General features: G+C 37.3%; 3 protein-coding genes, 1 long non-coding RNA gene and 3 pseudogenes across 7 annotated transcripts; 6 read left to right on the top strand and 1 right to left on the bottom strand.

Moving 5' to 3' along the window:
- Window positions 1-27,160: 27,160 nt before the first annotated feature.
- Window positions 27,161-105,796, bottom strand: AP3S1 (adaptor related protein complex 3 subunit sigma 1). 3 transcript variants are annotated; one of them, XM_037032300.1, is made up of 7 exons: window positions 105,535-105,796; window positions 79,317-79,408; window positions 76,604-76,715; window positions 60,912-60,983; window positions 36,852-36,959; window positions 33,636-33,676; window positions 29,119-29,217 (listed from the first exon to the last, which is right to left on the bottom strand). In XM_037032300.1, the coding sequence occupies exons 1-6, from the start codon at window positions 105,601-105,603 to the stop codon at window positions 33,641-33,643; spliced, it is 489 nt and encodes a 162-aa protein (XP_036888195.1). In that variant the 5' UTR covers window positions 105,604-105,796; the 3' UTR covers window positions 29,119-29,217; window positions 33,636-33,640. The 3 variants fall into 3 exon arrangements, with proteins under 3 accessions (XP_036888193.1, XP_036888195.1, XP_036888194.1); XM_037032298.1 differs by lacking the exons at window positions 29,119-29,217; window positions 33,636-33,676 and adding an exon at window positions 27,161-27,764; XM_037032299.1 differs by lacking the exon at window positions 29,119-29,217 and having other exon boundaries at window positions 29,987-33,676.
- On the top strand, window positions 51,669-51,774 carry LOC118977535 (uncharacterized; annotated as a pseudogene).
- On the top strand, window positions 72,869-74,185 carry LOC118977359 (cytochrome c-like; annotated as a pseudogene).
- On the top strand, window positions 102,522-103,030 carry LOC118977358 (fatty acid-binding protein 5-like; annotated as a pseudogene).
- Window positions 105,797-105,963: 167 nt separating the features above from the next.
- ATG12 (autophagy related 12) lies at window positions 105,964-128,865 on the top strand. 2 transcript variants are annotated; one of them, XM_037032301.1, is made up of 4 exons: window positions 105,964-106,258; window positions 112,491-112,627; window positions 124,744-124,806; window positions 125,511-128,865. In XM_037032301.1, the coding sequence occupies exons 1-4, from the start codon at window positions 106,096-106,098 to the stop codon at window positions 125,568-125,570; spliced, it is 423 nt and encodes a 140-aa protein (XP_036888196.1). In that variant the 5' UTR covers window positions 105,964-106,095; the 3' UTR covers window positions 125,571-128,865. The 2 variants fall into 2 exon arrangements, with proteins under 2 accessions (XP_036888196.1, XP_036888197.1); XM_037032302.1 differs by lacking the exon at window positions 124,744-124,806 and having other exon boundaries at window positions 106,004-106,258.
- Window positions 128,866-131,054: 2,189 nt separating this feature from the next.
- CDO1 (cysteine dioxygenase type 1) lies at window positions 131,055-143,618 on the top strand. Its single transcript, XM_037032297.1, has 5 exons — window positions 131,055-131,508; window positions 134,685-134,762; window positions 136,285-136,439; window positions 141,889-142,058; window positions 142,915-143,618. Exons 1-5 carry the CDS (start codon window positions 131,339-131,341, stop codon window positions 142,942-142,944), a joined length of 603 nt encoding a protein of 200 aa, XP_036888192.1. The 5' UTR covers window positions 131,055-131,338; the 3' UTR covers window positions 142,945-143,618.
- LOC118977360 (uncharacterized) lies at window positions 140,013-140,965 on the top strand. Its single transcript, XR_005064504.1, has 2 exons — window positions 140,013-140,132; window positions 140,201-140,965. It is a non-coding gene; the product is annotated as an uncharacterized LOC118977360 (long non-coding RNA).
- Window positions 143,619-144,179: the final 561 nt, after the last annotated feature.

Here is a 144,179-nt window from a genome sequence, read left to right as displayed (position 1 = left end):
ATTCCTAAATCTTGGATTTGGTCTATTGGTTTGACAAATTCTCCAAGAATTTGACAGCCTCTAATTGTCTATAGCCAGATGCGTTCTTTGGGCTAGAGCTTTCAGAAGAGTGTGTTGATGACACTCAGGCTTTAACATTCCCCTTCCTCATAAAATCTGGACAGAGTCCTTCCAAAGAGACAAAATAAATATATAAAGAGTATGATTTCCTGACACACCCGCCATAAAATAGAAGCCAAAATGAAGGCCAATTGAAAGCCACTTGAAAAAATAAAGGATTTAGGAGAATTTTAATGTTTTCTCCTTCTTAGCTCATTTCTATTTTGATTTGCTTGTTTTTGTGGGGATCTACACATGCAAACACTTGGCTTGTTTAAGTCAGATGTTTTGGGGCTCTTGGCCTGATACACACAGGAGCAATGATGGGAAGACAGATGCGGGGGAAGATGAAGGCACCAGGGAATGGGAGTGAAAGACCCAGTGATTTTTGTTGCTTGTCACTGGACTTCGATGATTTCTGAAAACTATTGCAGCCTGTCTTGTATGTTTACAGAGGAATGTCAGTTTCCAGGATAAATGAAGTTTTCTTTAAATTTACATGTTACTTCACAACTGTGCTGGGGTCCGTTTCTACTTGCACACAGAAAACATTCCAGGAATGTGTATTTGCTAAATTTAGATGAATTCCTAAAGGTTGTGTGTGACTTCCATTTTTATAAGTTGAATCATACTTTTGAAGCATATGGGGTGCACATTTAAAGGAATACTGCATTGGGTCATTTTGTAATATTAATACCCACCTCCTGACATATCTGTTTTGTAAGCAGAATTGGTTTCACTGGGGTTTTTTTAGAACTGAGCACATAGATCCTGTTTTTCATCTGTAACATGAGGGGAGATGATTTGGTGATTTTTGGATATTTCTTTCAATTTCACAATGATAAGGTTTTAGGACTGTCTTCTAACATGTTAAAATTTAGAAATTGAGAAATTTGGGCACTTTTTCTGCTTTGAGGGATAGGGGGAATAAGAATAGTGTGATTCTGCTTGTTTTGTCTTCTTTTATTCACAACTAACTCCTTATAGCAATTATATTCACTTGACATAGCAAGTATTTGAATTAAGCCAGACTCACTTGTCACATTCGGCAGAGCTCTACCATGGACTGGATGGATGCATTGTTTGCTTGTAGATATGCTTTACTGCTTGGCTGCAAATGAACTGAGCTCTGCTGAGTTGAGATGGGAACACTTGAGCATTCCTCCTCCCTGCAGTGGCTAACTGTAAACGATGCTTTGTGTTTTAACAGCAAAATCAAGGTCCGTGTTTTTGGGGTGGGAGTTTCCACAGAAAAAAAATAAGAACATCTTTTCACTTTTTTGTTTTTGGTTATATAATGAGTTGTATTTAAATATATTGAACAACAAAAAACAAATATGCTGGTGGGTTATGGTAATTTAGCAAACCCTCTCTTGGACCAAATTTTATCCCACAAATCCTCACAAATTGAAACAGTATGTTGGTTCCTGTCATAACTAGAAATTATCAAGATAAAAAGTTCTTGCTGGTTAGCACTTTTCTCTTCCAACTTCTTGTTAAAAACATAGTGACTTGAATACTTTGTTAGAAATAACATGGTTATTAAAAATAATAAAGCAGTATAGAAAATCACCATAAATTCCACTAGTCAGATGCGGTAGTCCTTAAAATGTACACAGCATTACAGGCATCTCTCTATGTATATATACAGAGAGAAGTAATGGAAGAACAGATAAATGTATGGATAGATGGAAATAAAAAAAGGAAAGGAAGGGAGGGAGGGACGAAGGGAGGAAGATAATCATACTATACATGCTTTTGGATTTTTAAAATGTGCTTTGAAATATTTTTATATTTACAGAAAAATTGCAAGAGTAGTACAGAGGCTCCCATACACCCATGGCCCAGTTGTCCCAACCATTAATCTTACATTAGTGTGCTACATTTGTCAAAACAAATGAACCAATATGTTATTATTAACTGAAGTCCATACTTTGTTTGAATTTCCTTGATTTTTATCTGCTGTCCTTTTTCTGCCCCAGGATCTCACCTGAGATACCACAGTATATTGTCATCATTTCTCCTTAGGCTCATCCAGACTTGGACAGTTTCTCATTCTTTTTCTTTTTTCTTTTCATCACATCTATGTGATGTTCTTGATGACTGACTGGCACTTGTGAGGAGTACAGGTCAGGAAACTTTGAGACATATCCTCATTTTGAGTTTATCTGATTTTTTTCCTCATGATTGGGGTTAGAGTTCATTGGAGGAAGGCCACGAAGGTAAAGTGCCCTTCTTACAACACATCAGGCACATGCTGTTGACATGACTTATCCCTGATAATGTCCAGCTTGAACACATGGCTGAGGCAGTGTGTGTCACTTTCCCACTCTGGTCCCTCTTTCCACATAGTACTGTTTAGGTGGAAGTAGCTATGCATGGCCCATATTAAGGGATGGAGAGTTAGATTCTATTAATTTGAGAATATAGTACTTCATAAATTACTTGAAATTCTTTTGTACAGTTTTGTTGTTTACTTACCCACTCATTTATTTGTGTCAGTATGGACTCAAAGACATTGACTTTAAACTTTGGGTTATAACCCAATGCTATGTTATTTATTTTCTTCAAATTATTTCAGCTGTGGTCACTGAGAGCTCTTTCAGTTGGCTCTTGAGTCATTTGGACAAACACCCACTGCCTTGTGTTTTGAGCACTTCTTTACTTTCTGACACCATAAGATGCTCTGGGCTCCTCTTGTATATTCCCTGCCCCTACCCTAGAATCAGACATTTCTCCAAGGAGCCCTTTTGCTTTTTATTGAAGAATAGTATTTAGGATCCAAGTTCTGGGTGCTGAGTGTGCTCATTGCCACTAGGGTATGGCATTTCTTTCCTTTTTCTTCTTCTAGACCCTCTCGGCTGACAGAGAAAAGAAATATATGTGTGTATACTAACTACTGTATGTATACATATTTTTAATATTTCTATATCTGTTCACCTGTATCTATATTAAGCTAAACATGAGTTCATATTAATGTCTCCAATTATAATGCATTACCATATATTTTGTAGATATTGCAACTTGGAGACGTATAAGCTAAACTGATTTCCCCCTCTTCTACATAACTCACTTTTCCTAACAGTTTTGCTTCTCTTTGAGATTCAGTTAACTTCACCAGGCCATACACTGAAGTCAATCATTTTAAGTGGACCCTGACTCCATGAGAAGAACAGAAGTGTTCAGAAAACAATACTAGGAAGCCACCTTCTCTGCAATTCCCAGGCTAAGCCCTGTGGTGGTGACCCCAGTCCTGGGACAAGGAGTTCTCTCCAGCCTCTCCTGTTGTCCAGATTGGTGGGGAGAACTTTCATCGGGGCAAGGAATGCCAAGTAAAGGACTCACAATTTTATCAAAAATTGCCCAATTTTAAACTTGTTTAAATTTGTACAGAGTAAAAGTCACTGTCTTTGTTGAGCAGTTCCACGTCTTTTGGCAAATGTATGGGGATGTACAGTATATCTACCACCACAGTCAGGACACAGAACAGTTCACTCACCCTACCCCTGTTCCCTCCTGGTGCCCTCTGCAGTCAACCCCTCCCTCTATTTCTAATCGTTGTTATCCACTCACCTGCTCCACATCCCTAAAGTTTGGTCTTCTCCAAAATGTCATATAAATGGAGTCATATAGTAAGCAGCCTTTTGGGTCTAACTTATTTCACTTAGCAAAAATGCATTTGAGATTATTCCATGTTATTGCATAAAATCACTTCATTTTAATATTAATATAAATATTAAATCAGCATAATTTAGATTTTTGCTCTAGAATACCTATATTCAAGAACAAAAATGAATGCTTGTATTAGTTTCCTACCTTTTTAAAGATTTTATTTATTTTTAGAAAGAAGGGAAGGGAAAGGGAAAAAGAGGAGAGAAACATCAACTGGTTGCCTCTCGTACATGCCCCAGCTGGGGACCGAACCCACAACTCAGGCAGGTGCCCTGACCAAGAATCAAACCAATGACATTTTGCTCTGCAGGACAATGTCCAAACAAATGAGCCACACCAGTCAGGGCTGTATTAGTTTTCTATTGCAGCATAACAAATCACCACAGTCTTAGGAACTTAACACCTGCTTATTACCTCATAATTTCAGTTGCTCTGGAGTCCAGAAAAAGCTTGGCTGAGTCCTCTGTTCAGGGTCTCACAGGCTGTGCTCAACATGTCGGCCCAGGCTGCTAGCTCATCTGACATTCACGGTCCTCTTCTAAGCTCACTGGTTGTTGGTAGAATTGTTTCTTGCAGCGATAGGACTGAGGTCCTTGTCATATCAACACCTTGACTTTTGTGCAGTGAAACTGATTTTGCATTTCTCACCTCCAGAACTATAATATTAGAGAATAAACTGGCATGTTTTAAGTGTAAAGCCACTAAGTTTGTGGTAATTTGTTACAGCATCAATGAGAAACTAATAAGGAGAAAAGTGTATGTCCAGGGGATATGTTAAAATACAACAGGTCTTTTAATTGCCAACTCTTGGTAAGTAATACATTTTATATCAATAGCCAAGATGAACAAGCATACACAGTTGTATACACACAAACACATATTCAAAAGTTTAACAAGTCATTATTTACTCTACACAGTATACTCTGGTACATTCTGTACTATTTATTCTCCTTCATTATTTCGTTTTTGATAAAATGCTGGTTAGGACCCACTAAATTGATTTCATAATCACTTGAGTATCTTGAAAAACACTGGAGTTCAGGAAAGAGACTTGATCCTAAGAAAAGGATCAAGTAGATTAGGACCAACTGAGATAAACTTCAAATGCCAACTTAAAAAATATTGTATTTATTTACTTTTGGAGAGAGGAGAAGGGAGGGAGAAAGAGAGAGAGAAAAACATCAATGTGTGGTTGCCTCTCATGTGCCCACTACTGGGGATCTGGCCCGCCCCCCAGGCATGTGCCCTGACTGGGAGTCCAGTTTTGCAAGCCAGCACTTAATCCACTGAGCCACACCAGCCAGGGCTAAATGTCAGCTCCTTGACAGCGTGTGATAAATGCTTCTTATTAGTTCATAGGTGGTATCACTGCCATCTGGAGTGTAAAGAAAATATACACAGTGCCAAGTTTTCCCCTGGAATTCTGAATTCTCCATTCCAATGGTTCTCCACTGAGGGTGATTTTGCACTCCAGGGGACATTAGCCAATGTCTACATTTTTGCTGTTATAACTGGGAGAGAGCCCACACTACTGGCATCAAGTGGGTAAAGGCCAGTGATGCTACTGCCAATCATTCTACAGTGCAGAGAACAGCCCCCACAACAATGAATTATCTAGCCCCAAATGTCGATAGTGCCAAGGCTGAGAAACCAAGCTCTAGCTGCTGCTTCTCTCAGTCAACTGCATCCAGAAGGACTGTGTCAATCTCTTTTGAAGCCCTTCTCCAGGCTTGTCCTTCTTTACGATGCCATATGGTCCAACATTATGCCTTTCCTACCCAGCATAAAATATTCACAGGCTCTTGTGAGTTGAGCTTGTGCTTTAGTCTATTTGGGATGCTATGACAAAAACACAGACTGAGTAGCTTATAAGCAACAGTAGTTTATTTCTCACAGTTCTGGAGGCTGGAAGTCCACATCAGGGTGCCAGCATGGTCGAGTGAGGGCCCTCTTCCAGACTGCACACTTCTTCGCTGTATCCTCACATAGCGGAAGAGACATGCAAGCTCTAGGGAGCCTCTTTTAGAGACACACCCGTGAGGGTCCACCCTCACAACCGAATCACTTCTCAAAGGCCCCACCTTCTAATAACATTACCTTGGGGGTTAGATTTCAACATGAATTTTGGAGGGATACAAACATTCAGACCATAGCAGCTGTGATAAGTGACAGCTACATTAAAAAACATTTATTAATAAATCTGAAAGCAGTAATTGGTGAAATGTGCAAGAGATCTCCTTGGCACACTGACTTATTTCACGCTGCTGCTCCCAGTGAACGAAATCAGCACACCTGCTAATTGTTTCAGACTTCCAAACTGCACTGTATGTCGCTCATCTCATCATCTAAAGTCAGATGCAAAATTAGATTTTACTACAATCAGATTTAAAGTATACTTGAAAATCATTTGAATGGAACACGGGTAGCATTGTCTCATCAAAAACTGAAAAGATAATGACTTCCACATTATAAAGCTGTTTAGTAGGATTTTGGGTGTTTTTTTTTTCACTCTAAACCTAATTTTACCAGTCTCTAATTCTAAATATGCTATTTGGGGGCACTGGAAAACATTCTAAGCGTAGAAGGAAAAGTCCAAAATCAGTTTTTGTTGTTTCTAAAAATAACTAGTATAAAATATACCATGTGTTTAGGAAATGACACCTAATTAAAGCCAACACGGGACAACTCTCTGAGGAAGGCCAGGCTGCGGTCACAAGGCCAGGTCACTGGGGTAGGGTGGACGGCGGTACCCACAGATCAAGCACTGGTGCTTAGCGTTAGGGGGGTGAATTGTTAAAGTAACTTATTCTATCTTTCATATTTGGGGACGGGATTAGCAAAAAATATTACATCTATTGCTAACTACAGAATGAATGGCTTTGCGGTTTGGGTATTATTGTCTCTTCTAGTTTCACAGGAACATGAAAGCACCTATAAAAATAAACTCCAGGAAGTGAAAGCTACATTACAAAGAAGGTTTTAAACATAATTAGAATTCCTGTCTTCTGAAACTAAGATAGCTTTATTGCGGAAAATACTCTGATCTTAATTTCTGTGTTACAGTATATACCCCAACCCTTGGGGATGTTGGAGTCCTGGTGAGAAAAGGTATTAGGAAACCAAACTTCAAGAGCTCGAATAGTTAAGGAGGGTGTCTGAAAGAGAAATTTTCAGAAGGGCATTGTTCCAGGGATCCTTCTGTGTTTGTATGTATTTCCCTATGCAGCAAAGTCACATACATTTGTTCTTTTAAAAAGTAACCATTTTATTAAATGCTGACCTTGTGTTTGGCACTATGCTTAGGCACCTTATGCAGATTAGTTCAGGTGGTCATCACAGTAATTCTATGATGTACCATTGGTATTCTGACTTACACATTAGAAAACCGAGGCTTAGAGGGATTTAGTGTTTGGCTCAAAAAAGGAACCCAGCTAGGATTAGCAATCAAGCAATTTGACTCTAGAGGTCATACATATCACCATCTGGATCATGCAGTAATGAGATTGTTTCAAGCCCTGCCGTAGATTTATTTTATCATGGGCTCAAAGTGAAAGGAATTGTTAAGGCATAGATGATGGAAATAGGAGAGGTCTGTGAGTTTCTTTTTCCATTTTCCAGTCATACCAATTTTATTTTATTTTATTTATTTATTTTTAGAGAGAGGGTAAGGGAGAGAGAAAGAGAGGAAGAGAAACATCAATGTGAGAGAGATAAATTGATTGGCTGCCTCTCACACACACGCTGACCAGGGACCGAACCTACAACCCAGGCATATGCTCTGAGCAGACGACACCCAATGAACTGAACCACACTGGTCAGTCCTTGATTTTATTTTTTAATTAAAATATATTTGGCATATAACATTGCCTAAGTTTAAGGTGCACATCATGTTGATTTGATACATTTGTATATTGCAGTATGATTACCATTGTAGCTAGCATTTTTTAAATTTTATTTAATTATTTTTCAAGTACAGTTTTCTGTCTATTACTCCCATCCCAACATAGCTAGCATATTTATCACAACACACGATTCTCATTTCATTTTTGTGATGGGAATAATTAAGATGCAGTCTTTTAGCAAGTTTGCTATTTATAATATTATATTGTTGTCTGTAATCACCATATTGTGCATTAGATCTCCAGGACTTATTTACCTGTTAGTTACAGATTTGTACTTTTAAACATCTCTCCTGTTTCTCCACCCTCCAACCACTAGTAACCATCATTTCACTTTTTTTTATGAGTTTGGCATTTTAAAGATTCCATATATGTGATATCACAGAGTATTTTGTCTTTATCTATTACACTTAGCATAATGTCCTCAAAGTCCATCCATGTTGTCACGAATGGCAGGATTTCCTTCTTTCACATGGCTGAATAAAATTCCATTATATATATATATAATATTCCATATATATATGTGTGTGTGTGTTTCTGTGTGTATAATCACATCTTTATTGATTCATCCATTGATACTGATGTACACTTTGGTCATTTCCATATCTTTGCTGCTATGAATATGCTATGATAAATATAGAAGTGCATATGTCTCTTCAACATGTTCTCATTTCTTTTGGGTGCATACCTAGATGTGGAATTGCTGGATCATATAGTTCTAATTTTATTTTTTTGAGGAATCTCCATACTGTCTTTCATAGTGACTGGTCTAATTTACATTTCCACCAACAGTTTACAAAGCTTTTCTTTCCTCCACATCCTTGCCAACACTCTTACCGTCTTGGTGAAAGTCCCCAGGTCTGACATAATATCTCATTATGGTTTTTATTTGCACTATCCTGATGATCAGTACTGTTGAACACCTTTTCATGTACCTGTTGGCCATTTGGATGTCTTCTGTGGAAAAATGTCCATTTAGTTCTACTGCCCATTTTTAAATTGGATTGTTTTGTTGTTGTTGTTGTTGGGTTGTATGAGTTCTTTATATATTCTGGATACATACTCCTTATCTAATATAAGGTTTGTAAATCTTTTCTCTTACTCTGTAGAATGCCTTTTCACTTTGTTGCTTCTTTTGCTGTGCAAAAGCTTTTTAAGTTTGGTGTAGTCCATTTGTTGATTTTTACTTTTGTTGTTTTGCTTTATATCCAAAAATCATTGCAAAGACCACTATTGAGGAACTTCTTCCCTGTGTTTTCTCGTAGGAGTTTTACAGTATCGGGTCTTATGTTTAAGTCTCTGGGTCATTTTTGTGAGTTAATTTTTGTGAATGGTGTAATAAAGGAGTCCAATTTCATATTTCTGCATGCATTTACCAAGTTTTCCCAACATCATTTGTTGAAGAGACTATCCTTTCTCCAATAGGTGCTCTTGGCTCCCCTTTCAAATATTAGTTGACTAAATTATGTGTGTGGGGGTAATTTTGGGCTTTCTATTCTGTTCCCAATGTGTCTATTTTTATGCTAGTAGCATATAACTTTTGTAATATAGTTTGAAATCTGGACATGTGATGCCTCTGATTCTGTTCTTTCCCATGACTGCTTTGGCTATTCAAGGTCTTTTGTGGTTCCACACAAATTTCAGAACTGCTTTTTTTTTAATCTATGAAAAATGCCAGTGGAGTTTTGATAGGGATTGTGTGTAATCTATAGATGCCTTTGCTGGGAGAGTGATGTCAACACAGAAATTCTGGAGCTGAAGAATTCAATAATTATGAAGAATAAGCTTAGGAATAGGGCAGATCAGATTGAAAAAAGAATTTGCAACCTGGAGAATTGGAATCTAAAAAAACACATAAGAAGATAACTACAATTTTAAAAAGCAAAGAGACCCTACTAGGGCTATCAGATATGATGACACAAGCAAATACAAGAATAATTGGTCTAGACCTGACTGATATGGCTCAGTTGGTTGAGCGTCATCCCACAAAGTGAAAGGTCACCAGTTTGGTTACTGGTCAGTGCACATGTCTAGGTTGTGAGTTCAGTCCCCAACTGGGCAACTGTTTGATGTTTCTCTCTCATGTTGATGTATCTCTTCCTCTCTTTTTCCTCCCCTTCCCCTCTCTAAAAATAATAATAATAAAATATTTTAAATTATTTTATTGTTGTTCAATTACAGTTGTCTGTGTTTACTCTCAACCACTCCTCCCCACCCTAACCAAACCCTCTTCCCTCCATTGCTTCCTCCCCCACTTGGTTTTGTGCATGTGTCCTTTACAGTCGTTCCTGAAAACCCTTTTCCTCTTCCCCCCATTATCTGCTCCCACCTCCCCTCTGGTTACTGTCAGATTGTTCTTAATTTCAACAATTCTGGTTAAATTTGCTTGCTTTTTTCTTTTGTTGATTAGGTTCCATTTAAAGGTGAGATCATATGGTATTTGTCCCTCACCACCAGTCTTATTTCATGTAGCATAATGTTCTCCAGTTCCATCCATGCTGTCACAAAGGGTAGGAGCTCCTTCTTTCTCTCTCTGCTGTGTAGTTTCCACTGTGTAAATGTACCATAGTTTTTGATCCATTCATTGACTGATGGGCACTTAGGTTGCTTCCAGCACTTGGCTATTGTAAATTGCACTGCTATAAACATTGGAGTGCATAGGTTCTTTTGAATTGGTGTTTCAGGGTTCTTAGGATATAATCCCAGCAGTGGAACTGCCAGGTCAAAAGGGAGTTTCATTTTTAGCTTTCTGAGAAAATTCCATACTGTCTTTCACAGTGGCTGCACCAGTCTGCATTTCCACCAACAATGCAAAGGGTTCCCTTTTCTCCACATCCTCTCCAGCACTTGTTTATTGATTTGTTTACTAAATCCATTCCCACCGGTGTAAAGTGATATCTCATTGTAGTTTTGACTTGGATCTCTCTGATGGTTAGTGATGTTGAGCATCTTTTCATGTCTCTGGGCTCTCTGTATGTTCTCCTTGGAAGAGTGTCTGTTCAAGTCTTTTGCCCATTTTTTTATAATTGGGTTGTTTATGTTCCTGGAGTGGAGTCATGTGAGTTCTTTATATATATTTTGAGATCAAACCCTTGTCCAAGGTATCATTGGCAAATATGTTTTCCCATATAGTTGGTTCTCATTTCATTTTAATGCTGTATTCTTTAGCCGTGCAGGAGCTTTTTAATTTGATGAGGTCCCATTTGTTTTTTCTTTCCTTTATGTCCCTTGCTTTAGAGCGCATATCAGTGAAGAAATTGCTCTGTGGAATGTCTGAGATTTTCCTACCTGTTTTCCTCTAGGACTTTTATAGTGTCATGGCTTATATTTAAGTCTTTTATCCATCTTGAATTTATTTTTGTATATGGTGTAAGTTGGCGATTGAGTTTCATTTTTTTTGCATGTAGCTGTCCAGATCTCCCAACACCATTTGTTGAAGAGGCCATTTTTACTCCATTTTATGCTGCTTCCCCCTTTGTTAAATACTAATTGACCACAGAGACTTGGGTTTATTTCTGGGCTCTCTGCTCTGTTCCATTGGTCTATGTGTCTGTTCTTATGCCAATACCAGATTGTTTTGATTACAGTGCCCTTGTAATAAAGTTTGATATCAGATATTGTGATCCCTCCTACTTTGTTCTTCTTTCTCAAAATTGCTGCAGCTACTTGGGGTCGTTTATGGTTCCATATAAATTTTTGAATAAAACAAAATCTTTTAAAAATAAATAATAATAAAAAGATATTTTGGTCTATCAGAAAGAAAACAGAGGGAGAAGAAAGCAAAAAAGTATAATTAGAAAAATAATAGCAGAGAACTTCCCAGGGAAAAATTGATATACAAATCCAAAAAGCCAATAGAACCCTTTTATCTCAATGGAAAAAGACCTTCTCCAAAACACATTATAATTAAACTGTCCAAAATCACAGAAAAAGAAAAAAATTTTCAAGACAGCCAGAGAAAAAAGTAACCTAAAAAGAACCCCAATCAGGCTATCAGCAGACTTCTCACCAGAAACTCTATAGTCCAGAAGAGAGTATATGAAATGATATATTCAAATTGTTGAAAGATCAAAATTACCAGGCAATAGTACTTTATCTGACAAAGTTATCCTTCAGATATGAAGAAGAAATAAGAACTTCCCCAAACAAAAGTGAGAATGTTCACCATCACTATGCCTGCCTTACAAGAAATGCTGAAGAGTTCTCGTAAGATGTTAATTAGTGACATAAAAATAAATGAAAGTATATAATACTCCAGCAAAGGTAAAAAATAAACAAAATATAGATGGTTTGAGGTAGCATGGACATTTTACAATTCATAAACACAGGATATCTTTCAATTTGTTTGTGTCTTCATTGACTTTTTTCAATCAAGTCCTGTATTGGGTTGGCCAAAATATTTGTTCAGGTTTTTTAAAATATATTTTATTGATTATACCATTACAGTTGTTCTATTCCCCCCTTCATTCCCCTCCACCCACACACTCCCTCCACCACCATTCTCCCCCCCTTAGTTTATAACCACGTGTCTCAAGTTCTTTAGATTCTATATTTCCCCTACTATTCTTGCCCTCCCCCCTATCTATTTTCTACCTACTGTCTATGCTATTTTCTGTACCTTCTTCCCCCTTCTCCTCCTCCCACTCCCCTGTTGCTAACCCTCCATGTGCTCTTCATTTCTATGGTTCCACTCCTGATCTAGCTGTCCTCTTGGTTTATTTTTGCTTTAGGCGTGGTTGCTAATAACTGTGAGATTGCTGTCCTTTCATTGTTCATATTTTTTATCTTCTTTTTCTTATATAAGTCCCCTTAATATTTCATATAATAAGGGCTTGGTGATGATGAACTCCTTGAACTTGACCTTGTCTGAGAAGCACTTTGTCCTTCCATTCTAAATGAAAGCTTTGCTGGATAAAGCAATCTTGGCTGTAGGTCTTTGGATTTCATGACTTGGAATACTTCTTTCTAGCCCCTTCTTGCCTGTAAGGTCTCTTTTGAGAAATCCGCTGACAGTCTGATGGGTACTCCTTTGTAGGTGACTGTCCCCTTATCTCTTGCTGCTTCTAGGATTCTCTCCTTCATTTTAATCTTGACTAGTGTAATTATGATGTGCCTTGGTGTGTTCCCTCTGGGGTCCAGCTTCTTTGGGACTCTCTGAGCTTCCTGGATTTCCTGGAAGTCTATTTCCTTTGCCAGACTGGGGAAGTTCTCCTTTATTATTTGTTCAAATAAGTTTTCCACTCGTGGCTGTTTCTTTCCCCCCTCTGGTACCCCTATAATCCGGATGTTGGAACGTTTAAAGATGTCCTGGAGGTTCCTAAGACTCTCCTCATTTTTTTGAATTCTCATTTCTTCATTCCTTTCTGGTTGGATGTTTTGTTCTTCCTTCTGGTCCATTCCATTGATTTGAGTCCCAGTTTCCTTTCCATCACTATTTGTTTCCTGGACATCTCCCTTCATTTCAATTAGTTTAGCCTTCATATGTTCCTCTAATTTGTGACTATAATCAACCAGTTCTGTGAGCATCCTGATAAACAGTGTCTTGAACTATGCTTCTGAGAGACTGGCAATCTCTCGGTTGCCTAGAGTTATCAGCTCTAGGACTTTCTGAGTTCTTCTTGCGCCATCTTTTGGGCTGTTGTTACGTAGAAGGATCGGAGCCCTAGGTGTTCACCAGAGCAGGGCAACTCAGTGGCTGGGTTGTGACGCTGTATGTGGGGGCGGGGTCAGAGAGGAACAATGGCATCCCGTCTGCCGCCTCCTGCTCCGGCCCCTACAGGTGGCTGGTGCCACAACTGCCACCGTCACCTGGGCCCGTGTGTTTTGTCCCACTGCATGCAAGTGTGCCACCGCCGTTAGCCCTCCACTGGGTTTGCCCCCTGGGGCCTGCGTGGTCCGTCTCACTGTGCGGGAATGTGCGACCAAGGTCAGTCTGCCCCACACCCTGACTGGGTCCGGGCTACTTGCGTGCCTAGGTCTGGGGATCTTTTCTGCCTGACCCTGCTCCGCTGCTGGCTCCGCCCCTCTTACTATCCTGGTTGAACGGTTAGTTGTTGTCGGACTTCCGTATAATTCAATTTTCTGTTCTTTGGCTATGTCTTTGTTCTCCAAACCTTTGTTGTATTCAAACTTGGTTGTGGGAAAAGGCACAGTGTTTCCACCTATGCCTCCATCTTGGTGGAAGTCTGTTTGTTCAGTTTTTAAGTAAAAATAAAACACTTTTCATTTTCACCAATAACTTTATTGACAATGTATTCACCATTTTGTTCCACTACTTTCTGCTCTCTTTCAGGCAACTTTATAATTCCATCTTCCAAAACTTTTTGTGTTTTTGAGCAAAGAACTCTTGCAGGTGTCTTTTGAAGTCTTTCAGGGAATTGAAAATTTTTCCATTAAAAGATTCTTGTAAAGACCAAAATAAATGGAAATCGAAGTTGCAATATCTGGTGAATACGGCAGGTTAATCAGAACTTCCCAGCCAAGCTGTAACACTTTTCTTTGCCTAGTCAGCAAAGAAACATATGGTCTTGCATTATTCTGATGGAAGACTGTGCGTTTTCTGTTGACTACTTCCAGATGCTTTTCATGGACTGTTGCTTTCAGTTGGTCTAATTGGAAGCAGTACTTGTTGGAATTAATTGTTTGGTTTTCTTGAAGGAGCTCACAATAGAGGACTCCCTTCAAATCCCGCCATATACACAACATCATTCCTTGGATGAAGACCAGACTTTGGTATGGTTCATTTTGCTTGCCTCACAATGTCTTCCATTCCACGTTATTGTAAAGATCCACTTTTCATTGACTATCACAATTTGTTTTCAAAATGGAGCATTTTCATTATGTTTAAGTAGAAAATCACATGCAAAAATATAGTCAAAAAGGTTTTTTACACTTAACTTATGTGGAACGCAAATATCAAAACGACTAACATAATTAAGCTGGTACAAATAATTTTTAATGCTTGATTACGATATTTTTAATATGTCAGTTATCTCCTGCATACTATAAGTTGATTGTTCTCACTTAATGTCTTTAATTTGATCACTATCAACCTCAAATGGTCTGACCATGGAGCATCGTCCAGCAAATTGCTGGCACAAAACTTCTCAAACCACTTTTGACACATCCAATCAGTCAGCACCTTCTGCACATTTTTTTTTTGGTTTTGCATTTTAGTTGTGTTTTTACCTTTCTTGAAATAATAAAGCATAATATGCTGAAGATGTTGCTTATTTTCTTCTATCTTCAATATTAAATCGCTACAAAAATTCACCAATTTTGGTAAGTTTTTTTTAAATGCAGGCTGATATGACAGCTGTCACAATGCAATCCAACAAAATTGTTTTGAATGAAGTTAAGGACTTCAAGTCAAAGACTTCATTCATTGTTTGAATGAAGTTAAAGTCTAAGTGCTACTGGAGCCATTTTACAGAAAAAAAAAAATTTTGACAACCCAATTGTTTTCATTCACTGGAGATTTCCACCCTGTGGAGGTTGCAGCTGATCTAAAAGATACAAACTCTTTTTTAAAAAATTAATCTTTATTCAATTTTTTCTCATTACCATATAGATCCCTTATGCCCCCCAGCAATCACCACACTGTTGTCCATAAGCCCTTTTTCCTTTTTGCTCAATCGTGCCACCCCTTAAAATTGCCCCACCCCTAGCCACTAGCTGTCATCTACTCTCCATCTATGAGTCTGTCTCTGTTTTGCTTGTTAGTTCAGTTTGTTCATTGGATCCCACATATGTGTAAAATTATATGGTATTTGTCTTTCTCTGGCTGGCTTCTTTCACTTAGCATAATGTTCTCCATGTCCATTCAAATGGTAAATTGTCTTCTTTTTATGGCAAAGTAGTATTCCATTCTATAAATGTCCCAAGTTGTTTTAACCACTCATCTACTGATGGGCAGTTGGGCTGCTTTCATATATTTCCCATTATATCAAGAAATAATGTTGCAATGAACAAAGGAGTGCTTATGCTTTTTTGAATTAGTGTTTTGGGTGTCTTTGGATATATTTCCAGAAGTAGGATCACTGGGTCAAACAAATCCAGTTTTAATTTTTTGTGATATCTCCCTACTGCTTTCCAAAGTGGCTGCACCAATCTGCATTCCCACCAACAGTGCAAAAGGATTCCCCTTTCTCAACATCCTCACCAGCACTTGTTGTTTGTTGATTTATTGATGATAGCCATTATGACAGGTATGATATGGTATCTTATTATGATTTTAATTTGCATTTCTCTGACTAGTTGAGCCTCTTTTCATTTGTTTATTGGCCATCTGTATGTCTTCTTTGGAGAAGTGTCTATTTAGATTCTTTACCCAGTTTTACTTGGGTTGTTTGTGTTTTAGGTTTTGTAAGTACTTTTAAAATTTTGGATATTAACCTCTTATCAGATAGATTGGTGAATATGTTCTCCCATTTTGTGTTGTCTTTTTCTTTTATCAATGATTTCCTTTGCTGTGCAAAACCTTTTTAGTTTAATGTAGGCCCATCTGTTTATTTTTTTTTGTTTCTCTTGCATGGGGACATACATCCTATATAAAATCTCTATGAGCAATGTCTGAGATTTTCCTGTTTTCTTTTCTTTTTTTAAAAAAAAGGTTTATTGTTGTTCTGTTACAGTTGTCCCAATTTTTTCTCCTTTGCCCTCCTCCACCCAGCTCACACCCCTCTCACAGTCATTACCCGCCTGTTGTTCATGTCCATGGGTCATTTATACATGTTTCTTGGCTAGTCTCTTCCCCTTATTTCTACCCTTATCCCCCCTCCCTCTACCTTTTGGTTGCTGCCAGTCTATTCCTTGTTTCCATGCCTCTGGTACTATTTTGCTCATTAATTTTGTTCATTAGGCGAGTAATGAACAAAATCTGTTCATCTCACCTCTTATAGGTGAGATCATACAGTATTTGTCTTTCACCTCTTGGCTTATTTCACTTATCAAATATTTTCCAGTTCCCTCATACTGTCATAAAAGGTAGTTCTTTCTTTTTGCTGCGTAGTATTCCATTGTGTACATATACCACAGTTTTTTGATCTTCTCATTTACTGATGGGCACTTAGGCTATTTCCAGCACTTAGCTATTGTAAATAGTGCTGCCATGAACATAGGGGTGCATGATAGTCTTTCAGGATTCTTAGGTTATACTCCCAGCAGTGAAATGGCGGAGTCAAATGCTACCTATGATTTCTTCTAGGATTTTTATGGTTTGGGATCAAACATTTAAGTCTTTGATCCATCAAGAATTTATTCTTGTGTGTGGCATAAGAAGGTAGTCTAATTTCATTTTTCTCCACCTATCCGTCCAATTTTCCCAACACTATTTATTGAATAAAATATCTTTAGCCTGTTGTATGTGCTTGCTTCCTGTGTCAAATATTAACTATAAAGGTGTGGGTTTATTTCTGGGCTCTCTCTTCTGTTCCATTGACCTGTGTGTCTGTTTTTATGCCAGTACCAGGCTGTTTTGAGTACTATGTCCTTATAGTATAGTTTGACTTTAGGTAGGGTGGTTCCTCCAACTTTGTTCTTCTTTCTCTGGATTGCTGTTGCTATGCAGGGCCTTTTGTGGTTCCATATAAATTTTTGGAATATTTGTTCTAGTTCTGTAAAATACACCACTGGAACCTTGATAGAAATTTCATTGAATCTATAGATTGCTTTGGGTAGTATGGACATTTTAATGTTGTTAATTTTTCCTATCCATGAATACAGTATGTACTTCTACTTATTTGTATCTTCTTCAATTTCTAATGTCAGTGTCATATAATTTTCCATGTACATGTCTTTTATACCCCTGGTTAGGTTTATTCCTCGGTATTTTATTCTTTTTGAAGAAATTATGAATGGGATTATTTTCTTAATTTCCCTTTCTGTTAGTTTGTTATTGGCATATAAAAATGACACTGATTTCTGTTTATTAATTTTGTATCCTGCTATTTTGATGGATTCATTTATCAGTTCTAATAGTTTCTTGGTAGAATCTTTGGGGTTCTCTAGGTACGGTATCATGTCATCTGCAAGTAATGACAGTTTTATTTCTTCCTTTCCAACTTGGATGTCTTTTATTTCTTCTTGTATGCTTGCTGTGGCTAGGACTTGCATAATATGCCGAATGAAAGGTGAAACTCAACATCCCTGTCTTGTTCCTGATATTAAGGAGAACACTTGTAGTTTTCACCCATTGAGTATGATGCTGGCAGTGGGTTTGTCATATATGGTCTTTATTATTTTTAAGAATATTATATTGATTATATTATTACAGTTGTCCGGTTCCCCCCCTTCATTCCCCTCCATCCTGCACACCCCCTCCTACCCGCATTCCCCCCTTTAGTTCATGCCCATGTGTCATAAGTTCTTTAGCTCCTACACTTCCCATATTATTCTTGCCCTCCCCGTCTATATTCTACCTACCATCTACTTATTCTCTGTGCCTTTTCCCCCTCTCTCCCGCTCCCATTCCCCTGTTGCTAACCCTCCATGTGATCTCCATTTCTGTAGTTCTGTTCCTGTTCTAGTTGTTCGCTAAATTTGCTTTTGTTTTAGATGTGGTTGCTAATATCTGTGAGTTTGCTGTCTTCTTACTGTTCATATATTTTATCTTTTTCTTAGATAAGTACCTTTACAGTTTCATATAACAAGGGCTTGGTGATGATGAACTCCTTTTACCTTATCTGGGAAGCATTTTATCTGCCCTTCCATTCTAAATGAAAGCTTTGCTGGATAGAGGAATCTTGGGTGGAGGTCTTTGCCTTTCACAACTTGGAATACTTCTTTCTAGCACCTTCTTGTCTGCAAGGACTCTTTTGAGAAATGAGCTGACAGTCTGATAGAATCTCCTTTGTAGGTGACTGTCCCCTTATCTCTTGCTGCTTCTAGAATTCTTTCATTTTAATCTTGGGTAATGTAATTATGATGTGCCTTGGTGTGTTCCTCCATGGGGCAAACTTCTTTGGGACTCTCTGAGCTTCCTAGACTTCCTGCAAATCTATTTCCTTTGCCAGATTGGGGATGTTCACCTTCATTATTTGTTCAAACAAGTTTTCCACTTGTTGCTCTTCCTCTTCTGGTACCCCTAAAATTTGGATGTTGGAATGTTTAAAGATGTCCTGGAGGTTCCTAAGCCTCTAGTCATTTTTTTTTTTAATTCTTGTCTCTTCCTTCTTTTCTGTTTGGTTGTTTCTTCCTTCTGGTCCACTCCATTGATTTGAGTCCCAGTTTTCTTCCCATCACTATTAGTTCCTTGTGCATTTTCCTTCATTTCACTTAGTGTAGTCTTCACCTTTTCATCTAATTTGTGAAAAAATTCAACCAATTCTGTGAGCATCCTGATCACCAGTGCTTTGAACTGTGCATCTCATGGATTGGCTATCTCTTGGTTGCTTAGATGTATTGACTCTGGGGCTTTGATCTGTTCTTCCGTTTGAGCCATTTTTTTTTCGTCTGGTCATACCTGTTTTATATGAGGGGTGGAGCCTTAGGTATTCACCCATTTTCACTTGGTTTATCTGCACATGAATGTGTGTCCTCGGTCAGCCAGCAGCCTTGCACCCTCACAGGGTCTGCCCATTGCCACCTCGTGCCTGGGATATGCCAACTGCTGCCTGCATGCCTGGGTCAGTCTTCCAGCCACTGCTTTTTCCTGCCACAACCCGTCCTCACCGGCTGCTGACTCCAGCCCTCTTACCAGTCTGGATGAATGGTTTTTGGACTTCCATACAGTTCAATTTTCTGCCAGTTCTGATTCTTTTATTGTTTCTAAATTTTTGTGGTCCTTAATCTTGGTTGTGGGAGGAAGCACAGTGTGTCTACCTGCACCTCCATCTTGGCCGGAAGTCCGGTCTTTATTAGTTTTAAGTATGTTCCCTCTATTCCGACTTTGCTAAGAAATTTGATGACTAAAATTCTCATAAATGGATGCCAGGTTTTATCAAATGCTTTTTTATTGATATGATCATCTGGTTTTACCTTCATTTTTTTAAATGTTGTGAATCATATTTATTGATTAGCAAATGTTGTACCAACCTTGCATGTCCAGAATAAATCCCATTTGATCATGGTGTATGATCTTTCTGATGCACTGCTATATTTGGTTTGCTAATATTTTGTTGAGGATTTTAGCGTCTATGTTCGTCAGGTATATTGGTCTACAATTTTCTTTGTAGTGTCTTTGTCTGGTTTTGGAATTAGGATAATGCTGGCCTTGTAAAATGAGGTTGGGAGCCTTCCCTCCTCTTGAATTTTATGAAATAGTTTGAGAAGACGACGTGTTAGTCCTTCTTGGAATGTTTCGTAAAATTTATCTGTGAGGCAATCTGGTCCAGGGTTTTTGTTGGTTGGGAGTTTTTTTTTATTACTACTTCAATTTCATTAAGTGTAATCTGTCTATTCAAATACCTTGATTTTTCCTGGTTTAGTTTTTCTAGGAATTTATCCATTTCATCCAGGTTGTCCTGTTTGTTGACATGTAATTGTTCATATTTTCTTACGGTCCTTTGTATATCTATGGTGTTGTTTCTCCTCTTTCTTTTCTGATTTTATTTATTTGGGTCCTTTCTCTTTTTTACTGGGTGAATCTGGTAAAGGTTTGTCAACCTTGTTTATCTTTCCAAAGAACAAGCTCTTGGACTCACTGCTCTTTTGTATCATGTTTTTAGACTCTGTTTCATTTATTTCTGGTTTGATCTTTATTATTTCCTTCCTTCTACTTATTTTGGGGTTTCTTTGTTGTTCTTTTTCAAGTTTTTTTAAGTGTAAAGTTAGATTGTTTATTTGAGCTTTTTCTTTTTTTTTTTTAATTGTTTTTTGAGATAGGCCTGTAATACCATGAATTTTCCTCTTAGGATTGCTTTCCCAGTGTTCCACAGATTTTTGGATTGTTGTGTCCTTATTTTCATTTTCTTTTCAAGGTATCTTTTGACTTCTCCCTTGATCTTGTGTTGACCCACTCATTGTTTAATAACATGTTATTTAATTTCCATGTCTTTGCATGTTTTTCAGTGTTCTTATGATTAATTAATTTCTAGATTCATAGCATTGTTGTCAATGAAGATGCTTGATATGATTTCAATCTTCTTACATTTACTGGGACTTATTATATTTCCTAACATATTGTCTATTCTAGAAAACATTCCATGTGCATTGAAAAGTATGTATATTCTGCTGCTTTGGGGTAAAATACTCTGAAGGTATCAATTAAATCCATTAGTTTTAGTGTGTCATTTAAGGTTGCTGTCTCCTTGTTGATTTTCTGCCTGGAAGATCTACCTATTGAAATCAATGGGGTGTTAAAATTGCCAACTATGACTATTTCTGTTGATCTCTCCCTTTATAACCATCGAGATTTACTTTATATGTTTTGATGCTCCAATGTTGGGTCTATAAATGTTTACTAGGGTCATATTCTCTTGTTGGATTATTCCCTTTATCATTATGTACTGTCCATCTTTTGTCTCTTACTACAACCTTGGTTTTAAAGTTTATTTTGGAAGATGGCAGCATAGACAGACATGACTCACCCCTTTGCACAACCATATCAAAATTACAACTAAAATATAGAACAACTATCACTTAAAACCATCAGAAATTGAGTTGAATAGAAGTCTGATAACTATGGAATTAAGGAAACCACATCCATTCAGACTGGTAAAAGGGACCCAGATGTGGAATGAGCTGATCCCCCACACACATGTAGTGGATAAAAATTCAGGAGGGATACATGGCGAGTGAGGAGTCCCAGCCACACACCAGGCCCCCCAGCCCAGGGTTTCAGTGCCAGGAAAATAAGTCCCCACAACTTCTGGCTGCAAGAACCAGTGGGATTAGAGGCAATGAAAGAAACTTCTGGAGCCCGAAGCAGTTCCTCTTAAAGAATACACACAGGGATTCATCTACTCAAACTCACTCCCTCTGAGCTCTAGCCCTGAGGTCACAGCTTGAAAAGTGCTGGTGGCAAACTGGAAGAAACTGAAGTGTCTGGCATCAATGTGAGCAGAGGCCATTGTCCCTTTTCTAAACCTTCCCCCCACAGAGTTGCGGAGCCAGAAAGCCATATCTCAGGCTCCATTAAGACTCCATCAAACTGGCTAACACTATTTGACATACTTTGGACATCTCCAGAGGCTCTGCTCCACCCAATTTACAGGCCTGCCAAGCTGCTTTTCCATATAAATAGCTGGTCTTGGCTCATGCTGCACAACTTCCTAAATCCTCTCAGACAAGCAACAGCTGGTTTCGGTGAGCCCTAGCCTGGCACTTGCAGCAGCCAGCCTAGACACAAAGCTTGGCTTTCCCTGGGAATCTCCAAGCCCAGCACAAGTAGCAGCCATCTCAGGCAGGGTGGCCCTGGGAAAAACACAGTTGGGGGATGACCTTGGTCTGCACTGCCCGGGAAACCCCAGGACCAAAGCACCCAGTGGACAGCTACAGACCACGTCAGAGCACCACCAACCTGCCCCTTCACAGCTGATCTGCCACGGATGACGGAGGTTGGGAGTAAGTGTTCACTGTCAATCACTGCAATTGACTTCCCTGGGTAAATCCCTCCCATTGATCTGCCATCAGCAACCAAGGCTCAACTACAAGTAGAGGGTGTACTCAGCCCACATGAAGGGTAGACCTCGACCACACGGCTTGGGTGATAGGGGAGACTGTGCCACTGGAACCTATAGGACATACACTACATTAGGCCATACTACCAAGACAAGGAGTCAAAGCAGCTGTACGTAATACATAGAAACAAACATGGGGAGGCTGCCAAAATGAGGAGGCAAAGAAATATGGCCCAAATGAAAGAACAGATCAAAACTCCAGAAAAAAGTTAAACTAAATGGAGATAAGCAATCTATCAGATGTAGAGTTGAAAACACTGGTTATTAAGGATGCCCAAGGAACTCAGTGAGGACCTCAGTAGCAAAAAAAGATCCAATCAGAAGTGAAGGATACACTAATTGATATAAAGAACAATTTAGAGGGAAACAACACTAGAGTGAATGAAGCTGAGAATCAAATCAATGATTTGGAACATAAGGAAGCAAAAAACAACATATCAGAACAAGAAGAAAAAAGAATCCCCCCCAAAAGGACAGTATAAGCAGCCCCTGGGAAAACTTCAAGAGATCCCACATTTGCATCAATGGGCTGCCAGAAGAAAAACAGAAAGAACATAAAACTGGAAATCTGTTTGAAAAAAACAAAGCAAAAAAACTTCCCTAATTCGGTGGAGGAAATAGACATGCAAGTCCAGAAAGCAGGTAGTCCCAAACAAGATAGATGCAAAAAGGACCATATCAAGACACATCATAATTAAAATGTCAAAGGTAAAAGATAAAGATATAGATAAAATCTTAAAAGCAGCCAGAGAAAAGAAGTTACTTACCTACAAGGAAGTTCCCATAAGACTGTCAGCTGATTTCTCAAACTTTGCAGGCTAAAAGAGTTTGTCAAAACATATTCAAAGTCATGAAAAGCTGAGACCTACAGCCAATATTGCTCTACCCAGCAAAGCTATCATTTAGAATTGAAAGAGCAAATAGCGAGCTTCCCAGAAAACAAAAAACTAAAAGAGTTCATCATCACCAAACCATTATTACATAAAATGTTAAAGTGACTTAAAAAAATATCAAAACTATGAACAATAAAATGGCAAAAATACATACCCACCGACAATTGCATCTAAAGAACAAACTAGGTAAACAAGAATGGAGACAAAATCACGGATATGGGGAGTGTTTTGATGGTTGCCAAATGGGAAGGAGGTTTGAGGGAATTGGTGAAGGGGTGAGGGGATTAAGAAGTACAAATTGGTAGTTACAGAATAGCCACCAGGATGTAAAGTACAGTACAGAAAATGGAGTAGCCAAAGAACTTACACGCATGACCCGTGGATATGAACAATGGTGTGGGGATTTCCTGAGGCAGTGGGAGTCGCTGGGTTGATGGGGGGCCAAGAGAGAAAAATTAGGACAACTGTAATAGCATAATCAATAATATATAATTTTAAAATAGTCTATTTTGTCAGATATAAGTACTGCTACACCAATTTTTTTCTTTCCATTTGCATAAAATATCTTTCCCCACACCTTTACTTTTAGTCTGTATCTTTCATTCTGAGACAGGTCTCTTGGAGGCAGCATATATATGGGTCTTGTTTTCTTATCCATTCAGCTACCCTATGTCTTTTGGTAGTGGCATTTAAGCCATTTACATTTAAGGTGATTATTAATAGATACATACGTAGTATGTATCCATTTTATTGTTAGACTGTTTTCTTCTGCTTTTTTTTTCTGTCTCCTTTTTTTTTCTTAAAGTAAAACCTTTAACATTTGTTGACGTAATGGTTTGTTGACGTAATGGTTTGGTGTTAACAAACTCCTTTAGCTTTTTCTTGTCTGGGAAGCTCCTTATCTCTCCTTTAATGTTAAATGATAGCCTTGCTGGGTAAAGTAGCCTTGGAAGTAGGTCCTGGCTTTCCATCACCTTGAATATTTTAAGACTTGACACTCCCTTTCAGACCTCTTCCCCACATACAGTGTCACAACCCAGCAATATGGATTGCCCCACCCTGGTGAATACCTAAGGTTCCGCCCTTCAGTACGTAACAGGACCATCAAGACAAAAAAAAAATGGCCCAAATGAAAGAACAGATCAAAGTTTCAGAAAAAATACAACTAAGTGATGAAGAGATAGCCAGCCAACCTATCAGATGCATAGTTCAAAACACTGGTAATCAGGACATTCACAGAATTGGTTGATTTTAGTCGCAAATTAGATGAAAAAATGAAGGCTAATGCTAAGTAAAATAAAGGAAAATGTAAAGGGAACAAACAGTGATGGGAAGGAAACTGGGACTCAAATCAATGGTGTGGACCAGAAGGAAGAAAGAAACATCCAACCAGAAAAGAATGAAGAAACAAGAATTCAGAAAAATGAGGAGAGGCTTAGGAACCTCCAGATGTCTTTAAATGTTCCAACATCTGAATTATAGGGGTACCAATGGAGAAGAGGGAGAATAACAAGTGGAAAACTTTTTGAAACAAATAATAAAGGAGAACTTCCCAATCTGGCAAAGAAAATGGACTTCCAGGAAGTCCAGGAAGCTCAGAAGTTGGATTCATGGAGGAACATACCAAGGCACATCATAATTACATTACTCAAGATTAAAGATAAGGAGAGAATCTTAAAAGCAGCAAGAGATAAGGGGACAGTCACCTACAAAGGAGTTCCCATCAGACTGTCAGCGGATTTCTCAAAAGAGACCTTACAGGCAAGAAGAGGCTGGAAAGAAGTATTCCAAGTCATGAAAGGCAAGGACCTCCATCCAAGATTGCTCTATCCAGCAAAGTTTTCATTTAGAATGGAAGGGCAGATAAAGTGCTTCTCAGATAAGGTCGAGTTCAAGGAGTTCATCATCACCAAGCCCTTATTATATGAAATGTTAAAGGGACTTATCTAAGAAAAAGAAGATAAAAAACATGAACAGTAAAAGGATAGCAAACTCACAATCATTAACAACCACAGGTAAAACAAAATCAAAAGCAAACTAAGCAAACAACTAGAACAGGAACAGAAACAGAAATAGAGATCACATGGCGGGTTATCAACAGGGGAGTGGGAGAGCAAGAGGAGAGGGGAGACAAGGTACAGAGAATAAGTAGCATAGAAGGTAGGTAGAAAATAGAAAGGGGAGGGTAAGAATAGTATAGGAAATGTAGAAGCCAAAGAACTTATATGTATGACCCATGAATATGAACTCAATGGGGAAGAATGTAGGTGGGAGGGGGTGTGCAGAGAGGAGTAAAGGGGGAAAAATGGGACAACTGTAATAGCATAATCAATAAAATATATTAAAAATAAATATAAATATATTCCTACAAAGTTGGGATCCAAGATGGTGGCAGAGTAGGTGGAAGTAACACTCACCTCCTCCCAGGACCAAACTGGAATTACAACTAAAATACAGAATCATCAACCTGAATAACCAATCAAAGACCAGCTGAACAGAAGCCTTGTAATCCAGGATTTACAAAGGAGGCCACATGGAAACTGGAAGGAAGGGTGGAGGTGTGAGAAGGGTTGGCCCTGCTCCTGCTGGCAGTGGCTGAGATTCTGGAGGAATACCTCAGCTGCATAGGTGCCCCCTGAGGAGTAAGGCGTTTCAACCCCACACTGGACTCCCTAGCCCAGAGCACCAAAGCTGAAAAGAAGTGCCCACAGAGTACCTGCCTGTGAAAATCAGTAGGGATTCTCTCCACCAGGAGTAGACAAGAGTCTGCTAAAGACCCAGGTACCCTCTTAAAGGGCCAACATACAAAATCTTGTTTGTAGCCACTCACCCTGGGCTCTGACAAAGAGAGGGCAGAACAGATAGTCCTGTGAAAAAAGAATGGGGTTTGTGGTTCTGGGAAGAGGGCTAAGGGACAGCCTCCAGGGTCCCTGTGCTGAGTCCCTATCCCACACTGCAGATACTATCCTTCTGTGGTGGAATGTTTCCCTCCATATGGAAAAAGCCTGGGGGAATGCAATAGCCACACCCTCTGGACTCCCTGTCACCCCATCTTGCAGAGTTGAGCCCTGCAGGGGAGTCAGCTGCCTGGGCCCAGAGTGTAGAGGTCTGGGTAGATGCAATGGGTGTCAATGACTGAGTTGTGTGGCTCTGGGGCTGAGGCCATTCCCTGCACCTTCATGGGAGCCTGGCTGGAGCCTGGTCCCCTCGCAAAAGATGTACTATCCCCACCCTCCCCTCCAGATTCTTTGCATCATCTCTGCCAAACCTGGGCTCTCCAAGAGGTCCATGCAGAATCTGAGACAGACTGAGTTGTGTGGCCATTCTCCACTTGCACATCCAGCTGGTGGAGAGCCCTTCCTCCGCAGAGCCAAATCTTGGTTTCAAAGAGAACATCTGAGGAGGGAAGACTACAATTGTAAGAAAAACCTCAGTCTAACTGGAAGAGGAATTCTACTCATGGTTCCCAAAGTAAGACCAAATAAGAAAATGTGGCTGATTATGAGAAATAGGAATGTAAGTGTTAGGACTTAAGAAATGAGTATAACTTTGAGTTTGGGATGGAACAGTCTTTGGGTTCAGTTCTTTGAACCCAAAGAATTTTGTGTTCAAAAGCAGCCAACTTTTTGCTGAAATTATTTTTCAATATCTGAGCAAGAAAGAATCAGATTCAAAGTTTAAACCTATATACATAAAATAAATTCTGCAATTTTTAGAAAAAGATTTGTCATCTCCACTCCAGAACTCATCCTATATGATGTGTTATAAGATACACTATTTTTGATTGTGAAATAATTGATCTTTAGAATAATTCAGTGAAATCTGAATATTAAAAACAGAAGTATAAATTAAATAAATCATCATTAACAGCTGCTTAACAGTGATAAAATATACTTTTATTTACTTTGTTGAGTCAAAGGGTCGTAAAAAAAATTATTGCTAAAGTAGATATCAGGCAAACAGAAAGGTGCTTTAGAAGTCCAGTTACCTTGGAGTTTATTTAAACTAATATGAAAGGTCATAATTTCATGCAATACATACATACTTGGTTCTTTAAATAACAATTGTGACAAATAACAGGAAGAATTAAGGAATGTTGCACTTGTGATTTATACAAAACACCAACATTTTGGGTTGTACATAATTTAAAGAAATATTCCGAACACTTTTGAAATACTGTTGTAGCCAATACATAGAGGCATGCCTTCTGTGGGCATAGGAATGCAGTTTAGAAAAAAAAATCATATCAGAACTACTCAATTTCTTCAAAGTCACTGAGCAAGAAAAACAACATTGAACCGCCATATTGATTTTATACAACTTCTATACAGTACCTTGACTTAAATCCAAGAGCAAAAGTTAAGACTCTCCTCTATTTTTGGTAAACAACTGCATGGTAAACTTAGATGACTTTCCCCCTGGATTTTACCTGGGAGTGGCCTTTTTAATTTTTTTTATTTAAAAGAGGGCAGGTTTGGCACTTTTATACTGATGTCACCAATGTTAATATTTCTTGGGATCTCAGGAAGATTCATATTCTTTACAGCTGATACAGCACGGGCTGGAGCTCCAGCTAAGCCAGCCTGTATACAGAAGCAAATAAAAAAAAAAAGAAAATGTACAACTCAGGTGTAGTTCATAAAAAAAACCACTAAAAATGGAGGACAGTAATAAAGATTTTCATATAACAAGCTTAGAGACCACATGGTAAATTTGAACTTGATATGAGATGGTTACTCTGAAATACTAATCTACAAAGAGAAAACAGTTGACAAAAAATACAGTAAATACATGCAATGGTAACAATAAAAAATTTAAATACAAATTAAACTGTACTAATTAAATAGTATACACAATATTCAAATGACAAAACCTAGATTTTTACCTATATCTTGATATAACTGACATATAAGTATGAAGCATATTTTATACATTAGCTTCATTATTAAACATCTCTTACAATAATCATGATAAGTTTTGTATATTTTTTGGCTTTCAAATGGCATTTATTATCAATATATGCTGTGAAATAAAAACTAAAAGTAATAGATCATGCTTGTTTAGCTTCTTAGGGCTACTACCTTAAAACATTTCAAGATAATGATATTTTTAAATTATTATTTTTTAATTATAAAGGCTATTCTAAACTTTAAAGGACATTCTAGAACATTAAAAAAACATCAGGCTTTTAAAGTAAAGCCTCAATCCAAATAGAACAGTTCTGCCTAAATGTGAAACTGCAACAAGAGGATCATTCTATTCCGCAATGCGTTAGTAAACACAAAACAATTTTTAAAAACCTATCATATCAAGTAGGTCCAACAGCATGTTTACTTTATAAAATACAAATTAAAAAAAGTAGCATAAATGCAAAGATAGTAAATAAAAATAGTAAATTTTATTTTATTATATTTATAAATAATTCTTAAAGTTTCCAATACCAATAGTGTACAATATTTGGCTTTTAGTAGAAAAATGCATAACTTTATAAAGTAATTTTGAAAGAAAATAAGCTTAAAAATAAGAAAATGAATATATATATAATTTTTCTCAAATATCTACATCAACAGTCTTCATATTTGTAAAGTTTAATTTATATATCAATTAGATTTCAGCAGTTTTATTCACGCTATATAATAAAGCCAACAAACACATTCATCTCGTGACATACATCACCTTGCACAAAAGCAGACACTTAAGTAACAAAAACAAATCTTCCACTTTGATTAGATTACATATATGCAGGGGTAGGCAAATGTAGGTTTACAGTTGTTTGTATGAAAAATACAATAATTAAAAAATATTAACAGAAAAATGAACTGTTTCGCTTACAACTGTAAACCTACTATTCACTCCACCCTGTATAAGAAACAATGTTTATGTAATTAGAGACACTAGTTTTAAAGTCCCTTTTCGTAATTTTAGTTTTTTTCTCTCGTGTGATCCTACCTTTCTTGTTAATTTAAAAAATAATAATAAAGCTGTTACCTGAGAAAAATCTTGACTGATACAAAATAGGCCAGTGTAAACTATTTGCTGAATAAAGGATACAAACATTGTTAAGCAATGAATCAAAGCCATGGATTATCAAGTCAGAATTGGAAATAATAAAAGAATCTGTAAAATAGTATTAATAATAGATATGGTCCACACAGATGATGATGAGAGTGATATGGATGAAACACTCCACACCCAATTAAAGACTTAATAGGGCTGGGACTTCAATTTTTATAATTGAATAGGGATTAGTTGTTTTTGATGTATAACTAAAAATTTGACTGACCTCTGCACTTATACCTACCTGAAGTAATGCAGTTATAGTTATACCCCACTTCACTCTCACTACCCCAAAAGATGAAGATACATATGAATATTACTTAGGGTAGCATAAATTATATGGAAAAGGTTGTTAAGTTGATCATTTCAAGTTCAATGTCTAGCTATCAAAATTTAAAATGGTTAAGGATCAAAGAAGAATTCAGTTCAAATAGTTTTATCACCTTGTAGGCTCTCTTCCTTTTACCGAGAAATAATATATTGTTTCTCAACGGGGGAAATTATTTTACAAAATGACAGACATCCTGGAAACAGTATCACTTTTTTCTAGGAAAAATAATTTTGTAATTTTTTGAAATAGCAAACCAATTTGCCACTATTATTTTTGAAATTTCTATACAGGGTACGAATGATGCTGTAGGTTATAGAAAAGTATTGATGAGATGTATAAATATTTTAAAAAGCATAAATTATTAGAGGATTTTGTGAAAGAGAAAGGGGAGATACATGTGTGTTTTGCTGGATGCTATGATTTATATTTATAAATATTTAAAATAATTGTTTTCAGTATTGAATTAAATGTAATTGTCAAGAAGCCTTCTTTTCCATAATACCCTGTACCATGAATGGCTAAACTAAACTTAAGAAAGAAAATGAGAATAAAAATGCATTCTGTTTAAATTTCATTAGGTTAACTAATTTCTTTGTGAGCAAAGATGGTGTCAACTGTTGGCTACTAATGAGAACATATAAAGTCAATAGCATATATGTGCCAAATTCTTATTATGGAAAAAACAAAATAAGTTTTTAAGTACAACACATTACAATTTTTCTAAACATAAGCAGCAAGCTATACACATGCAAAGGATGGTAACTATTCAGAACACACAAATGAATTAAAAGAATCAAATTATTTCTCAAGCATGTTCAATACTTTTGTATAGAATGTCATGAGTTTAAGTGGTATACAATCTTAACATTGTAATGTGTATGTCAATTAAGTTTTAACTACACAAACATTTTAAGAAATCAGATTCAATTGAATATAAAATGGAAGAAAAAATACAAGAAGGACTGTTGATAAGTGTTTAAATGAACTTTCCATGTTTATATATAAAAACTTAGAGCTTAAAAGAAAAACTTCACATTACCAGGTAGTCAACACCCAAACTGCTATAAAATCAATTTCATCTCTAGACTTCCATGAAAGTGAAGTCTAAAACATTTTTATTAAAGAATAAAATGTAGAAGAGGTAATTTGCCACTAGAAAATCAAGTTGCCAACACAAAGGTATAATTTTTATCTTAGCTTTTTTTCAGTAAGATATATTCAAAACTACAAAATAACTTTCACTAACACTTGAATTCATAAAAATTAAGTTTACCTGACTTGTTAGTAGTTTATACATTTTAAAATGTAAAAGGAAGGTATTTCTGACAGTACAACATAGTTCTTAAAGATTTAAGAGTACACAGTTGACACAAGCAGAAATAAAAAGAATGAAACCCTACTGGAGAAATAACTTGTTTCCATCTATGTCATTTTACTGGAGCACCACCATGGCAGGTAAACTGCAACAACTCCACTAACAAAAACAGATACATGAATCCAAAGCTGTTAGGAGTATGAATTAGATGAAAGAATGAAGTACAGTATATAAAAGAATGGTCATGTTTTCTCTCCCATGATATTAAATAAATTAACAGAATTAAGAGAAAGAAAACAAAATGAAGTCTGCAAGTATACCAAAATGAGGCCAAACAGATAGAAGACTTATACAGACATACTCTTGGAAATTTCAAGCACTAAAATCACAAAGATAGTAATGGATGGATATGATTTTTTAAATTTTGTTTTTAAATTGCCAGACCCAAAAATAAACAAAATATGTGCAAGCAAAACCGAAAAAGCAGCGTTACTAAAATACATTTCAAAAAGTCTGAAAGCTCCCTTTTCCTCATGCAACAGCAATTAACTTTCTCAAAGGGAAAAGGAATCTAAAATTGATTTCATCAAAGACACTAAATACCAACCTACCATCTTAATATATTTTGTCAAGCTTGAAATATAGCATAAGAAGATGGTAGCTGGAATAATTTGTACATACTAAAGCCTTTACCCACCCTTCCTGCTGGAAGTTGGTATATGCACATTCAAAATTTTGACCTAACAGCAAAGTGAAAGAACATCAACATTAATAAACACAGTAGTAAATGGTTTCAGACTCAAAATCATCAACAAAATAATGGCAGATTTTTAAAAATGTTTTGAATAAAATAGAAAATGTCAATATTTAAATTTCTCAATGTAAGGTAGAATAACATTTAGGAACTAATAATAGGCTTGTTCTTTGCTTCAAAGACAGTGCTTTAATATTGCAATTATAAACAAAGAGATTAGAAATACTCATGACAATCCTCTAGTGAGCAAGAACATGGCATCTTATAAAAAATTTGCCAATGTAAGAATATTTGAAAATCTTAAAACCTTCTGAATTACTACTCATTTATATAATCTTCATCTATAGGTTTCATTTCTAACACAGAATTCGCCTGTGTGAAATAAATATAGCAGACAAAAGCCATTCATGGATTTAATTGTAACTAGTTTTGACCATTACAAGTGACTTCAGGGGTCTTCTACCAGCATAGAGAGGCAGAACCAGCTCACAAGCTCACTTTCCAACATCTGTTACTTAGGCCCGCTTTTCTTATTCTACACTCTTTAAAAATAGAAACTTGATTTTAAAAAAGGGAAAAAAGCTAATTACTAGTTCTAGGTATGGAAGTTAAGAGACCCAAGTGGTTGACAGTTCTGTGCTACAAAATAGCAATTTAACATAAATTAAAGAGTAGAACATAGAAATTGGCAGTGATTTGGCTCAAGAGATTGAATGACACCACTTTTACTTCCTATGTCCAGGATAAAGTAATATGGATACAGGGACCAAACACGGTACTCCGAGCTCCAAGATACAGCCCATGATCTTAGGGTAAGAAATTATAAAGCCACCTATTTGCTGCTTCTCAAACACACCCAGAAAGCAGTAATTCGGTGGCTAAAAACTATACCAAATTCTCAGTGACATCTTCCTAATCAGTAAGGTAGCTAATCTAACTTGTTAAATTTATAAGTTTTTTTCCCCTCCATAAGACTCACTAAAGTACTTGTATTTTGAAATTTTTAAATGCAGTCCTATAAACATTTTCATTTTTCCTGAAATGGCTTTGTACAAAAAAGTTGTTCACTGCCTTTCAAGAAATTCACACAGTTAACTTAACAGTGTGAAAACCTGTACAGAAAATACCAGAGAAAATTTAGTTTTTTAAAGCTAGAAGTCTATTGAAAACACTTCTAATATTTACCCATGTTTTGCAAAAATATTCAAGGTTTATAATATTTTGTTGAGTCTTATTATGATATGTTTGGATGTCAGAATGTTGCTATAGTAGAAATCTATTTTATTTTGATAAATATAATTAATTCCATCTTTTACAGCATTTAATTCAAATTTAAAATATCTGATCTTTCTTTTTTATTGGCCATTTTTAATATATACCTGTTAGTTAAATTAGTAGAAGCAATTCTGTTAACGATTCTGGAATTGAAAACCATTAGTGGGGAGGGGTGTACTATTTAACATTCACTGTGCTAAGCTTTCACTGATTCCTACTTTGTATGCAAAACTCTGAAGATTCAGCTTTTGGTTTTTAAATTTACAGCCTCTAAAACCTAGCAGGCAATTTTATGTTAGAATCCTAATTTAGAAAGATGAGGGGAAAAATCTGTGAGAGTTAAAGATTGGTTCTGCCATATGAAGCTCAAAATAAACTCTAAATTTAATATACAAAGTCAATTGTCATTTTTACAAAATGTAATTTGTCAGGATAAAATGACAATGTTTAAAAAAAGAACAAAAAATTTAAACTTTCCTTTTACAATGCAGGCAGACAAAACATAACAAACATGACATCAATGATATACTAGTAAAGTACACTAAGTCCAATAAAAGATGAAGAAATTACAAAGAGAAACTAGAATGAAAAATAGGCTACAAGGGACTATATGGGTTCATTAACACAAAGAATTTTTGAGTCTGGCCTAAATAATTGATTGCCTTTGACATCATTTTGCTTTCCCTTTTGTTAAAGTACATTTTTCCCAAAGTCAGCAATACCTTGTCTACCTGTCCTGTCTGGGAGATTGAAAGATAAAGGTCTGTAAGAGAGAAGAATGGAAAGAGCTAGAAAGATCAGGATGTTCCGAATAAAAGAGGACTGACTTTAAAAAAGTAATGACTAAATTCAGAGCCATTTATTCATCTTACAAATAACATGAAATACATAAAAACTAACACGCCTTCCCATCCCATCCATCTACACCTCCACCCCCAGGGAGTCCTTTCATTCCTAGGCAGATTCCTGGGTGCCTCTCAGACTTTCCCAAATCCCACCACTTCTCAGCTTAAAACCTCCTTTCCCAAGATCCCAATGTAGAGCAAACCATTTTTTCTAACAAAGCAGGATCTATGAAAACACATTTAGAGCATATCTTTGCTTCTTTTCTGTTTAAAGATCTGGGTGATTTTTTGGTCCTACCTGTCTAACTGGTTCACTTTTGACTGTCTCTGAAAATATACTATCATTAACCCAAAAGAATAAAATCTTCAGTATCTGACAAAATAAAGGCACCTAGATAGATTCATATTACACCTTAAAAGCTGAATCTTAATTAAGCCCAGGATGATTTTTAAAAGATAATGCTATTCTAAATATTACTTAGTTAATTTTAAAAATATGATAACCAGGTCTTGTCACTAAACATGATTCTCTGGATTGCGATTAAGTCTTTCTTGCTAAGTTTTTGCTTACATAATAAATTTTAACTAAAATTCAACAAGAGGCAGATTAATAAAAGTTTATAGTTTGCTTTCAAGTAATCTTGGATTATTCTATAGTCATATGTTTGGTAGATATAACCAATTTAAGTAACGTGGAAATGGAACCAATGTGAAAATTTTTGACATTTCAGTGTCTGGAATAAAGCTGGTAGCCTCCAAACATGTTTAAAATATATGAAACTTACTTAAAAAATTAAACATTATTTTACAATACAACTTCTTAAAATATGATCAGGACTAAGGGCCTCACTTTGACTCAAAACCCTATTTTTTAACTAAATATTAGCAGACATCACATATAAACACTTGATAAACATATATTGTGGTTTGTTCCCAGTCAGATTTAAAACATACTTTCTAGTAAAGGAGAAAAAGAAAAACTAATCTGGTAGCAGATAAGAAATGCCTGTATGTTAAAGATGATCAGTGTATGTAAAATGGGAGCACTCACTAACATTCAAAACCATTTTAAATAGCACTACTTCTATAAAATAATTTTTAAGTTATAGCTTTCTTATAACCATCTCATCAAAAATGTAAATTCTGTACTTTATTGCTCTTTATAGACTAACAAACTGCTCACTAACAAAATTTTACTGGACAATCAAAAAGGAAATGTCCATTATATGGTTATTATAGATCCTTTATGACTTGTCAGTATTATATATACTACACTAGGGAGAAAAAAAGGACACCACCAATAGAAAGAAGTTAAATACCTGGAAATGTAAAAATTCCAGACAAGAAGTCAATATATTTTTACAGCTAATTCCACAGAATTTACAAATTACCACATCCATTCATTTTAGAGTGATAAGTGGATTATACCGCTGTCTGTATCTTGGCATTTAAAACCTATATCTGCACAGTTTTGTAACACAAGGTGTAACAGATTATATAAAGTTCAAATTATCATTTTAAGACTTTGAGCTTATAGTAAATCTTTTACTATACCTTATTAATATACTGCAAACTAACCATATTAAATAATATTTTGAGTTGTTCTCCTTTTCCTAGTCTAATCTAGTTTATGTTTTCCCCTTTCAAAAACCAGTATTTTAAAAATTGGCTATAGAACACACAAAATATATAGTTACTTAAGAGTCATAATGTTAGATCTTCACTATTATTAGCTTCTTTTTTGTAAAACCAATAGGGATGGTAAATTGAGATAAGAAAGGCAGGACTATATTAATTTTAAATAAAACATTGGAAAATGTTTTTATACAAAGTTCAACTATTTCTAACCCTCTGATTTCAGATTATCCATCATTCATCCCGTGTTTTATTCAATTCCAGTGACTATAGTACTGTGTATTAACCTGATCCTTGCAGGGCTGTCCAACCTTTTGGTGTCTGTGGGCCACACTGGAAAAAGGGGAGTCTTGGGCCTCACATTAAATACACAAAAACTAATGAAAACTGATGAGCAAAAGAAAAAAAAGGTTTTAAGTAAATTTACACTTTTGTGTTGGGCTACATTCATAGCCATCCTGGGCCTTGGGTTGGACACCCCTATAGGGGTCAACAGATAATAATTCTTCAGAACTCACCTGCTATAAATTAACGCTAGCATATTTTTAATACCTTGCTTTTACAGTAATATTAACTTTATATCAACCAAACACATGAATTTGTACTAATAATTATAAATATATTTTCCTAATCTAAGTTATGACCATAAACTAAGAGTATCCTCAAATAAGCACAGCACTGAATGAGATACAAAACTATTACCTTCTAAACCTGTTATAGTAAAAATAAAATGACCAAAATGATGTTAACTTGAGTGTCTTTCCTACAGTACCTGTTACTAATATTCAGCCTAGTGCATGAGGGAAGAGTCATTAAAATTCTGAAGTAGAATTTTATGCAATATAAAGTGCTACTTGGTCCTCTTTCTACCAGCATAAAGTTGGCATGTATAACTAGCCAAATCTTTCCCTTACAGAATGCAATAAAAGCCATGAATACATCTATCAATGAATGTATGGGAAGATTAAGGCATTAAATTTCCTTTTTCAATATGTACTCAGGCTTGCTAAGCCCCTATTATAACTTATTACTTCCTCATGAGAATTCCATTGCCTTCTCTTTCCTTTACCAGAAATAGTTTCATAATGCTAAATTTATATACCTTTTAAAATGTAAGTTCTAAAATTTCCTTGATAATTACTGCCTAATGTTTTATAATACAAATATTTATTCCATTTTCAAATAAATAATTTCTTTTTTAAGCAATTAGAATTTGGTATTGTGTTAATTACCCAAGGCAGTTGACTGTGGCTAAAAGTAGGATGCACAAAACTGTTTGGTGAATAGTAGTCACAGAACATTTGGCATACTAAAATTTGTATATTCCCTTTTTAAAACAGAGTAAGCATACCAGCTGTACCTAAAGGGTGAAACTGAAGGACAAACAGTGAAAGCTACAAGTCATACATGATTATCATGCTTACTACCTTCATTAACTAAAGCTCTTTCCATTCTTACCTCAGATTTCTCCAGTTTATTTTGTGCATCAATTTGTGTAACAATCTCATTCATGTTGGTCTCCAATACCATTCCCCCCATCACCATTTCTGCAAGAATATTGTGAACCTAAAGAAAAAAATAATATACATCCATAAAGAAAACTTACTACAAAGCATTTCATAATTCCAGTAGTTTTTGGTTTAAATACAGCTGTGTCTGTAAGTATGAACTATAAAATAAAATAATTTGCAGTAAAGGCTCATAATCTACTTTTGTCACTACTGGGAACCCTTAGGCAATTATATAACCTCTTTAAGTCTTAATATAATGGGCTGTAAAACAAAGATAATAATAGTACCTCCTCCATAGATTGCTGAAAAGCTTAAATGAGATCATTCATGGAAGTGCCCCAAAGTAAATGATCATTAAACATTAGCTACCCTTTTTATCATATTAACTTAAATGCTGTCCAGCTCTCCCAATGCCATTTGTTGAAGAGGCTATTTTTACTCCACTTTATGTTGCTGCCCCCTTTGTCCAATATTAATTAACCATAGAGACTTGGGTTTATTTCTGGGCTCTCTGTCCTGTTCCATGGGTCCATGCATCTGTTTTTATGCCAGTAACAGGCTGTTTTGATTCCAGGGGCTTTGTAATACTGTTTGGTATCAGGTATTGTGACCCTTCCTACTTTGCTCTTCTTTCTCAAAACAGTACGGAATTTTCTCAGAAAACTAAAATTGGATCTGCCTTTTGACGCAGCAATTCCACTGATAGGATTATACCCTAAGAACCCAGCATCACCAATCCAAAAGAACCTGTGCAACTCAATGTTCACAGCAGCACAATTTACAAGAGCCAAGTGCTAGAAGCAACCTATGTGCCCATCAGTAAATGAATGGATCAGAAAACTATGGTACATTTATACAATGGAATTCTATGCAGCAGAAAGAAAGAAGGAGCTCCTACCCTGTACAACAGCATGGATGGAACTGGAAAGCATTATGCTAAGGAAAATAAGCCAGGTGGTGAAAGACAAATACCATATGATCTCACTTTTAACATGACCTAAACACCAAAACAAACAAACAAGCAAAATATAACCAAAGACACTGAAATAGAGATCAGGCTGACAGTGTCCAGAGGGGAGAGGGGAGGGAATTTCAGGGGAAAAGGGGAAGGGTTTACAGCAACAAGTATAAAAGACACATGGAAAAAAAACAGGGGGCGGGGTGAAAATGGGAAGGAAGGGGAAGGTGTGGGTGGGTGGGCTGGGATGGGAATAAGACAGAAAACTGTATTTGAACAACAATTAAATATTTTTTAAATTAAAAAAAAAACTTTCATGCTAAAAAATGATCCACAAAGGCCTTTGATAGATTCTTAGCCAATAAATATTAAGTTGTTTTATGCTCAAGGTATTGAATAAAGCTATGTGGCATCATTACAAGCTCTAGATTGAAAAAATAAAATAAAATTTTCTTTTTATTATAGGCACTTTTTAATATAATTTTACCCCAAAGCTCTCTCTATATAACACACTGACATTTTTTATCAAATTCATCTTATGACTAAAAATAGTATCTTCCATTTATTCTCCCTTTCAGGGAGAATAAATTTAACCCAGGTGTTTTTTCATAAGGTATTAGATCAAAATCACTAATTCAATACTGAGTTAAGTTTCATTGAATAATTAATTATACTCTGCTATAATTTTTACAAAATAACGAGGCATTTAAGAATGGAGACTCTGAAATTAGATAGATACAAATCTGACTCTACCACTTACTAGTCACATGCCCTCCAGCAGTTACATGACCTCTCTGAGTCTGTTACTTTATCTGTATATTAGAAATAGGGGCTTCCGCCAAGATGGAGGCATAGGTGGAAACACTGTGCCTTCTCCCACAACCAAGTTTGAATACAACAAAGGTTTGGAGAACAAAGACACAGCCAAAGGACAGAAAATTGAATTATACAGAAGTCCGACTACATCTAACCGTTCTACAGGACGGTAAGAGGGGCGGAGCTAGCAGCGAGCAGGGTCGGGCAGGACAGATCCCCAGACCTAGGCACGCAAGTGGCCCGGACCCAGTCAGGGTGTGGGGCAGACTGACCTCGGGCGCACATTCTCGCACAGTGAGACGGACCACGCAAGCCCCAGGGGGCGAGGGCTGACGGTGGTGGCACACTCATGTGCAGTGGGACAAAACGCATGGGCCCAGTGACGGTGGCAGCTGCGGCACCGGCCACCTGTGGGGCCGCGATGGGAGGTGGCAGACAGGACGCCATTGTTCCTCTTTGACCCCGCCCCCACATACAACGTCACAACCCAGCCACTGAGTAGCCCTGTGCTAGTGAACACCTTAGGGCTCCAATCCTGCTATGGAACAGGCACAAACAGCCCAAAAGATGGCTCAAGAAGAACTCAGAGCCCCAGAGCTGATAACTCTTAGCGACAGAGAAATTGCCAGCCTCTCAGAAGCACAATTCAAGACACTGTTTATCAGGATGCTCACAGAACTGGTTGATTATAGTCACAAATTAGAGGAACATATGAAGGCTAAACTAATTGAAATGAAGGGAGATGTCCAGGAAACCAATAGCGATGGAAAGGAAACTGGGACTCAAATCAATGGAATGGACCAGAAGGAAGAACAAAACATCCAACCAGAAAAGAATGAAGAAATGAGAATTCAAAAAAATGAGGAGAGGCTTAGGAACCTCCAGGACATCTTTAAACGTTCCAACATCCGGATTATAGGGGTGCCAGAAGGGGGAAAAAAACAGCCACAAGTGGAAAACTTATTTGAACAAATAATAAAGGAGAACTTCCCCAGTCTGGCAAAGGAAATAGACTTCCAGGAAATCCAGGAAGCTCAGAGAGTGCCAAAGAAGTTGGACCCAAGAAGGAACACACCAAGGCACATCATAATTACATTAGCCAAGATTAAAATGAAGGAGAGAATCCTTTCAGAAGCAGCAAGAGATAAGGGGACAGTCACCTACAAAGGAGTACCCATCAGACTGTCAGCGGATTTCTCAAAAGAGACCTTACAGGCAAGAAAGGGCTGGAAAGAAGTATTCCAAGTCATGAAATCCAAAGACCTACAGCCAAGATTGCTTTATCCAGCAAAGCTTTCATTTAGAATGGAAGGACAGATACAGTGCTTCTCAGACAAGGTCAAGTTCAAGGAGTTCATCATCACCAAGCCCTTATTATATGAAATGCTAAAGGGACTTATATAAGAAAAAGAAGATGAAAAATGTTAACAGTGAAAGGACAGCAAACTCACAGTTATTACCAACCACACCTAAAACAAAAGCAAACCAAGAGGACAGCTAGATCATGAGTGGAACCATAGAAATGAAGAGCACATGGAGGGTTAGCAACAGGGGCGTGGGAGGAGGAGAAGGGGGGAGAACAGCATAGATGGTAGGTAGAAAATAGATAGGGGGGAGGGCAAGAATAGTGGGGGAAATACAGAATCTAAAGAACTTGAGACACGTGGTTATAAACTAAGGGGGGGAGAATGGTGGGGGAAGGAGAGTGTGGGTGGAGGGGAATGAAGGGGGGAACAGAACAACTGTAATGGTATAATCAATAAAATATATTTAAAAAAGGAAAACAAAAAAACAAACAAACAAAAAGCAATAGAATAGGCATTTCATAAGATTATCATAAGAATAATTTATGTAAAGTGCTAATAAGCAGAGTATGCATAGGTATTACAGAGTAATTCCAATTAAAAAATTTTTTTATTAGTCCTGACTGTTGTGACTCAGCAGGTTGAGTGTAGTCCTGCAAATTGAAAGGCTGTGGGTTCGATTCCTGGTCAGGGCACATGCCTGGACCCCAGGTCCCCAGTCAGAAGTGTATGAGAGACAACCGACTGATGTTTCTCTCGCACAGATGTTTCTCTCCCTCTCATTATCTCCCCCTCCCCTCTCTCTAAAAATAAATAAAGAAAATCTATAAAGAAAAAACCAAAAAACAAAACTTTCTTTCATTAACAAAGCATTTAATCAAATAATTATATAATTTGATTTTCATTCCTTTATAATGGTTCATGTAAATATATTCATGATTCTAAAAATATCATTGTTATTTACTAATTTTTCATTATGGCAAGAGGGATACCTCATATACAAATTTTTTTAAAGATTTTTTAAAATTTATTTATCTTTAGAGGGGAAGGGAAGGAGAGAGGAAGAGAAATATCAGTGTATGGTTGCCTCTCCTGAGTCCCCTGCTGGCAACTGGCCTGCAACCCAGGCATGTGCCCCAACTGAGAATCGAATTGTGATCCTCTGGTTCGCAGGCCCATGCTCAATCCACTGAGCTACACCAGCCGGGGCCTCATGTACAAATTTTGAATAAATTATAGAAATTACTTTTTCTAGCAAACAATACAAAACCAGAAGCCATAATTTGTGGGGGAAACTTTGCGCGCAAGTCCCCCCGTCCGCCACGGATGAAAATAAAACTACCAAGACATGATCTGCTTGGGGAGGAGAGATGGTAATCTCTCAAAGGAGAAGGACCAAGAGCCCCTTCCTCAACAGATTGTATTAGGTTCATAATACACAGGAATACAGGTAAAGCTCATCAATCAATGTCAGATGGCAAGAATCAAACAACAGATAACATTTCAAAGAACTCTGAGGGCTTAATCTGAGTCAGTGTCTATCAAGGAAGGGGGTTGCAAAAACTTTGGGAGACATACTCATTTCCTGCTCAGACCCTTATCATATGAATGAAAGCATTCTAAGCAAAGCAGGCTTCACAGGATTTTACAAATTCTTTCTTATGCTCCATCACCCCGGATCCTGCTCTAGCTGGCAAAGAGATGCACTGCCTTCCCCATCATAGGTTTTTAGGCATAAGTGAATTAGAGCCAGAATGTGCTTCTCCCAGATGGAAATGGGGACTCAGGCTATGTCAGAATAGCCAGGGAGTAAGGGTCCATCACCCCCTCTTTGCTGCAGTCCCCCGAGTCCTTCCTTGAGGGCCTCCCAAGTGATCGTGTCTGGCTTAGGTTGCCTCCCGCTCTGAGGGGTCTTACCCATCATTGACTAACTGACCAAGCACTGGGGACCAGAGATAGATGAAGCAGAAGCAGCGCTCCTGCCAGGGAGATAAGCTTTGTCTCCTTAGTAGCTCATAATCTGAAGGTAGCTCACTCAGCCTTATCCATGGAGGGCAGTTACAACTCCTGAAACCAGGCAGAGCAGTTCCCAACATCAATTGTTTTTAAAAATCTGTGCTAAAAATCATTACTTATACTACTATTCTTCGTTGCTAGATACCATTTATTAAAACTATATTTTGGTGCTGTACTATGGTATCTGCTTTATTTCTCACATTAACCTTTGTTAAAGTTGAGAGAATAAACCAGGTTACTCAAGACACATAAACTAATATGCGGCAAATTAACAATTCAAACCTAAACCTAAGTAATCCAAATCCAATTCCTTGCTTTCTTCTATTAGCAATAAATGAAATTAACAGTTAATTATTTTCTAGTCATAATCTATGAAAACTCATTAAAAGGTCAAGAAGGTGATTAGGTGATGCAATAAAATTATCTTATAATAGCTAATAGGTACTACATGCAGAAAAAGTGTTCAGACAGAAAGGCCATGGTCAGCCAACAGATTTATTAAAACTTCTGTTTTAGCAGTAGCACTTGCTCTCTCCTTTTTAAAACAAATTCTCATGAAAAGTGCAGTCTGTAAAGTCGATAAAAGTGCATCAACTCCGCCATCCTCACTTTGGTCAGGCTTTCTTGTGGGTTCATCACTACATACACTGTACTACTGCCTTTCCAGGAGCATCTCAGAACACAAGCACTGGAGTAGTGGAAACCATGAATTTCAGTAGTATAGAAACATCTTCCAGTTTAGAGGTATCAAAATATGAGCCCCCGCAAATATGGGTCATACCCAAGAAATTCTAAGGACATATGTCAATTTACTAGATAAGGAATAGGATGTACATTTGCCCTCAAAGTAAAAATAATTCCTATGAAGGCAAATTCAGAAATCCAGAAGTACAGACAGAAAATATAAATGAAGGGCCTGTGAGCTAAATCCTTAAAGAAACATAATCTCATTTATTATAAAGATAATATATGCTTAAAGACTGCGTTCTTGGTGAGGAAGTCCTATACATTATGTAGAAATTCAAGGAGAGAAAGTGGGGGAATAAGAATTATTAATCAGGAGGATACCCCAATATTATCAAGGTTACGGTAACCAAAACAAGGTGTGTCACATGAGATGGGGAAATTTAGGAGCTAAACACAGCATGTCCAGTGACATAAAATTCATGTTCTAAGACTTGGAAGGAATTTTTGGCAAACTTAATATGAGAAAGATGATGATAAAAGCTCTGCTTTTAATATAAAAGCTAACTCATATGTTTAACATATTCCATTATTTTGTTTTATAAATTTTACTTAAAACACATTTTATAGAAATAAGAGTGATAATATCCTGTAATACAACTCATCTACTAAATTCTTTGATATTCACCTAAAATAAGAGTTCAATGAGTTTTTAACCTCTTTTAAAAATTTTCTAGGTATTTAAGTGTTTTAAAAAGCAGCAAATACCACATTAACAATTTACTTTTTTACTAAAAAAAGCACATAGCTTCTTCTGGAAGACCTTAACTTCTTTCAAAATCACAATATAAGCAAATAATTAAAAGTTCAAGCCATACAGAAACTTATGTACAAGCAATAAGTGTCCACGGTCTTCTGCTTCTGTTATTAGGTCCCTCTATCCAAAGGTAATTACAGTTAATTGTATTTTATATACCCTTCCAGAAAACTTGTTATACACATTCTTATTGTGTTTGTATAGGTATAGCTAATTTATACAAATTAAGCCATACTATATAGATTATATTTCACAATTCCACAAGAAAATAAAAAATATATTAAAAATTTGAGGCAGCTGAGAATGAGGATGTGAATTTAAAAAATAATAAAAAATACTGGTGCCAGATATATGTACAAGGGTAATCAATGACACTGCTAGTTAAAAGCAAAGACACAAAAATTAAAAACTGGAAAATGAGGAATCCACACTATTATCACACATCTAAAAATGAGAAAAATCACTGATTGCTTAGAAATATAAACAGGTTATTAAATGAAAAACTGAATAGGAAAGAACATTACACAGAGACAAAGTGGCAAGACAAAGAAATATGTGCCAAATGAAAGAACAAGAGAAATCCCAGAAAAAGAATTAAATCAAATGGAAACAACTAAAATATCAGATGCAAAGTTTAAAACAAGGAAAGGGTGCTCAAAGACCTTATAAAAAGAATGGATCATTTCAGCAAGAACTTAAGAATATACTATCAAAATGAAGAATACACTAAAAGAAATCAATAGCTAGTTAAATGAAGCAGAGGTTTAGAGGACAACATAACAGAAAGCACAAGCATCAAAAAGAAAAGAGAATTTTAAAATTGAGGAAAATCTAAGGGAACTCTGAGACATTATCAACCATAACATCTGCATCATAGTGGGACCAAAAGGAGAAGAGTGTAAGGAGATAGAGAACCTGTTTGAAAAAAGTAATGGCTTAAAATTTCCTTAACCTGGTGGAGAAAGAAAAAGTCACTCAAATTCAGGAAAAGCAGAGTCTCAATCAAGAGGAACTCAAAAAGGCCCACACCAAGATACATTATGATTAAACTGCCAAAGATTAAAGACAAAGAGAGACTCTTAAAAGCAACAAGAGAAAAGCACCTACTTGCCCACAAATGAGCTCCCATAAGACTGATTTCTCAACAGAAACACTTCAGGCCAAAAGGGACTGGCATGAAATATTCAAAGTGATGAAAAGCCAAAACCTACAACCAAGACTACTCTATCCAGCAAGGCTATCATTTAAAATTGAAAGCAAAATAAAAAGCTTCGTAGACAAAAACAACCAAAACCACAAAAACCAAAAAACCTGAAGGATTTCTTTCCCACCAAAGTAATATTGCACGAAATGTTAAAGAGCCTGCTTTAACAAGAAGGAGCAAAGAAACCAAGAGAACATAAGTATAAAGAATACAATGGCAATAAATAAGTACTTATCAATAGTAACCCTAAATGTAAATTGATTAAATACTCCAATCAAAAAAATATAGGGTAGCTGAATGGATAAGAAAACGTGACCCATATATATGCTGTCTACAAAAGACCCACCTCTGAACAAAAGATATATACAGACTGAAAGTGAAGGGCTGAAAAATATTCTACACAAACTGAAACAAAAACAATAGCTATAACAAGATCATTCTAACAAGAGGATATAACCCTTTTAAACGTATATGCATCCAACATAACAGCACCAAAATATGTAAAGAAAATTTTGCTGGACATTAAGGGACAGACTGACAGCAATAGTCATAGTAGGGGGTTTTAACATCTCAATGACATTAAAGGATAGATCTTCCAGAAAAAAAAATATCAACAAGGCAAAAGCAACCTTAAATGACACATGATACTTACAGACTATTTCATCACTAAAGAGCAGAAATACATGTTCTTCTCAAGTGCACATGGAACATTCTCAAAGATAGGCCACATGTTAGGCACAAAATACGTTTTAACAAATTCTGGCCACAATGGTATGAAACTAGAAATCAACTACGACAAAAAAAATTGAAAAACATTCAAACACATGGAGGTGAAATGACATATTATTAAACAATAAATGGGTTAACAATGAGATCAAAGAAGAAATCAAAAGATTCCTGAAAACAAAACAAACACACAACAATCCAAATCTATGCGACACAGAGAAAGCAGTCCTGAAATGGAAGTTCATACCACAGAAGGCCTAGCTCAAGAAGCAAGAAAAATCTCAAATAAATAATCTAACCCTAAACAAAAAAGAGCCAGAAGAAAAAACAACAAATAAATCCCAGAGTAAGTAGAAGAAAGAAAATAATGAAGATGAGAGTGGAAATAAATGACATAGAGATGAAAAAAATACACAAGACTAATAGAACCAGGAGCTGATTCTTTGTTTTTCAAAAGTAAACTAGATTGGTGAACCTTTAACCAGTCTCATTAAGAAAAAATGATACAAAAGATCAATGAATCCAACAGCTGGTTCTTTAAAAAGATGAACAAGACTGACAAATCTTTAAACAGACTCACCAAGAACAAAGAAAGGACCCAAATAAATAAAATCAGAAATGGGAGAGAAGTAACAACTGTCACCAAAGAAATACAAAGGGTTGTTAGAAAACATTATGAGCAACTATATGCCAACAAATTAGATAAGCTAGGAAAAATGGATAAATTCCTAGAAACATAAAGTTTTCCGAAACTGAACCAGGAAGAATCAGAACACCTGATCACAACTAGTTATATTAAAGCAATAATTTTAAAAATCCCAGCAAACAAAAGTCTTGGACCTTATGACTTCACAGGCAAATGTTACCAGGCATCCAAGGAAAAACTAACACTTATCCTTCTCAAACTATTCTAAAAATATCAAGAGGCAGGAACTTCCAAGCTCTTTTTAAGGAGGACAGCATTATCCTAAATACAACACCATATAAAGACATTACAAAGAAAGAAAATTATAGGCCAATATCCCTGATTAACATGGGTGCTAAAATCCTCAACAAAATATTAGCAAACCAGATCCATCAATATATTAAAAAGATCATACACCACCTAACTGGGTAGCTCAGTTTCTTAGAGCAGTGGTCCCCGACCATTTTGGCACCAGGGACTAGTTTTGTGAAAGACAATTTTCCCATGGACCAGGTATGTGGTGATGGTTTTGTGGTGATTCAAGCACATTACTTTTATTGCACAATTTATTTCTATTAGTACTACACTGTAATACATAATGAAATATGTATTTCATATTATACAACTCACCATAATGCAGAATCAGTGGGGGCCCTGAGCTTGTTTTTTTCTATAACTAGATGCTTCCATCTGGTGGTGATGGGAGACAGTGACACCAAAATGTATTGCTTATGTCCAGTCTACTCTGTAACCTCATTTTTGTTGCTGTCACTGCAGAAAACCCTGCTTCACGAAGATAGGAGGTTGGAAATGGAAGCAGGCTTTTCAGTGCTTTTGTGGCAACCTCAGGACATTCTGCTTTGACTTTAATCCAGAAGGTATGGAGATCTGAAGTTCTCTCAAGCATAGTTTTAAAGCCACCGTCATTTGTGATCTCCACCAGTTGACCCTCTTCTAGCACAGAGTCGATTCACCCGGCTTATTCACGCATGGGCCGCAGATCCATTCCTTCCCAGTTTGGGGGTCCTTTGTGGTTGGGAAGTAATGTTCAAACTCTTCTGAAAGCTGAGATAGGTGATCAGAAAGAAGACCCTGGCTCAGTCTCTTTCAAAATCTCTACTACTGTTTGAAACACATCAGAAATCTGAAAGTTCATTCACTGCCCCTATAATTCCAGTTTGGCTTTGAATGCAGCCACTTTCTCTTCCGACTTGGACACAGCTGTTTCTCTCCCCTAAAGTGACAGATTGAGTCCACTGAGCAGGTTGAATAGGTCACACTAGTAGGGAGTTCTGCGACCCATTCTGTGTCACTGAAATGTGCTGCCAGTGGTGACTGTTTTTCTTACAGAAATCTCTGGAGCGGCTTCCATAACTCAGAAACTCTGGCCAGAGATCCACCTTTAGAAAGACATCCATCCCACTTCTGTGTATAAGAGAGGACATGTGTGCTCTGCGTCCATCTCCTCACAGAGCTATGTGAACACATGAGTTAGAGGCATGTATTTTAATGTGGTTGATAATTTTAATCATATCCCATAAAACTCTGTTAAGTTCAGGCAACGTTTTTTGGCCAGCCAGCATTTCTGTATGGATGACACAGTGCGTAGACGCACACTCAGAAGTGACCTCTTTGACTCAAGTAGTGAACCCAGCAAACCATCCAGTCATGGCGGCTGCTCTGTCTGTGCATATACTGACAAAATGACCAATTCAGTTTTCCTGATATGTAATCATTCAAAGGCTTGAACAGTCCTGTAGCTGTGGTGTTGGTTGGCAACAAAAGTGCATGTAATATCCTCATGCACATCCTCCTGAAAAATGCATCCATAAAAACAATCATTGCTGCCTTGTCAACATCAGTAGATTCAGCAAACTGGATAGCATACCACAGTGACTCCTTAATCCTCTCTAACAGTTGTGCCTTGATATCCTCTCCTATTCCCTCAATTCGTCTAGTTACGGTGCTGGTTGAGAGAGGAACATGTGCCACTTTTTGAACTGTAGTCTCCCCTAAAACTTCATGATAAATGTCCTTAGCAACAGGCAGGATCAACTCTTCACCAGTAGTAAAGGGCTTCTTAGCTTTAGCAATGTGGTTTAGCCACTAAGAATGATGCTCTCAGTACAGACACATTTGATGAAGTGGTGGCCCTCAATAATTGCTTCCATTCTTCATGTACACATGTTTTTCTTTTGGAAAGTTCCAAAGATTTGTCTTTTAATGCAGGGTGCTTGGTTTCCATGTGGCAAAAGAGCTTTGAAGGTTTCATGGCTTCATTGGATAGCTGGTCACCACACATTATACCAAGTGGGCTTAAAGATGAATCACCTGATTCACCTGTTGCAACAAACCCACAATTTAAGTAGGACTCTTGGTATTTTCTTTTACATGCAGCTTTCTTTTTGTTGGCAGTCTTAAGAGTTTTCTGCTGTTGCATCATTGGGTCTTCCCCCTTTTCAAAGAAACTCTCCAGCGATGCTTGTTTTTACTCATTTTGGCTATGGTTAGCATGTGGGCTTACCAAAACTGTGACTGAGACAAGTGTGCAATGCAGAAAAGAGGCACAGACAAAATTGGTAAATAAAATAACAGGTAATGGGCAGGCCATGTGCAGACTAAAATAAGTGTTGGACTCTGACTTAAAGCCTGCTACCACATTCAGCTATACAACTGAAGTACATCAACTCACTTGGCACTGTAAAGCCTGCCACCAGATGCAGCTCCATTGTCACTTGCCACTCACTGATAGGGTTTTGACATGAGTCTGAAATCAGTTGATTTATTATGGTCTATGTGAAGTCATACCTCTCTGCTTATGATAATCCACATTTGCAGCCACTCCAGCACTAGCATCACAGTCTCAGCTCCATGTTAGATCAGGAGGCATTAGATTCTCATAAGGAGTGTGCAACCTAGATCGGACCCCTCACATGTGCAGTTCACCGTAGGATTCGTGCTCCTATGAGAATCTAATGCCACTGCTGACTTGACATGCTGTGGAGCTCAGATGGTAATGAAAGTGATGGGGACAGGGTATAAACACAGACGAAGCCTCACATAATTGCCTGCTGCTCACCTACTGCTGAATAGCCTGGTTGCTAACAGGCTACAGACTGATATCAGTCTGTGGCCTGGGGGTTGGAAGACCCCTGTGTTAGAGCATCATCCAAAACTGCAAGTTTGATCTCTGGTCAATGAACATACAAGGAACAACCAACAACTGCACAAATACGTGGGACAACAAATCAATGTCTGTCTGTCTGTCTGTCTGTCTCCCCCCCATCTCAAATCAATAAATAAAAACAAAAAATAAAAAATGATTACACACCATGATCACATGGGATTTATTCTGAGGATGCAAGGTTGGTACAATATTTGCAAATCAATAAACATGATACATCACATAAACAAAATAAAGGAATAAAATTACATAATAATATCAATAGATGCAGAAAAAGCATTTGATAAAACCCAGCACCCACTTATGATTTAAAAAAACCTGTCAGCATAATGGGACTAGAGGGATTAGACCTCAACATAATAAAGGCTATATATGATAAGCCCACAGCCAACATCATACTCAATGGGCAAAAACTAAAAGCATCTCCCTTAAGATCAGGAACAAGACAGGGATGTCTGCTTTCACCACTCTTATTCAACATAGTACTGGAAGTACTAGCCACGGCAATCAGACAAGAAGAACAATAAAAGGGAACAAAATTGGAAAGTAAAACTGTCATTATTCACACATGATACCATATTGTGCATAGAAAACTCCACAAAAAAACTATTAGCTCTAATAAAGACTCCACAAAAAAACTATTAGCTCTAATAAAAGAATTCAGTAAAATAGCAGGAAACCAAATTAATATTCATAAATATGTGGCATTTTTATGTACCCATAATGTAATACCAGAAAGAGAAATTAAGAAAAAGAATCAGATTTACTACTGCACCCCCCCCCCAAAAAATAAGGTACCTAGGAATAAATTTAACCAATGAGGTAAAAGATCTGCATTTGAAAAATTATAGGGTACTAAAGAAAAAAACTGAGAAAAGACATAAATAAATGGAAGCATATACTGTGTTCATGGATTGGAAGAATAAACATAATTAAAATATCCATACTACCTAAAGCGATCTATAGATTCAACACTATTCCTATTAAAATACCAATAATGCAGTTCACAGATCTAGAACAAATATTCCAAAAATTTATACTGAATTAAAAAAGATCCTGAATAGCCACAGCAATCTTGAGAAAAAAGAACAAAATTGGAGGTATCACACTACCTGATATCAAACTATACTACCAGGCCACTGTAATCAAAACAGCCTTGTACTGGCCTAAGAATAGGCAGCTAGATCAATGCAACAGAACAGAGAGCCCAGAAATAAACACACACATTTACTGTCAATTAATATTTGACAAAGGAGGCAAGATCATACAATAAAGATAATCTCTTCAATAAATGATGTTGGGAAAATTAAATAGGTACATGAAAAAAAATGAAACTAGATCACCAACTTTCACCATACACAAGAATAAACTCAAAAAGGATAAAATACTTAAACGTAAGTTGCAAAACGATTAAACTCTTAGAAGAAAATATGGGCAGTAAAATCTCATGTATGTCTCATACCATTATCTTTGCCTATATATCTCCTTTTGAAAGGAAAATAAATAAATAAATAAACAAACAGGACCACATCAAACTAAAAAGCTTTGCGCAACTATAGAAATCATCAACAAAATGAAAAGTTGAACCCATTGAACGGGGGAACATATTTGCCAATGACACATCTGATAAGGGGTTAATTTCCAAAAAACATAAAGAATTTACACAACTAAATACAAAGAAGAGAAACAACCCTATTTAAAAGTGGGCAAAGAGGACATACCGATGGCCAATGTCCATACCGATGGACATATGAAAAGACACTCAACATAACTAATCATCAGAAAGATGCAAATTAAAACCACAATGAGTTATCACCTAACATCTGCAACAGTGGCTGTCATCAATTAATCAACAAAGAATAAGTGCTGGCAAAAATGTGGAGAAAAGGCAACTCTCGTACACCACTGGTAGAAATGCAGACTGGAACAGCCACTGACAGTATGGAGTTTCCTCAAAAAAATTAAAAATGGAACTGCCTTTAGACCTGGTGATTCCACTCCAGGGAATATACCCAAAGGAACCTGAAACACTGTTCAAAAGGATATTTGCACCCCTATGTTAATTGCAGCATTATTTACAATACCTAAGATGTGGAAACAGCCCAAGTGCCCATCAGTAGATGAGTGCAGAAAAAACAAACAAACAAACAAAAAACCCCAGCCCTGGCTAGTGTAGCTCAGGGGATTGAGCGTGGGCCTGCAAACCACATGATCGTGGTTCAATTTCGTCAGGGCACATGCCTGGGTTGCAGGCCAGTTCCCAGCAGGGGACTCACGAGAGGCAACCATACCTTGATATTTCTCTCCTTCTCTCCTTCCCTTCCCCTCTGAAGATAAATAAATAAAAAATCTTTAAAAAAAAACAGTGGTGAGACTATACTTTCAGGGATCATTTCTGTAGTTCGTTAAAAAAACACTGGTACATTTACACAGTGGCATACTACTCAGCTGTGAAAAAAAATGTTTTTGCAACAGCATGGATAGACTTGAAGGTTGTTATGCTAAGTGAAGTAGCCCATCAGAAGGACAAACCATATGATCTCACTTACACATGGAATCTAATGAATAAAATAAAACTGATGAACAAAATAGAAACAGGCATGGATACATGGAACAGTCTGACAGCTGTCAGAGGGCAGGAGGTTTAGGGGACTGGATGAAAGAAGGTGAAGGGATTAACCAAAAAACATATATACATAGCACATACATACAGACAACGATGTGGTGATACCCAGAGGGAAAGGGGGCTAGGGAATAAGTGAAGGTGGGCAAAGGTGAGGGGAATAAGAATGGAAAGAAACTTTGCTTGGGGTGGTAGGCACGGGATGCAGTGTGCAGATGACCTTTTTTTAAGTTTTACACTTGAAATCTGTATGGTTTTGCACACCAACATCACACCAATAAATCAGATTAAAAACCAATTTTAAAAAATCTCAAAAAAAGCAAAAGCAACACAAATATCCCTTGACAGATGAGTGGAGAAACAAAATATGATATATTCATACAGCAGAATATTATTCAACCTTACAACACAGGCTACAAAATGGACACTAATCTTCAAGACACTGTGCTAAGTGTGTTAAGCCAGATACAAAAAGACAAATGCGGTATGATTCTCCTTATACCAGGTATCTAGAGTGGTCAAACTTACAGAAAAGAACAGTACAATAGTGGTTGCCAGGGCTGAGGGGAGGAGGAGTTGTTGTTTAATGGGCATGAAAAGCTGGAGACTGTGTGCACAACAACATAAATATATTTACACTTAACACTATTAGACTGTATACTTATAAATGATTAAAGTGATTAAAATTTAAAAATAAATTTTAGAAAAGGTATGAAGATTTTGAAAATAATATTGAAATCAATTTGGAATGTATTTTGTTAGCCTATCAAAATTTTGATTAAATTTTCAAAATACAAATAGGAAAGTGAAGTATGTAAGTAACATATTACATAATAACAATGAAGACATTTGCTAATATAAAACTAATATAAAACAACAGGGGTACGGTAACTCAAAGTCATAGATCTGATGAACTTCAGGTTAAGATGATGGTATAGGTAGATACATGTTGCCTCTTCACACAACCAAAAGAAGGACAAGAGATTTAAAAACAAAAAACAACCAGAACTGCCAGAAAATCAAACTGTATAGAAGTCCGACAACCAAGGAGTTAAAGAAACATTCATCCAGACTGGTATGCCGAAACAAAAGGATACGGCCCCAATGAAAGAACAGATCAAAACCCCAGGAAAAGAACTAAGTGACTAAGAGATAGTCAAACTATCAGATGCACAGTTCAAAACACTGGTAACCAAGGTGTTCACAGAAATGGCTGAGTATGGTCACTAAATAGAGAAAAAAAGTGAAGGCTACGCAAAGTGAAATAAAGAATAATGTACAGGGAACCAGTAGTGAATGGAAGGACACTGGAACTCAAATCAATGATTTGAAGCAAAAGAAATAAACATCCAAATGGAACAGAATGAGGAAACAAGAATTTGAAAAAATGAGGAGAGGCTTAGGGACATCTGGGACAATTTTAAACATTCCAACATCTGAATCATAGGGTTGCCAGAAGGAGAAGAGGAAGAGCAAAGAAATTGAAAACTTATTTGAAAACATAATGAAGGAGAACTGCCCCAATCTGGCAAAGAAAATAGACTTCCAGGAAGTCCAGGAAGCTCAGAGAGTCTCAGACAAGATGGACCCAAGGAAGCAAACACCAATGCACATCATAATTACATTAGCCAGGATTAAAATGAGGAAGAGAATCCTAGAAGCAGCAAGAGATAAGGAGATAGTCACCTACAAAGGAGTTCCCATCAGACTGTCAGCTGATTTCTCAAAAGAGACCTTACAGGTAAGAAGGGACTGGAAAGAAGTATTTCAAGTCATGAAAGGCAAGGACCTACATCCAAGATTACTTTATCCAGCAAAGCCATCATTTAGAATGGAAGGGCAGATAAAGTGCTTCTCAGATAAGGTCAAGTTCAAGGAGTTCATCATCACCAACTCCTTATTATATGAAGTGTTAAAGGGACTTATCTAAGAAATAGAAGATAAAAAACTATGAACAGTAAAATGACAAGAAACTCACAACTATCAACAACCAAACTTAAAAAACAAAAACAAACTAAGCAAACAAGTAGAACAGGAACAGAATCACAGAAATGGAGATTACATGGAGGGTCATCAGTGGGGAGGAGGAGGAAGTGGAGAATTCAGGGGAAGTTACAAGGAATAAGAAGCGTAATAGGCACAAAATAGACAGGGGGAAATTAAGAATGGTATAGGAAATGGAGAAGCCAAAGAATTTATATGTACATCTGATGGACATGAACTATGGTGGAGTGGAATGCTGGAGGAGGGGGTGCCTGGAGGAGAGGGATAAAGGGAAGAAAAAAATTGGGACAACTGTAATAGTATAGTCAATAAAATATACTTTAAAAATCTTTTTTAAAAGCTACTAATTATAAAAGTAAGAGTTGCTCAGTAAAAGACTTTAGAATACTGAAACTCTGATTTATCCTTCCTGGTTTATGTGTTATTGTTGACTTGTATTTTAATGCTATAATTTTCCTGTCCTAAACCCACAAGTACTTAACAAACAATGTTCTTTTATCTTTATCCACAAATTTACTATTTTCTTAGCTCTTACTTCTCTCCACCTCATTCCTTCCTAGGTCTCAGACTTCCTTCTATATAAAGTACTCTCTCTAGCATTTCCTTTAGTGAAGGCTTGGTGGTGGCAAATTCTCTCATTATTTGTTTCTCTGACAATGCCTTTCTTTCACTCATATTCTTGAAAGATATTTTTACTGATTTTAGAATACAGTTTGGCAGTTATTTTCTCTCAACACATTGTCTTCTAATTTCCATGGTAGCCACTGAGAAATCAGTCTCCAATTTCCATTGCTCCTGTGAAGTTAATGTGTCTTTTATTTCTGGAGGATATGAACTCAGATGTAGATATCTTTTTATTTATTCTGCTTTGATTCTTTTATCTGTGGATTTGTATCTTACAATAATTCTGGAAAATCCTCAGCTATCACATACTCAGCTATTGAATATGCCTCATTCTTTCTCTCTTCTTCTGCTGAGACTAAGAATAAAGGTTCATTAGACCTTTCTCATTCTATCCTCCCCAATCTGTAAACTATCTTTTATATTTTCAATTTTTGTCTAATCTACTTTTAAACCCACCCAGTGAAAATTTTGACATTTTTTTCTCTTCTAGAAATTCCACTGAGTTCTTTTTAAAATCATATAGGTTTTTAAAAAGTAATACTTTACTCACTGCAATTTTTATCAGAATCGACTTAACAGTTGCTGAGTAGATGGGGTGGGGGCTGATATATCGGGGCCAAGCTGCTGACTAGTGCTGGCAGGGGAGGGTGGTGACTGGCATGTCTGGAGATGAGCTTTTGAATGTCTGAGCCAGAAGTTTGGTTACAAAAAAGAAGTATCGAACAAATAAGTAAATGCGTCTAGAACAATGACAATAATAAGAATATAAATAATCAAAATCTACTGTCAGAGAAGCGATTTGCAAATATGAAAAAGGAGAATGCTAGAATAACTTCTACAGTGTTACACTAGACTCTGAGATATTAAAAAGAACTCAATGACATTTAATACACATCAAGATATAGAAAGAGGTGCTTGTTTATGTGTGTATTTATCTCCCAGCTTATTTCACATAGAACCAGAAGTAATATCACCCCTTTATCAATGAGCATACATGGTGCTCAGATTGTCATTTCTAAACAGCATTATCCACTACAAGCAACTAGAGTTGCTTAGAGAGATAGCTGTCTCGAGGACTGGAGGAGAAAGTATACGAGATGCTCTGTCCATAGAAAAGACCTAGAAACAATAGTCAGCTTCATGAAGCACCTCCAGACTGTGGTTTCTATTCACCATTGTCCTCTAAAAGTAATCAGGCTCCTAAAAGGAATGGCTGATAACATGTCTTGAGCAGGAAATGAACAAAATGAGTCTAGAACATCTAGTTGTACCAGAACACAAAACAGCTATCAAAGTCCATGGGGAGAGAGATCATGTCAAAAGGACTCTGAAGACAACCTGAAGGGGTTCCCACTGGCCAAAGAAGAAGCAATCTGAGCTTCAAAATAACAACAACAACAACAACAACAATAGAACAGTATCTGCAGTGACTTAAAACAAATTATGTTAAAATTCAGAAGTCACAAGGATACTAAAAAAATTCAAAGATAATTTTTGGAGGGTTTTAGAGAAGTGTTGTAAAAACCAGTAAATAAAGAAAAATATTCTTTCATATATAAACTGTGACTTTAAAACCCATCACTTATCTTCTAATGAATTTTTCCCTTCAATTCACACTTAGTGTATTGAATAATGTTTAAATTGCTGCTTCTTTTCCCCTAAATTGTTGGTTGATTTGATCAAATTTTATTTATATTATTTCCCTTTGTTTTAAATCAGATAATTTGTTAATCTGTTTATAATTTTCATTAATGAATAATGTCTCTTTCCTTGCTATTTTAGTCAAACGAATATGACATTATTATTTTTTAAATTCTCACCTGAGAATATGTTTGATTTTATAGAGAAAATGAGAGAAGAAGAAAAAAAGGTAGGGAAGGGGCAGGGGAGGGAGAGGGGGAGGGGGAGGGAGAGAGGGGGAGAGAGAAAAAGAAACATCTATGAGAGAGAGAGAAACATCCATCAGTTGCCTCCCCTATGCACCCTGACTGGGGATCAAACCTGCAACCTTGGTATGTGCCTTGATCAGGGATTGAACTAGCAACCTTGTTGGTGTATGGACAACTGCTCCAACCTGATCACTCAGCCAGAGCACATATGACTTTATTATTATTTGCAAACCAAATATCAAGTCTTTCTACCACTGGGATGCTCTGTTTTCTTACTAAAACGCTCTCGTTACGCCTTATTCTTCTTCTTCCCAATTAAATAAGATAATCAAAATTCTATAATACATGTAAAATGTACCCTTTAAAGTCTCTTTTCCCCCCTGACTGGTTTGGCTCCGTGAATTGAGCACTGACCTGTGTACTGAAAGGCCGCCAGTTCAATTCCCAGTCAGGGCACATGCCTGGGTTGTGGCCCAGATCCCCAGATGGGTCCTGAGACAGGCAACTGACTACTGCTTCTCTCACACATTATGTTACCCTCCCTCTCTTTGTCCATCCTTTCCCCTCTCTCTCTAAAAATAAATAAATATATTTTTAAAAGTCTCTTTTTTTCATGTTTTCTCTCTTTTTAATCTTTCCATCCTGGGCTTTGAGATTATTTCCTACCCTTACACCTATAATTCAACCCTCAACTATGACCATCCTCTCCTTTTAAATAGTACAGCTTGAAAAACATGTTTTTTAAGCCCTCAGAAGGCTTCAAAATTGCATCTCTGTTAAGTACTTTTTATAATTTTTAAATTTCAAGTGTTCATCTATCTTCTGTACTAGTTCTTTTTCATGCAGCATATATGTTTGGATTATTGAAACTGTTCCTTATCTCTTGTTGAAATGGTAGTCTTTTTCTCTGTTGGCTCAATAGTACTGAGGTCTGGTTACTGGGATATTTTATGGCTAGACATTTTCAGTTAGAGAAAGGAAAAGGAGTCTCTCATTATGGGTGCACTGCAATTTAAGGATAGGCTGTCAAACTCCTAAAGAGGGAGTGGACTGGGAAACCACTCTGCTCATAATCATTCATTCTCCTAGCCTGAGGGTAGAAAAGACACTTGGGCCTCCAATCAGATATCCCTTACCTGGAACAGCTGGGGAAGGAGGGGTGAATGCAGCAAGGGGTAGACAGAGCACATTCACAGCTGTCGACATCAAAGTCATACACGCTCCAAACCAAGCTCTTCATTCATCTTTAGCTTTCTCATCTTTGCCTGGGAATTTGACCCTGTACTGCAGTAGTGGCAACTTGGGGCTGTCCAATTAAAATTGCAGTGTTTGGGAAATGGGCAGGTAGTCCAGTTTAAGCAAAGAAGCAGACCATTTCAGCAGACCCAAAATGGACATGTAATATAAATTAGAAATGAACCAAGTTACTGGTATTTTATGAGTCATTACCACCATGTAACGTAGCTGTAATAAAGAGTTTGACTCGATTTTTGGTGTTTGGTTGTTGACAGTTTTTAATTCCTACAACTACCCCTTCCTTTTTTGTCCCATAGCAGGGCAAGCTGATAAGAAAGTCCAGTTGCTTCTTCCTTTGCACTGGTGGGAAGTTCAAACCACTTAAGACCTGGCTTGAGTGTGGAAACCCATCCCCGCCCCATCCCATAACCACGTAAGACCCTAAGTTAACTGCTATTCCTTGCTCTCCCCAGAAAATTTTATTATGTAAATAATTTTCAGATCAGGTCCTCCCAGTGTATATGTGGCATCTTCAGTCTCTATATTCAAACCAATTTTGGGTAAGGTGGGCTATCCCACTGCTTCAGGGTGACAACAATATTAGCCTATGTGACATACATAAATCAGTAGTTAAAGATTTATAAGAAATTGGAAAAGACACCAGCTTAGGGACTGGGCAGGAGGCCACATGGAGACTTTCAGAGAAGGACTGAAAACAAGGCTAGCATTGTTTTAGACAGAGAATATAGGGGGGACAGGAAATGCTTGGTCTCTGACTCCTGGTATCCTGGCTCTTTTGTTTCATTGCATTGAAAAAATTAAAATAAAAGCTTAGTTCAGAAAGAAGAAATATAGCTAACTTTGACAAGTACTAAAAGTAACACACTGGTGTGTAAACTGAAAAGACTAAACATACTACATATTGTATAATCCTACTTTTAAAGAAATATTTCTGTACTTATTTGAACAAAAAAATCTAGAAATATACATACTCGATGTTAAGGAGGCAGTTAGACTGAGGTGGTTCTAATACCTCAGCAGCTTACGTAAGCAAACCAAAACCTAAGCCTGTAAATGCCTAAGGTTAAGAAATTGACATCTAAGGACAACCAATCATAAACAGCCAACTCAGATTTCACAAATAATATAACTGCTAAAGCTAGAGCCAATCAGATAATTGCCTTCCTTTGCTTCTGTCTCCTCTATAATAAGTCTTTTGCCTGGCTCCTGTCAGTAAAGTGCTCCTAACACTTCTGGTTTGGTGCTGCCCAACTTCAAACAATTTTGCTCAAATTAACTCTGAAAATTTTTATTTTATTTTTTTCAAATCCTCATCCAAGGATTTGTTTATTGATACAGAGAGAACGAGGGGAAAGGGGAGAGGAGAGACAGAGAGAGAGAGGAATATCGATGTGAGAGAGAAATATTGGCTCATTGCCTCTCATATGCAACCTCACCAAGGATTGAATCCACAACCTAAAAATGTGCCCTGACTGGGAATCAAACCAGCAACCTTTTGGTGCATGGGATGGTGCTCCAACCAACTGAGCAACCCAGCCAGGGCTTAAAACTTTTCATATGCCTCAATTTATCTTTTAACATTGGGCAATCTCTGAAACTTAAGATGGCTTCTATTTATTTTCCTCTTCTCTGTACTTTCTAATAATGAATGTACATTTATAAAATAGAAGTTTAAAAATCATTGTATGCCATGAATGGGAGAGCTTTATTTCCCCACTGAGGAAAACCTTTATCTTCTTGTAAAAATGCGAGAACTTTACTCACAACAATATTTTATTAAGAATTGTTCATTTTCTTAAAAAACTGCTAAATGTACCATACAAGCTATTGATATTTGAGCAGTCATTTTAAAAACAGACCTTTTTATAGCATTTTAATCATGTACCAAAACATAATTTTGAATATTGTGAACCCTAATAACTAAAAATAACAGAAGTCTTTGTAAATGTGGAAAAATATAAGATATATTAGTTAGAGAAAAGCAGCAAAAAACTAAAAATAAACTCTTAAAAATGTCAAGCTGAAGTTCTCTGTTCAAATGAATTTATAGCTGAAATCAAATCACTTAATAAGTGAGAAAAATGATGTAGAAACCTGGTTAATGATAAATGTATCCTTTTGATGTTTGCAAATATTAAAATGCATTCTTTGTACTATAGCTTGACTGTGGTAGTGGTTACATACCTATGTACATTTGCCAAAACTTACACCAATAGATTAATGGTAAACCTATTATCATACTTTACTTAATTAACTGTATACATGTAAATTATACCTCAGTAAAGCTAATTTTTAAAAATCACATTTTCAGTAAAATTTTCTGAAGCTTATTTTCAGATTATTTTATTTGATGGCTTAATCATTCAAAACAATCTGTTACATTACATTAATTTGATACAGGGAAAAATCTGTATATATATAGTAAAAGTGGAATATCCTCCTTCTAAATCCCATATCATTAATACCCAGTAATACTGATTAGGAAACTCAGTTATTCTTTCCTTCCCTTATCTCCAGCTTTCAACAGGCTGTCAGGTTCTATCAATTCTTTCCTTCATCCCTGCTATACTGCCTTAATTCATTTCTATTTGGATCACTGCAACACATTTCTAAACTGATTTCCCTGTCTTTAATCTTCCATCTGCTAATCCAACCTCCATTAAGTAGAAAAAAGTAATCTTGCCCACAAAATGTATAAACAAGCAAAAATAATGCCAATAAAAGCTTGTTTAAAAAGATGAAATTGCTTCAGGCTAAAGTCTAAAATCCACGGCACTGAAGGCACTTCAAAATCAGGCCTCTTGATCAAAATCATCCCCCTCACAAGAGGCTGGTATTTTACATCTTTGCCTGCAGGGCCATCTCTCATTTTCTGTCTGAGAAAATATCTACTAATCCTTAAAAATCAGTTTAAATATAATGTCCTCCATCCACACAATCCTCGGCCGAGGTAGGTGGTTCAGGTGTGTTCCCCTTAACACTCTGAACACACTGTTACTTGTTAATGCCACTGCTTCTTCCTTTAGACGTGAATTCCTCTAGCACAGTGTCTGAACCTTCTTCTCTAAGCACAGTGTCTTACTCACAATAAAAATAATTTAAAATTGAATATAAAGAAAATAGTATTATTCACTAAATCCATTTTTACTTTGGCAAATAAAAACTAAAATTTTTCTTACATTAAAAAGCTTAAAAGATTTGACAGTACAGTAGTACCTTGTCTACATGGAAAATTAAATCCAGTTCACAGACATTTTCAAAACACTTGTCTAATGTTTCCACAAATACCTAAAAAAAAGAGAGAGAGAGAGAGAAAGGGTTAAAAGCTTTTGAGAACTAAGTAAATTCATTCAAATCTATTATCTACAAGGCAGACAATTCTTAATTGTGAAAAAAACTTCTGTAAATCTATTACCAAACTTCTTTTTTAATTTAAAAACTTGTATTAAGTGCAAAAGGAGTAATTATAGACTATTTTTCATGTAAGCTACTTTTCAATGCATTAATATATAAAGCACACTTTGCTGAAAATAGAACTAAGAAATAGAAATTCTTAGCACTGTTACTTACAAAAGCACTAAAAAAATACCCCCTATCCAAGCTCGCTATCTTCAAACAAGGAAAAAAAGAGAGCTCATTAGAAGTATTTCCAGGATAGATGGGCATAGTCCATGTCTCTATCACATCTAACATAGCCAGTAATTTCTAATTAGCAAATCAGTATAAAAGATGACTAAAAATTACTTATGGAAAGAACACAGACTTTGGAATTAGACTTACTGGGTTCCATCTCTGGCTTGAATACCTTGTACGACCTTGTATGGAAAAGGATTAACCTAGCAGACCTGGGTTGCTCAAACCCTACCCATTCCCCAAAATGGCCTGTTTTCAGACTAGCCTTTGGCTAGCCTCTGGAAAGTTGTGTTAAAAGAGTGTTTATATGCCTGAATCCTTGGGCCACAGTATGAATAGTCAGTTTATGCTATCAATGTGACATATGTCAAATAATCTCTTTTTCTCTGAGGTCCTGGAATTTAAGCACGAGGGCAGCCACACATGGGCAACATACCTATGTGATTGACCTTCCAGTGAAAATCCTGGACACCCAGGCCAGGATGTGCTTCCCTGGTTGGGAACACTTCTCACATGTCATCATGAATCATTTCTGGGAGAGTTAAGCACACCTTGTGTGACTCCAGGGGGGACACCTGGAAGCTTGCACATGGTTTCCTCCAGACTTCCCCCATGTGCACAGATGATTGTACTCTGTTATCCTTTCACAATGAACCCTCACCACGAGCACAGCAACTTTTGTCCTGTGAATGCTGGCAAATCATTCAGATGGTCTTGGAGACCTCTGATATAAACTATCAAAAATGAATCTCTAAAATGCCATCTTACATAGTTGGCAATATCTATTCTATGCCTATTTCTATTCCCACTACCCTTCTCAAGAGTAGCATTCACAAAGTAACCATTCTATCACCCAAACTTGTGGAGTATTAAGAGCAAAAGAGAGCAGCTATTAATAATAATAATACTAATAGATGCAATATTACAATAATATAATAGCCTGGAACAAGAGATGTAAACAAGGAAACTGATATGTATAGTCGTCCTATTCATAAGTGATCCAGTAGGACAAATAGTAAATTCTAAACAGCAGGTGTCTTGCTGTAACTGCTCTGACCTCAGGTCACTTTACACAGATCCACAATCTAAGGTTCCTTCCTGGCATCAATGAAGGTAAATAAGACAGATGAAACAATGTATATACATAACTAGACAGCTATGGTCAACATTGTCTTAGACCAAGGATAAACAAATTTCTTTGCAAGGAGCAGGAAAGTAAATATTTTAAGAGTTTTTTTGGTTATACAGTATAGCACAAAAGCAACCATAGATAATACCTAAACAAATAAGCATGGATGGTTCTGTTCCAAAAACTTTATTTACAAAAACAGGTAGCAGGGTAGATTTGATATGCAAGCTGTAGTTTGTTGACCCTTGACTTAGACATGAGTCACTAAGAGAAATAAGAGGTCTGTAGTAACCAAGAATATCTATTTTATTCAAAATTTCATTTATGAAAAGAAGACAGCTATTAAAATGACCAAGTGTAGAACATACACAGGTCAGCCTCAATTAAATTTCTAGTTTATTTCAACTTTTTGAGGTAGGTAGAAAATAAATATCATTGAGTATCTACCCAAACTCCCAACTTTATTAATTTTCCCTCAAGGACTTAGTGACATGGCCCCTGAAATGACTATTCATTCTATTTTCAGCTAATTTGGATTCATTTTCCTTCTTGTTGTAACAGATTCTTGTTATAAAGACTAAATGAGATAATGCTACTTGAACACAGAGTAAGCACTTCACACATACTAACTTCTTGGGGGAAGTAAGAATGGGATCAAAAAACAGAAAACTTCTCCCATTGAGAAAGAGGAAAATATTTACTCTGGAAACAGTGTCTTTAAATTGGAAATGGTCTGAATACCAATTTATGAAATCATTGCTAAATAGGTTATGGGAAATAAAGCTATTTAATGGTAAATTTTCACTGGGGTATGACATACAAAGCGAAAAATGTACAAATTGTAATAATGTACAACCTGATGAATTTTCACAAAGTAAACATATATGTGTAACCAACACCCAAATCAAGTATTAGAATATTACCAACACTGCAGAAGCCCCTATGTTCCATCAGTTGCTACCACCATCAACGGTAACATTACCCTAACACTATAGATAATGTTTTGCCTGTTTCTGAACTATTTAAATGGGATCATGCAGTATATAATCTTTGAGATTGGATTCTTTATCATTATGTTAATACAACAGCTTACGCGTCCTTGTTGTGCAGTATACCATTGCACTAATATACCACAATGTATTTATCTATTCCACCATTGTCAGAAATTTGAGGTGTTTCCAGAACTGGGCTGTTAGAATTAGTACTGCTAAGAACATCCTTTTATGTGTTTTTTAGTAAATTTATGCACACATATCTACTAAATGTATAGCTAGAGTAGAACTGCCAGGTCACAGAGTGGCATACATTCAGCTTTGTAGACAGTGCCATATTTTCAAATCTATAATAAAACAAAAATTTATACCCCAAATAGCAATACACGATAGTTCCCACAGTTCTATATTCTTTCTAACCTTTATGTTATCAATATTTTAATTTTAGCCATTCTAATGTGTATGTGATGGTATGTGATTGTGATATTAATTTCTACTCTCTGGTGGCTAAAGAGACTGAGCACAATTTCCTATTCATCGGCCATTTAGATATGCTTTTTGTGATGTCTGTTCAAGACTTTTGCTCATTTTTTCTACTGGTCTTTTTCTTTTTCTTTCCTTTAATCTTCACCTGAAGATACATTCACTAATTTAGAGAGAGAGAAGGGTGGGGGAAAGAGAGAAACATCAATGTGAAAGAGAAACATCAATTGGTTGCCTCCGGTATGGTCCCTGACTGAGATCTATTCTGCAACCTTTGGAGTACTGGACGATGCTCCAACCAGCTGAGTGACCCTGCCGCCAGGGCTATAACTAATCTTTGTTATGTCCAGTTTAAAGTAATCTTTGCCTACAACAAGGTCAAGAAGATATTCTAAGAAGAAAACAAAAGTTTTAAGTTTTATTTTTCATGTTTGGACTGATCTGTCCAGAATTGATTTTTGTGTATGGTATGAGGTGGTCCTCCTAAATTTAAAACCGTTATTAGAATTATTAATCAGAATAAAGTTGCCAGTATACCTTTTATTTTTTCATGCTTAGTTTTTTCAATTTCAGTGATTTGACTGCCTATATGTTAGTACAGGCAGCTAAGTTAGTCAAGGAAGGGAGCAAACAGAATTGGACTTTAAGACTGACTCACTAGGAAGCCACAGCGTTCACGGTCCCCAAGGGACAGTAGCATCTTCTAACAAGCAACTTAATTCCTGAAGTAGGCAAGAAGAACTGGCTACCAGTCATTCGCTGGGATTACTGATGAAGGAATAAAAACAGCAGGGCAAATTCCTTAGCTAGACGCACAACTAGCAGAAGCTACAATGACGGAGGGCCTGCGGCGGAGGGTGTCAGTGCATGCGCAATGGGAACTGGATGGTGAACAAAACCTTGAGGCCTGCGCAGTATGAGCCAAGATGGCGGCATAAAGGGGTGGGGTCTAGCCTGAAAAACCTGGGAGAAAAGTTTGGTTAGGGAAAGAGCTCACTCAGCACAAGCCCTTCACAAGAATTAGGAAAGAAACTGATTAGTATGAAAAGCATGCTCTCTCCCAAGCCCCAGATGATAAAATCAAAGCTTAATAAAGGCTTGGCTTGGTAGCACGAACACACGTTCGCTCCTCCATTTGTGCATTGTCTCTCTGTAGCAGCAGTACGAGTCCAAGCTCAGCACTGGTTGATGCAGATGGAGAAATGAGACACAGAAGTTCTGCATCTCTGGGATCTGGTCTTTCTCGGTCTACTTGGAACAAGTGTAGGCCTGAGGCTACAAAAGCTGGACTTTTCTCACAGTGGTTTGGAGGTGAACTATGTGACCACAGATGAGGCACGTGCAGCTAAAAACAGTCCTTTAATTTTTCTGTAATAAATCTTACCACTACACCTGATCCTCCTCTGTGTGGGTCCCTGAAGTGCTTTTCTTGTGACTCCGTGGAAGAACCCTATTTCCACTAGCAACACATATGTTGTAGCCACCCTTTTTTAGCCATCAGAAGATGATTAGCTTGGTGAAAATGCTGTCTAAATAGTTTCACTTCATTTACTTTTACCTTATCAATTTAGTTAAATGATTTAGATAAAGCGCTCAGCATAATGCCCATAACACATCTAATAAATGGAAGCCAGCATTATTTATTTGTATGTTCAAAACATGTGATTACAGAATGAAAATAAAAATAGAGAATTCTAATATAGCTGATAAATAGGGATATCAAAGCAAGGTAAGTACACCCTGAGACTGTCAAGGCTTTGTGATTTGCTTTTTAACTTAGAAAAAATGTTGTCAATATTTAACATGAACAATACCACCTATGAAAAATGTGAATGCTTAAAAAAATAGTACTCTAAAGCAAAATGTCATAATTATTGAGGTTCATGTTCTTAATTTAGGAAAATAATTCCAAAGAATTAATGCACTCAAATGTGAAATTTGGTTTAAAAAAATAAAAGACCCTCTTCAAAAAACTTTCCATTACTTTTCTTTAGCTTTAGCAAAATTATTTAATATAATTAGAAATGTTGTGCCCAGAAGATATTCTTCCACAACACCAATACAAAACTAATAATCTATAAACTGAAGTAAAAAAAATAAAATAACTTAATAAGCCTTGAGAATTCCAGCTAGAACAACAACAAAATAATAAAGTTGTTGTTGCACTATATTTTACAAGATTTTTTAAAAAGAAAAAAAAGTAGTGAAGGGTAAATAGCACCCTCTTGTGTTTCAGTTAAAAATATATAAAGTTTAAAGTTAATTGCAATATAATGTTACCTACTAAATAGCTAGTCATTCATCTCTGGACTCAAGGAATTCAAAAGCTAGTGGGAGAAAAACTAATTTTTATTTACTAAGAAAACTGTATCTTAAATTTTCCTTAAATAATATGTAGTTTTCCGAATATATGTAGCGATTTAACTCTTAAGTTTCAGTTTCCTTATTTGGGCATAATCATAGCACTTATACTGTAGAGTTGTTTTAATGATTAAATGAATATAAAGGGCTAAGAACAGTGTCTCACCAAAAAAAGGTGCTCCATATATATTAGCTAGTAGTATAATACTATACACATATAAAGAAATAAAAATGTGCACTGGGTTAAAAAAAAAAGATGCCATAAAGTAATATCACTTAAAAGATTCTATATAAAACAATATGCAAATGAATTAATCCTGTTTCCAATCTATAGTATTAAATGAAGTACATAAATGTTAAACTGACATGTTATGGGAAAGAAAAAGTCTTAAGCCCAAGAATAGTAGGCATAAATTTAAGAATACTAAAAATATGCTAAGTGATCCAAAAAATGTTTCCTTTGTCAGCAGCATGATGTTCTAAAGAGAATATCATTGGTTTAGCTCAAACCACGAATCAAAATGTGCCACCAAAATGTGCCAATAAAGCTGGGGAAGACAGACTCCACTTAAAATCGGACCAATTACACTTTTGAAGAAAAACTATGAATACAGCCTAGGTACATTCTCCAATATATACCAATAATTGTAATATTCAGAGCCTTTAATGTATAGCGTTTAAGGTGTATACATAACACTCAGCATGTGACTGGATTCTGGACTAGATTTGCAATAAACCTGATGTGGACACTGATGTGCCAATGATGACAATCTTAGTAAAAATAGAAATAGTTACTGTCCATTTACAGATATTAAACTTTGAATTTCAATACAAAGAAATTAAGAGTAGTTTAAAGGACTTCCTGTCTTCTATAGTTATGTCATAATGATTCTGAAAGAGACTGTATCAATGATTCTTTTTGTGTGATTTAGTTCTCTTAATTAATACATTGTTATTGATCCAAGTGCTTTGAATAAATTATTTTATTTGACCTTTCACAGTAATCCCATAAGGCAGGTACTTTTATTAGCAACCATTTGAAGAAGAATAATCTAAAGCAAAAAGTTAACTACTACCACAGTTATGTAGTAGGGTTTTTATTAAATTCTAGAAAGCCTTACTGCAGAACTCACACTCTTATTTACTAGGAATAATCCTTTCAACAACAATAAAAAATAGTACTTCGTTTTTAATGTAGTAAAAAGAGATTATTTAGAAAATATGGAAAATACAGAAAAGTATAAAGCAAATTTTTAACTTCTAATATTTCTATAACCCACATTAACAAAGTATTGTACAAAACAAAGACTGTTTGTACTATAGGGTATTTAATTACATTGTAACCTGTCCAATAGAGTGATTTAATATGACTTGTGTATTGGATTTAGAAGTCTAAGAAGAACAGGGTTTTGAGTTTGTAAGGCTAATACATCAAATATTAATTTTTAAAATGAAAGTAGCCTCTAATTATTTCTTTCTCTGCATAAAAGCTAATCATGAGATCATTCTATAAAGCATACTGATATAAATTGTTAGAACTATATTTAAACTTCCAAGCAAAAGTTGATTTTAAAAATGGTATTTGGCCTTGAAAGACATTCTATCTTTAATTAAACATGGTACACTTGATGTTTTGAACACTGAATTAAAACAAATAATTATCAATAGATGTTAAAATTAATGGCCAAAAAAAAAAAAGACTAGAAAAAGGATACTTATATAGTCTCAAGTTTAATGCTCACAAAATACTTTAAGCACAAAGGGAAAATAGAAGTTTACAATAAATCTGACAGGCATCATTTTTATCAAGAAATCAGAATAAATATTGTTAAATAATGGGACAAAATGACACCACACCTCCTGATATGATGCATTAAAAGGGAAGTAACATTGCTTCTGGGGTATTTCTTGCCAAAAATACATAACATGATTTAATTATTAAGAAACACCAAACAAGTCCAAACTGAGAAATATTCTACACAATAACTCTCCAGTACTCATCAAAGAATCAAGGTATAAAAGACAAAAATAAAGAACTATTGCAGAGTAAAAAAAGACTTAGAAAACACAAAAATTAATGCAATATGTGAACTGAATTGAGCTCCGAATGAAACAATGACATTAATGGAACAATTGGCAAATTTTGTATATAGTCTGTAGATTAGATGATAGTACTGTATCAATGTTAACTTCCTGATTTTAATCATTGTACTGTGGTTATATGGAAGATGTTAAATTTGGGGAATCTAGGTGAATATAGGATAGGGGGAAGAATTCTTTGTATTGTATTTGCCATTCTTTTGTTAGTCTGAAATAATCTCAACATGAAAATTAAAAAATAATTTTTAAAGAACCAAAAAACTGAATATGCAAGTTCAAAGGGCACTCTCCTCTTCTATATCCAATTCCTTCCTGAAAACCTACCATTCTACGCTGGAAATAAAGAATTCACCTAAAGGAGAAACACCATAACCGAGTTGTTTCCTATCTTTCAAACCTACTTTTGAGGGGGAAAAAATAAATTTTAAGTTGCTTCCAGCTCCAAAATTCTAACTTTAAGCACCTGAGCTCCAAAATACTTCCTTTACCACTATAAAGGAAATAATAACAATGTCTACTACATTCTAGGCCCTATACTAACTGCTTTACATACTTTAGTTCTAATTCTTACAACAATGCTGGCAAGGTAGGATTTACAAACAAGAAAAGTGAGGATGGATAAAGCTAAGTAATTTGCTCAAAGTTATACAACTGTCAGATGACAGACCCAACATTTAACCATCTGACTCGAAACACCAATTTGACACTATGATGCCTCCCAAGAGGACTGTTGAGATGTCAACAAACATGCAAACTAGAATAAGTGCCACCAAATTTAATACCAGGATTTATTATAAAGAAACAGTAATTTAAATAACAGAAAAGTAATTTTTATATTTCTAATTATTGGAAATTAGACTTCTCAACAAGAAAATAAAATAGGAAAAAAATCTTTAAAATAATGAGTCAGCCTAAGAGTGTTTAATTCAATCATTTACAGAAACTTTTTTTGCTTTCCACACAAATATAAGAAACAACTCACTGAAAACTAAAAGTTTTAATACTCTGATAAGACAGCATAGTGTATCAAGTAGAATTTTCCTCAAAGGATCCTAGTCACTCACTCTGGATTGCCTGGAAAGTAAGCCAACCAGGCCAGGGCTTTAGCAGGAGGAACTGTGCTACAAGTCATGTTCCCCCATGGTATCAGGGGTTTATTGCCTCCCACAAACTCCCCGTAAGGGAGCGGCAACCTCCCACAATCCCCAAGTGCTAGTCAGCTGAGTTTCCCAGATAATTCTTAAAAACAAGTGGTACATAAACCTACATAGGCTGAAGCTTAAATAGAGTATATGTCACCCCACTGACAAGGGTCCTTTCATGCCTACCCTTATAGTAAAAGAGAACAATGATGTGGGGTGGGATGGGATGAGGCCTCCCTTGGCACACAATTCTGTTACGTAGCACCTATCTCGTATAATTTCCTATGTAATACTAGGAAGATCAGGGAATCTTTCTTCACCTAAGTATTCTTGGCTTACAAGTATCCCCAATTAAATCTATTCCTTATCACATAACTTGGTCACAATACAGAATTCATCCTAAGCCATCATACATATACAAAATAAAAAGATCCACAAATCCTTATAAAAGTGAAAAAGTTAAAAGAACTTCTTTTTCCAATTCAGTTTGTATACTAATAAAATAATACTTTATATGCCTTCCTTATAAACATATGCCTTAATGGTGTCAGCTAAGACCACTAATTACTATTATGTCAGTCACTTAGCCATGAGGTTCATGTACAATATCTTTTTTAATGTCTGTTCCTATTGTTCTAGGAGTTATTATTATTATTATCCCCATTTTTCAGATGAAGTTACTAGAGTCAGAGATTAAACTTGCCCAGCCAGTACAAAGCAGAGCTAGCTCTCTTTTATTCACTGACCTTTCAAACAATCTGATGGGGTCTGTAGGCAGCATATTAACACAGTCATACTTTACAAGTGCAAAAATTGAAGGTCTATAGATTAAAAGATATGGTCAATCACATACTAAATTAGCATTAACAGCCATAAGTAAAAAACAGCCATAAGTAAAATAATTTCATAAAAGCTAGCTGAACACTTGTGACATGATAATGACAAATGCTATACATGTAACCCTAGTTTTTATGTGTATTCTAACAACATGGCCAAAACACACCTTATTATACCTAAAGAAAAGTTTAGCTGTTAGTTCTCAACTATTTCTAAACTACAACTGATAGTGATGTAATTGCTCTATGTGGTATAGAAAACAATGACAGAATTGGGAATTATCTAGTGAACTTTTATGTCTCCATTATCAGCTTGACCTAACAAATTAATTGAGGACAATATGACTGCTTATAAATAACTCAAACAACTAACATTAATATTTAATGAACTTCTATTCTCATTCTGTAAATATTTTAACAGTCTCAGTGAAGATATGCTACAACAGAAAAGACTCTTAAAAAAGCTTTGAGCCCTGGCTGGTGTGGCTCAGTGGCTTGAGTGCCAGCCTGAAAACCAAAAGGTCACCAGTTCAATTCACAAACAGGGCACACGCCTAGGTTGCTGCCAGGTCCCCAGATGGGGGGGTGCAAGAGGCAACCAACTGAAGTTTCTCTCACATATTGATGTTTTTCTCCCTCTCTTTCTCCCTCTTTCCCCCTTTCTCTAAAGATGAATAAAATATTTTTGAAAAAGTGCTTTGATCGACTCTGAAATTTTCTTATATGGCAGTCAACATCACACTAAAATAGTACACATCGAAAACAAAAAACAATCACCTTTTTGCCCCAACTTATAGAAATTTTAAAAAGGAACATAAGAGCCCTAGCTGGTGATCGCGGTTCAACTCCCAGTCAGGGCACATGCCTGGGTTGCAGGCCAGTTCCCAGCAGGGGACTCCCATGAGGCAACCATACATTGATATTTCTCTCTCTCTCTCCTTCCCTTCCCCTCTAAGATTAATAAATAAAATCTTTAAAAAATTTTTTTAAAAGTTAAAAAAAAGGAGCATAAGAAAGGAGAAGCTGATTATTCAACTGGATGACATAAGGAATTTACTAACAATGACTTATCTCAGATTTTATACAATATATAAAGTCAAATCTAGACAACACTCATGTCTTATAAACATAAAATCTTTGCATAAAAATATGCTTTTGTGAACATTTCGATGGTAATTATTAATATTCAAAATGCCACAGCATATATTTAGTAATTATACGTTGATGCTTATTAAGCTTTCTCAATCTGTTTTCTAAAGAATATGCAAAACCAAGAGGTTATGATCCAAATTCTCTTAGTTTATAACTTTCCACATTTACTTTTTACATTACACTTGCCTATTTCAAAAGTAGAGGCTGGACAACATAAGAAAATCAGTTGTAAATAAGTTCTGAATAGCTGTTTTATGAAAGAAGCAGAAACAATAAGCTATTTCTTTCCATATTAGTTCACTCAATGTTTTTAAAGTGACTGATTCATGCATGAGCATTCCCTCGTGATAATCTTAATGCAATACAATTATGTGAAGTACATTTTTATTGTCAGTTATTTTTGAAATTTTAATGGAGTATCACAAATGGAAAGTACAAAATATTAAGTGTATACAGAGCTTAATGATTTTCACAAATTAAACACATCAATGCAACCAGCACTAAGATGAAAAAAAAATTGCTCTTGCATAGCAACCAGTATACTTTATTTTTCTAGCTAACTCTAATTAACCTTTGGATTTTTGTTGTCATTTATTTTACAAACAATGCTAAATGTTAGGCATTAAATACATTCATTCATTCAACAATTATATGCCAAGGACCTACTATGTTGCCTGCACCTTTATATACACTGGAAACAAATAAGTTAACAAAACAAACAAAAATCCTAACCCACATGCAGCTTATATTCTTGTAAGGCTCAATAACAATAAACAAGATAAAGTCAGTTAAATATATGGTATATTAAATGATGATAAGTACTAAGGAAAAGGATAATAAGCAGGAAAGGAGTTAGAAAATATCAAACAGAAGGACTAAAGAATATTATACCAAGAAAGTGACATCTGGGCCAAGACCTGAAAGAATAATGGAGTTGGCCAAGGAAGTATCAAATGGAAGAACAAGCTAAGTAGAAGATTAGCAAGTACAAAGGATCTGAGGTAGAAGCATGCCTAATATGTCTGAGGAACAACAAGGATGGCCAGTGCGGGTAGAACAAAAGGGAAAGAGTAGAAAACAAAATAAGATAAATAGTAAGGTATGGGGAGGGGAGTCAAATTATGTGGGGCTTCATGGGTCATCTGTAAGGAATTCCACCTTTACTCTGAGTGAGAAGAAAAGCCATTGAAGCATTCACAATGGAAGAGTGTAAGACGTGACATATTTCAATATCACTTCGGTTGTTTTACTGAACATAAGACCAATGGGAAAGACAGTGGAAGCAGAAACATCAGTCAGGAAACTACTGTAGTAACTCAGACAAGAGCTGGTGGTGGCGTGGATCAATATACTGGCAATGAGGAAAGTGGTAAGTGCTCATACTCTGTATATCCAACAGGATTTGCCGAAGAAAAAGAGGTAGGTAGGAAAAGTTAGGGAACTGAAATAAATCAACTACAGAAGTAGACAAGTAAGGTGTTGTAGAAGGCAAGTGAAGAAAATATTTCATGAAGAACAGACTGGTAAACATTCCTAATCAAACAAAGGAGGACTGAAGAGAACCTTTGGATCAATAACTGTTGAGCTGAAAACCTGATGGGAATGTGTTCAAGACAAAATAGGAAAAGAAAAAATGGAGACATTGTATACAGATATCTTAAAAGTTTTTGCAGTAAAGAGGGGGAAGAAATGAGGCAGTGGCTGGAGAAGGAAATAGAGACAGAACCTTTTTACTTAAGATGGGAAAACTATTACAGATTAGTGGAAATGATCTAGCAGAGAGAAAAAATGGGCACGATTTCGGTTGCACCAACACCAGTATATAGGCATGGATCAGTGTGTCCTTTGACTTAGAGCAGGATGTCCAGCTTTTGAGCTGGAACTTCTGTGTCATGTGCAACAAGAGTGACTTAAAATGGGTGATGCTGAGAAAGGCAAGATGATTTTTGTTTAGAAGTGTGCCCAGTGCCATAATGTGAAAAAAGGAGGCAAGCAAAAGAATGGGCCAAATCTCTAAGGTTTATTTGGGAGAAAGACAGGCTGGGACCCTGGATTTTCGTACACGGGTGCCTACAAACACAAATGTATCACCTGGGGAGGGCTTACACTGATGGAGCATTTGGAGAATCCCAAGAAACACATCCCTGGAACAAAAATGATCTCTGCTGCATTAAGAAAAAGCTTGCAGAAAGGGAAGACTTGATAACTTATCTCAAAAAAGCCACTTATCAGTAATAGGCACTGACTTATTACAACAAATGTCTCATGACCTTTTTATGCGTATCACATTTAAATTGATCTCACACCACAATTTAGATCATGAATAGCTAATAGAACATTTCTTTTGAGTAATCCTGATTAAAATAAGATTGGCTTGTGGTTAAATGAATATGATCAGCTTTTTGAACTTTGATGGTAATTTCTGTTAAGCAAGTGCTATCACTGTTTTCCCCTTCCAAAAATATGACTGGACTTGATTTGTAACGTTTAACCTTTCACAAAGATGGTGAATACCACCTCAATACCAATATAAGACTGGTTCTATATTTAGATTTATATTACTGGTTATACCAATATGTTTAAATACTGAGGAAATCCTTTCACTGTCTCTTAGAACAGCAAGACTCGTTTGTGGTTCAAGTTGTGTTCATTAGCCTGTTAAAAGACAAAGGGTAATGAGGATAAGCTGGAAGAGTTCATTTTATCTTTTTGTTCCTAACGATGCCGATTTAATTAAAGTTCCCTGTATCTAAACGGTTGCCTTTTACTTAATGAAAGACATTTTACTGTGGTTTATGTATAATATGAAATTAAGAATATTTAACACTTCTCACATTTTATAGATGATCTATAGGGTCAGATGCTTTTAAAAATTCAGCATGACTATACACAGTAGCAAACTTTGCTTGTGAATTCTTTAAGTCAGATTAAGTTATAATTCAGGATTCTCTTGAACAGCTATTCAAAAACAACTGTAGAATTACTGTATATATGTGATAATGGTACTTTCCCCAACTCACCAGAAGGATTAAAGTAAAGGAGAGTAGATCATCAACACAAAATTGTAAATTAATGCACTGATAGGGCATAAGATAATTAAAAATGCAATCACAGACAGATAAATAAATAAATAAATAAATAAATAAATAAATACAGGAAAAATAACACAGGGAGAACTGCTTGGAAATGAGGAGAAAACTAGCATATAAGTGGGCAAATTGGCCTTAGCTAGGAGTATAGTGAGTTCATCTTTCATAGAAGACAGAGTAGTGTACATGGACACAGATGTAGTCTTTAGAAGCTCTCTAATCACTTCGATTTTCTCAATGAACTAAGAAGCAAAATGCTAGAAATGCTAGAGACTTAAAGAGAGAGGAGAATGCATCAGTAGCTGTCTAGAGTATGGAACAGTGAATAGACCAGGGAATTATAGTAATATTACTGGGTAGTATTAAGGACTCACTGAGGCTAGGGATCATGAGTTTAGAGTGAAGCCAGTAAGTATGGTTATAGTTTTTTCCCCACTAAGTATGTTCAGATGTATAGGTACAGGGAAGGAGCTGAGTATATATAAGGTTATGATTATCATGACTGACCACAGAATTTAAGCTGGGTAAGGAAAGTAAGACATCAGGGAGATCAGGAACAGTGAAAAAAAGATTTAAAAGACTTAAGATCACAATAGGCTCAAAGAATTGTTGTTGGAGTACCAGAAATTGTGATATGAAAGATAAGAAGTGGCAAAGAATATAAATTGTGAAATTGAAATGATGGAGAAATTGAAATTTTAATAAAGACAAGATCTAGAAACGAGTAGTGAGGTGGGGTAAAGGGCAAAATTCATTGGAGAAGAGGAATTCCACATCTGACGACACCAGTGTACTAGAAAAAACAGTCCACATGAACACTGAAATCACAGGCAGTGAATAACTCTAAATGAGTCTCCCGTTTCTGTACATAATGTGAGCAGCCTTACTGGCTGCCTTTATTGTGGACTATCTTCTCAAGCAAGCTTGTCTAGCAAACAATCTCGGAAAATAGAGTGTCCTCTTCCAGAGCAAAAGATAGGTTTACCCTTAGAAAATATACTCATCCTCCACTTCAAGGGCAGACATGCTTAGTGTCCATTAAAAAAGATTCCAGTTCCCTAAGCTTGTGGTTCCTCTGCTATTACTTAATCTGCTGTGTATAAAGGTACCGCATGGCCCCTTTCAAGTCACACTTTGGAAGTTGGAACCTGAGGACCCAGTGTAAGCAAAAGCTGTTCTTTAGCAACTGCTTTTGCTGTTAGTAATGAAGTCTTTTGTTTCTGGCCCACAAATCTCTTGTTTTCTACAAGGATCTATGAAATTGTGGTAATTAACTTATTAGCTTGCAGGCATGGTAATATCTCAGACCCTTGAAAGTTTTTCACAGAATCTCCAATTAATGGAAGGTAGGAATAAAAGATTACTGCAATGGGACAGGTAGAGGTGGTATAGTTTGATAACTTGAGATAAAGCTTGGAGATGTTCTTAAAAAGAAAGAAAAAAAAGGAGATAATGGTCTAGAAAAACCAAGGAGAACACCTCCAGGCTCAATGGTGTAAAGAAAGCATGACAGAAATCTACCACTAGAGAGGGTTGCATGTAATGTCCTCAGGGAAGCCAGATTAAACTTAAGAGCAAAAAGGTGACAGTTATATCAGGAAAAGAGGTTGAAGAGTAAGAAGAATTTGCTGATGAGTGACCCTGAGCTGCAGGGACATTATAAAGATTGTCAGAGGACAGAGAGGAGTGGGTTTTGAGGTCAAGTTTGAATACATCCAGTAAGAGATCCATTAAGTCTTGGGCTCCTTGTGGTGACTTACGTGAACAAGAAAAAAGGAGCATGATGAAATTAGTTTTGATTAGTCTTCATCAGAGTAAGCTAGTCTACGTGTTTTTCCATCCCTCCTCCCTCTTTTACCCATCCAATATCTACTAGGAACACTTTATTTCCTACCAAATAAAAAATCATTTTAGAAAATTTACAACATGCAAGTTTTTAAAAATGTAAATGCTAAAATTGTTATTTAAGATAGAGGCAAGTGTTAACTTACTTGAATTAGATCTAAAATGCCAAGTTCACTTTCTGAAGAATCCACACAGAAGACAAAATATAATGTTGCATAATGTCTATAAATCAGTTTGTTGTCAGATCCTCCAATTAATCTAAATGACAAAACAAACAATTGGAACATTATAAGAACAAAATGAAAAACATTTTCATTAGCTAAAGCAAACTGACAATTGGCTTAAAAACCTTTTTATAAAATGAAAGGTAACATTTAATGGCATTGCATTCAAGCAAACTTGTATCAGAGACTAAGTAAATTAAGATGGTTGTTTTCTTCAAAAATGTTAAGTAAGAGATGCTGGTGCTTAATTTTAATTCATTCTTTTATTAAACTATTGACTGAGTACCTACTATGTGTTAGGCACTGATAGTAAGGAGCAATAAACAAATAAATAAGGAAAAATTATCAGGGTGGAAAGCACTAGAAAGATAATCAAAATGGGATAATACCATATTGGTGGATTTGTTACTTCGGATTAGATGTTAAGAGTGACATTTAGGCCAAGATCTAATGATAATGAGCCAGCCATGACAAAATTTACAGAAGAGCATTTAAGGCAGAGGTAACAACTAATTGAAAGGCCATTTCATCAGGAATAAAACATGGATGGTCAGGGAAGAAAAAGACAGCCTGCACACAAAGAAAAATTAGTAAGCAATGAGGTCAGGCTTTACTTCATCTAAAATCAGCAATTTAGCCCTGGCTGGTGTAGCTCAGTGGATTGAGTGTGGGCCTGTGGACCAGCAGATCAAGGTTCGATTCCCAGTCAGGGCACATGCCTGGGTTGCAGGAGAGTTCCTGGCAGGGGACCCACGAGAGGCAACCATACATTGATAGTTCTCTCCCATTCATTGGTATTTCTCTTTCCCTCTAAAGGTAAATAAAAATCTTTAAAAAAATCAGCAATTTGGCAGTTGTCTTAAACTTTTACTTGGCTCTGTTTTGAAAGAAGATGATCAAACCTATAAAAATTTTTAAATGGCTATTAACATTATTAAAAGAAAATAAAGATATTAATATGGCAAAATGTATTTTGCCTTTAAAGTATAATTTCATCTTTAAACTACAGTACAATAATGACAAATGCTGATACAAATTCTTGTATGGAATGTAATACGCCATATAAACACAGAATTTTAGAAATCCGCTTAGTTCAAATACCTCATTTTACATAGATTAAAAACTGAGGTATTAATACAAAAATTTAAGTTACCTGTTCAGGAAAACCAACAATGTTAGTGACAAAACTAGGACTAAACCAGATGTGTGGCCTCATCTCTGATGCAATATTTGCCTTCTACTTCTTATAAGGTTGGAAAATAAGGATCACAAAGTCAACCCATAATTTCTAATTCAAACAATGCCCTGGTTAGATCAATCGAGTTCTTGCACATCTATCACATGCTGGCTGGTAAGTTTCTTATGAGATAAGAGATTAAAAGGCTGATAGGAAGGGAAGTAATAGTAATGGCAAAAACAATTAAACTAAAAGTTTAAGAGAAATAAGAAAAATACAATTAAAATATAAAAACAGAAGGCAGGTGCACCTGTCTCAACTATAAATCAGAAGGTTTGATTAATGGCAAAATTAACAAATATTTTGTCAATTTAAGTGCAGCATGATATAACCTTTTGTGAAGTGAAAGTAAACTTTCTACATGATAAAAAGTAATTTATGTTCAGAAAAAAATAACTTTGCTACTATCCTATTTTTCACACTATGCATTGTACACCTTAAAATACAAAAGTATAGTTTCTCTAACCTGTTATTATTCATCAGACTCAGTTATAGTTTAGTTTTTGAATTATCACTGAGAAAATATCTTGTTGAGAAAATTAATTATATAAATGTGGGAACATTTATAAAACTGAATGCAAATTATTTTCATGAAACCCATTAATTTAAAAGTTTTTATAATAGTTGGCAAGTTAATTATAAGTAATTTTATTTTTAAAATTATTTTCATTGAAACATATTTGACATATAATACTATATAAATTATAGGTAATTCTTAATCATTTAAAATAGAAAATTAGCTGATTTCTCATCTATCTATATACAGATATGTCTATACATATACATGTACACACACAGACATATATTTGAAAAGCAGACTTCAGTCTTGTTTATAATGACAAAATAAACAATATAATCTAACATTTAATGAACAGATCTATTCACTCTACACAGTACAAGGAATAACCTGTAGTCATTATAAATAATAAGTTGCTCTAGATATGTTTATATGCAAAGCTTTTCAAAACACAAAGTGAAAAACAAGCAACATGCAAACTAGCATACACAGTTTGATCCCATAGGTAAAATATTTTAAGATCATACTTTTATATGTCAGTCAAAGCAAAATTAATTTTCTAGGATACACAAGAAACTGGGAAGAAGGTCTAAAATTGGAAGACAGAGACTCTTGAATTACATTTTATATTTCCTTGTAATGTTTGAATTTTTTCCATATGAACATATTACACCTTTGCATGAAGTACTTTCATAAAATTCTTTTAAAAACTGCTTATCTCTAAAAATTTCTTTAAATTAGATTTATAGCTAATATAGGTATCACTTAATTTACCTAATGCAGTTAATTAAAATTAGGAAAATTTTATCATAAACTGGTTTAACAGTATATACTTTAATCATAGTCAAAGATTAGAATTGTCTATGAAATGCTTTACTTACAATCCTCCTTCTAGGAAATTACAAACATTTTCATCTCTCTTAGATACCAAGTGGAATGTCTCCCTGATGATTTGCTGTTGTGTATCTTCACTCTGAGAAAGAACAATTCACATATGTTAGGATCAAATTTACAGGTTTAACAGCATTTTAAACTTTTAAAACAGGTTTCTGGTCAAGAAGGTGGAGTAGGTAAATACTGTGTTCATGTCCTCCTATGAGCATAACAAAATTACAACTAAACTATAGAACAACCCTTACTGAGAACCTCCTGAAGACTAAGTGAACAGAAGTCCTATAACTAAGAATATACCAAAGAAGCCAGTTGGAGTCAGGTAGGAGGGGTGAAAACCAGAAGGCATTGTGGCTAAGTGAGATGAAGGGCTTCTGTAGTCCTATGCATTCCTCTTAAAGGGCCTGCAGTGCAAAGACTTATTTGCTGACAGATTTACTCACTCTGGGGAGGCAGCTCAAAGGGTGCCAAAGAGAAACAGAATTGTCTGGCTTCTGGGTAAGGGCTGGAGGGGCAGCTTTCTACCAGACAGAAGTGCTAGCAGAGGCCATTGTTCCTTTGTTGATGCCTTTCCCAACACATCCAGCACTCGCAGGTGGGTGCCATTCCTGGACCTCTGTCGACCTTGCTAACACAGTTTGGCTAATTATGGTGATTCCCTGAGATCCCACCTCACCCAGCTTGCAGGCCCACCCAAGCTGCTTCCAGTGGCCTTTTCATAAAAATGGCCTGTCTTGGCTCATGCTTCAGACTTTCCCAAAATCTCCTGAAGGTTCAAAAACCAAAAATAAACAGTGTCTGGCCTCACAGTGCCCCATATCTCTTACTAAGGAGTCTCAAGCCTAGCACCAGCAGTGGCCAGCCTCAATTCTCCTTAGCCTCTCCCAGGCACCTCCGAGCCCAGCATAAGTGGCAACCATTTGAAGATCAACTCTGGAGCTCGTACTCAGTAGCCCAGAACAGGGCCCAGGCAGCAGGTGACTTTGGCTTGCACTAAAGTCCCTCCCAAACACTTCCATAAATGACACACTCTTAAGAGAAGACTCAGCAGGCACATGTCCTGCTCTGTAGGGTCGACCCTGCACAAACAGCTCCTCAGCTATAATCACAGCCAGTTCTCATGACCAATCAGCCTGAGGGTCAATACGTCCAAATGACATGCCAACAGTAATTATGGCTCAACTACAACAGGAGGGCATGCACAACCCACACAAGGGACACTCCTGAAGCATCCAGCTTAAGTTACCATGGAGATTGCAGCACTGGATCCCCCTCAACATCTATTCCAAAGGCCACTCTACCAAGACCAGAAGACATAGCAACTCTACCTAATATATAGAAACAAATGCAGGAAGGCAGCTAAAATGAGGGCACAAAGAAATATGTTCCAAATGAAAGAAAGATCGTACTCCAGAAAAAGAGCTAAACAATACGGAGAAAAGCAATCTACCAGACACAGTGTTCAAACCTCTAGTTATAAGGATGCTCAATTATCTGTGAGAACATCAACAAAGAGAAAGGAAACATAAAAAGAACCAGTCAGAAATGACCAATACAATAACTGAAATGGGCCCTGGCTGGTGTAGCTGAATGGACTGGGCATGGGCCTGTGAAGCAAAGGGCCACCAGTTCGATTCCCAGTCAGGGCACATGCCTGGGTTTGGGGCCAGGTCCCAGTAAGGGACACATGAGAAGCAACCACACATTGATGTTTCTCTCCCACTCCTCCTTCCCTTCCCCTCTCTCTAAAAATAAATTTAAAAATATTTTTAAAAAATAACTGAAATGAAGAATACATCAGAAGTAATCCAAAGCAGATTAGATGAAACATATGTATGAATCAGCAATTTGGAAGATAAGGTAGCAGAAAATGCCTACTCAAAAAGCAAAAAAGAAAAAAGTACTCAGAAAAATGAGTATTATTTCAGGGGCCTCTGGGCCAACTTCAAGCATAACATGATTCACATCATAGGAGTACCAGAAGGAAAAGAAGGGAACAAGGGAATAAAAACCTATTTGAAGAACTAAAAACTTCTGTAACCTAGCAAAAGAAATAGACATATAAGCCCAGCAAGTACAGAGTCCTAAACAAGATGAACTTGAAGGTCCACAACAAGATACATCATAACTAAAAAGCCCAAGGCTAAAGACAGAGAGTCTAAACAGCAGCAAAAGACACCCAAGATGGTAGAGGAGTAAGGGGAAGCTATAATAACCTCCTAGGACCAAACTGGAATTACAATTAAAGAAAAATCATTATGAACAACCAACTGAACACCAGCTGGAAAGAAGCCTCATATTAGTGACATACGGAAGAAACCACTTCACCGCAACAAGACTGGTAGGCAGTGCGGAGGCATGAGAGGGCTGAGCTCCCGTAGGATGGCATCTGAAGTTCCGGAGGCACATTAAGTGGTAAAGGGGATTCCCCCTGAGAAGTGAGGTCTAAATCCCAAGTTGGGCTCCCTGGTCTAAAGCACCAGAACCAGGAAAGGAACCCAAATAAAACCCAGCTGTAAAAACAGTGAGGTTTCTGTCTGCCAGAGAGAGACGCAGAGAGCCTCTTAAAGGGCCAATGCACAAAATTCCATTTGCAGCCACTTAACCCTGGGCTGTAATAGAGGAAAGGCAGAGTGGCCTAGAGACTCATGAGAAGAGTCTGGGGCTGGTGGCTCTGGGGAGAGAGCTGAGAAATCAGCTACCAGGATCCCTATAGTGAGTCATTCCACATACTGGAGCCATCTTTCTTGGGCACAGCAATCCCTCCATGTGGCAGCAGCCTGAGCAGGAGCAGTAGCTCCACCCTGTGGAGTTTAAGCTGGGCTGCTGAGTATAGATGGAGGCTATATCAGTGATTAAACCTAACAGTGAAGGCAGATAGATCTCTGGGAGCTCTGAGACTTTAGTTGACCCTCCCTGGAAAACTGCTGGTAAAAGCTGGGCTTAGTGCACAGCTTGACTCTTTCTAGATACAATCAGACCTAGCAGAGGGAGCCACAACCTGTGAATTGCTGATAGCTCCAAATAGGTTGTCCAGGGCCAGTCATGGGCAACATCTCACATAAGTCTATCCTAGAGTCTTTGCAGAACTACCTAATACATAGAAACAAATACAAAGAAGCAGTCAAAATGAAAAGCCAAAGAAACAGGTCCCAACACAAAAACAAGAGAATTCTCCAGAAGAACTAAATGAAATGAAGGCAAGTAATTTTCCACATACAGAGTTTAGAGTAATGATTTTAAGGATACTGAAAAGCATGAAAAAAAAGACTACATAATTATAGAAGAGCCAGCCAGAAATATAGGATGCAATACCTAAAATAAATAATACACTGGAAGGAATAAACAGTAGGTTAGATGAAGCAGAGGATTGAATCAGTGATTCAGAAGACAAGGTAGAAAAAAAACACCCAAGCAGAGCAGCAAAAAGAAAAAAGAATTTAAAAAACTGAGGAGAGCTTAAGAAACCTTTGGGACATGTAACAACATCTGAATCATGGGAATATAAGGAGAAGAGAGTAAGCAAGGGGTCAAGAGCCTATTTGAAGAAACAATGACTGAAAACTTCCCTAATCTGGGAAAGAAAAACACACAAGTCTTGTTTGTACAGAGAATCCCAAACAAGATGGACCCAAAGAGACAACAAGACATATCATAATTACAATGACAAAACTTAAAGACAAGGAGAGAATCCTAAAAGCCAGAAGAGAAAAAGCAATTAGTTACCCACAAGGGAGCTCATATAAAACTGTTATCTGATTTCTCAACAGAAACATTTCAGGCCAGAAGGGATTAGCATGAAATATTCAAGGTGAAGAAAAAGCGAGGACCTACAACCAAGGTTACTTTACCCAGTAAAGCTATCATTTAAATTGAAGGAGAGATAAAGAGCTTCCCAGACAAGAAGAAGCTGAAGGAATTCATCACTACCAAACCAGTATTACAAGAAAAGTTGGAGAGGCTTCCTTAAGAAAGGAAAAATCAAAATGATGAATAATGAAATGGTAACAACTACATATCTATCAAGTATTACTTTAAATGTAAATAGATTAAATGCCCCAATCAAAAGACAAGTGGTGGCTGAATGAATAAGAAACCAAGACCTTTACAGATGCCGCTTACAAGGGATTCATTTCACATCAGATGGATAGACACACACAGACTGAAGTCAAGGGAAGGAAAACGATACTTCCTGAAAATGGAAATTAAAGAAAAAGCTGGGGGAACAATACTTATACCAGATAAAATAGACTTTAAAACAAAGGCTATAACATGAGACAAAGAAAGAGCCAGCAATTTCACTTCTGGGTATTTATCTGAAGAAACCCAAAACATTCATTCAAATAGAAATATAAATCCATATGTTCACTGCAGCATTATTTACAATAGCCGATATATGGAAGCAGCTTAAGTGTTCATCAACAGATGAATGGATAAAGAAGAAGTGGTATATACATACAATGGAATATTACTTGGCCATAAAAAATGAAACTTTGCCACCTGCAACAGCATGGTTGGACCTAGAGGGTATTACATTAAGTAAAATAAGTCAGGCACAGAAAGACAAATACCATATTATTTCACTTATATGTGAAATTTTAAAAAACAATATAAATGAACAAACAAAACTAATAAATTCATAAACAGAGAGAAAATTTTGATGGTTGCCAGGTGGGAAGGAAGTTAGGGGAATAGGTGGAAAAGGGGAAGGGATTCAGAAGTACAAATTCACAGTACAAAAGAGTCATGGGGATGTAAAGTACTGCATAGGGAATACAGTCAATAATACTGTAATAACTATGTATTACATCAGATGGATCCTAGATTTATCGAGTGACCACTTCATAAGTTATATAAATATATAGTCACTATGTTGTATACCTGAAATCAATATAATATTGTATGTCAACTGATTGAAAAATAAAAAATTATTTAAAAAGAAAATTTTAAATAAAATTAGTGATATCTGCCTAGAAAATCCATCTGAGCGCTCCTTGGAGAACTAATATAGCACATCTTACACAAAAAAAGCCCACATTTTCTTATGAAAAACAAAAATAAACCAAAACAAAAATCAATGTTTTGTAGTGTACCACTACAATATAACTTACTTCTAAGTTTCAAGACCAACAAGAAAATATTAGATAGATGAATTATAGACACTAGTAAAAGAGACATGAGAAATTAATTAGCCCCTTTACTTACATATAAGTAAAATGAAACAGAAGTAAAGGTAGAATTAATTCACATAGTTAATCTATATAGAATAAAGTCTGGAGCTTCCAATTAAGTAAGCTTAACTAAATGCAAATTGAGGTTAAGAGTCCATCTATTTTACTCGCCTTTGTATGTTATCAGAAAATGGAAACCAGAATGGTGAATAAACTATGAAAAACATTTATGTTCTCATAGGAACAGAATAAAAAAGGGGGGGGGATGCCCTGCTAATTAAAACTACAATCACAACATTAAGTGCCCAAATACTACTGATGAAGACATATAAATATGTATAATAATATCAAGTATTGTCAAGAGTGGAACAATAAATCACTTATACAATACTAGAACAGTACACTGGAACAACCACTTCTGAAAACAGAACCAGCATTACCTAGTAAAGCTGAACATGCCAATAAAACAGTTGACAACGCTATTCAAACATTAGGCCCCAGAGAGATCTAAATAGATGTTTGCAAAACTGCTTATAGCAGCACTGTTTGTAGCAGCAAAAAAACCTACAATTTAAATGTTATTTAATCTTAGAATGCATAAACTGTGGTTTATTCATGTATGGAATATTACATAGCAATGAAAAACAATGACTACAATAGATATATGCCAATGATGATCTTAGAAATTATGAATTTTAAAAAAATTAAATAATAGAATGCTGGGAATATACCCTAAGACTCCTGAAACACCAATTGAAAAGAATTTATGCATCCCTATGCTCATAGTGTTATTTATAATAGCAAGGATTTTGAAACATCCTAAGTGCCCATTAGTAGATTAAATGGATTAAAAAACTTTGGTACATTTACAAATGGAATACTATGCAGCAGAAAGAAAGAAGAAATATCTACCCTCTGTGACAGAATGGATGGAACTGGAGACTATTATGCTAAGTGAAATAAGTCAGCTGGTGAAAGACAAATACCATATGGTCTTACTCATAAGAAGAAATTTAATGAACAAAATAAACTAATGAACAAAAAAGAACCAGAGGCATAGAATCATGGAATACAGTAGACCGACAGCTGTAAGAGGGGAGGAAAGAGATAGGGACTGTTTGAAAAAAGGTGAAGCAATGAGTCAAAAAACATATATGAACAACCCATGAATATGGACAATGGTGTAGGGATTGACTACAGAAGTAGGAGGTAGGCTGGGTGGAGGGGGACAAAAGGGAAAAAATTGGGACAACAGTAAGTAATAAAACATTAAAAAAATTAAAAATTAAGTCATAGAAGACTGTAAACATGATTCTAGTTTTTTTATGTTCAAAAACATGCAAAACTAAACAACTGTCTATGAAAATATGTGGCAACACAAAAATAAAATATATTAAAAATTAAAAACGGTAGTCCTGGCTGGTGTGGCTCAGGGGACTGAGTGTCAGTTTGATTGCCAATCTAGGGCACATATGTGTGTTGTGGGCCAGGTCCCCAGCAGCAGGTGCGCAAGATGCAACCATACACTGATGTCTTTCTCTTCTTCTCTTTCTCCCCATTTCCCCTCTCTAAAAATAAATAAACAAACACATTCATTTATTCAAAATTGTGGTTAAAGAGAGGAAACAGCATGAAATACAAGAGAGATACAAAAAGACTTCACAGATATTGCTAATTTTTCTTAAAACAGGGTGGTGAACACACAGCAGTCAGGGCATTATTTATAGTATCTTACAGATATTTAATATACATTCTTTTGTACCTATTCAATATTTCATTTAAAAATTGAAAAGAAATAGCCCTGGCTGGTGTAGCTCAGAGGATTGAGCATGGGCTGTGAACCAAAGGGTCGCCAGGGTCCCAGTCCGATTCCCAGTCAGGGCACATGCCTGGGTTGTGGGCCAGGTCCCCAGTGGGGGCCACATGAGAGGAAACCACACATTGATGTTTCTCTCTTTCTTTCTCTCTCTTTCCCTCTCTCTAAAAATAAGTAAATAAAATCTTTAAAAATTTTTGAAAAGAAATAAGGAGGAAGTGGGAAAAAACTACTGTATAAGGCAGTTGCCCTTTTCTCTCCTGTTTGCTTTATTGCTTCTATCACTTCCTTTTAGTCTTCATCTAGAGATAAACAGTGTTCCTTGAATAACCTTATCTACTCTTGTGGCTTCAACCACATTATCTTCCTAATCTTCAAATCTCCCATATGTCTAATGCCTAAAAGAAGACTGCCTTCTTTTCTGAGTTGGGATAGATATTTCCAGCTTTCAAGTATATATGAGGTCAGCCCCCCAAAAGTCCAACCATTGTTAATATAACAAGAATGGTTTGAAGGACATCAATATAAACTGGCCGCCAAAAAGACTGCACTGGAATGTGCATGCTTGAACAATGACACCTTCACTGTACTATTAAGTGGAGGCAGTAGATGCCGTTGAGTGAGCACATGTACTGTGTGGATGTCACATTCAAAATGACTGAGTAGAGCAACAAATCTGCATCAAATTTTGCATTATGCTTGAACATTCCTCCATGGAAAGTATTCAGATGATTCAGAAAGCTGCAGCTATGGGCAACTGGTGACTAGCAATGTACCTGCTCATGCATCATGTTTCAGTTTTTTGGCAAAATATCAAATCACCCAAGTGACTCAACCCTGCCATAGGCCAGATTTGAAGCCCTGCGACTTCTGGCTTTTCCCAAAACTAAAATCATCTTTGAAAGGGAAGAGATTTCAGACTGTCAATAAGATTCCAGAAAATGTGATGGGGCAGCTGATGGCAACTGGGAGAACTGTGTGTGGCCCCAAGGTGCCTACTTTGAATGGGACTGGGGCATCACTGTCCTATGTACAATGTTTCTCGTATCTGATAAAATGTCTGTTTTTCATGTTGCATGGCTAGATACTTTCTGAACAGTTGTATCTCCACTTGTAGCCCATAAATTTAAAACTTAAATGCTGAAGATTAAAAACATTACATTTTTTCTAAAACTTATTTGTCTTACTATACTCTAATCTTAGTTAATAATATCATTCCACAGACTCTTAAGCCAAAATTCTTGATGGTTCCTTTTCTTTTACTTCCCATATCTACTCAGTCAACAAGTCCTGTTAATTTTATTTCAGCAACAGTAAAGTTGGATTCAAAGACATTATCTGAACTCAGATTCTTATTCTCACTCAGAATATTTAAGAACCAAATGTTTACTTTGCCACCTGTCTCTCAATTCCATCCCACACATCACCAATTACTTGCTTGAAAAATAGTATTTGTTTCTTCCCTTCTTAAAGCCCTTCAAACCGTTTCCATCTGATCTAAAATAAAATCCAAACTCCCTACCATGTCATAAAACTCGCTTCAAAATTTAACTCAGACCTAAGTCTCAAATTTCATCATCTATTTCTTTCCTATACAATCTGCTCCAGCCACACTGAACTTTTCACCATTTACTCCCTTTATATTTTCCCACTTCCTCACCAAATTCTCTAACAACATCCTTTTTTTTAAATTTAATTCTTGTTCAAGTAGTTGTCTGTCTTATATTCCCAGCCCTGCATCCCCCCTTCCCCCAATAACATCCTTTTAAGACTCAGCTCAAGCCCTGACTGGTGTAGCTCAGGGGACTGAGTGTGGGCCTGTGAACCAAAGGTCGCTATTCAATTCCCAGTCAGGACACATGCCTCGGTTGCAGGCCAGGTCCCCAGCAAGGGGTGTGCAAGAGGCAACCACGCACTGAAGTTTCTCTCCCTCTCTTTCTCCTTCCCTTTCCCTCTCTCTAAAAATAAACAAAATATAATAATGATAATAATAATAAAAAGACTTAGCTCAAACGTAACTTCTACGAAGTCCTTTTTACATTTTCCCAGGAAAAATTAGTTCCTTCTTCTTCAGTGATTCCCTGGTACTGTTTCTATTCCTGTTATACATTTATAACAAAATAATCAAATTTCCTTTGTAGATATCTGAATTCTACCGGACTCTGAGCTCCTCCAGATGTTCTTTGAATTTGAAATTCTCAACAAGTGGCTGGCATAAAGTAACCAATAAAAGGGTACTGAATAAATAAATGTGTAATCTAAAAGGCAGAATCCATATTCCTTTATCTTATTGAATATCTAGGTTATTTTCCACATATACATAAAAAGATGCAATGAAGTAAAGACCATATAGTATAGTAATTAAAAGTGTAAGCCCTGTTCTAATTAAGATGGTAGATTAAGTATACATCTACTTTTGTTGTCTTCTTATTCAGCTAAAGATGAAAATAAAGGGTTGGTTTTCTTTTTTTTCCTTTTTATTATTTTTTATTTTTTAAATATATTTTATCGATTATGTCATTACAGTTGTCCCATTCCCCCCCTCACTCCCCTCCACCCTGCACATTCCCTCCCCCATCATTCCCCTCCGCTTTACTTTATGACCACGTGTCTCAACTTCTTTAGATTCTATATTTCCCCCACTATTCTTGCCCTCCCCCCTATCTATTTTCTACCTACCATCTATGCTATTTTCTGTACCTTCTCCCCTTCTCCTCCTCCCACCCCCGTTTCTAACCCTCCATGTGTTCTTCATTTCTATGGTTCCACTCCTGATCTAGCTGTCCTCTTGGTTTGCTTTTGTTTTAGGTGTGGTTGTAAATAACTGTGAGTTTGCTGTCCTTTCACTGTTCATATTTTCATCTTCTTTTTCTTATATAAGTCCCTTTAGCATTTCATATAATAAGGGCTTGGTGATGATGAACTCCTTGAACTTGACCTTATCTGAGAAGCACTTTCTCTGTCCTTCCATTCTAAATGAAAGCTTTGCTGGCTAGAGCAATCTTGGCTGTAGGTCTTTAGATTTCATGACTTGGAATACTTCTTTCCAGCTCCTTCTTGCCTATAAGGTCTCTTTTGAGAAATCTGTTAACAGTCTGATGGGTACTCCTTTATAGGCGACTGTCCCCTTATCTCTTGCTGCTTCTAGGATTCTCTCCTTCATTTTAGTCTTGGCTAATGTAATTATGATGTGCCTTGGTGTGTTCCTTCTTGGGTTCACATTCTTTGGGACTCTCTGAGCTGCCTGGACTTCCTGAAAGTCTATTTCTTTTGCCAGATTGGGGATATTCTCCTTTATTATTTGTTCAAATAAGTTTTCCACTTAGCTCTCCTTATTTTCAGTTTTCCATCAGCTCTCATCAGAAAAACTGAAATATAAAGTTGAGAAAATCATCCCAAAAATGGAATCAAGGGCAAAAAAAATAGAAAACAGAAGAGAAAGGCTAAGAAAGCAGAACAATCCAGAGAAATTCTGAATAAAAGATTCAAAAAGAGAACACAGAAACTGTGAAAATTTTCAACCAGAAAGGACAAGAGTTTTCAGAATAAAAATGCCCATCTAGTAGCCATCACAATGAATGAAAACTGACTCATAGCAAGGATCTGTGAAACTTTAGAAACTACAAACAAGAGTCTATGTACTTTCTGGACAGCAAAGCAGATCATACACAAAGAATTAGCAGAATTGTTACAGGTTTTTGACAAGCAATACTGGAAACTAAAAGGCATGGAGCAATGCCTTCAAAACTGAAAATCAAAATGCAGTCTAATCAGATCCCTAACACTATAGTTTCACCATTGAAGTCAAGAGGTACATTTCATTAATCACAACTCCTAAATTACGTTAGTCTAAAGACAACTGGAGATACAAACTCTAAATATTTCTCAATGCATTAATAAAAATAAGTTGTAAAATTCAGAAACCCACTAGTAAAACTCTCTTTTCCTACGTTCCTTTCCTGTCCTTATATACGTCATAGAAGTCATCTTCAAAACCAAAATTTCCCTCTTAATCCAATAATAAATACATTGTTATCCTTAGCCCACCCTCTCACATGCATTCAAACGAGAATTTTTTTCCTAAATGTATTCATTCACTCCATTAGATGTTAGAAGGTTGAGGATTACCAAGATGAAAAATAAACAGATCTTTTCTCAGAGCTTCATACAAGAAATGAAATATGAATATAACTACTTTAAACCTTTATTTAGTGTTCTATATCTTGTTTTTTTAATATTCAAAAAAAGAAATAAATCTTTTTTGGACTCCCAACTAAGATAGAGGCATAGGTAGATACACTTTGCCTCGTTGCACAACCAAAAGAAGGGCAAAAACAAATTTAAAGACAAAGAACAAACAGAAATGCCAGAAAGTCAAACTGTATGAAAGTCTGACAACCAAGGAGTTAAAGAAGAAACCTACATCCAGACTGGTAGGAGGGGTGGATACAGGCAGCCAGGGTGGAGAGGACTCTGGGCTAGGTGGCAGCTGGAGAATTGGGAAGGGCAAGGTGGCAGACCAGGCGGTCCCAGGTTTGCAAGCAGATAAACCAGGAAGAACAACCGGGAAGCAAGGCAGACTGCATAACAGTGTTCCAGCGCCATGGAAATAATGCCTCAAAACCTCTGGCTGTAAAAACCAGTGGGGGTTGACACTGTAAAAGAAACTCAGAGCCTCACAAGAGAATTTGTTGGGGAGACCCACAGGGTCCTAGAATGCACACAAGCCCATGCACTGGGAGTCAGCACCAGAAGGGCCCAATTTGTTTGTGGGTAGTGGGGGAAGTGACTGAAACAGGTGAGAGCCCAGCAAGTGGCACTGTTCCCTCTCGGACCCCTCCTCCACAGACAGCACCACAATGCAGCAAAGTTGGTTGCCCCATCCTGGCAAATACCTAAGGCTCTGCCCCTTACAATGTACCAGGTGCACAGAGACAAAGAAATATGGCCCAAATGAAAAAACAGATCAAAACTCCAAAAATAGAACTAAGTGATGAAGAGATACCAACCTACCAGATGCAGAGTTTAAAATACTGGTACTCAGGACACTCACAGAAATGATTTAGTACAGCTGCAAAATGGAGGAAGAAGTAAAGGCAACACAAAGTAAAATAAAGAAAAATGTACAGTGAATCAACAGTGACAGGAAGGAAATAGGGACTCAAATCAATGATTTAGAGCAGAAGCAAGAAATAAAATTCAACCAGATCAGAATGAAGAAACAAGAATTCGAAATAATAAGGAGAGGCTTAGGAACCCGTGGGACAACTATAAACATTCCAACATCTGAATTCTAGGGGTGCCAGAGGGAGAAAGGAAGAACAAGACATTGAAAACTTATTTGAAAACATAATGAAGAAGAACTTCCCAAATCTGGCAAAGGAAATAGATTTCCAGGAAGTCCAGGAAGCTCAGAGAGTCCCAAAGAAATTGGACCCAAGGAAGCACATATCAAGGCACATCATAATTCCATTATCCAAGATTAAAGAGAAGGAGAGAATCTGAAAAGCAGCAAGAGAAAAGGAGATAGCTACCCGCAAAGGATTTCCCATAAGACTATCAGGGATTTCTCAAAAGAAAACCTGCAGGCAAGAAGGGGCTGGAAAGAAATATTCCAAGTCGTGAAGAGCAAGGACCTACATCTAAGATTACTCTGTCCAGCAAAGCTATCATTTAGAATAGAAGGGCAGATAAAGTACTTCCCTGATAAAGTCAAGTTAAAGGAGATCATCATCACCAAGCCCTTATTATATGGAAAGTTAAAGGGACTTATCAAAGAAATAGAAGATTAAAGATACAAACAGTAAAATGACAACAAACTCACAACTATCAACAACCAAACTTAAAAAACAAAACAAACTAATCAAACAACTAGAACAGGAACAGAATCACACAAATGGAGATCACTTGCAGGATTATCGGTGGGGGGGGGAATTGGAGAGAATGGGGGAAAAGGTACAGGGAATAAGAAGCATAAATGGTAGATACAAAATAGACGGGGGAAGTTAAGAATAATATGGGAAATGGAGAAGTCAAAGAACTTATATGAATGATCCACAGACATGGACTAAGGTGGGGGAATGCTGGTGGGAGGGTGGATACAGGGCACAGGGGAACAAAGGGGAGAAAAAGGAGGAAAACTGTAATAGTGTAATCAATAAAATATATTTAAAAACAAAGAAACAGACATCTTTATCATCAAAATTAGAGGGCAATCCCTGATATATGAGTAGTACAAATAATACATAATAGTATAAATAGTAAAGAAGAATAATGACTTTCAGCAGCAAGATTAGCATCTTCAAAGAAAAGTGACAGACATTTAGGAAGGTCCATAAAGAATAGGTAGATTTCTGGCCAGGTGGCTCACTTGATTAGAGTATCGCCCCTTGCACCAAAGGTTTTCGGTTTGATTCCCCATCAGGGCACATACCTAGGTTGTGGGTTTGATCCCCAATTAGGGTGCTTACTGGAGGCAACCAATTGGTTTTCTCTTTCACACAGTTATTCCTGTCTCTCCCTCTCTCTCTTTCTAAGAGTCAGTGAACGTATCCTCAGATGAGAACTAAAAAAAATAGGTATTGATAGAATTAAAAAATGCAGACAATAGGCAGGTTAAAGTTGCACATTGGAAGCAGAAAAATTGGGCAAAAGAATGAAATCAGGAAAACAAGGAGCATGTGGGAAATCATTAATTCTTTGCACATTAAAATGAAGCAAAGTCTAAAGACTAAGCTACAAAGCACTCCAACAATTAGGAATCAGGACAAAGAGAAGGCCCCAGCAAAAACAAAACAAAACAAAACAAACAAACAAAAAAAACATTCCACGAGTGTGATTTTTTTTTTTGTGGAGGGCAGGCATCTCCCAAGTAGTAAGTACTGCTAGAAACTCCATGTGCCTAGGCCTCACTTCATCATGAGTGCATAAAGAATAAGCGATCAGGATGGGATTAGCTTTATATTCCAAACAAGGAGGGAAAAAGGGCACCTACAACAGAAACTGTATTAGCACTTTCATTAAATTTCTTTAAAGAATGCTATGCTATTTCCCCTTAGAGTGTAAAAAATGTATTTGAAATGCTTATCACGACAAAAAAGGTTCTTAATAAATGGAAACTATTATCATTCTAAAACTACCATCTCCAATACTAAGATGTTTTCCAATATCGGGGCAAGATCCTATTATTTAAGTTAAATAAAAAATAGCTGAGATGATAATATATTGTGTTTGAATACTTAAAGAGAGACACTGAGTCATGGTAGCAAATGAAAAGGCCTGAGAACTCAAAAACAAGGCAAAATTTAGGTTAAAAAGTTGGAGTTAAAGTTTCAAGACAATTCAATGGGGAAAGAATAGTCTTTTCAATAAATGGTGCTGGAAAAACTGAATATCCACATACAAAAAAAATGAAGTTAGATCCCTACCTCATACCATACATAAACTAACTCAAAATGGATCTTAAACATAAATATAAGTACTAAAACTAATAGTTATTAATCTTTATGACCCTGGATTAGACAAAGCTTTCTTAGATATAACAACACCAAAAAGCAAAATCAAATAAAAAAATTGACAAACTGGATGACATCAAAATTTGAAACCAAAACTACAAATGACATCAACAGGAAAGTGAAAACAACCCATATAATAGAAAATATTTGCAAGTCACGTATCTGATATGGAATTTGTATCCATAATATATAAAGAACTCTCACAGTTCAATAATAAAAAGACAAATACACAACTTAAAGATGGACAAAGATTCTAACAGATTTTTCTTTAAAGATATGTAAATAGCCAATAATCACTTGAAAAGATGATTAAAATTGTCACTAAGAAAATACGAATCAAATTCATAATGGCATGTTATTTGATATCCACCAGGATTACTAGAATAAAAAAAAAGACCATAGCAAAAGTTAATGAGAATATGGAGAAATTGAAACCCTCATACATAGATGGTAATATAAAATGGTATAGTCACTTTAAAACAGTGTGATCTTCAAACAAGTAAGCACAGAGTTACCATATAACCTAGCAATTCCACTTTTAGATACACATCCGAGAAAAATGAAAACAAATGTTCACACAAAAAGTTCATATGAATTCACATGAATGTCATAGCAGAATTATTCCTAGTAGCCAAAAAGCTGAAACAACTCAAACAACCATCAACTGATAGAGGGATAAACAAAATGTGGTGTAACTACATAATGAAATATTACTTAGCCATAAAAATAAACAAAGTATAACATAAATCAATAACGTTATTGTGCTAAGTGAAAGAAGCCAGTCACAAAAGACTACATATTTCACGTTCCATTTATCTGAAATGTCTAGAATAAGCAAATCTATAGACAGGAAATAGATTAATGGTTGCCAGCAGCTGGGAGGGATTGGGGATTAACTGTTAATGGGTACTAGGTTTCCCTTGGTTTGATGAAAAGATTCTAAACTTAGGTAATGGTAAGGGCTACACAATGGTGAAACAATAAAGACTATTGAATTATATACTTTCGGTGGGCAAACTGTATAGCATGTGAATTATATCTTAATAAAGATTTTTTAAGGTTAGATAATTCTTTTTTATAAACCAAGGCCAGTTTTATCACAATACTTTTTCCTTAAAAAGTCTCCCTATAGATATATTCTCAGAAAGAATATTGAAGCATATTACATTTTGTAGTTAGGAAGTTCATTCCCAAATAAGGCTCACATAATTTAAACACTGCAGTCTTTGAAAATAAAAATAAAAGAAGCAATTCAGTCTGAGGAAATACAAAGAGTAACTGAGAACAATCTTTGGAATGTTCTACAGTTCCCTTAGATACCTAATCTCCCAAATTTTTGTTTGGGGAAAATGAACAAGTTCTGGAGATAAATGATGGTGATACTGCACACAATGTGAGCGTACTTACTGCCATGGGACTGTACAGTTAAAATGATAAATTTTGTTATGTATATTTTATTACTGTAAAAAATTAGTTTAAACAATCACATTAAGATATATTAATGACAGGAAATAGTAAGATATATAGGTAGTGGGTTGAACTACCGACCTTTCCCACTTAGCACACAGAAATCGAAATAATCAATGGCTCTGGCACATTGACAAAGAGCCCTTTACTCCAGGACAACAAAGAGAACAATGACTGACAGCTAGTGATTCTTGTAATTACACCAGAATTCAACCAAGGAAGGAAAGATGTAAATGCTTCTCAGCACAATAATAAAGGTAGTTTAGCAGACTTCACATTAACTTTGCATCCCTACAGTTAAGGCTATGAGATGTCTGAGAAAAAAATGTTTTGGTTTTTTTTTTTTCTCATGTTGTTTTACTTCACAGGTATCTTAGGAAACGGAAACAGCTTGATTGATCCTTGGTCTAATTCGTATAGAGGTTGCAGAGAACTGCATCACTCACCTTGCTTTTATTCATTGGTTAAGCACTCTAACCTTTCCACAGCCTAAGATAACTGGGTGGAAAAGAAAATAACTGAGCAGAAGAGAGCATCCCTACTTCTCCTGCAGAGGTCAGAGGCATTGTTCACTTGTGTAAATTACAAGGAAGATCCAAGGAGAAATATTTCTTGTAGAAAGCATATTGGGAATAATGTAATCAGACTGAAAGGTTTGAAGAAGGGGCTGCATCATTTGCATGCAGGCCCGATTTGGCCCTATCTTTCTCCCCAACCCCATCCTTTGCCACCCTTTCCTGTAATCACTCAGCTTGCCTTCTTGTTCTTCCTCAATAGGCCATGTTTGGTTCCATATGAGGAATCCTGAACCTCTGTCAGATACATTCTTTCCTCAAGTGTTTTCACACACTCCCTTATCTCATCAATTCTTTTTTTAAAGAATATTTTATCAATTATGCTATTACAGTTGTCCCATTTTTTCTCCCCTTTATTCCCCTCTGCCCTGCACTCTCCCTTCCACCAGCATTGTCCGCCTTAGTTCATGTCCATGGGTTGTACATAAAAGTTCTTTGGCTTCTACATTTCCCATACTATTCTTAACCTCCTCCTCTCTATTTTGTACCTACCAATTATGTTTCTTATTCCCTGCACCTTTTCCTCCATTCTCTTTTCAAATGGCAGGTCCACAAAGAGGCTTTCCTTGATTATCTTATCTAATATAGACCCTCCCCTACACTATATCCCTTTACACTATTTCATTTTTCTTCCTAGACTCATCACAATTTTCCATAACTTATTGTCTGTCTCCTATCACTAGCATGTAAACTCAGCACAATGTTACCAAGTGTTTAAAACAGAGTCATACAAAAATAAACATTTGTTGAAAATATGGGCAGAGAAAAGAGAATGTAATGCTCAGGTCAGGTAATATGCAAAAAGGCCACTTCTCAAGGGACTGTCTAGGAGTGCCTGCCCTAGGAGTCTTAAGAACTAAATACCTGTTAGCTAATGATGGCCTTTATTCTTCCTATACTGCAACATCCTTTCTGAGGGTTGCCTGATCCTTCAGTGAAGAAAGTTTTTCACTTACACTACAGTACAAAGAATTTGGTAAGGGGAAAACTGAAAGGAGAGAATGGGCAAGGATGTGAGAGTTTTATATAACAATATTCTTGAAGGGGTCTGGCTTCTCTAGCTGGTCTACAACTCAGAATCACCTTGGCTTATCAGCAGCAGTTAAGAGATTCATAACCCACAAGTACAAAGTAAACTCCAAGTGCTAAAGACAAGAATAAATTCTGATTTTCCAACAAAACTTAGCAAATATTTCCCTTCAGAATCAGAAAAGGGAAGAGCCCTGATACACTCAGTTTACATATGAGTTCAATTTTGTAAAAGAGAAAGAGCTACAAAGAGAAAAATATGTGCAAATTATTAAAGGCCTATTAGTATATATTAATGTATTTTTAAACAATTTAACATAGAGAAGCCAGACATTGACATATTTGGTTATCTTAAAGCCAGAAATGTTCAATAAATCCACCAACAATTTTGATGCATTCATTCAGTGTTATCAATGTCTAAAAACTGTTTACTTTTCACTGGGGCATTCTGAAAGGATATATGAAGACTGGAAGAAATACAACTATATGTTAATAGTTATCTGTGGATAATGAAATCAAGGGTGACCTTAGGGATCTAAATACTTAAATATTTTCCACATAATCGCAAAAAAGAAACACGTTTAAAAATTAAAATAAATAATGTAACAATCAATGACTTTGCTAAATAAACAAATAGAGCCACTCTAAGAAGGCTTTCTTCTGCTTAGAAAGGCAGAGGAACTATCTGTAACATTGCCCAATTTATAACCCTTCTCCTAAAGCCAAGAATCATTATAATGTTGAATATTTTATTTCCTCCTTTAATTTTCAACAGGTTAAACTTAAATTTCTTTAAAAGCAAGTCTTCAGGACTTCTGCCAAGATGGAGACATAGGTGGAAACACTGTGCCTTCTCCCACAACCAAGTTTGAATACAACAAAAGTTTTGGAGAACTAGGACACACCCAAAGACCAGAAAACTGAATTATACGGAAGTCTGACAGCTATGAACCGTTCAACGGGGACGGTAAGAGAGGTGGAGCCAGCAGCGGAGCAGGGTCGGGCAGGACAGATCCCCGACCTAGGCGCTAGGCACGCGGGCAGCCCGGAGTCAATCGGGGTGCAGGGCAGACTGACCAAGGTCGCACATTCGCGCACAGTGAGACGGACCATGCGGGCCCTGGGGGGCGAACCCAGTGGTGGAGGGCTGACAGTGGTGGCACACTCGCGTGCAGTGGAAGGAAACGCGAAACGCGTGGGCCTGGTGACGGTGGTGGCTTCGGTGCCTGCGGTGCCGGTGGGGGTCTGGGGATCGCGGCAGCGGGAAGCCATTGTCCCTCTTTGACCCCGCCCCCACATACAACGTCACAACCCAGGGACTGAGTTGCCCTGCTCTGGTGAAAACCTAGGGCTCCGATCCTGCTACTTAACAGGCACTAACAGCCCAAAAGATGGCGCAAGAAGAACTCAGAGTCCCAGAGCCAATAACTCTAAGCGACCAACAGATTGCCAGCCTCTCAGAAACCCAATTTAAGACACTATTTATCAGGATACTCACAGAATTGGTAGAGTACAGTCACAAATTAGAGGAACATATGAAGGCTAAACTAATTGAAATGAAGGGAGATGTCCAGGAAACCAATAGTGATGGAAAGGAAACTGGGACTCAAATCAATGGAATGGACCAGAAGGAAGAACAAAACATCTGACCAGAAAGGAATGAAGAAATGAGAATTCAAAAAAATGAGGAGAGGCTTAGGAACCTCCAGGACATCTTTAAACGTTCCAACATCCAAATTATAGAGGTACCAGAAGGGGGAAAGAAACAGCCACGAGTGGAAAACATATTTGAACAAATAATAAAGGAGAACTTCCCCAGTCTGGCAAAGGAAATAGACTTCCAGGAAATCCAGGAAGCTCAGAGAGCGCCAAAGAAGTTGGACCCAAGAAGGAACACACCAAGGCACATCATAATTACATTAGCCAAGACTAAAATGAAGGAGAGAATTTTAGAAGCAGCAAGGGATAAGGGGACAGTCACCAACAAAGGAGTACCCATCAGACTGTCAGCGGATTTCTCAAAAGAGACCTTACAGACAAGAAGGGGCTGGAAAGAAGTATTCCAAGTCATGAAATCCAAAGACCTACAGCCAAGATTGCTTTATCCAGCAAAACTTTCATTTAGAATGGAAGGACAGATAAAGTGCTTCTCAGATAAGGTCAAGTTCAAGGAGTTCATCATCACCAAGCCCTTATTATATGAAATGCTAAAGGGACTTATATAAGAAAAAGATGATGAAAAATATGAACAGTGAAAGGACAGCAAACACACAGTTATTAACAACCACACCTAAAAAGCAAACCAAGAGAACAGCAAAAACCACACCACAAAAGCAAACCAAGAGAACAGCTAGATCAGGAGTGGAACCATAGAAATGAAGAACACATGGAGGGTTAGAAACAGGGGGGTGGGAGGAGGAGAAGGGGGGAGAAGGCACAGAAAATAGCATAGATGGTAGGTAGAAAATAGATAGGAGGGAGGGCAAGAATAGTGGGGGAAATATAGAATCTAATGAAATTGAGACACGTGGTTATAAACTAAGGGGGGTAGAATAGTGGGGGAGGGAGTGTGTGGGTGGAGGGGAATCAAGGGGGGGAATAGAATAACTGTAATGGTATAATCAATAAAATATATTTTTAAAAAAAAACAAGTCTTCAAGCATACCACGTACAAAAACTGTGATCATAGCAGAATGGAAATTTTCGATGATCCCTTGATATAAGAAATACCTCAAATTAATATCTTTTGTGTGACATATTCAGAATCATATTTTCAAGAACCATTCCTGATATTAACAGTCTCAGAAGCAATCTAAAATTACAAAGAAGAAGAAATTAGTATCTATTCAAAAGAATTAACATGAACTAATACAGGGGGAATAGTGGAAATCTGCTTTCCTCCCCAGCATCTACTCCTCTCTTCCACAATACCAATTTTATTCATGTTTCCATCCTCATCCTCAGCTCCACAGGTAGATCCTAATTAGTGTAAGCTATTATTGGGTAGGACTAATCAGACTGCAGAGAAAAATACAGTCTTGGACTGGAGGAACAGATCACTCTTAAGGCTTGAATTGATTACTGCTGATTTCAAGGAGGAAATCAGCCTTTGGACATCAACTTTGTGAAGAGTCACGTAAAGAAAGAAATTGGATCTAGGATGATGTCGTTGATTTGCTGAATCAAATAATTTTGGAACCTATCTATTGCTCTTGTACTTCCTATGATGTGTACTAACAGTTCCTTTTAAGTGAAAGACTCAGGCTACATAAAACCCAATTTATGTATCTAATAGCATCTTACTTAATGTGAAAAAAAACCAAATCACTTGGAATTATCTTCTTAATAAAACAGCCTAAATACTATGTGTTAATATAATATGTATTAACACTCTAATTAATACTTAGAACTGCTGACACTTCTATCTTCATCATAAAAATAAGTTTAACTATCCCATCTGCCACATCGTCTTAACAGTCACTAAAAAAGACATCAGCATGGATGCATCTTTCTTAAGGATTTTTTAAAAAGGAAAACAAAGTTATACTGTCAATATTTTATATCTGTCATGGAAACAAATTCAAAAAAGAAAAACAACCTTAGAGTTCCTTCTAGGATTTGCATTTCATTGACAAAAAACTGGATACAGTTTACAAGTATAACAAAATTGAGGCAAGTCCTGTATGTAAGTTTGAAAACTTCCCTGTTTGTATATGTGTGTGTGAACTCTCCCACAAGTATACCTATACAATCTTTTAAATTGGTGGAAACAAGATAATTCATATAAAAGAAAAACATTTTTTACTTTATTAAAGTGATTCACCAAAGGATATATCATGGTTCATCAATAACACAGGAATCATAACCCAAGGGTTTTTTCTTATTTGGTGACTAGGTAAAAAAATATCTGGTTTAAGAAATATTAGTTTTATTAGTCATTTATAGTAATACGCAACTATTGCCAGGCAAATATTAAAAGACTAAAGTTTACTGCTGCCAAGTCACTATGGCCAAGCTTTAATTTAAAGAGACAAACCAAGAAAAACATCTGAACTTACGCAGACATAGTTCAAGGATATAGAAGACAAAAACAAAAGAGAATGTATTATTCTGAGTCTACTCTTCAATTCTTAATGTCAAACTCTAGCAGAACGAACCAAAAACTTCAGTTTAGCCAAATATGTGGTGACTTCATGTGCCTCACACATAACAGCAGCTTGGAGACACAATCAAATCTAAAACTTAATTACAGCAGGAAATGGGAAATCTGCACTATTAAAGGGTAACATTGAAATAATGAACGAAAATCCAATGCAGTAGGGGAAGCTGGCTGGCAAATGGTTAAGCACTTTTCAAACTGCTTAGTGTTAAACCATTATCACAGTTAACCCAACAACATCTCTAAATACTGCTTAATAAATTAAACTCAAAAGTGTCAATCTTATTGAATATATAGTTAAGAGATTTCTTTCAATTTAAAATAGAAACAGTTGAAGTAATGGCTATTCTATCATTACATTTATCCTAAAGGCATGGATTCTGAAAACCTACGGTCAACGAAGGATTAAATTTTAAGAATTGGAAGGAAACTTAGAAGGTCACTTCTAATCCAAACTTTATCCCAAGCTAGGAGACTAGCAAATACATTAGCATAGATTTATTGAGAGTTCTCTATATTCAAGACTCAATACTGATTGCTGGTGGTGACACAAATAAATCTTAAACCTGATACCTTACTTCAAGGAATCTACAGAATGCCCCAAAGGAATTATAGGCTGTGAAACAGAACATTATACGCCAATATAGACAAAAGTAAAATCCTAAGAACCAAGAGGAGTCTTTCAGTAAGATAAAAGACTTCAGGGAATGGTTAAGTGATGTCTGAGTTAGGTCTGGAACAAGGGGTAGAATTCAAATATTTGGCAATGGAAGGAAAGGACATTTCAAGCAATGAGAGAATAAACTCAAATGCCCTATACCAGGGATGTCAAACTCATTTTCACCAGAGGCCACATCAGCCTTGAGGCTGCCTTCGAAGGGCCAAATATAATTTGAGGACTGTATAAATGTAACTACTCCTTAACAGTTAGTTAAGTGAGAGCTCAGCACTGCTGCCGGGTAGTAACAAGGTACCAAGCCAGATAAAACAAGGTTGAGGGTCGGATTTGGCCTGCAGGCCTTGTGTTTGCCACCTGTGCCCTGTACAAACATACCCCATTTCCAACTGCTCTTCCCTTACGTATTCTGCTCTTACCGTGCCAGTTTTCTTGGTGTTCCTTAACATTTAGGGCAAGTTCTTCAAACAGGCATTGCCGCCTCAGGGGCATTGCATTTCCTGCTTCCTCTGCTTGGGCTGACCTGCCCCCAGATTATCTGCTAGGTTGGCCTTCCTACCTCCTGCAAGTCTTTGATCACATGCCACCTTCTCAGTGAGAACTTACCTGCCTATCTTATTTTAAATTATCATCCTTGCACTCCATCACGCCCCCCTGCTTTTTTCCTCACAGTACTTATAACTACCTGACACACTACGTATTCTATCATAATTTTTAGCTTTGTGTTCCCTCCCCACTGGAAAAAAAAACGAAATTATGTTTGTTCACCTTCAGATTTTATTTATTTAAAGATTTTATTTGGCCAAGCTCCTAGCACAAGACTCCTCTTTTCTGGTTGCCTGCACAGCTCCCGTGCCTACCATGGCCACCATTCAGCAACTGGTAGGAAAATGGCACTTAGTGGAGAGCAAAGGCTTCGATGAGTACATGAAAGAACTAGGTGTGGGAATGGCTCTGCGGAAAATGGGTGTCATGGCCAAACCAGACGGTACCATTACTTTTGATGGCAAAAATCACACCGTAAAAACTGAGAGCACATTGAAAACGACAGTTCTCATGTAACCTGTGAGAAAAGTTTGAAGAAACTACAACTGATGGCAGAAAAACTCAGACCATCTGCAGCTTTGTAGATGGTGCCTTCATTCAACATCAGGAGTGAGATGGGAAGGAAAACAATCACAAGAAAACTGGAAGGCAGGAAAATAGTGGTGGAATGTGTGTGTCATGAACTGTGCTACCTGTACTCGGATCTATGAAAAAGTTGAGTGAAAATTCTATCATCCTTCTGGACAAGAAATAGCTGGGGCGGGGGGGGGGTGTGATAAACAAGCTCGGTTCAATGTACAAATCTCTCCATGCTTTTCCCCCCATTACTGTTCTGTTACCTTTAACAAAAACATTTTACATGCAACTATGTCCAAGTAGTGGTTTAATTAAGACCAACCCTTTGGTTAGTAAATAAATGTGTTTATGCCCCCCCAAAGATTTTACTTATTTATTTTTAGAGAGAGGGGAAGGGGAGGAGAAAGAGGAGGAGAGAAATATCAATATGTGATACATTGATAGGTTGCCTCTAACATGCCCCCCCACTGGGGACCTGGCCTGAAACCCAGGCATTGCTCTGACTGGGAATGGAGTTGGTGGCCTTTCAGTCCCCAGGCCAATGCTCAATTCCCTGAGTCACACCAGCCAAGACTCATCCGCAGATTTTAAAACACTGCCTGAACCTGGTAGGCATGAAATAAATATTTGTTGACAAACTGACTGAAATAAATGAGTGAAAAAAGATTTCTGCCCTAAATAGCTTATGGTCTAGTAAAGGAAGCAAATATATAAACTAAAGAAATAACCTTACATTATTCCTGAATGACAAAAATACAATGGGCAAAACCAAGTTTATAAAACTAATGACATAAAAACAGCTTCTGGCATCCCTACTTCTACATGACCAGTGACCACTAGATTCTTCTTTATAAACCTCTTAGCCTCCTGCCCCCAGTAACAATGTCACTTATGCAATGGCCAAAAATGACACCAGAGCTGCCCCTGCTGCTAGAATTGCCTCTTCCCACCTTAACCTTCCCTGCTACCTACTGAGTAAAGGTAAAACGTATTCTGCTCCATTGTTAAACAAGAGAAAGATTCCTGGATTCCCAGATTACACTCATTTTTCTGTAGATGGTTAAATTCTAAACTACAGGAATAATCACACTGATATTATGGGTTAGGCAAGAAACCTATTTTTAATATTGCCTAATTATCGAGTGTAGACATGGAAAAGCAAATTTTTGAATTGTTTCATTATTGGACCATACTTTTCTGTACTGTAAATGGATGACACAAGCAAAATGGTTAAGAGAAAGCTCCTTCAATAAAGGCTAGTACTATATTTTAAATAAATGGGTAACAATGTAAAGTGAGAGGCATTTTTTTTTTCATCTAGAAGGATTAACCAGAATTCTGTCCTGGATTAATGAATGAATGTAGAACTCTTAAATAAAGGATTAGCATTTAAATTACATTATACTCAAGCCAAACAGTGGTGGAAAATATTCCTTATCACTAACAAAACCAAAACTACTTAAGGAAACGAGGAATAAGCTCAAGATTTCTCACTTCAACTAACACCTTCACAGACCAAATTATCATTTTAGGCAAAATGACATCTTCAAATTTAATTTCTAATGCCAGGAATGATTTCGATCTGGGATTAATTTGCATAAAAGCATTAGCCTTGGCACAATTTAAATATTTAATTGAAAGTTCATTTCTGGCTGTAAGCAGATATCCCAATTACTATGCAATAGTTATATCTCTAAATTAACCCTACTGATGATAGCCCAACTTTTAAGTGTTTTACCTAATGGAGAATTTTGGCCTCAGACGGGCACATAATTCTCCATTAACCATTACTAAATTACTTATCTTTACCACCTTAAAATCTCCTGCATTTTAAAACAATATTTACACTTCTAAAATAATTTTACAAATATTACTATTCTTCATACATAGAAAAGAACTATAAATTAGAACAAATTCCCTTACGTAGAAAAATGCCAAATCCTAACTTTTAGGTATAGAATCACAGTTAAAGCTGGTCAACTACAAAAGTTGCCAGTTATTACAGGAGGAAATAATTTACAGCCACTAAGGAAAAAGTCCAATAAAAATGTTAGCCCCTCAATTATCTTTTCCTTTAACAAGGAGACACGTGAAAGTCAAACCGTGCAGTCGATCCCGTATCGCAACATACGAGAGACTATACAAACTGTGCAAACATTAAAAGGCAGGAAGCTGAAGTTCCGGCTCAATGAGAGGATTACAGTGAACAACAGTAGCCCATCTGTCCATAGAAGAGAAAGAAGTCCAACAAGAAAGGCTGGGAGTCAGGAAGGTGGGGCTGCGGGACCAATTAGCTCGCTGTCTTCCTCAGAAGCTAACAGAAGTCGCCGGTGTCAGGAAAGCAAGAGCGCTCGTGGGCCAGCGGGCGCAGGTGGGCTGAGGCTGCCCGACCCGGGAGGGCCCCACACCGGAAAGTCTCCAGGGCCTCGACCGCGCAGCCAGGAAACGATCCAGGCAACAGACAGGCGCAGGAGCCGGCTAAGCAAAGCCACGTCGGAGGACCGGGAGCGCAATGGGTGGTTGGCACCTCGCTCACACCCACCCGGAGGCTGACAGCCCCGCAGTGCAAGGCTGCCACGGCCCGAGAAGGGCCGCGGCCGCCGGAGGGAGTCGCACTGAGGGCGCTGCCAGCTGCCAAGGACTCCCGCTCGCCCATTACGGTGGCGGCGGGATACTCACGTAAGGCTGATAGAACTTGGACAGCCGCGGCTTCCCGTGGTTGTTGAAGATGAGGATCGCCTTAATCATGGCTGAGCCGGGCAGACGGGGTGGGCTCTGGAGGCCAGGGCGGGGGCGGGTGCGCTATCCTAGCCTCGGGATCTCGCCGGTGATCCTTCCCCACCCGCCCCCTCCGGCACGCGCGCGCGCCCCCGAGCCGTGGGGCGGGGACTTGGAGGGGCGGGGCTTAGGCGGGGCCAGAGTGGGGCTTGCTCCGAGGGAAGCGGAAACACCCCAGGCTACTACCCACTTGCCTGAGGGGCACCTGCGAGCTGAGTGGTCCAGCGCGACGCAAGCCACCTTCTTTCCCGAGCTGTGTTGCTGTGGGAAAACAGCAGTCACTGTATTAAGAGTTAGGGATCTGCCACAGGTTCGACACGGAGGACCAGCCGACTCCCCCAACTGTCGCTGTTGGGTTGGGTCCCCTCACTTCGGCGCGTGCTTCTCGATTTTCCCCGGCGCAAAGCCCGCCCACTGCACACGCTGACCCCCCACTTCCGCTCTCGCCTCCCGCCGAACAAAATGGCTGAGGAGCCGGAGACGGTGCTGCAGCTCCCTCCCTCAGGTGCGGCTGACAGCGAAGGAGCTGCGGACGTCTCCCCAGGAACAGCCACTCCGGAGCCTCCTTCTTCCGCTGCAGTCTCCCCGGGTACAGAGGAACCTGCCGGCGACACCAAGAAAAAAAGTAATATTGAAAGTAGTTTCTTTCTGGGCAGAGGTGGAAGGTTCGGATGGCTTAACGCTAGGGATGGCGGCCAATAAAGAAGCACAATTGAGAGAGCACGTCCCAGACGTGGTTTTTGACCAGTCAGGATAGAGGAAACGTACTTTTCGGCTTTGAAGACTTTTGAATTGAGTCCCTTGGAAAGCCGTTTCTGGAGGTACCTTGGCAGTGTGGTGCCCGGTACTTAACTTGGTTGCCACAGTATTTGTGACACTGCAGTCTTCCTTGCAGTTGGCCAGACGTCGAACTGAGTGGGATCTCGGTAGCTCCAGGTACTTTACACGATACCTGGTTATTAGAATAATGATTTAAGATGATAGGGATGGTGGGTGGCACGTGTGCATTAGAATCCCCGCCTTCCTACTAGTTGCAGTTTTTTATGCAAATTGCGTATGAATTCACTTTTTGAGCTAAAAAACTGAAATTTTGTCCAGAATGAAGAAATGCTAAGGGAAAAGTAGTGGCATAGGAATCGCCTTTAAAAACAAAAATGTTTGAAACCTTTGTGAATCATTTCATTGCTTGAACTAGCTGTCATCAACCCTGTATTGCTTGAGAATTAGTTTGCCATTGTAAAATACAGAAATTCCTCAATTTACTGGTTCTGGAGTGCTTTGTATACAGTTGCTGATGAGAAAATCAGCAAATCAACACCTATAATACAGAGGTTGACCCTGGGCCTCAGACAGGTTTTCTCAGTCCGTAGTTTTAGTGTAGGTATGGGCATATTTTCTGCTTAGTGATCTCAAGGCCTGCCCTCAGAATTCACTTGTTTCTGCCATGAAGGAAAATTGTCTCTCTCAGCACTGTCCCCCTTTGAAGTTACACTGCCTCTACATTTGGGGGGGAATCTGTTCTGTCATTTCCACATGATGCATTACCAGGGAAACAAGCCCTTGATTATTTTTATAGATAACTACCACAGTCTTCCTTCAGTAGAATTCCATGAGTTTTATACCCCACCCCGTTTTCCATTTTATTGTAAGCAGTAACATATTTTCAAAGGGCTTGTTTTAATCTCTGTCAGTCTTAGTCAAAAGTTTACTACTTGATGCTGAAGATAGCCTTCTAAAACAGTGGCTAAAAAATAATGACCTGTAACTGGAATATGGCTTGAGGTTATATAGCATGTTTTCTTTGGTTTGCACAGTGTATGTATGTGTGTCTGTGTGTGTATGTGTTTGTGTATATATGCCCTCATTTAAAAAATGGTTCTTTTTCTGACTTCCATGAGCTTAGTTTGTTTAGTTTCCTTAGTAGAAACTAAGTAAGACTTAGTTTTACTTAGTAAAACTTAGTTTCTAGCTATTGAATATCTACCCTGAAAGTGTCATCCTTTTTTGAGGATGCCTTCTGATGAAAGGAGCTTAGCTAATTCATTCATATACCATATCTGGGTTAATCTATGGAAGAACAAAGATTAAAACAAAACGAGGTTCTTGGTCTTGGCTTCACATTAGGATCACGTGGGAGAGCTTTTGAATATACCTATGCCCAAGACCCTGCTTTAAAAAGATTCGAATTTAAGTCATGTGGACACCTGTATTCTTGTAAATTAAATTGTTACCCCAGTTGATTCCAATGCTTACTAGAGTGGAGAACTAGAGGCAAATCACCTTTAGAGTAAAAAAAAAAAGTTATAATTAGAATAAATGTGTCCTCCTTTAGCTTTTTTTCATTCAGTAGTACAATTCATAATATTTTCTGCTTCACTTTTTTTAAAAATTAATTATCTTTAGAGGGGAAGGAGAGAGGGAGAGAAACATCAATGTATGGTTGCCTTTTATGCATCCCCTTCTGGTAGTTAGCCTGCAAGGAACCGGCCTGCAACCCAGGCATGTGCCCTGACTGGGAATTGAACCGCGATTGTCTGGTTCACAGGCCCGTGCTCAATCCACTGAGCTACGCCAGCCAGGGCTTGCTTCACTTTCTTGAAATGCCCAGTTGCAACTGAGTTGTTGGTAGCCTCAGGGGATTGAGGGAGTATGGAAGTAAGGTATTCAAAATTCCTTCATTTATCTTCCAATTTATTCCTCTTCTCTAAATAACTGAAACTAGAATTTTTAAGCGAAAAAAGGAATACAAAGTTTAGCAGAGAAAAATACTGTGTGCATTTTGTGCTCTAAGTGCTTTCATTATAAGGAGTAAACTTGAATATTTATCTCTGACCCCCTTAGGTCCCAGTTTTTTAATACTACTGAATGGGACTAGAGGGATGTACTAGAATAGAATTAACTTTAGAGGGCAGCAATACACTATTTTGCTTTCAGTGTTGCTTTTGAGTGTAGATAGACTTTTTCCTTTTTATTGAATTTACTGGGATGACATTGTTTAATAAAATTATACAGGTTTCAAGTGTGCAATTCTGTAATACATCATCTGTATATTGTATTATTTGTTCACCTCCTCCTCCCCTTTTTTTAAAGCATAGTAAGTTCAGGAGACAGATTCATAGTTTGGCTTTGTATTTTGGATTATTGAAACCTTTAATTTCTCTAACTGAATTTTTTGGGCCCATAGTTGTCTTTTCTTTCTAATAATTATCGTGTTCAGGTTTTTTTAGGAAACTTGGTGTTTGCAACACGCACAAATAAATTACCTATAATGTCATTACTAAGAAGTAGCATTTTGGTGCGTATTCCCCATTTATATGAATTTGTGTTTGTGATGGTTTTAATGAAATTGAGGCTTTATTATATGTACTGTTTTATATTTAGTACATTTTGATAACTGTTTCTTAGTGTTAAATATGCTTTTGTAATATGTGTTCTTTAATGGCACCTTATAATCTAAAGGTTCAGTGAGTATGAGTTGTGAGCTGATACTATTCTAAACACTTTAGGTATATTAATTCACTTAATCCTCAAAACAACCTTATGAGATGGGTGCTATCATCTTAATTTTACAAGTGGAGAAACTCTGGCACAGAGAGATTAAACAGTTGATATCCCTAGCAAGTGGCAGAACCAGGATTTTGAACCCAGGGATTTTAGAGTGTGTATTCTTTACTGAATTATATAAATTCTATCATAGACTATAATATCCTTTATTTAACTAATGCTGTCTAAGTATCCTTGTTGGCAAACCATGGCTGGGTAGCTCAGTTGATTAGAGCATCACCCCATACACCAAGGTTGCAGGTTCAATCCTCTGTCAGGGTACATACAAGAATCAACCATGAATGGGTAAATAAGTGGAATAACGAATTGATGTTTCTCTCTCAAACTCCCTCCCTCCCTCCTTCCCTCAAAAAAAAATCTATCCTTATCTTTACCTCCGTGTGTGTATCTCTCCCCCCGAGATATATATACAGATATGTATACACATGTATATATGTATTGTTGGATATTTAGGTTTACCAGGGTTTTTTCCTATAAAAATAAATGTTTCAACAAAAGTGAAGTCCTTCTAAGTGAATCTCTTTACATCTCATATTTTATTAGTCTAGATTCCTAGAATTATTATTAGTAGTAGTATTGAGTCAGTGTATATTTCTAATGTAATGTATTGTATTGTTCTCAAAAAGGGTATACCATTTTGTATTCCCAACAGTTGTGTCACGTACAGTATTATACTAATCTTTACTAATTTGATAGGTGAAAAGGGCCGTGACTCTATATATTTTATATATTTATTGATCATTTATGGTTTTTTCCCCAGAATTGTTAAAATGACTCTAAAAGATTATTTCCATGGGGAGACCTTTGTGGAATTATAGAATCAAAGGGGAAAAAAACAAAAACACAACAAAAAAGAATCTTACCTAATACTTGTACATCTTAGACATACCTCGATATCATAAATGTTGGGTTGGCCAAAAGGTGCTTTTAGTTTTTTCCCTAAAATAAGAGACACATTTTTTATTTTCACCAATAACTTAATTGATTTGGATATTTTGAGTATGCTGGTTATCTCCCACTATTACCTTCTAGTGTAGAGTCCAGGGGTACTTAAACATCTTCCAATGCACGAGACAGCCCCACAGCAAAGAATTATTTGGCCAAAATATCAGTAGTACCAAGAAACTTCGCAAATCACTTTTGACATGTTCAGTCAGTCACAGCACCTTCTCCATAACAGCACAAAATTTTTTTTTTGCGATTCAGTTGTGTTTTTATCTTTCTACATATATTTTATTGATTCTGCTATTACAGTTGTCCCATTTTGGCTTCTCCATTTCCTATACTATTCTTATCTTCCCTCTGTCTGTTTTGTACCTACTATTTATGCTTCTTCCCTGTACCTTCTCCTCCATTCTCACCCCTTCCTGCTGATAATCCTGCATGTGATCTCCATTTGTGTGATTCTGGTCCTGTTCTAATTGTGTGCTTAGCTTTTGATTTTGTCTTTCTTTTAGGTTCAATTGTGAGTTGTCATTTACTGTTCATATTTTTTATCATCTTTTTCTTAGGTAAGTCCCTTTAACGTTTCGTATAATAAGGGCTTGGTGATAAGGAATTCCTTTAACTTAACCTTATCTGGGAAGCACTTTATCTGCCCTTCCATTCTAAATGTTAGCTTTGCTGGATAGAGTAATGTTGGATGTAGGTCCTTACCCTTCATGACTTGGAATACTTCTTTCCAGCCCCTTCTTACCTGCAAGGTTTCTTTTGAGAAATGAGCTGATAATCTTCTGGGAACTCCTTTGTAGGTAACTGTTCCCTTTTCCCTTGCTGCTTTTCAGATTCTCTTCTTCTCTTTAATCTTGGATAATGGAATTATGATGTGCTTTGGTGTGTGCTTCCTTGGGTCCAGCTTCTTTGGGACTCTCTGAGCTTCCTGGACTTCCTAGAAGTCTATTTCCTTTGCCAGATTGGGAAGTTCTCCTTCATTATGTTTTCAAATAAGTTTTCAATGTCCTACTCTTCCTTTTCTCCTTCTGGCACCCCTATGATTCAGATGTTAAAACATTTAAAGTTTTCTCAGAGGTTCCTAAGCCCCTTCTCATTTCTTTGAATTCTTGTTTCTTCATTCTGCTCTGGTTGAATGTTTATTTCTTCCTTCTGCAGATCATTGATTTGAGTCCCAGTTTCCTTCCCATCACTATTAGTTCCCTGTACATTTTTCTTTATTTCACTTTGCATTGCCTTCGCTTTTTCCTCCATTTTGTGATCATATTCAACCATTTCTGTGAGCATCCTGATTACCAATGTTTTGAACTCTACATGTGATAGGGTAGCTATGTCTTCATCACTTAGTTCTGTTTTTGGAGTTTTCATCTGTTCTTTCATTTGGGCCATATTTGTTTTACTTGGCACTTGTTACATTGTAGTGGACAGAGCCTTAGTATTCACCAAGACAGAGCAACCTTCCTCCCAGCATTGTGGGGCTGTCTGTGTAGGAGGGGTCAAAGAATGAACAATGCCATTTGCTCAGTTCTTGGTGACTTTTAGTCACTTCCCCCACTACACATAAGAAAATTGGACCCTTTTGGTGCTCATTTCTGGTGGGTGGGTTTAGGTACATTCTAAGACTCCCCTGGTCCTCCAACAGCCTCTTCTGTGAGGCTGGGAGTTTCTCCTGCTGCTTCAACCTTTATCGGTTTTTATACCCAGAGGTTTTGATGCTTTCTTTCCTGTGCTGGGACCCTGGCTTACGCCACCTGTCTCATTCCCCAAATGTTTTTCCTATGTATCCGCATGCAAATGTGGGACCACTAGCTGCCACCTTGCCTACCTGGTCCTCCAGCTGTTCTCTCTGCCCCTCCTACCAGTCTGGATGCGTTTCCCTCTTTAACTCCTTGGTTGTCAGACTTCTATACAGTTCAATTTTCTGGCAGTTCTGGTTGTTTTTTGTTTTTAAATTTGTTGTTCTTCTTGTTTTGGTTGTGGAAGGAGGCAAGTATATCTAGCTATACCTTCATCTTCGCTGGAAGTCCTTGTATTTACCCTTCTTGAAGTAATAAAGCATAATGCACTGAAAATGTTACATATCTTCTTCCATCTTTAATATTAAAATGACTGCACACAAATTTACCAGTTTTGATAAGTTTTTTTTTATGACAACTGTCACAATACAGTGTAACAGAATTGTTTTGAAGTAAGTTAAAGACAACTAACTGTACTAGAGCCATTCCAGGAAAAAAAAAAACGAACCTTTTGGCCAACCCAATATATAAACTTAAGTGCAGATTAAAGGTTTCATTTCACTTTAGATGTTTCCATGCAATTGTCTATTTCTTTTCCTTTTACAGTTGACATCCTGCTAAAGGCTGTGGGAGACACCCCTATAATGAAAACAAAGAAGTGGGCTGTAGAGCGAACCCGAACCATCCAAGGACTCATTGACTTCATCAAAAAGTTCCTTAAACTTGTGGCTTCAGAACAGTTGGTATGAAACCAGTGGTGAATATTTTTAAGCAGTAATTTACAATAGTTACTAGGCAACAATCAATAACTGTTGTATATAAAAATATATGTGGAGCCACATATGTTACTTCAGTATGTTATTTCTTTTGTTGATGGAATTTCTGTACTTTTTTGAAGAACTCTCTGGGGAACCCTGAAATGAAATGAATTTTAGATTTACAGTAGGATTTTTTTTAACCTACTGTATTGGTGGTTTTATGTGTGTTTTGGGTTTTTTTTTATTTATTTTTTTTGTTTTTGTTTTTGTTTTTTGTTTTTGTTTTGTTTTGTTTTTCAGAAAGTCACTGAATGCCCATGCAGAAAAGTCTATTGTGGAACATTGATACAGAAATTTTTAGGTTTTAAAATTTGTTTTGATATTAGTGTTGCTTTCTTCTCATTCATTTTGAAGTAAGCTATATATCTTTGCTATACATTATGGAAGGATTAAGAGATATTCTTATTTCATATTTATAGTAGATGTTGAGCACTTTATGGTAGCAGTTGTAAAGATCAATAGTTTAACTGCCACTGGTTTTTTTCCTCACCTGAGGATGTGCCTTATTGATTTTTTTAGAGAGGAAAGGAGACAAAGTGAGAAACATCCATCGGTTGCCTCCCATACATGCTCCACCTGGGGATCAAATGTACAACCTTTTGGTGTACGGGATAATATTCCAACCAACTGAGCCGAATGGCCAGGGCTGAATGCCACTGATTTTTAACTTGGTCTTCAACTACAAAAATTTAAATGTCTATAGGTATTTGGAATGTTGTTGCATGTTAATATATCAGACACGTTTATCTTGACCAATATTAATATCAATATAAGAGTTTACTGTACATGGCTCTCATAAAATGAACATAGGTGCAAGAACAAGCACAGCTAGATCAATCATTAGAAGTAATTTGAGGTAAAAACAGTATAGAGCCAGAGGTTCCTCCAAAGGAACTTGTTTAAAAGTATTAGGGATGTTTGAGTTTTGTAGTTGACCATGTTACTCTGTGACCAGACTGGGAAATGCATCTGTTTTATAAGAATGCCATATAGAATTTAATTAAATGTTAGAGATGGGCAAGAAGATTATTATATCATCCACAAGCATATGGTAGTTAAATCCTCAGAAGCAGAGGGCCTTCCCTAGAGTCCAGGTCTAAATGGACGACATACACCTGAGAAAAATGAGCAAAGCGATATCTCTGTGTGAAGAGTTGGGGAGGTAGGAAACTAGAGGAACACCAAATAATCAAGACACTGCTTTTAGCCATGGCTGGTGTGGCTCAGTGGATTGAGCACTGGCCTGTGAACGAAAGGGTTGCCTGTTGGATTCCCAGTCAGGGCACATGCCTGGGTTGCGGGCCAGGTGCCCAGTAGGGGGCATAAGAGAGCAAACCACACATTGATGTTTCTTTCCATCTTTTCCTCCTGTCCCCTCTCTAAAAGTAAATAAATCTTTTTTTTAAAGACACTGCTTTTAGGAATTTATAATTAGAAGAAAAGATGAAGCTATGCTATGTTGTATGTTAACATTAGTCTTGACTTTTTCTATTGCCTATATCCAGTAATCTGAAAGAATTTGATTAATATTCACATATGTTAGATTGAATCATGTAAAATTGTCATTAACTAATCATTTTAAACTACAAAAACAGCAATTGTTATGGTTCTACCTTAAACCTCTATAGTGAATCTGATTATCCCTTTTATTTAATCAATAGGAAACATAAAAGTAATGTTTTGTCACTTTTTTAGATTAAACCAGAACTTACATCTTCTGACTTTCATCTAGCTGTACGCTACATTATTTTAGCAAAATGGATGTTAAAGAAAAAAAATAATACTAGGGATTTAGGGAAGATAGCAGTGGTGTCAGACGGCATAGTTGAGCCCTGGACATTGTGGCTCAATGGCTAGAGCATCATCTGGTAACCGAAAGGTGTTGGGTTTGATTCCTGCTCAGGGCACATACCTAAGGTTATGGGTTCATCCTGATCCAGTGGCAGGCACAAGTGATACCTGGTCCCTGTGCAGATCCCCAGTCTGGGCGTGTACAGAGGCAACTGATCAGTGCTTCTCTCACATTGATGTTTCGCGCTCTCTCTCTCTCTCTCTTTTGTTCTCCAAAAACAAGTGAAAGTATCCTTGGGTGAAGATTTAAAAACATAGTTGAATCTCCAAATTCCCACAAAAATGTCAACTAGATGGCAAAAGCAAATACCCATGTCTAGTATTTATAATAGAACTAGATGACAAATATCCTCATGAACCTTTAAGTGCAAGTTTGTGGAGACAAATCACCAACAACTGCACCCAAGTGGTATCAGCATTGTGCTGCAAGGAGCAAGCAACAGGATTGGCATCTAACAACACTGAGAAAGGGAAAACCTGGAAATGGCTAGCACCTGTTTACTGGAAAGTGCAGTAGACGTTTTAAGAATAGTAGCTGAAATTGAGAGGGTTTCATTCTCTCCCATAGTAGGTTATTACCATATATCTTCACTAAGGTGAACTGAAAGGACTGGAGCAGTCTACCTTGCAAGAGCTCTCAAAATAAATTCAGTAAAGCTCCTTCCCTTCCAGGACAAGACTCTACACTGAGGAGGAGCTTCTAGAAGTGAGTCAAAATTAAACAGAGTAGGCACATGAGAGAGAAAGGAAATAGAAGGACCAGATCAAAGTGGAGGGAAACAGAACAGTCTTCAAAAGTTGAAGACTAAAAGAGAAAAAAAAAACAGAAGAGGGCATTCTCTAGAGTTAGAAAAAACACTCAAACCTCATTCTTTAGTGTTCAAAAGTTGAAGACTAAATTCATATAAAAAACAAGCAACAGAAAAGTGTGAAGGTCAAATCCCATATAATGGTATTGAAGATAACAGTAAAGAAAATGTGAAATAAGGATTTTCTATACAACAAAAGTGACTGTTAATCAGGACACAATTGTTAGTAATGTGTAAGACTCGGGGAATACTATTCCCAAAAGCCCTCCCTGAAGAATCTACTAGGGAAAGAGCTTTGTAGCAATGAAAATAGTTTGAGAGACATCACTTACAGACCATTTAAAAACAAAACCATTATTCTTTAAAATAATATTATCTTCCCAAGTTCTAACATTTAGTAAAAGATTACATTTTGAAATGTTTACTTCCATGGAATTTTAAACTAGCTAAATTGTTTTTTTTTTTAACTTTCAGTTTCTTTATATTAAATATTTAATGTTCTTCTATTATAGTTGTCCCAATTTTTCCCCTTTGGTTCTCTTCCATCCAGCCCACCTACTGCTCTACAGTCAGTCCCCACCTTGTTGTCCATGTCTGTGGGCCATTCATACATGTTCTGAAACTAGTCACTTCCTCCTCTTTCCACCCTTATCCCACTCTCCCATCCCCCTGGTCCCTGTCAGTCTGTTCCTTGTTTCCATGTCTCTGATTCTACTTTGTTTTGTTCATTAGATTCCTCTTATAGGTGAGATCATATGGTATTTGTCCTTCACTGCCTGGCTTATTTCACTTAGCAAAATGTTCTCCAGTTCCATCCATGCTGACACAAAAGTAGGAGTTCCCTATTTTGTTCTGTTGTGTAGTATTCCATTATGTAAATGTACCACAGTTTTTTGATCCACTCATTCACTGATGTGCACAAAAGTAGGAGTTCCCTATTTTGTTCTGTTGTGTAGTATTCCATTATGTAAATGTACCACAGTTTTTTGATCCACTCATTCACTGATGTGCACAAGGCTGTTTCCAGCACTTGGCTACTATAAATAGCACTGCTATGAACACAGGGGTGCATAAGTTCTTTTGAGTTGGTGATTCAGGATTCTTACGGTATAATCCCAGCAATGGAATCGCTGGGTTAAAAGGTAATTCCATTTACAGATACTTTGAGGAAATTCCATACTGTTTATTCAATAGCTGTACTAGTCTGCATTTCCACCAACAATGCACTGGGGTTCCCTTTTCTCCACATCCTCACCAGCACTTGTTTGTTGATTTTATGATGGCCATTCTGACCTGTGTGAGGTTGTATCTTGTTGTGGTTTTAATTTGCATCTCTCTGGTGGCTAGTGATGCTGAGCATCCTTTCATATGCCTATAGACCCTCTACGTATCTACCTTAGAGGAGTGTCTATTCAGGTCCTTTACCCATCTTTTTAATTGGATTGTTTGTCTTCCTGGTGTTGAGTCATAGGAGCTCTTTATATATTTTAGAGATCAGACTTTTGTCTGAGGTGTCATTGCCAAATATGTTGTCCATTACAATCAGTTCCCTTTCCATTTTGTTCATATTTTCTTTAGCCATGGAGAAGAATTTGATATAGTCCCATTTGTTTACTTTTTCCTTTATTTCCCTTGCCCTGGGAGACATACCAGCAAAAATATTGCTGTGTGAGATATCTGAAATTTCCTGCCTATGTTCTCCTCTAGGACTTTCATGGTATTATAGCTTATGTTTTAGTCTTTTATCCATTTTGATTTTATTCTACAGTATGGTGTAAGTTGGTAATCTAGTTTCATTTTTTTGTATCTACCTGTCCAACACCATTTATTAAAGAGGCTATTTTTGCTTCATTCTATGCTCCTGTCCCCTTTGTCAGATATTAATTGACTGTAGAGACACAGGTTTATTTCTGAGCTGTCTCTTCTGTTCCATTAACCTATATGTCTGTTCTTGTTCCAGTGCCACACTATTTTGATTATAGTGGCCTTGTAGTATAGTTTGATATCAGATACTGTGATTCTTCCTACTTTGTTCTAATTTCTCAAGATTGTGAGGCTATTCAGGGTCTCTTGTGGTTCCATATAAATTTTTCAAATATTTGTTCTAGATCTGTAAAACATGTTATTAATATTGTAATAGGGATTGTGTTTAATCTACAGATTGCTTTGGATAGTATGCACATTTTAATGATGTTAATTCTTCCAACTCATGAACATGGTATATACTTCCATTTATCTATATCTTCCTTCCTTTAATTTCTTCAGTGTTCTTGTAGTTATCCAAGTATAGGTCTTGGTTAAGTTTATTCCTATGTACTTTATTTTTAATGTTGCTGTAGTAAATAGAATTTTTTCCTAGATCCTAATTTCTTATAATCCTTTGTATTTCTATGGTATTGATTATAACTTCTTCTCTTTCATCTGATTTTATTTATTTGAGTCCTCTCTCTTTTCTTCTTGATGAGTCTGGTTGAAGACTTGTTAATTTTATCTTTTCGAAGTACCAGTTTATGGATTTATTGATCCTTTAAATTGTTCTTTTAGTCTCTGTGTCATTTAATTCTGTTCTGATCTTGATTATTTCTTTCCTTCTACTTGTTGTGGGCTTTGCTTATTGTTGTTCCTCTAGTTCTTGTACATGTAAGTTTAGGTTTTGTATTTGAGACTTTTCTGTCTTTTATAGGTGGGCCTGTATTGCTATGAACTTTCCCTCTCAGGACTGCCTTTGCAGTGTCCCATAGGTTTTGGGCTCTTGAGTGTTCATTTTTATTTGTTTCCAGATACATACTGACTTCTTCCTTGATCTATTTGTTAACCCATTCATTATTTAAAAGCATGTTACTCATTCTCCATGAATCTGAATGTTTTTGCTTTTTTCCCCTTGAGATTGGTTTCTAGTTTCAAGCCATTGTGATCCAAGAAGATGCTTGATATGGTTTCAGTTTCCTTGAATTTGTTGAGGCTTGTTTTGTGTCGTACCATATGGTCTCTTTTTTAAAGTATTCCGTGTACACTTGAAAATAATGTATATTTTGCTTCTATGGGATGAAAGGTTCTGTATATATCGAATAAGTCCATTTGGTCTAGTATATTATTCAATGTCACAATATTCTTGTTGGTTTTTTTCTAGTACAATGTCAATTATTGGCAATGGGGTGTTAAGATCCCTTACAATGAGTGTGTTGCTGTCTATATCTTTCTTGAAATCCTCCAAGATTTTCCTTTTATTTTTGGATGATTCTGTCTCGGGTACATATATGTTTACAATGGTTATTTCTTCTCGATGGATTATTACTTTTAAGTTTTATATAGTGTCCTTCTTTGTTTCTTTTTATAGCTTTTGTTTGGACATCTATTTTGTCTGTGATGAGTATTGCTACCTCAGCTTTTTTTCATGTCCGTTTGCATGGAATATTTTTTTCCATCGTTTCCCTTTCATTCTGTGTAGGTCTTAAGTTCCGAGGTGGGTGTCTTGTAGGCAGCGGGTCATATTTTCTAATCCATTCAGCTGCCTTATGTCTTTTGATTGGAGCATTTAATCCATTCACATTTAAGGTTATTATTCATAAGTACTTACTCATTCTCATTTTTTCCCTTTGTACCTGTGTGTGTGTGTCTGTCTCTCTCTCTCTCTCTCTCTTTCATTTATCTTCTTAAAATAGTCCCTTTAGCATATCTTGCACTGCTGGTTAGATGGAGATGTATTCTTTGAGCCTTCTTTTGTCTGGGAAACTTCTTATTTAGCCTTCCATTTTAATTGAGAGCCTCACTGATTAGAGTAGTCTTGGTTGCAGGCCTGTGCTGTTCATGACTTGGAATATTTCTTGCCATTCCCTTCTGGCTTGGAGCATTTCCATTCAGAAGTCAGCTGCTAGCCTTATCTGGGGCTCCGTTTTATGTTACTTCCTGTTTCTTCCTTGCTGCCTTTAAAAATCTCTCTTTGTCTTTGAATTTACCATTTTAATTATGATGTGTCTTACAGTGGGCCTCTTTGGGTTCCTCTTGATTGGGACCCTCTGTGCTTCCTGGACTTCTGTGACTTTTTCTCTCATCAAATTAGGAAAGTTTCCATCACTACATTTTCAAACAGTTTTTCTATCCCTTGTTCTTCTTCTCCTTCTGGTATCCCTATTATATGGATATTATTATGTTTCGTGTTGTCCTGCAGCTCCCTTATATCCTCTTCATTCTTTTTTAATCTTTTTCATTTTGTTGCTCTCTCTGGAGTTTTTCCTACCTTGTCCTCCAAATTGCTGATTCAATCCTCTGCTTCATCTAGCCTGATTTTCATTTCTTCTAGTGTATTCTTCATTTCAGATATTCTATTCCTCATTTCCTACAGCTTTCAGTGATAGAGTGTCTTTACTCTTTCATGCTGATGTAGTTCTAGTAAGTTCCCTGTAGCTTCCATAGAGTACCTTGTAGTTCTCACTGAGCTCTTTGAGGACCCTTTTAACCATTTTTTTAACTCGGTGTCTGACAGATTGCTTGCTTCAATTTCATTTAGCACTTTTTCTGGGGATTCCTCCTTTCCTTTTGATTGTGTGTATTTCTTAGTCTCCCCATTTTAATTTGCTCTTCTTGTTTCTTTCTGTGTATTAGATTGATATGCTTTAACTCCCTGTCTTCATGGAGTGACCTTCTGTGGTGAAAGAACTGTGGGACTCAGGGGTACAGTCCCCTTAATCTTTGAGCTGTTGGGATGCCCTTTATCCCATTCATATATTCTCTCTTGTTGTAATTTGGTTTTGGCTGTTGAGTCATCTTTGGTAGGGTTTTTCCTCTGCATCCTGTCTGAGAGTCACATTGCCCACCATGCTTTGTATGATGTCGTACAGGTGCTGCCAGAACAAAACAAAACAGCTCAGGAAACAAAACCCACTCTTGCAGTAATAACCCCCACCACATCCACACTATCAACAGCAAATGACCAAATAATAATAAAGGTGTAAGGAGATTGACTATTATAAGAAAGGGAAACAAATATGAGATGACTAACTGAAAGAAAAATAATTTTAAAAGGGTAGAGGAAGGAAAAATAATAAGAGTAGGGAATAGAAACAAGGTAAAGAAAAGAATTTACATTGTAATTAAAAGGGGAGAAATAAGGCAATATGGAGTAAGAATAGGGAAGAGTATAGTATGAGGTTCAAGAAAAAATATTTTTGAACAGTAGTGAAAAAATCAGGAACCAAATTGGAGAAAAAGATCCATCACAGCAATACCAACAACAAATGAGCAAAGATTAATACTGGTGGAATGGGAATAAGGAGGGAGGGAGGGAAAGAAAAGCTAATGGGATAAGTAGAGGAAAGAAAAATGATTTTGAGAGAATAGAGAGAGAAGAAATACTAAGAGTGAGGAATGAAAATCAGGCTAAGACAGGGAAAAGTAAAATTTAAAACAACAAAGGGCAAGGCGAAGGCAAAATGGAGTAGGAGAGGAAAACGGTACAATTTGAGATTTGAAATATGAAAGCAGTGAAGATCTAAGAATAAAATTGAAGAAATGCAACAATAACCACCATATCAACAGCCAACTAGTGAAGATTCATAAAGGTGGAACGAGAATAACAGTATTTTAAGAACGGGAAAAAGAATGTGAGATGACTAATGACAAGAAAAATGGTTTTGAGAGGCTAGAGAGGGGAGAAATAGTAATAGTACAGAGGGGAAACAAGTTGTAGCCAGAGAAAAAATAAAATTTAAAGCAATAATAAGAGGGAGGAAGAACATAAAATGGAGTAAGAGAAGGGAGGAGCAAAATAAAAGATTTGAAGTAAAGTAAAATAAAAAATTACTGAAATAATAGGCACAAACTTAAAGGAAAAGAAATGAATCTTAAAAAGCTATGTAGGAGAGAAAATAACGCAAATAGTGAAGAAGACCATGGTGGAATTCATCTCTGTAGAATCCAGTGTTTACCACTGTCTTCTTTTTCTGTATCCACCCCTAGTAATGTCAGAAGGTATCCTAGTCTGGCTCTAGGCAGCCTGTTCAAGACTATAAATGATCCACACTGGATCACCTTCAGATTTGGCTGGTCCCCTACTATTCTGTCCTGCCTGCTTCCAATCAGCCTAGGGCCCAGGAATGGCTCATTTAATGACCAGAAAGGACTGCCAGTACCTTTTCCACCTGTCTTCAGAGGGGGCTTCTAGTGCCATAGCGGGGATGGGAACCCTGGGTCACCCCCAGGGGATGCTCTTCAGTTTTCCGGGAAGATGGTGGGAGTGTTTTCCTGCTTCTTCACCACATGACTTGCTCTGTCCCAGATTCTTTCCAACAATGTATGGTTCTTGGTGAATTGTCTGTCTGTTTCCTGTGAGGAGCTAATCTGTGTAAAAGGGGCAGCTCTTTCTGCTTGGCACAGACAATAGGTCTGTCTAGGCACAGAGGCTGGGGGTCCCTGAAAACCCCCCTTGTTGCACCTGTCTGTAATCTCTCTCCGCTACTGGTTTCAATGGATCATGGCCTGAGGAAGAGTGTAGCTGTAGTGTTTGGTAGAAAGGGCCCCTTCAGAGCTTTGAGCTTTCCCCTGCAGATTTGCACTGAGCAGATATTCCAGAGCCTGGCCTCATTGATCTGCAGAGCCTATAATCTAGCTGTTGGGGGTTGGGCACACCTGCTTGTGAGGTGACATGTCTGGTTGCAGTGAATGTCAGGTGTTCAGTTCCTGGCAGGTGCACATGAGCATAGGGTCGCTGCTGAGTCTTGAGTCTTGCCTCAGCTCCTCTTTTAAGAGGAGTTCCCTCATTGTAGCACCAAACCCTGGGGAGCCTGTTCTCCTCATGCTCCCCTCCACAAAAAGCACAAAGTCTCTCTTGGTCAGGTCTGTCCACAGCCTGATAGAGCCTCAGGCAGTTTTAGATGAAGTTTCTCAATGGATCTCTCCTGGATGGTACTGGGAAGAGTCCCACAGCAATACTATAACATGAGGTGGTGGCAGGGTGCTCTCCCTGCTCCCACCTGTAATTGTCAGCCTCTGACGGGCCTGCTCCTGCCATGCTACTTCTGCAGCCAGCACTGCCCTCACTGTCTCTCTCCTCCCCCAGAGCTTGCAGCTCCTGGGCCAAACTGCAGGCTTCTCAGTGAGATTCTATCTCATTTGCAGTTCCCATGGTGCTTGGGGTCAAGGAGGCGATAGTCCCTTCCCCATTAAGTACCAGTCCCCAGACCCTGGCTCCTGGTGGCTCCTGGTGGCTCCTGGTGGCAGTGGACTTTCAGTTTCTGACTCCTGTTACAAGTCACATTGAGTTCTGTAGTTCTTCTTTCCCCATAACACTAAAATCATCTTACTTTTGCCTACAACATCCTAATTACTCTTTTCACCTAGTTAAATCTTATTTATCATCTCAAGGAGGCATTCCCTGATGCTTTAACTAGTGCCACATCTCTGTGTACTACACACCTTGTTAGATGCAATTTTCTCATCTATAGTCTTATCTGCATGTGCCTGCCTCTCCAGTAGACTGAAAATTCATTAATGGAATATATAATCTTCATATGCCACACCTTGGGCAAGTCCTATGACATAATAGACACTCAGTTTACTGAAATAAAAACTGCCATTGGGAGCCTTTCTCATGTAAAATGTGTACCAGAAGAGAAATGTACCTAACAGTTCACTTATAGTTGAACTGCCAGGAACTAAAGGTAGATTCTTATATTTATGTTACAGAAACTCACATTTAAATGCACACTGATCTCTGTTAAGTTTCTAAAGTTTTTGTTAGCACATTATTCAGCCTTAACCATGAATTGATACTTATTCATTAACTGTTTTAAAATAATAATTAAAACTGTCTACAGACCACTCATACCAGCAACTGATACTATCTCATTTTATCTTTCCCAGCAGCCCCAATAGGTACTATTATTTTCCATATTTGTAAATAAGGAAACAGCCTGAGAAAAGTTAACTCCATTTAGAGCCATAACTCAAACCTAGATCTACCTCAACAGAGCCTCTGTTCTTAATTACCACACTGTATCATCTAAGGGAGAAGTGTAAACAATATTTGTTTTTGTCAGTGACCCAAACAGTGTCTGTCAACCATCCCCTTATTCTGATGCTGTTGGGTTTTAAAGAATATGGTAAGCCCAGGAAATTTTAGTCTTAGGATTTGACTGTAGACAAAGAAAAATTGAATGTGGTACCTGCAAGTAATATTTTTGTTTTCTAGAAAGAAAATTGTCAAAAGCTACTTTGACACTGGGACCTTTTGTTTCAATATCTTCAGGAATTTTTTCAGGACAGGTTTCTCCTATCTGAAACGAGCATTCCTATAAAACCTTTCTTAAGCCAAAATGGCATGAAACAAATAAGCAATTACCATTAATTTATATGGAAAAATTTTGAGCATACCCAGACTCCCCAAAATAGCCTACAAAGTCATATTAAATACACCAGTTATATCCAATTTTATGCTAAGCATAACACTTTACAAGCTTCCTTAGGCTTTCTGGTATCTTGGGAGACAGCTTGTTAATTAATGCTCAGATGCTCATAGACACAATCCAAAGCTTTAGTGGCTTATGCTGAGATGCTGCGTGTAGTTCCCCATAAAAGAGCTGGGTAGGGCCAATCTCACTGCTTCTGTAATAGCTCGCTGCAAAACATGCTAAATGCTATTTTTGCTTTCTTCAGAAAAGTGAAAATCCTCTTCAGATTTCTTCAGTTAGTGAAAACTGGTACTAATGTAGGTCTTTCATAACATAAACTTTGGAAAAGCAGAGGATACCTTTGCTAGAATGTTTTAGTAAAAACAAGACTAAACTGAAACATTGAACAACGAATCCTTTAAAGAACAAAGTTATAAGGACATTAGGTTTCAGTTATATAACAGTCCTTTTTAGCTACAAATGAGTTTACAGTAGTACACCCAGCCAGGAGCTTAATACTTTTAAGAGTTTTCAATAGTGGTAAAAGTAAGAAAAAAAATCCAACTCTGTATGTCATTTACCCAAGAAAAGTGCACAGGCTATTTCAAACATTAGATCTGATTTTAAGCTGTGTCTCTGAAATTTTGTTAGGAAAAATTCTGTCCTTAATTAATGACTGAGAAAATTAATACTCTTAATAATTTATTGAATAAACCTTCAAGCTATTTGTAAAAACAACATTTAAAAGTTTTTCATTATAATAAGAGGGAATCGCTGTTCCAGGAAAATATATTCTATTTTCCTCCAGGAACGATATGATCTTCATAAAGATCTCATTAGATGACTAATTTGTGAGAATTAGAAAAAGGAATTTAGAGAAGCTTTCTTCAATTCTGAAGACAAAGAATTTTAAATAACTGGCTGATTGGACCCCAGAAAAGTACAAATTAATCAGGATACCATTAAAAATGAATCGCTATATATTTTTTTCTTGCAGTTTATTTATGTGAATCAGTCGTTTGCCCCTTCTCCTGACCAGGAAGTTGGAACCCTCTATGAGGTAAAACATAACTGCTTTATTTTCTTAATGCAAGATGCACATCTGTGAATAGTATGATTATTAATCACATCATTATTTTAAGAGACTCTTCTTAATTGCCTTTAGGGGAAAAAAGATTACTTTCTTGTTTTCTGTTACTTCTCTAACACCTTAAACATAGCTAGATCTCAGTAAATTATACCATGATTAAAGAATTAAGGAATGAATAATATAGAGGATGACTTTGAAGTATGCCCAGAAAGTAAGGTCTTCTTTTTACCTAATATGTTTCTCCTACATTGTTTATATTAAGCAGTAATCCAGATTTGCCTCTTAAGAAATTTAAAAGGAGGCTACATAAGAACGACTTGTTTTAACATTCTTACAGCTTCATGGCAGTAATTATCATAGTACATAGACACATTAACACCACTAGTTCAAAACAGTATATACATTACAGTTAGAGGTGTAAAGAAGGGACAGGATTAAATATGTAAGCCTGTCATCCATGCCTATGATGTTTAAAGGAGAAGTTTTATTAAACATTGTGATTACTAATATGTGTCCAGTAGCAACTTGCATCTCTTGAGAGAAATAGCTTTACAGATAATTTACATGTACATTATATGAGGATATTTATGATACATATAACATTTCTTTTCTTAATTTTTGTCATTCTTAGATGAAACTAAGTTTAACTTACTGCCTTTTTTTTCTTTTTGTAGTGTTTTGGCAGCGATGGTAAACTGGTCCTCCATTACTGCAAATCTCAGGCATGGGGATGAACTACAGAAAAGATCTTGATAACTAAAATGAATCTTCAGAAAGGAAACAGCTCTGAAAAGTTTGACACTTTTGTCAAAAGACTTGTGAATATGATCTACTCAGCATGTTATCTGCTATGACCCATGTTTATGCATGTTATCCATGGAGTAGATAGACTCAGGAGAATGTAATTTGCATTACAGAAATCATGATAAAAAGATTGACATGAGAGTATACCCAGTACTACAACTATTGCTCCATATATGTCTCCAAGATATTGATAAGGAGACTAAGATTGTAAAAGGCCTCTTTGTCACCAGTTCTTAAAATTATTTACTTGTAGAATTAACACTCTGCTGATTGTTTTTCCACTGTAAAAGTCAGTTTTGTTTACTAAAGGATTCTTTTTGTGCTTACTCTGAAAGTTCAGTTTGTTCAATGTATGGGATATGCCTGTTCTCATTTATATTTATACCTATACAGTATTATGAAACAAAATCTCGTTGTCCTGCTGGTTGTATACCTTACAAAGTCCAGTAGAGGGCAGCCTAGCTGGCAGAAAGAAGCATTTGGTTTTACATCTTTGCCAAATGATAATGGAGGAAAAAAACTGTTCCTGCTCATTTCTAGCAAACATCTACCCAAGACAACATATATATTGACACACTGGAAGACTGTTTTAAAGAATATGCATCGTTTAGATTTAATTATTTTGTTTGGAAACAAATTTTGGACAAATTTTAGTTCAATCATTTGATGACTCTTGAATCCCAGTGGTTATAGCTGTGGTGATATTCTGTCTCTTATTTTTAGTGTCAAAAGTGCTCAAATGAAAGTAACAACATTCTTGAATTTTTTATAATGAATTTTTTCAACTTGAAAATGCTTAGAGAATAACTGGAAAAAACCTAGTTTTTATGTGTATTTCATGGAGTAACTAGAAAGTACCTTTTTTCTAATGCTATTAGATTAGCAATTGCTTGAAGTAAGATATAACATTTTTCTCCATTCTGTACTATATTTGTAATCCAGTATTTAAAAAGTATCATCTCACTGATGTATGGAATCTGAAAAACTGAAAAAAGGAACAAAAAAACAGACTTACAGATACAGAATGACTGGTAGTTGCCACAGGGTGGGGTTGTAGAGCTATGGCCAAAAATGGTGAAGGGGATTAAGAGGTACAAACTTAGAGATAAGTCACAGGGGTGTACAGTACAGCATAGGGAATGCAGTCAACAATGTGACAATAATTTTGTATGGTGACATGGTTAGTAGACTTCTGTGATCACTTTTGTAGGGCGTATAAGTATGAAAACTCACTATGTGATACACCTGAAACTAATATAATATTGTATGTCAACTATAATTAAAAGGAGCTTTACATTCCAGAATAAAAATTAGATGTGAAGCCAAAAAGAAAAAAAGTATTTTAATAAATTGAATGGAATATCCAAACAGGTCTAAAGTATGTGCAAGAATTCTAAGTGTTTATTTTCAAAGGTAATGGGCATGGTATGGTTTTGTCAAAGGACTTTGAACTACACTTATGTCCCTTAAATCCTAGAATGTATTTTATGGTTAATGATCTGCCATACATTAGCATTAAAGGATACTAAGGAACAATTGAGTTTATGGTGATCGAATCACTGCTCAGATCTCATTTTCTGTCCTTGAATGAATTCTTAAGTCCCCCTATACCAATGTTCCTGTGTAGTAACTTATTACAGCTAGTAGTTAGCAGTGGAATATTACAGGTTAAATTGTGCAAATTTATCTTATAAAACTGGGTCAGAAATTTATATATATGTTGAAAACTGGAATGTGTATTTTCAAGTCATGTATGTTGGATGTAGAAAAGAGCTGTTCTTTAGCTTCATCCATTTATAGTTTATTGAAGGATGTAAATATATTTATATGCATATATAGTTAATAGCAAAAATTATTTACCTCATATTTACTACTAAGGTTTCAGGTGTGGAATATTTACTACCTCAATAAGCAAAACTCCATTTTGAGTTTGTGGCATCAATTGTTCATTTTTAATCTAAAGAAGTTAGTAATTGATTAAATCTAAGGTTAGTTAAATGTGTATATACCTTGCTTGGTTTTTTTTCCCTAATAACCTTGAAGAACATTGTATAGGGCTTTACACTATTATAAATCGTATTTATACTATTACCCCTTAATCCTTACCCAAAGAGTTAATCTCTTTATGCTAACTTTGCAACATCTTCTTGTAAGCCTGGATCCCATCAAGTTATTTGGTGACTAGAACCTTATACGCAGTTCACAAATATTTTTGTAGTTGTCTGGTTTAAACTGGTAACTGTAATTGAACTTGGAATGGGGGAGAACTGAACCTTCAGGTCATATTTTGTTTTCCTTGTTTATGAGAAAATTGATGTCAGTTATGTCATGCTTTACATTACTGTGCAAAGATGACCTACAACATACAGAGTGTATGTAATTATTAGAATGTTGTCCTTCTATCTGTGAAGGTATCTACACCAAAGTCTTCATTATGAGTTTCTCACACTTAAGATATACGGTAAGCTAAATAAGATTGGATACTTCCTAGAATCTAATTTTCTAGACTTTCTAATGCTGAAGCCACCTTAAATATCATCTACTCTAATCACACTAGAAAACTGAAAGAAGCTCAGACTGTGCCTTTCATCATACTGCATTAGTCAACCAGTTGTGTATAACCCAAACTAGGAAAGTGCAGTGTTCAAGGGGTATGAAAATCACCGTTCATGCATCTTCTACCTCATTTTCCAAGGACTATAATATACTGGGTAAGCTTCTGGCACCAGGGAGGTCAGCGACAGACCACATCGTGGAAGAAAAAGTATTCGGAAAGCAGTGCGGCAGGTGTCCGTACTGCTGCAAGAGTTACAAGTGCTGTTTTCCTACATTACTCAACCCACACTGTTCCCTGAACCTGCCTCCTTTTTTCTGTTTCCTACATCTCATATGTTTCCATTGTGGAAGTGCACTTACCTTCACCCCGTCAAATCCTGCCTCCACTTAATTCAGATTTTAACTTCCCTAAAGCTTGTCTGAATCAGTCAAGGGAGAGATGCTCTCTGCCTCATAAAAACAGTTATAAAAACAGTTACAACAAACTACCACTATTACAGCACTGCTGTGTACTGCATCATAAGTGTTGTGTCCAACACCCTTTCATGATTGTAAATACATATATCCCTAAAAATAGGACTTTTTTGTTTTTTTATTTAGTACCCGTATGCATAATACTTAGTATGTTTCCTTATGCATACCCAATCAATAATTCATTATATATTGAGTGGATGAAATTAAATGTGGCTTTCAAAGTATGGTTTAACTTGGAAAAGCAACACTAGAAGGCAATTTGTATACAGTAGTCCCCACTTACCCATAAGCTCCAATGGATTCCTAAAACCCTGGATAGTACTGAACCATATAGATGCTGTGTTTTTTAACAGTATGCAGTGATAAAAGTGATGTGAATGGTGTCTTCTCATCCTCATGAAGATGTGAGATGATACAGTGCCTACGTGATGAGATGGCTTCTCATATCAACAAAAGCTGAAGACCTTACAAGGTGATCTGTAGTCCCCATTTTTGCATATCCATGTTCATCTGTGTTCAAAAACTAAGTTTGCCCCCATCTTAGGGCTTTTGCATTTACTGTTTCTTCCACTTGGAAGCTTCCCCCAGAAAACCATGTGTCTCATTAACATCCTTCAGTCCCTGCCCAAATTTCACATCAAGAATGTTTCCCTGAACTCCCTCTAAAATAATACCATCCTCAACCTTGTTCCCCCTGCTTTAGTTTTCCTCCATTGTAAGCTGTGTACAGTATTTGTGTGTCCAATTTACCATGTATACTGTCCATTCTTCCCCTCCATTAGAACATAAGCCCTCTAAGAGCAGAGACTTGGTGTTGTGAGCAGTGCCAGGCATGTGGTACATGATTTCTTAAATGTGTCAAATGGATCATTAGATGTGTACTTCCAGACCTCTGATAATTCTGGTTCCCTTCGCTAGTTATCCACCCCATATCGATGACCGTTCAAATGTGTAAGTCATTGCCCTGGGCAGGGCAGAGTGCAGTAGATCTACTACCTCTATGGACCTAGGTATTCCACTTACATTACTAGAGCCTCTCCTTGCAACACACATCATAAAAGGTTGACTTCTGGAATGCTTCCTAATAACCAAAGCCCTTTCTGAACAATGGTGATTGAGTCGTCACTTGTACTTCCGAAGAACACTGTTAGCACAAGTAAATTTGTTTTATATGTACATAAAGGAGTGGGCAAAAGTAGGTTAAGTTACCAGCTATCATTGCCTAAAAAGTAAATCATAAATAATGACACGAAACAAAACAATACTAATAATACAAGAATAAACTTGTGTAATCACAATTGTAAACCTACTTGTGCCCAGCTCTGTATATACATTCAAGCAAAGTCTAGGAAAAGTCTTCCAGAAGTCTAGACCTTTTATAACCTTGAATCCAAATTATTCTGAGTCCATTAATGAGAAAGAAGGAATACTTGCGTTTTTTCTGTCCCTGATATTTTTCGTCTTATTCTCAAGCATGTAAGTGCTGTGCACAACGTAGAAATGTGTTTCCGTATAGGTATTACCAGTTGGCTTCTTCAAGCACAGTCCTATAAATGAGAGAGTTATATAGTCTGACTAGAACCCTTTAAATTACTGCATTGGGAGGAAACACACACACAGGGTACTTCTGTTCACTATTAATTGAAACATCGAGTCTTTGCACTAAATATTGTTTCATGTTTGATTTTAAAGTCAAAGAGGTATACTTGGCCTTCTCCCGTTTTCTAGTCTTGCTCCAGTCGAGTCTCCTTTGTCAAATGTAATTTTAGTACAGCACACAATACAACACACAGATAATGTATTATAGAATTGTATATCTGAAACCTATATAGTTGTATCAACCAGTATCACCCCAATAAATTTAAAAGTTTTTGAAAATTTAAAGGAAAGCACAGTTATTTCACCTAGCCTGGAACATATTGTCTATAGTTTCAATCCACAAAAAAAAACTCCATTTTTCAGAGTAGAATCTGTCCTTAGCCTCCGCAAGCTCTATGCAATTTCTCAGTTCTCTGAAGTGAAGGGTCCCCCTCCTTCCTCAACATTCACCCCCAGCAATCTTCTCCAGAACCCCCATGGTTTGCATCCTTGGTTGGGAACCCCTTCGGCCAAAAGAAGCCTCAGGGCGAGGTGGCAGGAGAGAGTAAGGAGGGGTGAAGGGAGAGGGGTGGGGAGGGATAGGCGGCCAAAGTGAACCCAGTTAAGGTGGGGAGAAATTGGGCAGTGCCCAGTGCGAGTGCTGGGATTTGGGAGGGAAGGGCTTCCGGTAAGGCTAAATTGCTTGGAGGACCTCACCCGCAAGGTCTCGTAGCTTTCACCGCCATCCTCAAGTTGCACCCGCCTCTCCCCACCCTCCCAGGGCCATTGGTACATTCCCGTTGCTCCAAGAGCTTAAAAAGGGCCCCGGGTGGCTAAACCTTAGCAGATTTGGTTCTCATTTGTGTTTGCTTGAGAGCTACAAGATTCCACATTCTCTGCGCCGCCCTGGTTGGGAGGGTGTCTCTTGCTATCTTCTTGGCCAGGGATTTTAAAGCTGTGGCTCTCAAGCATTGGGGGTTTTGTGTGTGTAGCTGTGTGGCCGGGGTCCCTCGTCCCCAGTACCTAGGCTTGCTTGGCGCCTTCGCCAAAGCCCAGCAGTGAGAAAGGCGCTCCGCCGCTTCTGCAAAGGATGGAGCAGACCGAGGTGCTAAAGCCACGGACACTAGCCGATCTGATCCGCATCCTGCACCAGCTCTTCGCCAGGGAGGAGGTCAATGTGGAGGAGGTGCAGGCAGTCATGGAAGCCTACGAAAGCGACCCCGCCGAGTGGGCAGTGTATGCAAAGTACGACCATTACAGGTGAGTGTGTTCTAGCCCAGCCCGCTGAGGCTGAGGATCTTGAGCGCGGGCCTCAAAGCCCAGCAGGGCCAACTCTCGGAGGCCGAAGAGAACCAAGCTTGGGGAGGAAGGGTCGGCGGGTCTTGCTCGGGGGCAGAGCACAGACCACATTGTGCCCAAGCTTCTAAGCGCCCCAGGTCCTTCGCCGCACCACAGCGCTGTTTCTCCTCCTCCGGGGACGCCCGGGCTCACTCTCTCTTTGGGAGGAAGGTAGATCCTGCAGGGATCGCCCCCTTGAAGGGAGGCCACCGCGCATCTACAGTTTTCTGTTCTCAGGTGCCGCCCTCTCAGCTTCAAAACTACAACTCCTTCCTCTGTCCCTGCACTCGGGGGCAGTGCCCTGGGCAACAGACTGCCTGGACTAATGGAGGGTGGTGTTCCCAGAAGAGAAGTATACCAGCCATTCGGAGAAAAGGGTAACGGTGAAGAACACACTTCCCCGATACTAGTTCTCCATCACTTCAACCTCGGTCGCCTGCAACCAGGCACCTGCCAACGGGCATTCTTTTGCGTCTTGGGGTTGTCTGCTGCTCTTTTTCCATCTGTGGTGCCCTTTCTCCCAAATCAGTGTATCTTCCTGGACTGCTGTTTTATTTAAATCCACCATTGGGTTCGCGAATTAAATGATGGTCTCTCTTTCGCCCCCAAGCAATATGCTTTCTCTTATCCGTAGTTCTGGGCATCTGGATTGTAAGTTGAAGACCGCTGCTCTCCAGCTGTGGTGGAGTGAGATGCCCCGGGAGGCCTAGTCCTGTGCAGCGCTGACTTGATTTTTATGTAAAAATGAATCTCTACCTACCTATCCACTGGGGCCAGAAGCAAAATTTAATCACCCCAAGGAGCGAGAAGTTGTTTTCCGAAGGGCAGGTAGAGCTTCAGTCATTACCATTAGTTGGATCGACGGTTAGTTGGATCGAGTAAGATAGTTGAAATAGAAGAATAATGAAACGTTGTACTTTCCTTGGTAGCAATATCTGTTAGTCATTTCATTAAACCATTATTATATGAAATGTTAAAGGGATTTATTCAAGAAAAAGAAGTCAAAACTATGAACAATAACATGGCAATAGGTACATATCTATTGACAACTGAATCTAAAAAACAAACTAAGCAAACAAGAACAGAGACAGAATCATGGATAAGGAGAGCAGAGAGCATCTTGATGGTTGCCAGATTGGGGGGGGGGGGGTGCACTTAATAAGTTTTTGTTGGCAAGGGGTGTCTCAGCTGTATTTAAAAAATTCCTCTGGTTCCTGTCAACTCAGTTTGTGTTACTGCTGGTCCTTCTGTGGCTGCCGGTGAGGCTACCAGAGTCTAGTTTTTAGTTTTGCCATTAGTGCCACGTAATTGAGGGCTTGTTGTGGGCCAGGTGCTCTTCCAGTCACTTGACACTTGTATTAATTCATTTGCCTCCACAACCCTTCGAGATTGGTTCCATTCTTATCCCTATTTCACAGGTGAGAAATGGGAGGCAATAAAAAGTTAGCATTACTGCACAAGGTCATACTTCCATCAAGCAGTACCAGAAGTCAAATTAGCATTATTGTTCCAGAGCCCACAGTCTAAACCACTCTTAAATTTCTTGCAAATATTTGGAACTTGGTAGTGGTTTTCTTCTTCTGCCTAGAGATATTATTTGTCAAGTGAAATTAACCAGGTAGGCTGTAAATGCCCTTAATCTTTAGAACAGGACATTTCCATGGACCTTAAATTTGTCTTGATTGACAAGCTCTAAACCATTTGAAATGCAACCACTTGGATAGATCTATTACACAGGTATCTAAGATACAGCCCGTTAAGATAATGGGTGCAGTCCTGGGTGGGCGTTTGGAGGAAGATAGCGGGAAGAAGAAGGGAGAGCAGAAATCAGTTTGATAGTATTTTTTGCAAGTAAGACATGTCCAGGCACTGTGAGGAATTTTGTTTTTTGACCTTGGGAAGGCAGTACAGAAGAACCAAGACAGAATATGTTCCAGTGTGGATCCAACAGTGAATTCTCCGGCAGAAGCCCCAAAGAAGCAAGAGGGGTGACCCTACAACTGGTGGAAGGAGTAGTACAGGAACCAAATTTACTGTGAATCAAAGGCCATGTGTACAGTCCCTTGCTAGGTCATAAAGGGCTACAAGGTGAAGCTGACTGACATCTAAAGGGCATCTGCTAATGGCCTCCCTCAGTGATCCTGCTGTGTCACATCTGGCCTTCAGCTAGGGGGATGGGGGGACACGTAGTGACCAGATGACCTTATTAACACACACTACCCTGGACACCTAAGCACACACTACCCTGGACACCTAAGTGAACAGATGACCTTATTAACACATTCTACCCTGGAAATGGGGTAAAGATTGCTTCTTTAAAAGTAGCAGTTTAAATGAATGTCATAATTATCCAACTTTGCTAATTATATAATATCACTAGTACCTCTTGAACCAATAAAAACTTTATTTTTCCCTGATGCTATGGTCGTAGTTGTTTTGTTTCAGGATTGTTTTAATTTTTATTTTTAATTTTTATTTTTTGGCTTAGTACTGTTTTCTCATCATTGTAATAGGTTTAGAGTATTAGTTACTTTCCTAATGTAGTCTCTTACGCTCTGACTTAAAAGTCAACCCCCACTGAATTTATGGAGGACTTTTCTTCAGGAGCACTTTTGAATGTGGTTTTGGGCTGGACTATAGTAAAACTAAGGAGAATTCTAGGACAGCCATTTAATAAAACCTTGTTTTTCAAGTTCAGCTGTAGCTACCTGAGGGAAAAGACAAAAAACAAAACAATAGCAACATTCTTGCCTAGAGCACTAAAGCACTTTGCAAATACCTTCGTGAGAAACTTTTATTCTTTTTTATCAGTTTGGGGCAGTCACATGAAGAATAAAGGAATTTGCTTATTCCTGTTTCCTTTCCCCTGCCATTAATTAAAACAGCCACTATAACTGTGATTCAAAATATAAAAATGCCCAAAATGAACTGGGAAAAATATTTTTCATTTGTGCTGGATTTCTAATTAGAAAGCTACATTCAGAATTGCTCAGAGGTAAAAACAGTAACATCTGTAAATGAATGATATTTTGTGACACACTTACTTCTCCCAGTGCTTGTTTTAACCAAATTCAGTCTTCTGAACACATTCTTTTCAGGTACACCCGAAATCTTGTGGATGAAGGAAACGGAAAATTTAATCTAATGATTCTATGTTGGGGTGAAGGACATGGCAGGTAATACGACTTTTCATTCATAGACATTTGTTAGAGTATGTGTTCCAGCATATGACATGTATGGTGCCAAGCTGGCCACAAGTCTTGAGAGCACTAACAAATCTCATTATATAATTATTTTTCCCTAATCCCAACAAAAAAATCTCATGGGAATTAGTGTGAGGGGTTTAGGCATTCATCATGCATATCAAAACCAGCCCCCAAAATGAGTAATGAATTAAATATATGGTAAACAGTTTGACTTAATTTCTCTCCAAATTTTTGTGGGATTGTGCTAAAACTTGACCTTTGTCATATTTGAAGTGTATGAACAATTATGGGATCAAAGGCTCTAATGTCCACATTTGGAGCTAGAAAAGCAATTCACAAATTCAGAACATTTCTTTCTGTACTTCAAATTTATTGTTTATTTTCTGAATATAGAGGATAAGGCAACTTAATCTAATACCAATTCTTTGAAACTTGGTTCCTTATTTTTCCTCAGTTTAAACATTATTATTAATTGAGTGTTAGCTTTCAAACAGGCTCTTCTCAGTCTTTTGAGAGCCATGAAAACAATCATCTAGACCCATTTTTGCTGGGAGAAAGGAAACGAGTTTACAAGACTTTGGAAAATTAGGTCTATAGAGTACGTTTGTGTACTAACAAAAAGGGATAGTTTTCACTCAGTCTCTCAGTTATTTTTCAGAGCAGATTACGTATCAAGAATAGGACTGGGCTCCGTGGATTTAGGAAACAAGTTCTTCCTATGGTGTGTGTCAGGGCTAATAGAGTTCAACGTATGACATAAATGCCAAAAAGGTATATAGATTCATGTATTTTAATCAATCCTACAGCTAACTCTACTGAATAAACAGAAATACTATTTACTCTAAAATTATATGAATAAATTCTTTCCCCAAATCAAATGTATTTTCTTTTTCCCATGAATTTTGGGATGTAATCACAGGCAGGATACTCTGAATCTATAAAATGTTAACATTGTATATACAGTACAGTATAATTTCAGGGCTGTGGTAGTAGATACACCTACCTTTTGTCCCCAAAGGAAGGATAAAAGAGAAAAAAACTGAGAAAAAGCATTAAATAATGATTAGGTAATGTTCTCAGTGTGATACAATGATTATAGGTGATTATTTTTGTCCTTTCTAAAATTTCTCCATTGTAGTTTAATAATAAAGTTTTAGCTGAGTTTAAGTTGTTAAAAGCTATATCTTGGAGAAGGTAAAAGGTTGCTGGTTTTGTGTTTCTTTTATGAAGGACAACAAGGTCTTTAAAAAAATTAACTGTTCTTTAGCACGAAAATTATACCACTTACATGCATTGATATAGAAGACAGTCTATTTATCTTGAACAATGCTGAATCATAGATTAATGATGTTTAAAAATCCAGTTGAAATGGAGTTTATCCTGGGAGGTGTTCTATTGACAGTGTGCAGCTGTAGGCTCTGGGCCGACTGTCCCTGCACATCTGGGAACTGAACTATCTACTGAGTTCATTTGTTGTTTTGTGTATATATAGCAGTATCCACGACCACACCAACTCCCACTGCTTTCTGAAGATGCTGCAGGGAAATCTAAAGGAGACATTATTTGCCTGGCCTGACAAGAAGTCCAATGAGATGATCAAGAAGTCAGAAAGAACCTTGAGGGAAAACCAGTGTGCCTACATCAACGGTAACATCCGGTATCTTTTTTCTAAGGGCGAGTGGGAAAAGCCTTTAACTCCCATCTGAAACATCGGCTCCTTACACATGTGCAGTAGAACTTGGATCATGGAATCACAATTTCAAGCACTTGGGAAAGGGCCAGAAAGCAGTGGTTTTGTTTTTTAAAGTTTTGCATCTGCATTAGAATCACTTATTAGAAACACATCTGTATAGATTAATGTCAACTGAAAAGTCATTTATTTACCTGCCAAATCTTAGGACAGTGAGAATCAAATATAAATTTACATATATAGAGTCTTTTAATGATGGAGTGAGGCCAAGGTTGAAATACTAGTCTTTATATTAGAAAATGTAAAGAGCTCTGGCTGGTGTGGCTCAGTGGATTACGCACCAGCCTGTGAACCAAAGGGTCGCTGGTTAGATTCCCAATCAGGGCACATGCCTGGGTTGCAGGCCAGGTCCTCAGTGGGGGGTGCACCAGAGGCAACCACACATTGATATTTCTGTCCCTCTCTTTCCCTCTCCCTTCCCCCCCCCTAAAATAAATAAATAAAATATTTTTAAAAAATAAGAAAATGTAAAGAAATGGCCTTGGCCAGGTAGCTCAGGTAGCTCAGTTGGTTAGAGGATTGTCCTGATACGCCAAGGTTGGGGATTCCATCCCTGGTCAGGGCACATACAAGACGCAACCAATGAATGCTTGAATAGGTAGAACAACAAATCGGTGTTTCTGTCTCTCTCTCACATACTCTCTCTATCTCTCTCTCTGACTCTGTCAAATCAATGCATTAAAAAAACTTCTTTAAGAAAGAAAATATAAAGGAATGTTCTGGAAGTAGTTAGGAGTGCTAGCTACTCCCTGTTTTTCTAAAATTCATATAATATGCTTAAAAGAGTATTCTCAAGGGAAACTTTACATAGTGCACATCATTTAGCAGTGATATGGATCTCTCACCAAAAATGCATTCTTTCCCCTAACTGTGGCTTGGGAAAGCCAAATGCTTTTTAGGAGAGGTAGTGATTAACATCTGTATTCTTAAAGGGGATAGTAACTTTCCAGAGAACTTGTCAAACTTATACAAGATAATTTACTCCCATTAGCAGATGAGATTCCAGCACATAGGAAAATTAAATAACTTGTCCAAGTCATTCACCTTTGAAGTGGCAGCCAGGATTTAAATCTCAGCAATTGGATATGGCAATCAAAGACTGTACTCTTACCAGATGTGTTCCACTTAAATACAGTAAAGTATTACAGAGATTTTTCCTGGCCAAGCAAGCTTTTATTTAAAGACAAACATTGGCCTTGATACTTGGCTTAAATGTGTTCGTTCGTTTTGGAATGCACTGTGAGATTACACAGCAGGCCCCTGTCATCTGCAGGGGCCGTGTTCCAAGACTCCCAGGGGGTCCCTGAAGCTGTGGTTTGTACTGAATCCTATGTACACTGGTGTTTCCTATACATACATATGATCAAGTTTCACTTATAAATAACAGTAAGAGTAAAAGTGATGATTAATGATACAATGGAACAATTATAACAATATACTGTAATAAAAGTTATGGAAATGTGGTCTCAAAATATCTGATAACTGACCTGATCACTGAGACGGCTACTCAGTGACTCTAGGGCAGGGAGCCGATACGGCAGGTTGGACAAAGGGATGCCTCCCCACTGGTGGGGTGGAACGGGAGATGTCCTCGCACCGCTCAGAACGGCAGGCAATTGACAACTTCTGAATTGTTTACTTTTGGAATTTTCCAGTCAATATACTAAGACCCTGGTTGACCACAGGTAAGTGAAACTGCAGATAAAGGGGAACTATTCATGGGAAGTTTTTTCTTCCCATTCACGTAACACGTGCTGTTTCTCATGTAGCAGGGAACTCTTATTTGAGGGTTGCTATGTATATGAGGCACACCAGCTGTTCAAGAACAAGTTTGTTGCCCTTATAATGCATAATGAAGCAAAATATCTTTCAGAATAATTACTTTCGGCTAGTTGCAGAGTCTTTGTGCAACTAGATTAGATCTTGAAGAATTAGTAGGGACTACAATGCAGGGTATAGGAGCCAAGCAGATGAGGTAAATGGGTGCTGGCTGAAGGCTGGGAAGGAGGCAGTAGAAACGTGTGCGAGCCAGGGGCACCAATGGCCACCCAGCTCCCTCAAAATCAGCCTGACACCTCTTTCCATAGAAGTGGGAAATTCTGATTTTTACGGGAAATTTTGACAATTGGTAAAATGCTGGGTGGGATATGCTAAATATTTCTCTAATCTTCCAAATGATCAAAAATTACAGTTTCACAGCCTTCGATTTTTACAGATGCAGGAGTCGGAGTGCAGGTAGACGCTAAGCAGTGGGGATGCTGTTTCCAGCCCAGGGGAGAGCACGAGTGAAAGCACAGTCATTGCTAACGTAACGACTAGTCAGGGACGGCCTACCTGGAGGGGGAAGGAAAAATGCACTCGGACAGGAGGAGTGGGAGAGGGAAGCGAGGTCAGGTTCTGGGCCTCCAAGACCAGCTTGAAGTAAGTGCTCTGGTCAGCAGACTTTGATTTGGGAATATCTTGATTAGTTTGGTAGCAGCATGCCACTCGGGGTGGAGGAAAGGGAGAACTGGGGCAAGGTAGGAGACCAAGGTACCTATTGTGACAGGCCAAAGGTGGACATGGCCAGGCTCAAACTGGCATTCCTAAGTATCACCAAGTTCAGAATTATTGTGACAGCGGGTACACCATGGGGACAGAGGAAAGGAAGCAGAGACCAAAAATAATAATGTTGGAATCGTTAATTTGGGGGACCAGACATGAGCTTCAGGGGCTTCTCAAAAGGGTAGGTAACTAGTTTTTGCTAGGCCTTTACTTACAGAAACCTGTCCAGCATGCATTGGGTGGTGTACGTACTTGCAATTGGAGAAACACACAGTTAATTTGTATAAGGACAGTCAGTTCTTAAGAATATAGAACTTCAGTTCAGAATTGTGCTGAAGCCAGTGTATTATTAAAGCAGTCAGCTATAGAATTGAAGAGTTTACAGACCTGAGAGTTAGGCCCCATATAAGTGAGGCGAACTGGGGATTCCAGAAGTTCTGAGTTATTAAATATAGCCTAGCTGGGGCTGAGTCCTCTGCTTCTAGGCTTTGCTCTTTGTCGTGTTCATGTAGTCAGATCGTAAACCGTAAGGCCAAATTAGGTGCTGCCTACATTAACTACACTAATTACACTGAATTCTTTCCTTGATTAAACCTCATACTTTCTCCTAACTATAGATTTCTTCTCAGCATGTTTTTATAAAATCATGTCTTTTGTTATTATTTCTTTATTTTATTCTTTGAAGTATTCCCTGCAGGGCCTTTTGATCAGCTTCTGTGTGGACATGTTGACCTCTGGGCCAGGTTCAGCCGTCATCCTCGCATCCCCCAGGCTCTCCCTTTGTCATCTTCTTCGGCTAATAAATCCCCGTTTCCTGGTCTCCTGTCTGCTTCATTCTTGGTCCATTCTTGGACCTTGTTTTAGGAGAACATATCCTCCCAGGCCTTATGCGGAAGGGTTCATGGAAGGAAATTTTTTGAGACCTCATCTATCTAAAAATTTTTATGCTGAGCCCCTTGCAACATGTTTGATGATTCGCTGAATATGAAATCATGGCCTGGCCATCATATTTTCTCAGAATTATAAAGATAATGACCTGACTTTATGTTTTCAGTCTTCTTTCTCATTTTTGGTTTGTAGGCCCGCGCTCAATCCACCGAGCTACACCAGCCAGGGCTTCAGTCTTCTCATTGAAAGCCTTGTATCATTCTGATTCATTCTGGAATCTGTCTGTGAAGCCTATTTTTTTTTCTAGAAACTTGTGAGATCTTTTTTGTTGTATTTTCTCTGTCTCCAGTATTACAGGACATACTGTTTCATATCTCTCATTCGCTGTGCTGGGTACTCAGTTTGTTCTTTCAGTCTGACAATTGAATGTCCTTCCATTCAAGAAAATATTGTCAAGTTATTTCTTTGACTTTTTTTCCCTATGTTCCTGTTACTCAGATATTAAACCTCCTCTGATTTATCTTTCCTATTTTCTATCTTTGTCCTTTGAGTCTTCCTCAGCTTCCTCAGTTTTTCTTCTAGCCTTTCTATTCAGATTTTTATTTCAAAAAGCTCTTTTATTCTCTGGTCCTTTTGTAGTATTTTATCTCTCTATTAATGAGGGATATTAATGACGATATTAATGATAAGTTTGTTTTTAAAGTCTTCTCCTGAATTGTTTCTGTTTCTAGGTTTGGTTTTTTTCTGGTTGCTTTGGCCTCTGTGTTTCGTACTTGAGGACTTGCTCAAATGTCTGGTGACCTTGGCTGTGTGCTAATATTTAAAAATCAGGCACAGAAAAACTCAGTTGGTAGCTCCGAACACTGGACTTTAGTCTACGATAATCTGGCAGATTTTTTTTTTTACAGGAACAACCAATGGCAGTATCCTTACAGCTTTGTTCTTGAGCCAATCAGATTCCCTGAGAAACTGCTTCTTATCTCCTGTCTGGCAGCACTCTGGCAGCTAGGTGGTGAAGGCTGTGGGGCTCTTCCCATTCAATATGTAAACTTTCACTTCAGGCCCCTGTTTTTCACCTGTCCTGAGTTCATCTGTTCTTTCTAGAGAATAGATCTCAGACTTTCACCAGGGGTAAGAAGTGGGAGAAGTAGTGAAAGGGGGGATGTAAGACTCTACTGAAATAGGCTTTAACCAGTTCTCGTATTTTTAGCCCTATCTTCACCCCTTTTTCCAGAAAGACCCATACTGCCAATTTCTGAGGTGTTTGGGAGGCGCACAACATAGATCAGTAGATGAGTATTTAGCTTTCTCTCTTCTGCGAAGCTCTTTGTCTGTAGTTAACTCTGAACAACCTGGGTTTGAACTGGACAGGTCCACTTATACACAGATTTTTTTCAACAAATACTCGTAAGGTTTTCTGTCTGAGGCTGGTAGTCTGTGGATGCATGGTGCTGACTGTATTCATTGATGTATTGTGTTTTATACAGGGGACTCGGATCTTTGGATTTTTGTATCCATGGGAGGTCCTGGAACCAATTTCCCATGGATACTGAGGGACAACTTCAGTTTTGGAGGAATCAAAAGTTACATGTAGATTTTTGATTGTAGGGACATCTCCCCCAATGTCCATGACATTCAAGAGTCATATATTTAAGCTTATAGTTTATTACTGTTCTCTCTTTTCCAGTTTTTTTCATAGGTTGATGCCTTTTTTTATTCTTTTACTGAAGTTTTAGGGGGTTTTCAGGAAAGAACAGAGCACCTATGGCTGACTGTCTTTAATGAGAAGTTCAATTCTGATTTTTGTTCATTTCATACGTACCCAATTGATTTATGATCTTAGGTGATTGACAAAGTTTTTACCTACACCTGTCATCTAAAATCCTTCTTCTGTTCTTCTTGGGTGTGGTTTAGATTCTATTGGCTTACACCGAGTAGAAAACGTTAGCCATACAGAACCTGCCGTGAGCCTTCACTTGTACAGCCCGCCTTTTGATTCGTGCCACGCCTTTGATCAAAGAACGGGACATAAGAACAAAGTCAGCATGACATTCTACAGCAGATTCGGAACCAGGACTCCATTTGTAAGTATTTGTGGTTTGGCAGCATTGCACTATGTGCGTCACTTTTTTGTTCTCGCTATTATTTCAATATTTTAAATATTCTTGAAGTTTAGATGAACCTTAGAGGAAAGGCCTCTTATATCCTAATTCTTTTCTTTAACTTCGGAGACAATATTTTCAGTTTCTAAATAAGTTTAAATTAGATACAAAAGATTTTTGAGAAAGTTCAAAATGTATGTTTATTTCTAAGATGTTTTCATTTATTAGAGAAATGAGAGTGAAACCTACCTGATATAACTTCTACGATGACTTAATATTCATAGGTCTCATTTGCTGGGACAACATAGATAACTAAACTTGCAGAGGTAACCTTTGCAGAGTCTGAGACCTACTCTGATGATACAAGGAAAGAAACTTGCCTGTTTTGATTGCCAGCTTGATTCTTGTTGGAGGAGTGATGGTCTTCAGACCACAGATAAACGAGACTGGATTATAACCACATGGTCCCCTTGAGGAACAAGTTTCCACCTAAAAATAATAAAGCAACCTGTAGTAATACAGTTTGGCACTCTTCTCCCTCTGGTGACACAGATTGTCCATTTAAAGGAATGGAAAGACTGAAAACAATTCTCATGAGTCTTATAAAAAGTATGGTCCTCGAGAGACGCTAGGGCAGAACTTTCCCAGGTGATCACCCTGCTTTGCTTTCTGCATTTTGATCCCCCAAGAGCTGTTCTTATGACGGGAACAAAGCAGCAGGGCACTGTCACTGCGGGCAAGTGTTCGTACACTGATAAGAAAGAAGGACCGCTTTGAACAAGCTGAAGTGTCTGGCATGGAGGTTCTTACACAGCTCTTTTTTTTTTTTTTCTTGCAGGCAACTTCAGGATCACTGGAGAACAACTAAGGAGCACCACACCCTCTAAGGTCTGCTGAAGTGTTGCCTGGACAGAAAGGCCTCCCACCATTTGCTGTTCAGTAACACACTTTACAAAACCAATGCTTTAATGTCCTGTAAGGCAGATGCTAATTGTAAGTCATTAAGTAAGCAGATAGTGTCCTGAGCTACTACAGAAGAAAAATCCCACTAAAGAAAAAAAAAAGGCTTGTGATTTTTAAAGGCCAAATAAAGTACTCCCCTGGTTTGATTCTCTAAATTCATTGGAACCATACAGGGAATGTCAGTGCAGGCTTTTATTGCTTTTGGAAACACATGGTCTCTGAACTGTAATTAGCAACAAGAAACTACAGGTATCAAATGCCTTTCTTGTGACTTGGATAACTAAATGTAGATGTCTTTAGTATACTTTGTATGTTCTTAATATTTGAAGAGAATTTTTTGAATCTGTGGATTTTATTTTTTCAGTCATATTTTGCCAATTCCTGTTCTATAAACAATAGGTGTTGTAGATAGAGAAACGTAAGGTACTTTGCCATTTGGCGATGGAATGAGGGAAAAGGACCCAAACCCACAGCAAACCCAAAATACAAAGTCACGCCTGGTGTGTCCAGTGTTCACAGTCAAAGACTTTGTACTGCTGTCAGATTCCCAAATAATTTAATAAAACTGGATTTGAACACAATTTGAATTTGTCTTTCTCTTTAACTTCATAAGAATTCCATAAAATTCATAGTTTCTTTGATTTAGTTAGACTACCAGAAACAGTGCGAAGGATGACTTGATATCAAAATGTGAGAGGACCAAAATATGCATTCGAAAATAGCTTGCCTTTTTGGGCTTTACGTGTGTTCACTAGTTGGCTGGAGAAACTAACCCCAGGGGATAAATGTAGACAACCAATTTTGCCTAAAAATCATATGCGGGTCTGTACAGGCTTACCTTGTTTTATCGTACTTCACTTTATTGCACTTTACAGATGTTTTGTTTTTTACAAATTGAAGGCAAGACCCTCCACCAGCAAAAAGATTACAACTCACTTTATAGCAGTAGTCTGGAACTGCACCTGTAGTATCTCCAATAGTATGTGTGTCTGTGCTTAAATGTGAACTATTTTTCAACATTTAAAAAACTGGAGATTTTGTAGAAGACGATGTGGATTTCTGATGCTTGAGAATCTGAAGTATCTCGCTACATGGGACCTGCATTGCATTTTCATTGACATCAGTCCACTAGGCTGGGGT

The sequence above is a fragment of the Sturnira hondurensis genome, unplaced genomic scaffold (genome assembly GCF_014824575.4).
Source record: "Sturnira hondurensis isolate 20B ecotype Veracruz unplaced genomic scaffold, ASM1482457v3 Scaffold0021354, whole genome shotgun sequence".
Lineage (NCBI taxonomy): Eukaryota > Metazoa > Chordata > Mammalia > Chiroptera > Phyllostomidae > Sturnira > Sturnira hondurensis.
This window is presented reverse-complemented; position numbering and strand designations above follow the sequence as displayed.

Coding starts and splice junctions, on each gene's coding strand:
- AP3S1 (XM_037032298.1), bottom strand. CDS start 105,603: ATGATTAAGGCGATCCTCATCTTCAACAACCACGGGAAGCCGCGGCTG. Junction 79,409..105,534: donor CCAAGTTCTATCAGCCTTAC/GTGAGTATCCCG, acceptor GTTCTTTCTCAG/AGTGAAGATACACAACAGCA. Junction 27,765..36,851: donor ATAAACTGGAGAAATCTGAG/GTAAGAATGGAA, acceptor TTCTGTATACAG/GCTGGCTTAGCTGGAGCTCC.
- ATG12 (XM_037032301.1), top strand. CDS start 106,096: ATGGCTGAGGAGCCGGAGACGGTGCTGCAGCTCCCTCCCTCAGGTGCG. Junction 106,259..112,490: donor CGGCGACACCAAGAAAAAAA/GTAATATTGAAA, acceptor TTCCTTTTACAG/TTGACATCCTGCTAAAGGCT. Junction 112,628..124,743: donor TTGTGGCTTCAGAACAGTTG/GTATGAAACCAG, acceptor TTTTTCTTGCAG/TTTATTTATGTGAATCAGTC.
- CDO1 (XM_037032297.1), top strand. CDS start 131,339: ATGGAGCAGACCGAGGTGCTAAAGCCACGGACACTAGCCGATCTGATC. Junction 131,509..134,684: donor GCAAAGTACGACCATTACAG/GTGAGTGTGTTC, acceptor CATTCTTTTCAG/GTACACCCGAAATCTTGTGG. Junction 134,763..136,284: donor TGGGGTGAAGGACATGGCAG/GTAATACGACTT, acceptor GTGTATATATAG/CAGTATCCACGACCACACCA.